Source organism: Mustela putorius, unplaced genomic scaffold, assembly GCF_011764305.1.
Source record: "Mustela putorius furo isolate JIRA1106 unplaced genomic scaffold, ASM1176430v1.1 tig00003974_pilon_pilon_pilon, whole genome shotgun sequence".
Taxonomy (NCBI): Eukaryota; Metazoa; Chordata; class Mammalia; order Carnivora; family Mustelidae; genus Mustela; species Mustela putorius.
This window is the reverse complement of record NW_025422117.1, coordinates 12,728,657-12,872,835: the sequence shown is the minus strand read 5'-3', so window position 1 is coordinate 12,872,835 and position 144,179 is coordinate 12,728,657. Positions and strand designations below refer to the sequence as shown.

The window sequence follows — 144,179 nt, the reverse complement described above, 5'->3', positions numbered from 1 at the left end:
TAATTTAACTGTAAATTTATGTCTGATTTAATTTAATCTGTGGAGATTCTGAAGCACTAATAAAAGAATGTTTTTTCTTCTAAGAGGATTGTGTTTTCTTCTTCCTGGTGCCTAGGCACATTTTAGCTTTTTTTCAGGGAAGTCAAGGCTATTTGTGAGTTATAGCTCAATGCAACACCTTGGGTCTAAGTCATACTTTTTTCAATTTCAGTACTAAAATGATAAAAATCAGAAGTATCTTATAAAGATAACCCCTTACCCACAGACAACAGAGGATATTTGAAACTCAAAAAAGCAAAGCCTGGAAAAAGCTGAATAGATGTTTTTTTTTTAAGATTTTATTTTATTTATTTGACAGAGAGAAATCACAAGTAGGCAGAGAGAGAGAGGGAGAAGGAAGCAGGCTCGCTGCTGAGGAGAGAGCCCTTATGCGGGGCTTGATCCCAGGACTCCGGGATCATGACCTGAGCCGAAGGCAGAGGCTTTAACCTACTGAGCCACCCAGGCACCCCTGAAGAGATGATCTTAAGCATATAAGTAAGCTCTAATATTCCTTGATTCTTTTTTATTACTACACAAATTTTCAAGGCAAACTCTAAGAATTTCAATTTTCTCTTCTACTATAAATAGCAAGCAGGGAGTTAAATATCTTTAACCAGTTTTTAAAGCATATTTTAGAAGGAATGAAATTGAAAAGTTTTATTAGTGTTTATTTCAAATAGTTAAATTACTATAAAGTGCTATACTACAATGATTTAAGCAATAAACAAGGAAGTTAAATAGTTTAGTATGTGTATTTGAATAGTGAATGTAATTTTTTTTCTGAGGACATCCATTATTTAGCAATCTATGCTATTCATTCATGTGAAGTGACATGGATAATTTTGGATGAACTTTTCACTCATGAAAAAATCTGTTACTACAGATTTGGCATTAGATTGTTCACATTTCATTTCCTTTTGTACACAAAGGAAGAAATATCCATTACAAACAAAAATATTCAAATAATATGCTTCATATATAGCAGCAAATAAAAATATCTGGCTATGCTTGGGGTGTGTGTTAGCATTTATTGCTATTGTTTATGCTATTATAAGAGAAAATTCAGCAAGCTGAATAATGTCAAAATATATTAAAAGTATAATATAATCAAAATGTAGGAAGTGCATAAACATCAGAAGTCTGTACTTAAGAGATTACATAGTGATAGCCTGAATGGAACATTTAGGACAAAATGCTAAAAGGTGTCCTTCCTAAGACAAATACAAAACTATTTTTTAAATTAATATTGAACAGCTAAGTTAAATGTAGGCTCCCAAATACTTTAATATAAAATATAAAATAGGACTTCTGAAACTTCAATACATATATGCTAAAAAATGCAATTTGTGCATGATTCAACTGAAGGGATAGCTTTATATGAACATTTCAGTAAACCTGAAATTTAAATTTGACACTTTAAGGTAGGATACTTAAGTGAAATGGACTCAAGTTTCAATTCTAGAAATGCCACTATTTTCTAACAATTATGCTTACTGTCTTAATTTACTGCAGTGTTAAATATGATATTTTCTCAGTTGGGCTATTGAGAGCTGTTTATAAAGAACACTGTCTGATTAAGAATAATAATTATCATGTATTAATGGATATTATGCATATTGTCACACTTAACATTTATAATATTTTTGTCTAGTTCCTAAAACTTGCCTTTATAACTCCAAAATTATTAATTTTTCATTCAATTTCTTATAATTCAAAATTGTTAAGTGAATATATATAAATTGTACCAGAAATGTAAAGCAAAGAAAAACTGGATTCCCCTAGAAACAGAGGATATGTTGTATGTCACAATATGGTTACTTGGTTCCTCAGTTTTTAGACTCTCCTGTTTTATGCATTCTGTATTTATGTCACTATTAAAGGAGTATCCTCAAGGATAAAAACCTCACAGGACATGCATTCAGAAAATGTATGCAAAAATTTATATGACACATTAAAGGGAATCTGTAAGCATAAAACTAACTTAATTTTATTCTTGCTTTTGTTACAGTGATACATACACTAAATCATTGTATTTGTGTAATCAATAATTTTATTTAAATTTTAAATAATTTTACATATTTGCCAATTTTATTCTTATTTTTTATAAGTACACGGACCTTGGAAATGGGTTAAATGAAATCATAGGAAAAAATCTAAAATTACTCTGATTTTTTTCTTTCATGTAAGTAAGTAAGATCTGGAATTTAATATTAGCCTAAAGCTATGTTTTATGTTGTTGAAATGCAACATTATATTTAAATTATACTCATGTATTACATGTAACATTACACTTAATGTTATAATTAAGTAAGTATATTTACTCTTGCTTCTTTTCTTTAGTGACCATAATTGGTGAACTCAATCAGAACCAAGTCTTATTGTATCTAGTCAGTAATATGATGATTACATGAATTTAATATAAGTGCAACTCCTTTTCCATTTTATAAATCTTTACACCAATGTTTGTGTGTATGTGTATTGTAATAGTACATATGTATTTATGTAATTAACTAGACTGAGCAAGACATCTATTGAATTCTCCACCCAACAACAGAGCATACATTCTTCTTGTGTGTAGATGGAACTTTTCCCAAAATAGATCATATGCTAACCCATAAAAGAGGTCCCAATATGTTTAAAAGAACTGAAATCATAAAAGTATCCCCCATTCAAAATGGAATAAAATTAGCAACATTTTCTATAATAGCCAAAAAGTAGAAACAACACAAGAATCCATTATTGATGAATGAATAAACACAATGTAGAATATCCATACCATGCAATATTATTTAGTAATAAAAAAATGATGTATTGATACATGGTACAATATAAATGAACTTTGAAAACATTAAGTTAAGGGAAAGAATTAAGATACAAAAGGCTTCATATTATATGATTCTATTTATATGAAATGTTAAAATAGGCAAAGCCACAGAGATAGAGAGTGGATTAGAGAACTGAGGAGGTGAGGGAGAGGAGGAAATGGATATCGGAGGTTAATGGATACAGAAACTGTTTTTATTGTTGTTGGGGTTTTTTTTGACTAATAAAATGCTCCAGAAGTATATAATGATGATATTTGCAAAACTTTGTGAATATACTAAAACTACCAAATCATACAGTATAAAAGGATAATGTTATTGAATGTGAATTATATAGAACGAGGAAGAGGAGGAAGAGAACCCAGAGAGCTTGTTAAATATATGGATGTCCAAGTCCAATCCTAATACTTCTGAACTAGAATTCCTAAAGGTCGGCCCTGGATATCTGTGAGCTTTAAGGAAGTGTAATGATAACAATAGAAAAATATAGTATATTTCTTTTATAGACAGATAATACAAAATTAAAAATAAACACTTTGTCTTTGTTAATACCAAAAAAAATCATATTTTTGGTCCTCCTTCTGACACCTCATTTTTCCAAGTGATATTTTTCTCAGCTAAAGTTCTGGCTTCTTTAAACGATAGGCTGATGTATGACAGGTGTTGGAAAATCATGAGGCATATCACTGCTAAGGCAATACAATTTGTAACCTCTTAATGAACTCAGTCTTCAAAGTGTCTAGAAAGGTCTTGAACTTGCCATCTTTCCATTCAGTCATTTTCCACCATGTGACTGCTTTTTTTACTTATAAATTCACTGTTTTGGTTTTATTACATACTTGACAGTCTTCTGTAAATAGTCACCTCATCTCCTTTCCTTATTTTGCCTTGAAAATCCTTAGATAAGTCCTGATCCATTTTAAATAAGCAGTAATCCTCACAGATTAAGTAAAACTGTTTTAGAATTTGCATTTTCCATTTTCCCATTCAACTCATAATTATATATTTATATGTGATACCTACTCAATATCTTTCCCAACTATTTGGGTTGAGCATCTCCTAGGGACCTTTCCTGCTCAAATCAATTGCCTTTTATAGTAGAAAACTATCCCCAAACACTACTATACAACCACTGCCTCTCCATAACCAAATCGGGAGATTAGAATAACCAGGAGAGTAATTAGTCTCATGGTCAGAAGACATCTCCAAGTGTGCCATGATGATTTATGTTAGCATTAATTCTCTGCCCTCCCAAATCCCAAAGTTGCCTTGCTTGCATATTTATTACTTCCTAAGATTCCTTTTGCAACAAAATCACCTAGGAAGCTTTAACGAATATTTATACCTAAGTTCCCATAGACAACGCTATCAAAAACTTAATTGAAAATTATAGAACACTTCACGAAATCTTAGGAAATGAACATTCTTTTCAAGTGCACAGAGAACATTCACCTAGATATATTAGCTTCATGGACTGAAGTCATTTACCCACTTGATTCTTTAGCTTTGTATTGATTCTGAAGCAAACTACCTCTCAGATACTTTCTCTTTCTTTCCAACCAGAGTCACATATTCTCAATTGTTATAAAGTGTGTAGTTGCCCTAAGATGTCAGGTACTATTAATTATATATTTATTATATATATATAGTTATAATACCTAGAAATATAAGGAAAATGTTACTGCTACATAAAAAATGATTAATTCTAAATGAGGGGGCAATGGGAAGCAGACTATTCAAAGTTTTCAGGATGACAGTTTTCACAGGCAGAAAAGGAAGGGAAAAACAATTTGAGAAATGGAAATAAGTGACATATGAGGAGGTGCACAGTTCTGAAAAACAAAATTCTGCAGTGATAAGTACATAAGATGGATTCAAAGAATTATAGGAAATAAGGCAAGACAATGTTGGGCTAGCTTGTAAAAACCACTGAACGAGAAAGCTGAAAACTGAGTTCACTCTTTTAAAGCAAGAATGTCACATGATTAAACATACCTCACACTTTCAGAATGTGTGTTGATAGGTTGAAATAGAAGATGATTAAAAAGAGCTCAGGTATGATAGGCAAGCAAATTCTTAAAAAAATCTTAAGAACAGAAAGAGGAGATGTGGAAATGAATAAACTAGAGAGTAAGTCTTCTTGATCTTGAAACTACATATGTAGAAGCTTCTTTTTAATACACCCTATGACTAGTCTAATAAGATGGGTTGTCAGGTGCTACCTCAATAATAACAGCAAAATACCAAATTGTGCTTAAACTAGATAAAACACAAGTCAAAGTACTTAAGATATTTATTAATTTGCTCCTCACAACAACACTACGTGATATGTATGATTATCCCATATTACAGATGAAGAACGTCAGGCTCGGAGAGCTAAGTAAATTGCCCCAAGTTAATCCATGGTAAATAAGTGATGGGGTAAGGTGTTTACTTCTGACAAATTGCTAATTATTACCAGATATTAATAAGTAATGGTAAATAGCTAAGTAAACAGTAAAATGAAGGTAATTGAAGATCATAAATTACCTCAATATCCAAGAAGGTAACAAACACTGGTATCCCCAAAATGGTATCAATTTATATTTACACATTTTATGAGGTGTCGGTGAAATGGAAGAAAATAACATAAAAACCATTTGAAATAGGCCAACAAATTAAATTTATTCAAGGCCTATATCCACCCTCAGATTGCCAGTTCCCAAAAATGATGACTGATCTTGCAGTATGGTCACCTACAGGAATAGATAATATATATATGAGATAAGAAGTTTCAGTCAAATGTAAGATTTCATATTTTAATATGGAACAGGCATCCAGGAAACACTGGGTGTGATGAGCATGACTTTTAATCAGAATAAGTGGTATATTCAAACTCTGCACTAAGCCAAATGAGCCTGGAGTTGAACTGTTTGACATAACATTTCTTGTCTCAGGCCTTCAGATTTCCATATCTATCATTATGTATCTAGCACACATTGCAGTGATAATCCGAAATCCCTTCCAACTGAACTATTTCGTCTTTGCCTTCTTCTTCCTTTAGGGGTTTTCAAAATTGGCTGTGCAACAAAATCACTCATGGACCTTTTTAAGATTTAATGTCCTGAACTACACTATCAATTGACTTAACTGAAATTTACAGAACACTTCACCAAGTATTACCAAAATAAACATTATTTTCAAGGATACACAGAACATTCACTTAGACTCTATTCTGAACATTCACTTAGACTATATTCCTGTTGTAAAGCAGGCCGCAACATATTTTTTTATTTAAAAAGTAAAATATATTCTGTGATCTCAACATAATTAAACTATAATTAAACAACAGGGATCTATCTCAGAATCACTTTATATTTGGAAATTAAGATTACAATTCTAAAAAATAAAAGAGATATTAAAAGAATTTTCCACTTAAATTAGAATAAAAAATTAATATCTCAAAAAATATAGTACATAAAGTAGTAGGTAGAAGGAGGTAATATTATAGCTTTGGATAGTTATATTTCAAAAAAACAAAGACAGTATTATGTATCCTACTGACATTTAAAGATGTTTTGAGAATTCTTTAAAATACTTCATAGCAATAAATTGGATAAATTGGATAAATGGACAAATTGCTTGAAACTCACAAACTTCAAAGCTCACAAAAAAAGGAACTGATAACATAGATAATTTTATGTCCATGCAACAAATTCAATTTATAAACAACTGAAAAATATTTGCAAAGACATTCCTGGATATTCTGTGGCTCTCAGAACAAGTTGATACTGCAATCACATATGGAATATTTCATTTCAAGTGCAAATAGTGGAAATTTGGTCCACAAGGACTGAAGTAAAAGTGACACTAAATTTCTAGACTCTTCTATAGTAAAGCAAAGCACTGGAAGAATGATCACTGCTTGAGACAAACATATATGTACACAGGATTACTGATAGTATGGCTATCAAAACCAGGCAAAAATAAATCATCTTTAATAACTAGAAAATGATTTAAGCTATTGTATATTTAACATTTGAGTTAAATCTTAGACTTAAAACAACATGGAAAACTACTGTGTCTATAATCTTATATTTTGGTATATGAAAAGAGTAGCTGATAATCTCCACTTTCACCAGAGTATGGAGTAGAAAAGACCACAGTTTTTGAGAAATCATGAAGATAGCATGATGAAAAACAAAGAAACAAGACTTATAAATTATAATAAAACAAATGGATAAAATTATGGGATCAATTAAATAAGCTACTTCAAATAAAGATACATTTCATTACTTCTTATTTTTACAATGTAAGTATATCACAATGTTTACGCAAGATACAGATTCCTTAATATATTCTAAAATGTACTTTTCAGTAATTATGATTTCTAGACATAAGTTGGCATTGACAGGTGAAAACTGTAATTGTGTTATGTAGAAGTTTCCCAGTTGAGTGGAAGCAAGGATATGAATCTAGGAACCCCTGAGTATATTTTATGCCCATGAGCTCCATATTCTGTGCTAAGTTGTGTGTCAAGATAGAGTTGTTTTAAGGTTGTGTTATTTGTAGAAACCACAGTTGTGTGCATGTAAGCTAAAAGTACTAAGATATTTCTGACTATAAGAAATATATTTGTTGGGGGCGCCTGGGTGGCTCAGTGGGTTAAGCCGCTGCCTTCGGCTCAGGTCATGATCTCAGGGTCCTGGGATCGAGTCCCGCATCAGGCTCTCTGCTCAGCAGGGAGCCTGTTTCCTCCTCTCTCTCTCTGCCTGCCTCTCTGCCTACTTGTGATCTCTCTCTGTCAAATAAATAAATAAAATCTTTAAAAAAAAAACAAAGAAATATATTTGTTGGAGGAATTAGTTGTAAGACAAAGTTTTAGTATATATTAAGTCAGCTAATCCAACGAAAATGCTATAATGCATAAAGATATAGATGAGATAGACAAGAGTAAGACTAGCTTAGAATACAGATGAAGGGAAATTTTAGTAAAGAGTAGAATGTGTAGATTCCATTTCCCTTTATCTTAGTTGTAAGAGTCCCTCACAATATTAGTATTATTACAATGGGAATATGAAATAGTTATTATTTATTTATAGTCATTATAGTTATTATATATTTATTATTATTAAAATAGAGTAAATGGCCACTAGAGAGACTAGTTACTTCTATTTTGACAAAGAACATGGTAGAAGTTTGGAACAGTTTGTCCATTCGTCAGAAGGGAAATATGTAAGGGAACACACTGTAGATTGTAATAGTAGGGATTACTACACTGTCCAAGGATTTCTTGGTAACAGCTGCATTGGGCATCTTACGTATTTCAGTATTTAGGGTGATAATGTATACAGTCCATGAGAGCAAACTGTGTCCAGATTGCCACTTCTATGGATTTTGCTCCCTAGAAAGTAACTCTAATCCTGGGATATGGTAGAAGTCACTTCCCTGCTGTGGTGGCATTGACAATTTGGCTTAAATGTCAGAAATTATGGCAGTCGGCTGTCTTATTTGTGTTTCCTGGCCCTTTGACTTTTAGGGTATAGAGCTTTCCCAACAGTGTTAGATGGTTTGTAGGAAACTGATACCCAAAATTTTAGTTGATTGAATTCATCACTACAGAGAAGCAAAATGCAAGAAGCTGATGAAGGCTTAGCATAACTTTACTGTCTGACCCAAACTTCTCCATGGCACCTAGACTGAGCTCAGTTACTCTTTGGAAACTTGTCAAGGGAAATGGCTTTTAAGGATAAGTTCAAGAATCTCTTAATATTTTAAAACTAATCTTATGGGGTGCCTGGGTGGCTCAGTGGGTTAAGCCTCTGCCTTCGGCTCAGGTTATGATCTCAGGGTCCTGAGATCAAGCCCCGCATCGGGCTCTCTGCTCAGCGGGGATCCTGCTTCTGCCTCTCTCTCTGCCTGCCTCTCTGCCTCCTTGTGATCTATGCTTGTCAAATAGATAAATAAAATCTTTTAAAAAAAGCCACACAACTAATCTTATTGGTTTATACTTAGGTATGTCTCACTATCAATAATCACTTTATTTATTAATATTTTAAAGTTATATTTTCATGTTTTAAAAATATCACCTTTCTATTTCTTTTATTTGGTAAGTAAAAATGCAACTTTTAAAAATAAGATTTAGTAACACTTTTCTGGCTATGACTGTAGCCTGTAAAGAGAAATAAAATACATTAGAATGGTGTATTGAAGCTAATTTTAAAGATTCTTTTATTTTTATCATGTTTAACTTGACAGTGAAAAGTCAGCTAAGTTGTCTTGACCTTTCAAATATTAACTGGAAATTCATTTCAACGTTTCTCTATAAAGGTTTGGCTAAAAGCTTGTGTTAAACCTTAGCTTTTGCTAACATTAAGGAATTTATGAATATGGCTTCTCATGACACTGAGAAACTCTATAATTGCAAAACAGCATGAAATGTATAGTACATGAAATAGCAACCAAATTTGCTGGTTGAAAATGAACTAACACAAATTTGAGAGTTTACTTATCATTTTTCTTATTCAGAAGGAAAAACATACACTCCTCATTTATAGAAAATGTCTTATATTTGTTGGAAAATAATAAAAATTAAATTCCTAAGTGGATTTTAATTTTATACAATTAGATGTTATATAAGGAAACGGGAACCGGAGGGAAATCACTGGACTTTGGGATGGTTAACAAGAGAATCTCTAAAGTTAGACAGCCAAAGACAGAATCCCTATAGCACTACCGTGGTGGGTGTTCAAGTCTGTAAATGAGTAATTGTTTCATAAGGCTTTTATAAGGATTAAAGGAATTTAAAAACATGGAGTGATAACAGTGCTTAACATATAGGAAAAGAGTAGTCTCCAAAATTGTTCTAACACTCCCCCTTGCCACAACCACTTAAACACCTTCTCCTGTTATGACCCTTGAAAGATAACAGCTTCGTTCAAATTGATATTATATATGAAAAACTAATGAGGCTACTTGTCTGTCTCTTGAAGCAAATTAAATCTGAAGTGACTATTCCATTTTAAATAAATCTTAATGATGTATTTCAGAGAAGAAAAGATTCTGCTCTGTTAATATCTCCAAGAAATCTGACTGAATAGCTATTTTGTGACTAAGCCTGAGTAAGAATGTTAATTTTAATTTTTATAACTGTAGAAAATTATGAGGGTATTAAAGCTTTATAAAATATTCATTATAAAACTTCTACTTTGGCCATTGAGGATTTCTTAAGGTTTTCATAGAACTATTTCCCATTAAGCTATAGAAATGCCTACGTAAGTCTTAGATACACATGCATGTGAATGACAGAAATATAGCATGACTATCAACTATTAACATAATATAGTAATTTCAACCCATTTAAAAATATTTACTTTTATTTACTAAAGATTTTAAATCATATTTTGTTATTTTATTTGGGGGTCACTATAACTATTGTCTCTAGTTAATCTTCTCATAAATGTTTCCAGCAGCAACATAGTAAGTATGGTTTGCCAGTCACTCATGGAATCTGATATTCATTAATGAGATTTAGTACTTAGCCTCTACTAACCTGAAGATTGTCTAGTTATGAGCATAAATAAAATCTAAACATCATTTAATAAAGGAATCTTTGAGAGGTTATGCTTTAAAATTGCAAGAGTATATCTCCTTTTACTAAGGAGCATAGAATCAAAGTTAAAAGAAGAAAGACATTCTACTTCTGTTCAAGTCAACATTTTGGTGTGCAGTCCTCAACATTTTAGAAAATCTTCAACTTTATAAAGTCTAGCTCTGTCAAGAAATCTAGGTTGAGACACCATCTTTAGTTTAGTGGTGGAAGAGTTATTCCTTGACCACCAGCAGTGACTTTGATATTTGTTGTCTGTTTATAATACAGAAAATATACATAAGTTCTCTAACCTAGAATCTATCATAATTTATAATTTATTCTCATATATTTTCTTTTTTTTTTAAAGTATCTTTATTGGGGCACCTGGGTGGCTCCATGGGTTAAGCCTCTGCCTTCGGCTCAGGTCATGATCTCAGGGTCCTGGGATGGAGCCCCACATCAGGCTCTCTGCTCAGGAGGAAGCCTGCTTCCTCCTCTCTCTCTGCCTGCCTCTCTGCCTATGTGTGATCTCTGTCTGTCAAATAAGTAAATGAAATTTTTTTAAAAATATTATCTTTATTAATTTATTTTTGAGAGAGAGAGAGACAGAAGAAACAAGAGAGCACGCATGTGCACAAGCAGCTGGGAGAGGCAGAGAGAGAAGAGCCTCCCAGGTGAGCAGGGAGCACGATGGGGACTTGATCCCAGGACTCTGGGATCATGACCTGAGCTGAAGGCAGATGCTTAACCGAATGAGCTACCCAGTCATCCTATTCCCATATATTTCCACTCTAGAATGGGGGAAATAACCACAGAATAAGTTTGGGGACCTACTGCACCAACTGTGAGAAGAGCCTGAGCTAAAAGTCCATTGATCACTGACATCCTAAGTCTGTACTCTCACTCACGGACCAACAGCATTTTGGGTCTCCTGAAATTGTGTCAGCTCAGAGCCTGTGTACAAAAATCCCCTAAAGTCTGATGATTTCCCTTTTCCCAATACATAATTTCATCACCTGGTACCAGGAGAATTTAAAATTACTATGCCTGATGGTAAGGATTTCATTCCTCTTTTTATTTGCATGTTCCTAATGAGAAAGCCGCTGAAATTCTTATGTTCATTCATTCCTCTATAGCTAAGGCATTTTTTAAAATTTTCTGTCTTCCTTCAAGATTTTCTCTTTATCCTTATTGTCCTACATTTTGATGATACGACTGAGTATAGATTTATGTATATTTCTTGGTGCTGTCTGAGCTTCTTAGATAAGGAGTTTGGTGTATTAATTTCACAAAGTTCTCTGATACTGCTTCTTCTAATATTTCTTCTCCATTTCCTTTTTCTTACTCTTTTCATATTCTAATTAGGAGTATGTTACATCCTTTGATATTGCCCCAGTTCTTTATCTTCTGTTCTTTTTTTTTTTTTTTCATTATTCATTCTCTTTCTTCTGTAGTTTGTGACTTTGTATTGACCTGTATTCAACTTCAGTGATACTTTCCTTGGCCATGCTGAATCCCTATTTCTGTTACTTTTTTAAAAAACTTCTAAAATTTTCTCTTATTTCTTAGAGTTTCTCTCTGCTTACATTATCAATCAGTTCTTGAATGGTGTCTCTGTTTCCTGTGTTTTACTTCCTCTTGCCTCATACTCTCTCCTTTTCCTGGGTACATCTTTCCCAGGCCATTTCCTTTAATCCACATTCCCTATTGGTGAGGTTTTTCGCCTCTTGTAGGTTAGAGAATAAGCCTAGAGGGGGCTTGAGTGGGAAGGAATTCCTATAACCTGTTGATAATAAGTTTCCAGAACTGTGCTCTGACAAAATCCTTTCTTCCTGTAGAGTAGATGTGCTACAGAGAAACTTCTAGGTATGTTTTGCAATGGCTACTTTTCCCCTCCTATGCCAGGGCTCTAAGGGGATTTCTCTTGGATCCTCACTATGAGAAACTTGTGGGTCCTTGAAAAGAAAGCCCATGAACATGTGTGGTGGCTCTCTAGAAGTTTCTCACTACACTCTAATCCACACTCAGCCTCCAATAATTTACTCACATAAGCAGTTACTATGTGTCTCTGGATGTACTTCTCTCTGGTATTTTAGGATAGGGTTTTACCCTGCAATCTAAATTTGCTGGAGCCCCCAAAAGTTGTTATTTTTTAGTTTGTTCAGCCTTCAGGGCAAAGTAACAATTTCTAAACTCTTTATCCAACCTGATACCAGAAGTACTTCCTCAATCTCCAAACTGTGGTTTAATAGAGTTAATTCCTTGTCCTTCTTTTCATGATTACCTATACACTACCTGTGTATACCTACACTACTCTCACCTGTGTCATCATTATAAATGCTATCCAGATTCTATAAATTCCTAAATACATAATTTCATCATAACATATCTCATCTGATAACTCATAGATCCAACTGCAAAATTAATTTTTATATAAGTGTGTCACATAGCTACCTCAAATTCAACATGTGTAGAACAGAGTATTTGAGTTACAACCTACGAAATCCATTTTGCCCTAATCTCCATTTCAAAAAATGGTATAACCACCCATAAAATACAGTACATAAAATACCTACATAACATCCTCTGTTCCTTCTTTTTTTATCTCTGACCCCTATATTATTTCTACGACAGCCTCTAATACAGAATTTGAATCCAGGATGTTTATTAGGATATGCCATTGAGATCAAGAATCGTGGAAGGGTAGGGATAGCAGGACTGAGCAAACAGAAAAGTTCAGCTATAATGCAGGCCTAACATTCTCAACCAAACCCATGGGGATCCATACATTTATATCTCTGACTTAATCATCATCAAATGTGAGACATCTCCAAAACAGTATGCCATTAAAGGAAGGGAATCTTAGCAGATGAGGAAGCCATGAAGAGGATAAAGCTGAAGGCAGTCTACAAACAGTACTCTCAGCAGCAGGTGCAACAAGTCTCTTTCTTTCTTTCTTTCTCTCTTTCTTTCTTTCTTTCTTTCTCTTTTTCTTCTTCCTTTCTCCCTCTTCTTTACTTCCTTTGTTTTCTTCCTTTCCTTTTCTTCCTTCCTTCCTTCCTTCCTTTTTTTTCTCTTTTCTTGTCTTTTTCTTTCTCTTGCCATCTTTCCTTCTTTCTCCCCTTTCCCTTCCCTTTATCTCCCCGTTTATTTCTTTTTTAGTTTCTATTTAAATTCTAGTTAGTTAATATACAGTGTCACATTAGTCTCAGATGTACAATGTAATGGCTCAGCATTCCCATACAATACCCAGTGCCCATCACCCATTTAACCCATCCCCCCACCAACCTCCCCTCTGGTAACCATCAGTTTGTCCTCTAGTTAAGAGTCTGTTTCTTGGTTTGACTCTCTCTCTCTGTTTCCCTCTGCTCATTTGTTTCTTTCTTAAATTCCACATATGGGTGAAATCATATGTCATTGTCTTTGACTGACTTATTTTGCTTAGCATAACACTCTCTAGCTCTATCCACGTCATTGCAAATGGCAAGATTTCATTCTTTTTTATGGCTGAGTAATATTCCATTATAGTCCATTATATAAATATTGGAATATATATATATATTTCATAATATATATATGCATTTCATTATACATGTATGCATTCCATTATATGCATAATTCCATTATATATCAAATTATATATAATGCACTGACTAATGAATGGATAAAGAAGAATTGGTATATATAAACACTTGGCCTCTTTCCATAATTGGCTTGTGGATAATGCTTTTAGAAGCATCAGGATGTATGTATCCCTTTCATTAGCTTTTTTTTTTTTTTAACCATTTGGGTAAATACCTACCACTGCAATTGATTCACTCTTTTTTATTCTTTTGTGAGGTACTTCTATTTTTAACCTTTGAGGAACCTCCATACTGTTTTCCAAAGTAGCTGTACCAGCTTGCATTCCCACCAACAATGCGAGAGGGTTCCCCTTTCTCCATATCCTCACCAACACTTGTTGTTTCCTGTGTTGTTGACTATCCATTCTGACTGGTGTGAGTTGATATTTCATTGTAGTTTTGATCTGTACTTCCCTGATGATGAGAGATGATGAGCATCTTTACATGTGTCTGTTGGACATCTGGATATCTTCCTTGGAAAAAGGAAGTCTTCTGCCCACTTTTTAGTTCTTTATATATTTTAGATACTAATCCATTATCAAATATGTCATTTGCAAATATCTTCTCCCATTCTGAAGGTTGTCTTTTAGTTTTGTTGACTGTTTCCTTTGCTGTGCAAAAGATTTTTATCTTGATGAAGTCCCAATAGTTTATTTTTGGTTTCATTTCTCTTGTCTCAGGAGACCTATCTAGAAAGAAGTTGCTATGGCGGACATCAAAGACGTTACTGATTGCGTTTTCTTTTAGAATTTTGATGGTTTTCTGTCTCACATAGGTCTTTGGCCCATTTTGAATTTGTATTTGTCTATTTTATGTATGGTAAGAAAGTGGCCAAGTTTCACTCCTTGCATGTTGACCCATTTTGAATTTATTTTTGTGTATGGTAAGAAAGGGTTCCAATTTCATTCCTTGCATGTTGCTGTCCAGTTTTTCCAAAACCATTTGTTGAAGAGACTGTCTTTTTTCCATTGGGTATTCCTTCCCGCTTTGTCAAAGATTAACTTCTATTTCCTATTCTATTTCATTGACCTATGTGTCTGTTTTTGTACCAGTACCATACTGTTTTGATCACTAGAGCTTTGTTATATAACTTGAAGGTCAGAATTGTGATGCCTCCTGCTTTGCTTTACTTGTCAAGATTGCTTTGGATATTCGGGGTCTTTTGTAGTTCCATACATGTTTTAGGATGGCTTTTTCTAGCTCTATGAAAAATGCTGGTTGTTTTGATAAGGGATTGCATTAAATATAGACTGCTTTTGGTAGTATAGATATTTTTAACAATATTTGTTTTTCCAATCCATGAGCATAGAATGTCTTTTCATTTCTTTGTGTCATCTTCAGTTTCTTTCATCAGTGTTTTATAGCTTTCAGGGTACAGGTCTTTCACTTCTTTGTAGGTTTATTCCTAGGTATCTTATTGTTTTTGGTGCAATGTAATTGGGAACTGATTCCTTAATTTCTCTTTCTGCTGCTTCATTTTTGGTATATAGAAATAACTGATTCCTGTATGTTTATTTTGTATCCTCCAGCTTTACCGAATGTATCAGTTCTAGCAAGTTTTTAGTGGAGTCTTTTGAGTTTTCTATATAGAGTATCATGTCATCTACAAATATTGAAAGTTTGACCTCTTCCTTGCCAATTTTGATGCCTTTTATTTCTTCTTGTTGTTTGACTGCTGTGGCTGGGACTTCCAATACTCTGTTGAATAAAAGTGATAAGACTGGACATCCTTGTCTTGTTCCTGATTATAGAGAAAAAGCTGTCTGTTTCCCCACAGAGGATGGCATGAGCTATGAGTTCTTCATATACAGTCTTTATTATCTTGAGGTATGTTCTGTATAAGTCTACTTTGTTGAAGGTTTTTGTCATGAATGGATGTTGTACTATATCAAATGCTTTTTCTGCATTTATTAAAAAGAACATACATTTCTTATTCTTTATTTTTATTCTTTATTAATGTGGTATATCATGTTGATTGATTTGCAAATATTGACTCACCCCTGCAGGACAGGAATAAATCCCACTAGATTGTGGTGGATGATTTTTTTTTAATGTATTGTTAGATTAGTTTACTAGTATTTTGTTGAGAATTTTTGCATCCATGTTCATCAGAGAAACTGGCGTATAGTTCTCTTTTTTAGTGGAGTCTTTGTCAAGTTTTGCTACCGGGTGGTGCTGGCCTTGTAGAATGAACCTGGAAGTTTTCCCTCCTTTTCTATTTCTTGGAACAGTTTGAGATAAATAGATACATACTCTTTAAAAGTTTGGTAGAATTTACTGGTGAAGCTATCTGGCCCTGGACTTTAATTCAATTTCTCCCTGTTTATAGGACCCAAATAAAACCCACAAATGAGAGGATAAATAACAACCAACACTATAGAAATATGAACAAATATAAGGGAATATTATGAAAAACTATATGCCAACAAATTGGATACTGGGAAGAAATGGATAAACTCCTATAAAAATAAACTACAGAGAGTCACACAGGAAGAAATAGAAAGCTTGAACAGATTGATAACAGCAAAGAAATTGAATTAGCAATTAAAAAACTCCCCATAAGCAACAAGTCTTTCTTTAAGTCTGTGCGGCCCATCCCTATATCCATCAGTCTCCAAAAACAATCAATGCTTTATTCACAAGGATGGGGGAATAGGCTGGCACAGACTAGATGTTCAACAAACCACTGTATAAAATAAAATGCAGATTTATTTCAAATCCATCCACATTTCCTACTGTCCTAGTCTAAATTACCCTTTCCACAAGAAGATATAATAATGCTTCTCTGACCTATCTTCATTCATTCTCTCTGTCTTACAACCTATTTCTACACTTTAGCCTGAGAATAATTTAAAAATATAAATTATATATATATGTATATATATATACATATATATGTGTATATATACACACACATATATATTATTATATATATATAAATCTAATCACGGCATGTGTGATTCCTAGCAACTTCTCCTAGCACTTGGGAAAAAAATTCTCAATTACACGGTTTGCTTGACTTTCCAAAATTTTCTTTCATAATCAGTAGGTGCCTACATTCTTTTCGCACTGTTCAGAGTAGATTCTTTCCCAACTCAGCACAGTTGCCCATAGCTTTCAATTTTTGAAATAGTCTTTCTTCTTTGTTCACATTGTTACCTCCATCCCTTTCTTCGATTCTTACCTCAGATATAACTTTCTCAGAGAGGCTATACTAATTCAGCATACCTAAGGTAATTCAACTTCTCCAATTCTCCCTCACTCGTAAATGTCATGTCACCCCATTCATCTTTCTCATAAAATTTACCACAATTTGCATTTATGCTGTTTCTGTAATTGTTTACCTGTATATTGCTTTGTTTTTCTATTTTGACTTAAGATCCAAGAACAAGTTACTGAATAAATATATGAAAGAATAAATTTAAGATCAAGAGGAGAAATAACCTTCCTTGAACTCTATACTTTATAGGGGAAGAAACTGAGGCTTAAAGTATTTAATGGCTTTTATCAGAGTCAAAGAAATTTGTTTTAGAACCAAAACTACAAAGAACATCTCCTAAAACTAAACTTTTACCTCAGCATTCCTCTCACATTTTTCTATATTCACATCATTGTAACTCGGACAAATTGTACTCAAGTATCACTTGAGTGAAACTATTATTAAAAATAGTTTCAGACTAAACATACTTTTCTTGCCATTCTTAGTCATACTTCCAAAATCTGTAATTTTAGTCTTTTTTAACATATACATTAGAAATATTTTATATTTTTCTATATAACTACATAATATCTCACTTGTATTTTTAAAACTATTTTTTGTGTATTATTTTCTTTTATTAAACAAATTATATGCATTGTCTACTTGGGTGTTGACTACCTTATACCACTGACACAAAACTTGTCTCATGTTTTCATTGTCCTTTATTTTCCTCAAAACTGTCATTAATTTGTACTTATGTCTAATAACTATTTAAGGGGCGCACTCATCTAATACGTAAGATGAAATCTAGCTAATGCTCTGTACTACAGAAACCCAGTATGTGTACATACAATCCAGGAGATTATTTCAATACATACTGCCATACTGGATAATTTTGTACTCCTTACACAAAAGGAGAATCATGATTGTAAAGCCACAACACATCAACTAAAGATATCATATTCCTATTCCATTAAATTTTTTTGCATTATGTAAGAACAATTTTTCAGATGAGGGATGAGAAAAGCTCTTCCTGGTGCTTGGCATCTCACTCAAGCATATTCTGACCTTGCCAATTAATAACAAATTTATTCTCTTAATAACATACTTACTACTTCTTTGCTTCTTTAGTTTTCTTGCTTCTTTAGCTAGTCATGATTTATTGTACACTTAAAAGAAGGTATTGTGTTAAATTCTTTTCTCTGGAATGTCTTGAAGTACAAATAGCACAGTTGGTTTTATTATTATAATGTATAAGTCACAAAACTGAGCCTCAGAGTAGTTGACTGATTTAAAGCCATAGAGCTAGTAATTTTTCTAGCTCTTTCTAGCTAGTAATTTTTCTATGATTTCTTCAAATCATAACCAGATTTGAAGTACTTATTTAAGATTCATTCCCAAAAACATTATGATAAATTCTGCCAGAGAACTATGAAAAATACTTGCATATCAACATTTCTATAACAAATAACATGGACGTTAGGAAGTTCAATATTTTTTTACCATGTTTGAATGACTGTCAGCCTCCATTTGCCAAGAGGTATTCTCTTTTCATGAGTTTCCTAACCTCAAGTAATATCTCAGAAAAAACATTCTGCTAACTAGTCTGCTGTGTCACATACATTACACAGAAGAAAAAACTTTAGGTTGCCTTATAGAGGGTGCAGTTCTACTTTTTCATTATTAGTGGATGCTTTTCATTCTTTCACCATTTGAATATCCTTTATATGTTTCACAATGTTTTCCACCTTGCAAATTTCACCTCAAGAAAGAACCTATGCATTCGCTTTCCCAGAATACCACGCATATATGGTACAACCATGTGATCTGTGGTCAGCCTGCACTAGGATTTCAGTTTCAAAGGGAGTGACATGAAGAAGGAGGTATCATTTATGGCATCAGCTGGGGGAGAGTAGGGTCAGAGAGACATCAGTTTGCAGGAGAGATGCCCCATACCAGACATGATAAAGCTGGTTCTGCATGACTTTTTCTGTTAATAAAATCTTTTCAAGTGTATCAATTTGACAAATGCTAATTTTATTATTAACATAATTACACAAAATTTTGGAATTAAATAGGACTTAAAAGTAAAAAGTGACATGTATAATTTTTTTGTATACTAAGATGAAAAAATAGTGGCAAATCCATCAGGTGACACAGTCAAGTAAAATGTTTTATTAGAGATATATGAAATTCAGGTGACTGGGTGGTTCAGTCAGTTAAGTGTCTGCCTTAAGCTCAGATCATGATCTCACATCTGGCTCTCTGCACAGTGGGGAGCCTGTTTCTTCCTCGTCCTCTGCCTGCTGTTCCCCCTTCTTGTATGCACTCTCAATCTCAAATAAATAAAATCTTTAAAAAAAAAAAAAGGAAGTTCATATCTTTTTTCAAATGGTTGAAAAAAACCTATTTTCTTATTTAAATTCTTTTTTTTTTAAATAAATTCTTAACCTTTCATGAACAACAGAAAAGAGATTGACCTTAGTTTTATGTCCAGAGTCTCTATTTCCATTTGGTATTAATAATGGAATAAAAATGGAATAATTAATAATGGAATAAAATTGACCAGTCAGCTTGCCCCAAATTACATGCATATTTCATCCTTCTGTTATTTTCTACAAAAACAAAGGTAGTGTTTTAATTATTCTATGCACATTTTCAGGTGCACAAACTTAATGAAATTCATAGAATTTGAATTCCAGTTTGAACTCTTTGGAATCATTTAATACAGTTGTTGAAATCTTTTTAAGTTAGAACTAATCTTCAGAACTTTCCTTTTCACTTTCAATTTTAGTGACAGATCATCAAAATGTTTTGCCTCTTCTCTTACCTTAAAAGATACAGAACTAAACACAGGAAATTACAGGACAACTGTCACTAGTAACATTTCTCCAAGTATTAGCCTGAATTTTAATCTAACATTAAATTTGATTAGAAAACATTAAATGAATATCCTTAGAAAAATTAACATAAACTTAGTTCTTTTTCTGAATATATGGATGAGAGATATATGCATAATTGTCTGACTTCAGTAAAATCTAATCACATTTAAAATATATTTTCTATTTAAAATAACAATTACATGGTTATATTTTGAAAAAATATATAAAATTTTTCCTGAAATGCCAATATGCAATTTTATTAGTTTTCCCACTGTAATTTATACTGATAAACATGAATAAAATTTATTATTGTGCTATCTTTAAAATGATGACAACATATCATATTTCTAGGACAAATATAAAGAAGTACGTATTATGATTGCATCAACATAATATTCTCTAAAGCTTAACTGTTTCAGTAATATTTGAATAGATTTATACTTGAATTATGTGTAAAAGCAAATATTTTCCAAATCACCTGAAATACAGGGTCACTGTTTTTTTATTTTTTTTTGAAAAATTTTATTTATTTGAGAGAGAGAAAGAGAAAGTGCCAGCAGGAGGATGAGAGGTAGAGGGAGAAGCAGACTCTCTCCATTGTGCAAGGAGTCTGACATGGGGGTTGATTCCAGGACCCTGGGATCATAACCTGAGCCAAAGACAAACTTCTTTTTTTGACAGAGATTACAAGTAGGCAGAGAGGCAGGCAGAGAGAGAGAGGAGGAGGCAGGCTCCCCGCTGAGCAGAGAGCCAGATGCAGGGCTCAATCCCAGGACCCTGGGATCATGACCTGAGCCGAAGGCAGAGGCTTAACCCACTGAGCCACCCAGGCGCCCCCAAAGGCAGACTCTTGACCAACTGAACCACCCAGACATCGCTAGGGTCACTGTTGATATCAGTTTTAATGCTGAAAAAACATAATGTAAGTATGAAATACTATTTTCAGGGAGGAATGGGAGGAAAGAGAAACGTACTTTACATAAGTATGTAATAAATATTCTATTAGGTAATCTCCAACTTGTTTTTCTTTTTTCATAATCACCAACAACAATGGAGTTCTCATTGTTACCTAACCCCCCACTGCATTCTTCTTCTTCCTCTGCCTGTTTTTATATAATTTAATGTCATTTTAAATAAAATTTGACATAAAACTTACCCTAATATCCCCAATTTGAAATGAATGGTTTAACCTCTATCGTGGTTCTATCCACAAAACTTCTCATATAATCTCTTTGCATTGGGTTGTTTTGGTATATGTTTTATCCAAGGGAATTTTGTGTCTCTCCATTAGCAATGCTAAAATTTTCAGATAATAAGCAGCAGCATGCCATTTAATTCAGTACCTGAATAGCTGAGACCTGCAGGCTTCTGTGAAGTCGCTTTAGCAATAGCATTTTACAAATCTTGGCTTTAGACTATATGTTATTTCAATATTATTTCAGTGTTACTTTCACAATTATACTTTCAAAAAGACATATTTACAAGCAACATACTATTATAAAAGTAAACACAAAGACACCCAGGTGCCCCCAAACACTTACCCAACCCCAGGGCAATGCAGATACTCTTAACCATAACAATCCAGAAGCTAGAAGAGAAAAAAAAAAAAAAAGGTTTTGACTATAAAGTTTTCCATAACAGATTACAAAAATCAAAAAGCAAATAATTTAGTTAAAAAACTGAGTGCCGGTGGCAGATGAACTACCACCTCTCAGCTATACCAAAAACACTGAAATATTCACCAAAAAAGAAAAGTTGTAAAAGGAAAAATAAGAAAATACATAGAAAATTCATTAAACAGCAAATTTAAACTCCTAACTCACCAAAATATATTCAAAGTCACAAATAGTTACAGAAATAAAATGAGAGAGTCATATCTATCACACCAGGAGAAAAATAGAAAAAAATAACTTAGTATGGGAATGAAGAAATGTGGACACCGTGGCCTATTGCTGGCGGACACTTAAACTGTTAGGTTTACAAAAACAATCTGGCAATATCTTTTAAAATACAATAAACCCTACACATAAACTTACACACCATGAATCCATTATTGGGGATATATTGATAGAAGTCAAGGATGAAAGTATATATTTACAATGATGCTTGATATCTGTTTTGGAAATATGTTTATTTTAAAAAGAGAATGAAAATAAATGCCTGTTACTATAGGAATGGGTGACTGTATCTTAGCACAAACACATTGTACATCATAGTTGTTATATTAAAACTCCAATAGTTGACTTGTAGGATAAGGACTGGCTGAGTGAGAAAAATAAGATGAATAATCAATGTTGGGAATATTTTTGTAAAACAATGATGCAATTCTTATGTATGTGTGTTTGCGTGTAGGTTAAAAACGTTGAACACTGCAGATTCTACTTATGAAGTTACAATAAATGCAGTTAAGCAGCCTATACAATCAGAGAAGCTGCTATTAACTTTATGATCCTGACTCCCCAAGCTGGTGGTCCACAAAAGCTCAGGTATCAGCAGCTGTACATTTTATTCTCTCTGTAAGTCCTCCTACACCTGCTGCCAAAGAATAATGGCCATGCCCTTTCTTTAATCTTCAAAATATCATGCAAGAACCTCTTATTGTTAGCTTTCTATCCAGAACCCATATGATAAATGTAGATTTCAGCTTCTCCCCTAGGATCAGGAGTTATATGTCCATAGAAATAGTACAGAAGGATAAACATCATCCCTATGGGAGTGGGATTGGGTGGGTGGGTGGGATGACAGGAATGGTAAAGTGGGACTCAACAAAAGAAGAAATGGAGAACAGGGTAATATTAGGAAAATATTTGCTTGAAAAGATCCAGTATATAGTTATACCCTATGTAACTATATCCTATATAACAGGTAATCCTGTTTACCTAAGCATTTATACACACATGTGTATACACACACAAACGACAAGATTTATTTATTTGTCTTAGAGTGAGAGAAAGTGTGTGAGTCAGGAGAGGGGCAGATGGAGAGAGAAGAAGCAGACTCCCTGCTGAATCGGGAGCCTGATGCAGGGCCTGATCTCCTGACCCGTGAGATCATGACCTGAGCTGAAACTAAGAGTCACACCCTTTACTGACTAAGTCACCCAGGTGCCCCCAAACACACATACTATATACAAAATGTGTGTTTCAGAATACATGTATTTGATAAACAATATATTTCTCTTTTAATCAATAGAATTAGACTGAGTGTCAAGTATATGCTGTCCAGTGAAGCAAATACATTTCAGAATAATGTCTAGAGGGGAGCCTGGGTGGCTCAGTGGGTTAAAGCCTCTGCCTTCAGCTCAGGTCATGATCTCAGGGTTCTGGGATCAAGCCCCATATCGGGCTCTTCACTCAGCAGGGAGCCTACTTCCTCCTCTCTCTCTCTGCCTGCCTCTCTGCCTACTTGTGATCTCTGTCTGTCAAATAAATAAGTAAAATCTTAAAAAAAAAAATAATGTCTGGAGTAGATTCTATTTTGCAGAAAGAGATATTTTGAAAAGTAAAACTTGCTTGTTTTATGTTGTGGCTGTGTGTATAAATGTATACACACACACACACACACTTACCATATGAAGCAGGCAGCATTGGTATTAGGTATCAAGGGAATTTCCATATATCATATAACTTACAATCACATACATAATACAAAGACTGCCTACATCAGTCACTCCCCTTAAGTTTCTATTAAGTTCTAGTTATCACTAATCTAGAAAATATATTCATTTGCCCTGAGGTAACCATGTAAGTTTTTCGTACATATATACACTTAAAATTTCATGGAAAATGAGTAATTCTGACAGCCAAGGGTGAAAAGAAACAGATGATTTTCCCAACAGCTCAGATGGATTTATTTTTGACTTGAAAACCGACAACAGAATGCCTATTTAAACACATGAAGGTTAAGCATAGAATCAGGTTTTTTTAAGTGCTAATAATGTGGCAACAACAACATTAAAACACAGACAGATCTCAGGGATGAAGCACCATGACAATCGTTATTGTTCACTCCAGTCTCAGAGAAAAAGGATGTAATACAAGTTTCTGCATTTAAGCCAGTCCTGGTAGCACATTCGTGAATACGTTTCATCCAGGGGAACGTGAAAACAACAAGCATCAAGTAAAGTAAGATATGGCACTGAATGGAGTTGTGGTTAAAAATGGTAATGGGGGAGCACCTGGGTGGCTCAGTGGGTTAAGCCACTGCCTTCGCCTCAGGTCATGATCTCAGGGTCCTGGAATGGAGTCCCGCATCGGGCTCTCTGCTCAGCAGGGAGCCTGCTTCCCTCTCTCTCTCTGTTTGCCTCTCCATCTACTTGTGATTTCTCTCTGTCAAATAAATACATAAAATCTTTTTAAAAAATGGTATTGGGGGTGCCTGGGTGGCTCAGTTGTTAGGCATATGCCTTTGGCTCAGATCAAGATCCCTGGGTGCTGGGATGGAGCCCCATAGCAGGCTCCCTGCTCGGCAGGAAGCCTGCTTCTCCCTCTCCCACTCCCCGTGCTGGTGTTTCTGCTCTCACTGTTTCTCTCTGTCAAATGAATAAACAAAATCTAAAAAGAAAATGATGACTTGTTTTTGTAGCCTACATGCATGTATTCACATATACACACACACAAATATATGCTGACAAACAGACTTCTTTTTAAAGGAACTCTCTTGTATTGTTATAATTGTTATGGTCACTTTAGGTCAGCCATTACCATACATATAGACGTCTGTGTGTGTCTGTGTGTTTATATGTGCACGTGAATCCATTTAGTTTTTATATTAAGGTAATTCCAAAAACATCCACGGAATAACATTTTTGCAAGATTAGTATTTCACATAAACTGGTGCTGTATAAAGTTGAAATAAAAATCTTTCTCATTTCAGTTTCTATCTGAATTACCTAGCAATGCATCAAAAACTCTAACTTTGCAAAGTTTATTATTTTTCACATATATGTAGTCTATTGTAAAGTGTTGGCTCAAATGAAATAGTAATGACTAAGTAGTTATTGTATTTAACAAGAAATAATTATCATTTAGAAATTTAAGAAATATAAAATGATCTTAAGAATAAAAATCTGGGATCTGGGAGGTGCCTGGGTGGCTCAGTGGGTTAAAACCTCTGTCTTCAGTTTGGGTCATAATCCCAGGGTCCTGGGATGGAGCCCCACATCAGGCTCTCTGTTCAGTGGGGAGCCTGCCTCTCTGCCTACTTGTGATCTCTATCTGTCAAATAAATGAATAAAATCTTAAAAAAAAAAAAAGAATAAAAATCTGGGAGCTCCTGGATGTCTCAGTCAGTTAAGCATCTGACTCTTGACTTTGGCTCAGATCATGATCTTGGGGTCATGAGACCAAGCCCTGCATTGGGCTCCACGCTGGTCATGGAGCCTGCTTGAGATTCTCTCTCCCTCTTCCTCTGCCTCTCAGTGCACCCTGCTTGCTTACACTCTCTCTCTCTCAAAAATAATAATAATAACAATAATAATAAATAAAAATCTGAAGAATTTTAAAAATGCAACTCTTTTACATGTCTACAGGGAAGAGAAAAGAAAAATATAATACAACTGGTCAGAACATGAAACCCAGGCAAGAGAAGCACACTTAGGTTTCTGTTGTTGATTAAAATTATGTTAACTGCTATTAAGGTGCCAGAATTTTATATATGAAATGAAGATTAAAATATTTAGATAAGGCACTTCATGCACAGGAGTTATAAAATAGAGCTCATCTCAATATTTTTATGCTAATTTGAGTTCAGATAGAGTTCAAAAGAAAGTGATTTATGATCATGAAAGGATATTTGCCTTGGAAAGATTTTTAAATAAGTTTTCTAGCCCAGGGAACTGCTGTTTATTAGATTAATGGTGAGATTTGTGACACTGAGTAAGCAAGCAGGTGGACGTTTACTTTTCTTGTTGACATTTTAAAAAATGATAGTTCCTTGTGAAACTATTGAAAAATGACTACTGAAACCAAGATATAAAGGCTTCTGTATTCTTTTGTTAGTTTCCCTTATTATAGTCACTGGCTCTCTTTCTATCTGCTTTACTGCATCTCAAAATACTATTAGCATTCATGGTTTATTAATAATTCCCTGGTTATTATAAAGCTCTAAATAAATTTTGTCATTAATGTGCATATTAATGTATTACACGTTGATTAATATTTCAAACTTGGCTTGTTTTTCTGACTCGATTTGAGACTTGTACTCCATAGACTGGATAAGGGCTCACAAACCTCAGGAATAGAAAACTCATCATTGTTGACCCACCTTAAAAAAAGTGAGGGGAGGAATGATAAAGTCAAAGAAAATAAGTATAATAATTGTCCTTCCTAAGACGTTGGGAGAAATTAAGGCATCAGCAAGGAAACAGATCTGGAGAAATGGCTAAGCATAAAAAGTGATTAATACTATTAATATTTTAAATAAAATAAATTAGTAAGGATAAGGATATTTTCTAGGCAACACCCATCCCTAAGGCACATGAAGACATTGTTCCACACTGAAACAGTACACAAATAATCTTAATAAAAACAAATTATACATTGAATTGGATGAAACAGACTTGTTCAATATGTATTTGTATACATATCAGAAAAAGCTGAACACATTTCGGTATGATGTGCTGGCAAGTTTTTCCAGTAAATATTCTAACATCTTTTTCTATATTCCTATAAGAATATCACAGTCTTTCTCCATGATAAGCAGCTCCTTTCATTAGATAGTTCTTCATTTGATTCTATCCCAGTACCTCCAGAGATTTTGGCTTCCTTTTATCTCAAGTATATTCTAATTTAAAAAAGGTAAAATAATGTAAAATAAGTTGTTGTCAGTGATCTGATTAGCAATCCAGGTTGCAGAGCTGAGTGGATTCGGTCACATCCTCCAGTAACATTTCTCATACTTTGATAACTGACTGAATTCAAATCAATTGAACGGCCCACGTGAATGACTATAGAGGGAAGAGAAGAAGGTAAAGAGTTAGGTAATAAGGAAATCAAGTACTTGACATTTTGGTTGTAGACTTGGAAGCTATATGTAACTCCAAATAGGGGTGTCTGGGTGGCTCAGTCAGTTAAGTGTCATGATCTCAAGGTCCTGGAATTGACTCCCTAATCGGACTCCCTGCGCAACCTACTTGTCCCTCTCCCTCTACTGCCTCCCCTGTTTGTGCTCTGTCACTCTCTCTCTGTCAAATAAATAAATAAAATCCTGAAAAAAAATTCCAAATAAAAATTTTTGTACAGTAATATACAAATATTTTCACTTCAGAATTCGAGAGCTTAACATAAAACAATGAACTCTGCTGGTAAAGGTATCACAATATGTTTTTTCCCATTCTAGCTGAAAATATTAACTGCTAGGCTAATTTTATGGGTTAAAAAACATAAGTATAGTGTTTTACAATTTATCCCTTTGTCTTTGCATCCTAAAATGAATTCTGATAACTCACTGCACATTTCTAATTTTCTTAACTCTAACTGTATTTAAAGTTACCATCTTCATTTCTAGTACAAGAGACAAATATTAATAGATATAGTTCAAGATTTCAGAATCCAGGAACAAAAAATAAATATAAGGGATTAAAGGAGTGTTTGAGAAAAGTATCTAGAAAACCAGAAAAATAAGGAGTCTTACTTTATTCCTTCTTTAAAAAATGGAACCAAACAAATCAAAGCATCAACATAAGTAACCAAAAAGCTACAAGAAAAATATAGAGGTTAAAAAAATAATTATTGGGACGCCTGGGTGGCTCAGTGGGTTAAGCCGCTGCCTTCGGCTCAGGTCATGATCCCAGCGTCCTGGGATCGAGTCCCACATCGGGCTCCTTGCTTGGCAGGGAGCCTGCTTCTCCCTCTGCCTCTGCCTGCCATTCTGTCCGCCTGTGCTCGCTCTCTCCCCCTCTCTCTCTGACAAATAAATAAATAAAATATTTAAAAAATAATAATAATAATTATTACCTTTGGATTAAGAGAGCCTTTCTAAATTAGTCATAAAAACAAAGCCACAAGCAATTAAAGAAAAAAAAAAAGAAGCACTTTGTAAGCAGAAAAAAAATTCATATACAAAATAAAAATGCAAGAGACAAACTAATAAATGTATTCAAAATATATGTGACTAGAGAAATATGAGAATGATGGATAGCTGGCTATAAGCCTAGTTAAATGAAATCATGGAAAAACTCCCAATTTATTCACAAAAAAGGAAATAAAAATTCCTTCTTTTTTGATATGTCTTTCCCTAAATCCAATTGTGGAAGATATAGTCAGTTTTATGTATTCATAAGTTAATTCCTTTTTCATGTTATATTATGTCTTTACTATTAGTTCATTTATTCATTCAGCAAATGTCAATGAGCTCCTAAGCGCACCAGAAACTGTTCTGACAATTAGAACATTGCAGTAAACAAAACAGTTTCCTGCTCTCAGAGCTTACATTCTAATAGAAATAAAAACAAAATCAATAGACAAAAATAAATAAAATACCAGAGAATTATCAATGCTTCACAGCATTTACACTGTTAAAGGTAATAATAATAGTAAATAAACTGGAAATCATGGCAGGAAGCTTGTTTTGGATAGAACAGGTGGAGAAAACATCTCTAAGGGGTTGACTTATGGATGAGAGATGTGAATAATGTGAAAAGCTGTATCATAATACATCTGAAAGGACATCTCAGCATTAGGGAAACACAAGTAGAAAGTCTCTAAACTGTATGTTTGTTCCCAAACTGCAAGAGAAATGAAGATGTTGATGAGATTAAAGAGGATGAGTTAAAAAAAAAAAAATAGGGTAGAAAATGCTAAGTGATACATAGCTAGAAGGAAATCCTAAGGGTTTCTGAGATTATTTTTTATTTTGCCAACAAATGCTGAAGTGTGTGGGTGTGCATATATGCGTGCATGCACTTGTGTGTGGAAATGAGAGGACAGTAGGGAGGAAGAGAAGGACTTGTACTCAAATGACTTTTTATAATATGTATCCAGTTTATCTAGTTCTAAAACTCCTTTGAGAATAATTAAAAACTTAATATATTTAGTTGATATTGTTGGTTATCTTCAGGTCTGATTGATGCAGAAGAACAAAAAGCTATGCATCAAGTATTTGCAAATTTTAGATTTTATCTGCTCTCAATTGGATAATTTTGCTTTTGAAACTATACTTTCATCACTATTTTCCTTATAATACTGAATTTTAATCATAATCCATTATTTTTAATGGCATGGCTATTTTATTATCACTGCAAAAATAAAGTGAAGAAAATGTGTATTTTACAATAAAAAATATAAATAAAAAGAATAAATGCAGGACTCCTGGGTGGCTCCATCAGTTAAGGGTCTGTCTTCATTCAGCTCAAGGCATCAACTCAGGGTCTTGGGAGAGTCAGACTCCATGCTCTACAGGGAGTCTACTTCTCCCCTCCATTGGCCTCTCCTCCACTCATGTCTGCATATCCACTTACACATGCTCTCTCTCAAATGTGAAATCTTTGGGGAAAAAAAAAAAGAATAAATGCACATCTGGGACAACGATCTTTGAGTTTCACACACTTATACTACTTTGAAGTACAATTACTCCCATATTTGTAAAGTTTTATGAAATCTTCCATCCTAGAGAGTCTTGACCTAATATAGAAATCAACCTTTTGAGAATGCATTAAGTTCATTATAGAACAGTATTTTTTCATGACACATTAGTCTCACTTTCTTAATCAACCTATGAAAATAAAGTGCTTTCTATATCATCTATTGTGAATTATTATTGAAAGTAATATTTTTTTCTTTCAAAGTAGACAATACATTTGACCTACATAACATTGACAATTATAACTATCTGCCTTTTAATAATAAGATATACCAAATTGTTAGCCTAAAGCATTTCCAAACACATTCCAGAACTTAAACACTGACAATTTTTCAGAATAATTTGACAAACTATATATGAAAACAAATGGTAAAACTATGGGCACTGAAATCAGGTGCAAATATTTTCACTTCTCACTACATTTTTTCTCTCAAAGTAAACTGATTTTATCACTTCTTAACAGATAAAGAGCCTGGCATGACTCTCTTCTAATTCTGTATTGTCCCCTTCAAGAATTCAAAATTGTTGGGTACCTAATATATTGTTAAGTAGTGAGTTAAGTAGTGAGTGTTAAGTACTGAGTAGTGAGGAAGTAACAACCAAGCTGTTTCTTACTGCTGCTCCCTAGGACTGCAGTTAAGGAGTGGTCCCACAAGGTCCATTGGCACATGTTAGGGTGTGCTCTCTTGGCTAGAATGCAGACTATCAGGGGTCTTGGTCTTTAAAAGATGATGGGAAGCCACACTCAATTCTCAGCATAGCAATGGGAGCTCTGCTTGAATTCCAAGGATAACCCTATTACTCATTCATTACCTCTAGTACTGTGCATAGCATTCAATAAGGCATCAGCAGGCTTAGAACTGATCAAGTAGCCTTAATGTTCCGCTCAGCCTCACTAGACTTTAGAAAGATTTCCTTTTAAGATACAAATTTATTTTAATTTTTTCCTCCAAATTTTTATTTAAATTTAAGTTAAATAACATATATCATAATATTGATTTCTGGTGTAGAATTTAGTGATTCATCACTTAAATACTACATTCAGTGATCATTACCTCATAATGCCATCACCTCTTTAACCCATTCCCCCCTCACTACCTCCCCTCCAGCAACCACCAGACAAATTTCTTCTTGATTCTAGGCCCTTGACTTGTCTTGTCTTAGAGGATTTACTTTAGAAAATTTAAAATTGTAAAGTCTTTCACTGTCCCTTTGAAGTGTAAGTTTTCTCCCAGCCTCTTGTTAGTTTTTCAACCCAGAGCAGTCTTTCTCAAGCACACAGGAGCCATCCCTTTAAAATGCTATTATCAAAAAAGACAGTACCCCTCTCAGTCTCTGTGGAATGGTGGGAGCCTAACAATTAGCAACAGTTAGCAAACACAGAGGGCTTCATTGCACGCATGACCTCCTGGCTAATATCTTCTACTAATTTTCAATGGGTCCACCCTTATGCTTAAAAATTTTCCTGCCCTTTGTTTCAAAGCACTTGAAATCCGTCTATCTCATTCTATTGAGATCGTTTTGAATAAAATCTTTGTTGCTTCAACTCTATTTGTTAACGATTTCTCATTGACAGTACACAATATTCCAATCCCCTTTTCATTCTCCCTTTTTCCTCCTGGTATCAACTCAACTAGTTTTTCTTTTTGACGGGCAGTAAACAAAATGTCTCCAAGATTCTTTCCAGGAAGATGAAGCCCCATCCCTGTTGCCCCATCCCCATATACACAACCCTTCACAAGCAGGGCTTCTATGACTATATCCAAGGAGTCAGGAAATCCAGAACTCCTTTGCCACTAGTCTGAGTGATCTGTAGTGATTTAATGTGGTATCTATGCTCTGGGACAGCCAATTTTTAAAAAGTCCACTCAATCTGAGGAAACAAACTGAGGGTTGCTGGAGAGAAGAGGGTGAGGGTAACAGCGTGATGGACATTGGGGAGTGCATGCATTGTAATGAGCACTGGGTATTATAGAAGAGTGATCAGTCACAGACTTGTGCCCCTGAAACAAATAACACACGATACATTAACTGAATTTAAATAAAAAATTTAAATTAAAAAATAATAAAAGAAAATATGGCCACTCCGGAAAGTTAACACAAAATAACAACAAAAAAATAATTTATATGGGTGTCTGGGTGGCTCAGTTGGTTGAGCAGCTGCCTTCTGCTCGGGTCATGATCCCAGGGTCCTAGGATCAAGCCCCGCATCGGGCTCCCTGCTCAGCAGAGAACCTGCTTCTCCCTTTCCCTCTGCCTGCTGTTCTGCCTATTTGTGCTCTCTCTCCATCTCTCTAATAAATAAATAAATCTTTGGAAAAAATAATTCATATACTCAAAGAATTAAAATAGTATACATGTTTTCCACTTAAAATATTGGTTGCATGTGGTCATTCTTTTAGTAAAACTGCAGAAGTACGATTAAGAATATTAAGAAGTACGATTAAGAATATTAAGAATATTACTGTATGATTAACTGCCAGGAGTTTCTGTTTTCCCTATGTAAACCAACAGTCTATAGGGTTAGATACCATTGTGACACTGACCCATGAAATCATTTTGGGTCAAACATATTTTATTGCAGACTTAGAAATTTAGGGAATTATTCAATGCCAAAGTCTTTCAAAACATACTATAAACAAAATCTTTACCCTAATTGGTAGAAAGATTAAGCAGAAATATTTCCAGAATCTGCTTGCTTACCCTTCAAACCCTCATTATCTCATTACACCAGGCTTATCAATTGCTCTTCTTCCAGAAGTCTATCCTCCACAGTTTTAACCAACCTCTACTTTTTGAGAAAAAATCATACCTATTCACATTAATCCTCTGCTTAGAGGATGTGAACTTGACTCTCCATAGCAAATATCCCAAATCATTAATAGGTCAGCCGGTGCTCTTCACAAACTGGTCCCAATCTAAATCAGCAAGTACTATGTGCCTTAATACTTTAAATTTCTTTATTTTCTTCAGAGATGTTAGTTTGTGCTCTGCATTTTTGTATGAAGTATAGTTCTCTTTTAATGTTGTTTATTGCCAAAAAAGAAAGATAAAACATAATACCTTGCCTGCTGTTTTAATAACTGTGGCCCATAATAGCATTTATTTTAGTATTTCTTGAACTTCCCATATTCGACAGGATAAAATTATAGCTTATCTTGAAAGTCTAATATAAAGATGTTAAGGCAAAAGTCCATTGAGAAAGAAGCAAATGAGGTTTCCACTGTTAGTAAGATTCTTGCTCAGAGACTATTATATTTGCCTATATTAATATGTAACCCAACTCTTTCCCTACTTTGACAGAGAAAACAAGCAATTTCTGTTAATTATTCTCTATTAAAAATTTTTCTTTTTCCTTTTTTTAGAAAGTGTGTTATTAATGCTTAATACTGGGAATTTATTCCACTTTAACGTGTTATGATTTTTCTTTTAATTTGTGTTACTATAATCATTTGAACCACAAACTGAACCCATCATAGTGCCAGTACTTTAGTATTCTATAATATATACAATAAATTATAAATATAAGTGTATAATTAATAGCAAGCTAAAGACATCATTAAGACATTTGTTAATGAGATGGGAAAGATTCTCTAAGTGATATTTTTGAATGATTTTTATAATTTTAACTTCTTTAACATTACTACAGTCAATAATAATCTTGCAATTAAAACTTCTTAAGCATCTATTATCTAATTTTTATTTAGATGCCTTAAAATCAATTGGTTTTAATACGTATTTCATTATTGTCCTACTTTAAAAATGCTTCATATACCTTATTTTCTCAATAAAATTACATTATTTAACTTCCAAATGTATTAATTAAAAAAAAAGAATTCATGATCAGAATGAGAAAATTAAATTAAAAGTGCTTTAATGTTTAATTAAAATAACATATATATATACATGTCCATAAACTTTCGATTCCTGGATCACCTTCTTGATTTAGTCATCTCTGGGCAAGGTAGGACTATCTTTCCCAGCAATCATTTTGATATTATCTTATGGAAGTAATCTGTTAACAAGGGCATGATGATAAACTCCAATTAAACTCTTATTCATGAAAAATCATATAGCAATTACCTTGAATCATTTTGTTTCTCAGAAGTACCTAAAATCAATTAAATGGCAGATTTCACATGAAAAGCTAGCTCCACATTTTTAGAGTAAACATGATATATCTTGACAGGAGAGTTACCTTTCATCTTTGTTCCAAAGAAACTGAACAGACATTAATGGCCTTGTCCCAGGTTTCCTCTTACCACATCCATATATTTTTAATCATTCTCTTTTTATTGTAAATTCTGTTTGAAAATATGTGAAAGGGTTTTGGCATGACCCAGAACAGAGTTACCCTTTAAAATCAGTAAGGAAACCATTAATTTTAGAATTCTACCATAAATAGTTAACATGTTTGAGTTTTCTAAATATAAATATATACTTTTTGTTTTTAAAAATTCAAGAAATAACTTTTCTTCTTTTGCCACCAAAGGTAGACAGAGAAATCCAGAGAAATGAGAAGAAATAAGAGTTAAGTAATAAGATACAGAAATAAGGACAAAAGTCATATAAATCAATAGTGAAGCAAAGAAGGGAGAAGGAAGGAAGGGGGGTAGAAAAGGAGGGAGGGAGAGAGGGAAGGAAAGAAGAAAAGAAAGAATACTTACAACCACATTTTCAGAGCGATTTTGAAAGCTGAACGTTAAATTTCCCAGGTATCCGGGAAATTCAAGAAGATCAAATTATGAAGTGGAAGGGGCTGATGAAATGTAGGCCCTAAGGATCTATTCTTGTAGGATAAGCCGTCACAAAACCAAACAAACTTTTGCAAAAAGGAATTCAGGTATATAAGGAAGTAAAGAGACTAGAATCAGCTGCTTCTTTATAACCTTGCTATCTTTCATACTTTGGATCCCCTGACACTCAGAGGTGCTAAAAGAGAGCAGAAGGACACTATATAAAAACAACACCAAACAAACCTCACCATGTAATTTCTTGACAGTAGGGCCCAGAACAGAGTCCCTCCAGCTGCTTTAAGCTCCTCAGGCTCCTGAGAAATGTAGCTGTGAGCACACTCTTATAACTCATGTATATTTAAACCAAGAGAAAAAATACATGAGCATTTGTGTCAATGAATGCATTGACACAATTGTCTACTTAGAAAGTAGACATGTTAAAAAAAAAAAGTAGACATGTTCACATCATATCCTGTCATTATTTGAAAACTTATAGCTATAGCCTTTTAAAGTTCAGACCACACAGTGAATAATGGTGATAGATAAAATATAGAAATTTATATTTTCAGAAGAAATTACATTAAGTGATAAAACTCAGTTATGCCATGGAAGTAATTGAGATTTCAAATATTATGCCTTATTACAAAAAAAAAAGAAGAAGCAAGAAGAAGACAAAAAATGAGCATAGTCCTCAAAATGAAACAATAACACAAAAGCCTAATCATCTTCATATGCGAGGACTACACTGAAGGGACTCAGTTAAACTCATGAACTGAATCCTGTATCTCATGTTACATTATTTTATTAAATCTTATAAAATGTAATTTTGATAAGAAATATATATTTTTCTTAATGTGAACATACTGCCAAATTATTAAGTTATCTATAGCAATTAGAAAACATTTTTCATTTTTTTTTAATTTTTTATTTTTTATAAACATATATTTTTATCCCCAGGGGTACAGGTCTGTGAATCACCAGGTTTACACACTTCACAGCACTCACCAAATCACATACCCTCCCCAATGTCCATAATCCCATCCCCTTCTCCCAAACCCCCTCCCCCCGGCAACCCTCAGTTTGTTTTGTGAGATTAAGAGTCACTTATGGTTTGTCTCCCTCCCAATCTCAATCCAACAAGAGGATATAACATTTGTAAATATTTATGAACTAAATATTATGAAATATTTGTAAATATTATGAAATATTTGTAAATATTTATGAATGTATCACCACCTAGATATACAAATCAAATACTAAGAAACCTGTAGGAAAAAAAGACATCAATATAATAATAGTAGGGATTTTAATATACCACTTTTATCAATAATCAATTATCCAGAAAGAAAACATTGGCCCTAAACAAAATGTTGGACCAGATAAAATTAACAGATATATATAAAACAATGGATCCAATACCATAGGATGCACATACTTCTCAAGCAGACATGGAAGATTATCCAAGATAAATCATTAAGTTAGGCCACACAATAAGCTTCAATAAATTTAAGAAGACTGAAATCATATCGGACATCTTTTTTGACCACAGTGGTTTAAAACTAATAATAAATTACATTTTAAAAACCCCAGAATATTCACAAGTATATGGGGACTAAACAATATGTTCTAGAACAAACAGTAGGTCAAAGAAGAAGTTAAAAGAAAAATTTAAAAAAAAATACCTTAGACAAATGAATAAAGAAATACAACACACCAAAATTTACAGATGCAACAAAAGCAGTTCTAAGAAGGAATTTTATAGTGATACTGGTCTATGTCAAGAAACAATTCTAATAAACAACCTAACTTTACACTTATTTACATAGGACATGAGTATATATATAGAAAGTCCTAAAGACTCCACCAAAAAAAGTTAGGATAAATGAATTTAGTAAAGTTGTAGGATACAAAGTCAATATACAAAAATATATTGTTTCTCTACATCAGTAACAAGTTATAAGAGAGAGAAATTAAGAAAACACACATATTTATAATTGCATTCAAAGAATAAAATACCTGGAAATAAATGTAACCAAGGACATGAAAGTCCCATATAGTAAAAACTATAAAATATTGACAAAAGAAACTGAAGAACACATAAATAAATGGAAAGACATTCTACCCTCATATACTGGAAGAATTAATACTGCTAAAATGCACATACTACCCGAAGCAATCTACAGATCCAATGCAATCACTATCAAAATTCCAGTATGTTTTTCACAGTAATAAAACAAATAGTCCTAAAAGTGGTATGGAACTACTAAAGACCCCAATTGGCCAATGTAACCATGAGAAAGAAAAACAAAGCTGGAGGCATCACATTCCCTGTTTTTAAACTACATTACAGATACAGTGATCAAAAAAGAATGGTATTGTCATGAACAGATGCACAGATTAATGGAATACAATACAAAACTCAGAAATAAGTTCATGTATGTACGATCAATTAATTTACATCAAAGGAACCAAGAATATACATTGGGGAAAGGACAGTCTTTTCAATAAAAGGTGTTAGGAAACTGGGCAACCACATGCAAAAAAATAAAACTAGACCTCTATGTAACACCATATACAAAAACCATCTCAAAATGGATTAAATACTTGAACATAACACTTAAAGCCATAAAACTCCCAAAAGAAAAAAAAAAAAGGCATTAAGTTCCTTGATATTGGCCTTCGTGACGATTTTCTGAATTTGACACCAAAGCAAAGACAACACAAGCAAAAATTAACAAAGAGAACTACACCAAACTAAAAAGTTTCTATACAGCAAATGATAACATCAATAAAATGAAAAGTTAACCGCCTGAGAAACAGTTGAAAATATATGTAAATCGTATATATCTGAAAAGGAATTAATACCTAAAACATAAAGGCCTTCATAAAACTCAAACACACACACAGAAAAAAAAAAAAATCTATCTGATTAAAAAATGGGAGAGGTTCTGAACAGACATTTTCCAAAGAACACTTACACATGGCCAACAGATCCACAAAAGGGTGTTCAACATCACTCATCATTAGGGAAATGCAAATCAAAACTACAATGAGAAATCACCTCACACCTGTTAGAATGTTTATTAGTTTGATAAAAAAAAAAAAAAACAACACTGTTGATGAGGAGGTGAAGAAAAGGGAACCCTTGTGCACTGCTGACGGGGATGTAATTAGTACAACTGCTATGGGAAAACAATATAGAGGCTCCTGAAAAAATTTAAACTACCATGTGATCCAGCAATTCCTCTACTGGGTATTTATCCAAAGAAAACAAAAACACTAACTCAAAAAGGGATATGTGTCCCCATGTTTATTGCAGTGTTATTTACAATAGACAAGATAAAACAATAGAAATATTGATGGATGAACAGATAAAGAAAATTGGAAAAAAATCCAAAGAAAAAAAATTACATTTTATATTTATTATATGTATATTACATATATATCATATATATGTTTATGAATATATATATATGAATATTATTCAGCCATAAAAAAGAAGGAAATCTTGCCATTGGGAACAACATGGTTGGAACTTAAGGCATTACGCTAAGTAAATAACTCAGGCACAGTCAAATACCTTATGATCTCACTTATATTCAGAGTCCAAAAAAAAAAAAAAAGGCAAAGAAAAAGAAATGGAAGGAAGTAAGCACACAGATACAAAGAATAGATTGGTAGTTGCTAGAGGCAGCTTGGGGGCGTGGATAAAATTAGTAAAGGGGGGTTTAAAAGGTACCAACTTTCAGTTATAAGATAAAGAAATTATGGGACTGTAATACACAGCATAGTAGTTTTAGTTAATACTGTATGATGCATTTGAAAGTTGCTAAGACAGTTCTACTATCTCCAAATATCTCCAAATTTCTCATCACAATACTGAGAAATGAATTAAATCTTCATTTCAAGAAAGAATATGAAATTAAAACAAAGTAAAATACTAAAAGTAAAAAAGAAGAACAAATCAGCAGTTACCCACAAAACCTTTAAAAAGTGTGTCAATGTATGGGAAATCTGATCTGAGAAAGAAAGTGAGGGAGAAAATGTATTATCTGGTGGTAACATGCGCTTAAACATTAAAAAATTCAAAAGGATTATATTCTTGAAAATTAATACATGGAATGGGGCTAAGATAAAGTTATAAAAATTTCACATTTTAAATTTATTTATTGCTTACAATATATAAATAGAAATATTAAAAAATATATACCTATCTTTTAGTGTGACTTACATAGAATCATTGCCTACCATGAAGCAAGTGCCCAGTTAATGCATAGAGTAAATAAATGAATGCTAGATTGAATAATAAAACTTTGAAACTTGTGAGTTAAATAAAATTACACAAAAGTAACTAGAATGTTTGTCACTGTTGTTATAGGTACGTTTTAATCCAAATATTATGTGAAATCCAACCATGTATTTTTACTATTGTTCATATCCTTAATTTTGCACTATTTCTCATTCACTACCCCACTTTTCTGTTTCAGCTGCTCTAACAAGGAATAAATGACAATGCAATTCAGTTCCCTGGAATTTGGCAAACTTAAAAAATTAAAAAATTACGAAAAATTAGGAAGCAGTTATTTTGAGCTTTGTATAGCAATGTTTTGAATACAGATGTGAAGACAAACCCACAGGCAGCTGAAATACTCCATTATTTCTCAACCATATGTCTCTGAAGGAGCATGTTATTTTGATATCTGCCAATTACATCAACACACTGAATGAATTTTTTTAAATCCCAAAACCCTGTTTTTCTTGTCCTTTTTTGGCAACAGCATATATATTTGACATCAAATATATATACCTTTCTGGAACAGAAAAGGACATACTAAAAAAGGAACTGTTATAAGGTGGGTAAAGCTAGCAAATGCAAAGGTTAAGAAAAAGAAACACAGGGGAGAGAGAGGAAGCAAGATGGCGGATGAGTAGAAAACTGAAATAGCATTAGGTCCCAGGAGTTTAGCTAGAGAGTTATAAAACCATTTTTAAAACCTACAAACTCAACAAGAAATAGAAGGGAAGAGTAGTAATTCTAAGAACAGAAAATCAACCACTTTTGGGAAGGTAGGACATGCACAGAAGTTAATCCAAAACAATGGGAAGATAGACTGTGGGGGGAGGGGCCAATTCCCAGTAAGTGGAGGAGCAACGGAGCACAAAATCAGAACTATAGAAGTCTGTTCCATGAGGGACATCGCTCCAGAGGCTAAGGGGGGGGGAGGGGTAGAGCCCTCGCAGAGACAGTGTGGTCTCAGGACTCGTGGGGTAACAGAAAGACCACGGGTGTCTGAGAGTGGCAGAGCTCCCAGGTGTCAGGGCAGGGAGGCTGGCTACAGAGACACAGCCAAGGAGTGAGCTATCAGCTCAGAGTTATCCTGAACCAAGATCCAAGGCACAACTGGGACATTGCTCTCCAAGTAAGGACCCCACAAGTGGCCGATCTGGAGAAACCCCTTCCTTCCCCCTCAGGGAAGAGTGGCTCAGGAACACATGACAAGAATCTGCTGGGTTTGGAGACTCCAATCAGGGTTGTGCACCAGAAACAGAAACGTTCAGTCACAGGCCACATGGGTGAGCATGGAGCAAGGCCAGAGACCAGGGAGATGGGAGGGACTGACTGCTTTTCTCTGAGGACACACTGAGGAGTGGGGCCTCAAGTGATTGGCTCCTCTAGGCCACAGGTTGGGAGGCTGCCATTTTCATTCCTGTGCTCCAAGGCTCTATGGAAAGTGTTCAGGGAACAAAAGTTACCCAGAGTGAACCTGAGCAGATTACTTAGACTGGCCCATGGAAAAGGCAGTGCAATTCCTCCTCAGGCAAAGACATTTGAGAATCACTGAAACAGCCCCCTCCCCAGATGATCAGCAACAGCATCCAACCAAGACCAAGTTCCCTAATCAACGAGAACTGTGGAACTCCAGAACTAGGGAAAAGTAAAACATAGAATTCATGGCTTTTTTCCCCAACATTCATTAGTCTTTCAAAGTTTAATTTCTTTTATTTTTTCTCATTCTATTTTTAATTTTTTTTAATTTTAATTTTCCTTTTTCCTATTTTAATTTTTTATAACTATTTTACATTATCACTACCTTTTTAAAAATCTTTCTTAATTGTCATTGTTAGAGTCTTATTCTATCCCTTCATTGTATAATTATATATAATATTATAATATATATGTATGCATGTATGTGTATGTGTGTGTATGTGTGTCTGTGTGTATTAGACTGGTGAGTAGAACAGAGCCACCCCCTTGATTTTGGATGTATTTTGGTCTCATAGAAGAAACTACCTCCCAAAATTTTGTGAGACTGATGTGCTGCCTAGTGCACTAACAAGTCACCTGCCTCCCAAATTTTAAAAATATATATATATACAAAAATAAGGGTAAACATGATGAAGGAATGGAATATGACTGTAAAGATGAAAATTTAAAAATTCTAAAAAAATATTGATAAGTTAGTTGAAAAAGAAAGAAGAAAAAAGAGGGAAGAATGTGATCAAGGTGGTGACTAAAATAAAGCCATGTGCTAGATTCAGGGTATATTTTTATCTATTAGAAGAAACTGTATCCCAAAATTTTAGATAAAGCTAAACCTATATGTATACAAAAAAACAGTTAAATACAATGAAGGGATAGATTATTAAAGAAGAATTTAAAAAATTCATGGAAACATGGAAATGAAAATACAACTGTTCTAAATCTGTGGGACACAGCAATGGCAAAGTGAGAGGAAAGTATATAGCAATACAAATATTTCTCAAGAAACAAGGAAGGTCTCAAGTACACAACCTGACCCTACATCTAAAGGAGCTGGAGAAAGACCAGCAAAGAAAGCCTAAACCCAGCAGGAGAAGAGAAATCATAAAGATCAGAGCAGAAATCAATGAAATAGAAACTAAAAGAACAGTAGAAAAAAATCAATGAAACTAGGAGCTGGTTCTTTGAAAGAATGAATAAGATTGATAAACCCCTGGCCAGACTTCTCAAAAAGAAAAGAGAAAGGACCCAAATAAATAAAATCATGGATGAAAGAGGAGAGATCACAACAAACACCAAAGAAATACAAACAATTATAAGAACATATTATGAGCAACTCTATGCCAGCAAATCTGACAATCTGGAAGAAATGGATGCATTCCTAGAAACATATAAACTACCACAACTGAACCAGGAAGAAAGAGAAAATTTGAACAGACCCATAACCAGCAAGGTGATTGAAGCAGTCACCAAAAATCTCCCAACAAATAAGAGCCCAGGGCCAGATCACTTCCCAGGGGAATTCTACCAAACATTTAAAGAAGAATTAATGCCTATTCTCCTGAAACTGTTCCAAAAAATGAAAATGGAAAGAAAACTTCCAAACTCATTTTATGAGGTTCCCAAAACCAGACAAAGACCCCATCAAAAAGGGGAATTATAGACCAACATCCTTGATGAACACGAATGTAAAAATTCTCACCAAAATACTAGCCAATAGGATCCAACAGTACATTAAAAGGATTATTCACCACGACCAAATGGGATTCATTCCTGGGCTGCAAGGATGGTTCAACATCTGCAAATCAATCAATGTGATATAATACATTAATAAAAGAAACAACAAGAACCATACAATATTCTCAGCAGATGATGGAAAAGCATTTGACGAAGTACAGCATCCTTTCTTGATCAAAACTCTTCACAGTGTTGGGATAGAAGGTACATACCTCAATACCATCAGAGCCATCTATGAAAAATCCAAAGCAAATATCATTCTCAATGGGGAAAAACTGAGAGCTTTTCCCCTAAGGTCAGGAACATGGCAGGGATGTCCACCATCATCACTGCTATTCAACACAGTACTAGAAGTCCTAGACTCAGCAATCAGACAACAAGAAGAAATAAAAGGCATCTGAATCAACAAAGAAGAAATCAAACTCTCACTCTTTGCAGAGGACGTGATGCCTTATGTGGAAAATCCTAAAGACTCCACTCCAAAACTGCTAGAACTTGTACAGGAATTCAGTAAAGTGTCAGGATAGAAAATCAATTATCAGAAATCAGCTGCATTTCACACCAACAGCAAGACAGAAGAAAGAGAAATTAAGGAGTAGATCCCATTTACAATTGCACCCAAACCATAAGATATCTAGGAATAAACCTAACCAAAGAGGCAAAGAATCTGTACTCAGAAAAGTATAAAGTACTCATGAAAGAAATTGAGGAAGACACAAAGAAATGGAAAAATGTTTCATGTTCCTGGATTGGAAGACTAATATTGTGAAAATGTCTATGCTACCTAAAGCAATCTATACATTTAATGCAATCCCTATCAAAATCCCATCCATTTTTTCAAAGAAATGGAACAAATAATCCTAGAATTTGTATGGAACCAGAAATGACCTCAAATAGCCAGAGGAATGTTGAAAAAGAAAGCCAAAGTTGGTGGCATCACAATTCCAGACTTCAAGCTCTATTACAAAGTTGTCATCATCAAGACAGTATAGTACCGGTACAAAAACAGACAATAGATCAATGGAACAGAATAGAGAGCCCAGAAATAGACCTTCAACTCTTCAACTAATGTTCGACAAAGCAGGAAAGAATGTCCAATGGAAGAAAGTCTCTTTGACAAATGGTGTTGGGAAAATTGGACAGCCACATGCAGAAAAATGAAATTGGGCCATTTCCTCATACCACACATGAAAACAGACTCAAAATGGATGAAGGACCTCAATGTGAGAAAGAAATCCATCAAATTCATTAAGGAGAACACAGGCAGCAACCTCTTTGACCTCAGCTGCAGCAACTTCTTCCTAGAAACATCACCAAAGGCAAGGGAAGCAAGGGCTAAAATGAGCTATTGGGACTTCATCAAGATCAAAAGCTTTTGTAGGAAACAGTTAATAAAACCAAAAGACAAGTGACAGAATGGGAGAAGATATTTGCAAACGACATATCAGATAAAGGGCTAGTATCGAAAATCTATAAAGAGCTTAGCAAACTCAACACCCAAAGAACAAATAATCCAATCAAGAAATGAGCAGAAGACATGAACAGACATTTCTGCAAAGAAGACATCCAGATGGTCAACAGACACATGAAAAAAGTGCTCCACATCACTTGGCATCAGGGAAATACAAACCAAAACCACAATGAGATACCACCTTACACCAGTCAGAATGGTTAAAATTAACAAGTCAGGAAATGACAGATGCTGGTGAGGATGCAGAGAAAGGGGAACCCTCCCACACTGTTGGTGGGAATGCAAGCTGGTACAGCCACTCTGGAAAACAGCATGGAGGTTCCTCAAAAAGTTGAAAATAGAGCTACCCTATGACCCAGCAATCGCACTACTGGGTATTTACCCTAAAGATACAAAGGTAGTGATCCGAACGGGCATGTGCACCCATCTGTTTATAGCAGCAATGTCCACAATAGCTAAACTATGGAAAGAACCTAGATGTCCATCAAGAGATGAATGGCTAAAGATGTGGTATATATGTACGATGTAATAATATGCAGCCATCAAAAGAAATGAAATCTTTCCATTTGCGATGACATGGATGGAAATAGAGCGTATTATGTTGATCAAAATAAGTCAATCAGAGAAAGACAATTATCATATGATGTCTCTGATATGATTTGAGAGGCAAGGCAGGGGTTGTAGGGTGTAGGGAAGGAAAAAATGAAACAAGGTGGGATCCGAAGAAAGATAAATCATAAGAGACTCTTACTCTCACAAAACAAACTGAGGGTTGCTGGGAAGTGGAGGGGTAGGAATAGAGTGGTTGGGTTATGCACACTGGGGAGGGTGAGTACTATGAAATGTGTAAGCCTGATGATTCATAGACCTGTACCTCTGGGGCAAATAATACATTGTATATTAATAAAAATAATTTTAAAAAAAGAAACATAGGAGATATAATAGGCACATAAAACTTATTCCATAATAAGGAGATTACATTTAAGCCTGATTAGAATATTGGTCGTTTGTTTCTAAGTCACCACAAAGTAAAATTCAACAATAAAGATTGTTTCTCTTTGCTTTGTTTTTTAATGTTTCTAAATCAGTCTATTTGCACTAATAATTTCTTCCAAACGTAAAAGTGATTACATCTCAGAGGAGGACATTCTCAACTCTTGATAGGGAAAATTAATGGGAATTGAAATTCAACTTTAAAGGAAGTTATTATATCTCCATTCAAAAGGTCACATTTCTGGTGAGTCAGTAGATGAACTAGTTGCTTACTATGACTTATAAAATTTTTGTGTATATTAGTCACCATTAATTAATTTTTTCAAAAATTGCACTTTTTGGGTTTAGACACAAACATTCAACACACATACAGCTATCTATAGCTGTAGGACCAGGATCCATAGGTGATTTTCAAAGGTTCTATAAAATCTTTGAAATTATGCCTTGGGGCGCCTTGGTGGCTCAGTGGATTAAGCTGCTGCCTTCGGCTCCGGTCATGATCTCAGAGTCCTGGGATCAAGCCCCGCATCAGGCTCTCTGCTCAGCAGGGAGCCTGCTTCCCCCTCTCTCTCTGCCTGACTCTCTGCCTACTTGTGATCTCTCTGTCAAATAAATAAATAAAATCTTAAAAAAAAAAAAGAAAGAAATTATGCCTTTTAACCATACACATGCCCATGTATTTTTGAGAGCAAAGGATATACACTTATCTTCACATTATTTGAAATCCAAAGTTAGAAGCTTGATCATGGAACCAATGCATAGGAATGCAAGTCAATAAGGGAAAATTCAGATTTAAAAAAATGAGGAGTTGCAATAGATTTCCTTTTATGTAGCATCAGCACAAGTACCCACAGTCACAGAAAATTATTACTGGTATATTTTATGCATCTCAAATAGCCCTTTATGATAATTTACGATACTTCATTATATCAAGAGAAACATAAAATTGCTGGGATATCATATGGCTTGCTGATTATTTAGAAGCTATTTATTAAATTAAAAAGGAATTCATTTCTAACAGATCGAATAACATATATTCTCTCCTACTATCCTATTAGAGAGGAGTCAATAAAATAAATGTCTTCGGTCACCAGAGAATTATAAATCTTAGTAATTTTTTTTTCTGCTTGTATCAGCAAACAAGCCACCAAATGGAGGTTCCTTGTGACCTTTAAAATATCAATCCATTTCATAGTAGGATGCGAGAAGAAAGGTAATGGAGTAGCTTAAGTACACACATGTATACACACACATTCTTCACATATACCCATTATACACATACCCACAATTTTTCTTCTAAACTAAAAGGTGGCTTTTTTCCCCTACAAAAGTATAGTGCTATTTTTATTTTCCTCCTCTCTAGGACTGATTACAAGAACAGAACTTAGGATTAAGCAGTGGAATGGTGAAAAGAGAAAATAAATATGCACTCCTTTTTTCTCTTATAGATAAACTACCTTTTCTCCTACTTATTTCATATTGCCAACTCTTTCTCCCTTCCTTTAAGCTACAGAGATAGGCTATTTATCTTAAAATTGGCCAACGATAAAGTTTGGTAACCACTGTCAAGCTTGGCAAAGAAATATATTTAGGACCTAGACATTTTCATCATTCTGTCACTCTTTGGCAAGGAAAGGGGAAGCAAGAGATGTTACCTATGCAAATAACTAGAAACTATTAAGGAATCACTGATAAAGAGAAATAATTTGAATAATTTATTTTCAACCTTCAAAGGAATTTTTCTGCCCTGGTTTGAATTTTAAAAAGGAAAAGAACACAATTATTTATAATAAATAATTTTATATCAATACTCTTATTCTAATATTAAATAATTTTAAAATAATATGTGCTTTCTACTTCCATAATACTTTTTATTCTTACCTAATGAGTCAAATCATTTTCTTCTTCTCTAAATAAAGATTGAAAAATAGATGCATTTTTTTCCAATATCTAAGGTTAATTTGTCCTAGAAGACTGAAAACTGATGAGAAAATAGGGTCTGTGTATGTTACATAGGATTTATTGAGCATTAATGAATTAAAAAGCCAGTTTTTCCCAATACATTACATGTATAAAAAAATATGGGCACCTGGGTGCTCAGTGGTTTAAGCCTCTGCCTTCAGCTCAGGTCATTATCTCAGAGTCCTGGGATCAAGCCCCATGTCAATAAAATAACTCAGCCTCTCTCTCTGTCTCAGCTTCTCTCTCTGGCTACTTGTGATCTCTCTCTCTCTGTCAAATAAATAAATAAAATCTTTAAAAAAGAAAAAAAGAAGAACATATATTAACATAGCAACAATTGTAGTATAGTGATTCAAAGTGACTGCTGGCAATATCAGCCTTTTTTTTCCCCCTGGAATAATTATGTTACATTAAAATAAACCAACTGGTGCAATGATGTTATTAGGCAGAAAATATATTCATAAAATTCAAAGTAGATATACAAATACAATTACAATTATCCAGAGGCACTGAATGGTAATGCAAATTGCACTTTTTGGGTTTAGACACAAACATTCAACACACAGATGATTATTTGCCACGTTAAGCAAAATTATTTTATTTTTCATTTGGAAATTTACTGATTTATAGCACTAAACCATTTGTTCTAAAATTTTGCATCAGGCTTTTGTTTTTTTGTTTTTTTGTTTTTTTGTTTTTTTTTTGGTATTAGGCTTTTAAGTAATGTCTTTCTCCATTTAATTCTTCCATACAGTAGTTAATAGGTATCGTATCAATTTTGTAAAGCATAAAACCAAAGTCTGGGTTTTTTTCTTAAAAGGACTAAGCATCTTTGAACTACTCTATCCTTAATCTCAACAATTAAGAAAGTATCAATTTCAAAAGGGCTCTTTCACTTAGGAATACATGTACTAAACCGAATTAAATCTGTTCAATGTTTTAGAATAGAACTCTGAAGCACTTGTGGTAGATTATTGTTTGCTGGATGAAATTTAAGAACTCCATCTGTTGAGCTTTATGTGCAAATTCTGTAACTCATATTTTGGATGTAATAATGTGAAATAAAAGAGATGTAGCAGCAAATCATACTGCAAGTGAAGACAGATTATATGAAGTGTTTAAAATGTAAGATATTTTTATTTCATACCCATGTACTCAAAATAGGATGTTAGAGTTTCTTCCTGGAAGGTACCATGACTAACTCATCTTGGTAGACCATAAAAGAGTACAGAGCACATTGAAGGACACAAATAGTTTTGATGATGTAAAGAAAAAAATATATTTTAAAGTAATAAAATGATTTCATTTGTTCAACACCAATTACTTTTTCCAGAAAACTGATAGAATAAAACAGATAATTGATTATAATGGTGGTCTGGCAACTACATCTGTTCATATCTATCTGTGTCAACTTGAAAGGAAATAAAATGATTTTGTTTTTAACCTGAATGATCTAGCTCCTTGTGTTAATAGTTCTTAGACAAGTAAGGTGATTCACTTAACTAGTATGATTCAAACAAATGTACTGAACACTCACACATTGTAGTAATGGAATGGACCATTTTACAACACTATGCTACTTCATAAAAGAGACTTTTAAAATCTTATTAGTACTGGGGTGCCTGGGTGACTCAGTGGGTTAAAGCCTCTGCCTTTGTCTCAGGTCATGATCCCAGGGTTGTGGGATTAAGTCCCACATCAGGCTCTCTGCCTGGCAGGGAGCCTGCTTCCTCCCCTTTCTCTGCCTCCCCCTCTGTCTACTTGTGATCTCTGTCAAATAAATAAATAAAATCTTTTTAAAAAATCTGATTAGTACTATAATGCCCCCTCAAAGAACCTTACAGTTCCTTTTCATCTCCTTCTTAATCCTTGAAACTACTTCCTCAATAACAGTCCTCCTCATTAGTCTGAAGGTCCCATGATAATGAGGATGTGTTTATACAACTCTAGTTTCTCCTCCAATAATTACTATTATTTCCTGATAAATGTACTGCCATGTCATGTAAATATACATCAAAAGTCAGTGATAGCACAGAATATTCAGGAGAGGAAATTCAGGTTGTGATTTGAGTTGAGAAATTGGGAGTCAGCCGAATACAATTATAAAATAGTTTAAATGGTCAAAAAGACTTTTTTTTTTCTTTTGCCTTATACCATAGCTTTACATTTTTTGGTGACTGCTAGACATGTATTACCTAATAGAAACTGAGATCTATTAGGGGAGAATTTATGTTAAGATGGATAGGAGTTGAGCTATAGATAGGAGTTGCTATAGATGTGGGTACCAGAGTATACTTGTCTTTCCTCTTGTCTTTGGGGTTCCCTATCCATGGCTCCTTGGAGTGACTGTGTCATCTGTGACCTATAATCCACTGTTACTGTACTGCCATTTGGTCGGTGAGGTAGTAAGATGAAGGGAAAAAAGTTTCTATAATCCTCCGCATGAATTCCAGACCCTAGCTGTAGTTTTCTCAGTCTATTTGTGTAAACTGCTGGCTGGGTTTTCACCCCACAAGGTGAGACAGAAGGGATGGAGGGGGCCCAAGCTAGGAAGTAAGCATTTTTTTTTTTTAAGATTTTATTTTATTTATTTGTCATAGAGAGAGAAGAGAGAGCAAGCACAGGCAGACAGAGTGGCAGGCAGAGGCAGACAGAGTGGCAGGCAGAGGCAGAGGGAGAAGCAGGCTCCCTGCCAAGCAAGGAACCTGATGCGGGACTCGATCCCAGGACGCTGGGATCATGACCTGAGCCGAAGGCAGCCGCCCAACCAACCAAGCCACCCAGGCATCCCGGAAGTAAGCATTTTTTAATCAGAGGAGTCACTTCCTGTGTTTCACAAGGGCTATCTTCCACTCCCTTCATCAGGATCATAAGGAGATATTTCTTGAACTCTAACTATGCAGAAGGAAAGTTTCGTGAGAGGGGAGATGATAAGTCTGTACTATGCCAGACATTTCCCACTCTCACACTTGTCTACTTAGTTTCCAACAACTGAACTTACAGAAGTTTCTGCCCCAGGTAAGCAAATACCAGCTCTGACTCTGGATTCGCATGGCTCTTCAGAGGTGGGAGGGTGACAGTTTGCTCTGCAACGTCTGTTCTCTAAAGGGTCCAAGAAAGGTCACTGACTTTCATTTTTCCAGGCATTTCTTGTTGTAAGGATGGGAGTGGTCATTAAAAGATCTTTACATGCAGAAGCTGAAACCAGAAGGTTCTCCATCAGTGTATTTTAAATTAATTTTTCAGTTTTTCTTTAGGAAAAACATTTTCATAAAGTATGCACTAGGAAGTACATCCTTAGTTGTGAGGGAGGGATGGAACCCTACTATTCTTTTTTATTTCCATATTCTCTTTTTCACCCAATACAGTTGGAACACAGGAACACCTTGTGGATAGCTATTCTAATTGCTATAAAGGGATTCTGTTATTGTGACTTCTCCCACATCTCAGGAGCAAATATAATAAGACTATCAACAGCAGAAAAGTGATAAAAATATATCTGTATCCATACCCCAATTATCTGTTCTCCTGCTGAGCATAATTACATTTTGCATGTCGAATGACTATTCTCTGACCTAGGGGAGCTGATTTTGTGCTGTGAAGCTTGTCTGGACTACAGTGTGCTTAGGAAAAGAAGGTATGGCAGGAATTTAAAAAGGTGCATTCCCTCCAAGCAATTATAATCAACATGGCTCTTCAGATAACGTGTGCACTTGCATTCACATCAGTACAGGTGGGGAAGGCTGACAGGCAGCGGGGAGAGTTCAGTGCTTCTGAAAGTGATTTAAATTAAGATTCACTAGCACATTATACAATGTTTCCAATTAGTAATTGCTCTTAGGAGTAAAATCCATATATATCTATGTAAGAGGAAAAACTGATGAAAGTAAAAAAGATTTCTTTAAAAATTTAAGATCTTAAATTATACTATAAAGAGATGAGTAAATGTAGGATAAGATTAATCTGTGTTCTATGGCCAACACAAATTGTGAATGCATGCATTTTGAAGTAATAAATGATAAAGATGGTTTTGAAATGGAATCTCAAAAGCGCCTGCAAAAAAGGGGTGCCTGGGTGGTGTAGCTGGTTGGATGTCCAACTCTTGATTTTGGGTAGGGTCATGATCTCGGGGTTGTGAGAAAGAGCCTGCACTGGGCTCTGTCAGCACAGTCTGCTTGAGATTTTCTCTCCCTCTACCTTTACCCCTCCCAATTGTGACTCTCTTTCTCTCTCTCTCAAATAAAATTTTTGAAGACTATTTCCAGGATTTATACTTATATTCTCATACATGTGTACATGTGCATGTGTGTACGTGTTAACTATATGTGTTATGTTGTGTCACTAAAGTGAGGCACTGATTTTTTTTTCAAATTTTTATTTAAATTCTAATTAACTAACAGTGCAATATTAGTTTCAGGTGAGAACCCAGTGACTCATCACTTACATATAATGCCCAGCGCTCATCACTATTTAAGTATGCGATTAAATCAAAGAATTCCACAGTGACATAAAATCATCACAAACAGGAGTAATATTTGCAATCATTTAAGCCTGCGTATTTGAAGTAGTGTAGCACTGAATTAGCCAGCATATTTGTACTTAGGCTGAAGAAGCCGACTAGCAGAACAGGGGACAAGTGTATTTAAAAGAGTTTTTGCACATAGTGTTTTAAAAACTTAATCAGTTGTATAAATTTAAATTCCAAAATGTTTTATATAATATTTTAATATCCATACTTTCCTGTGAAGTAGAAGACCTATAAAAATGGAATGCAAATAATGGACTGTACCTGGTTTGTAGATGGCTCCTTTAAAATGGAAAATATGCTCTCCAGGACATCACCATAAAGGTCAAACATATTTCACATATTCACTGCACTTTCCACTTGTCTGTAAATAACCAAATTTGTGTCTTCTGCTATGGAGTGTACCCAGACAATGAAACTTCAGTAAATTTAAGCATATTAAAAGTTGCCATATTTTCCCATTACAGGCATTTAATTTATATCACCAGGGTTCAGATAGTTGAGCACAGGAAATGGTATGCAAAAGATGGGTGAAGTGTTCCTTTTACTGCCTTACCCATATACTGTTACATTATACTGTTTATACTGTTATACAGTATAAATATATATATTATATACATTATATATACATCTTATATATATAATGTATACATCATACTGTTTATACTATACCCGTATACTGTTAACATTATACTGTTATACTATTATACCCGTATACGTTACTGCTCTTCCAGTGCATCACATAACTGTATACAAGCTATTACAGCCACACTGCTTTTCTCTATTCCAATACAACAGGACACTCCTGACACACACCATAGCACATCAAAGTTACCTTCTATTTCCAACCAAATGGACGATTTGCTTCTCCTCTACCTATACTGTTCTCATCAACTGGGCTGCTTAAAATCATCTCTTCCATAGTTAGGGAAATACTACCTATTACTCAAGAGCCAGTCTAATGCTACGTTTTTCCTGAAGCTTTTACTGAAACACCTAAGCTCTGATGTTAACTGAATCTACTCACAAATTTCCTTTTATTTGTTGACACATTATATTTGACTTGCATTTAGTAATGTGAACTTTTAAAATTCCCAGAGTTTCGAGCTTCTAGAGAGAGATAATTTTAAGGCTGTTTTTAGAGTTTTAAAACCATATCAAAATTGAAAGGAAGGGGGCGCCTGGGTGGCTCAGTGGTCAAATCAATAAATAAAATCTTTAAAAAAAAAATTGAAAGGAAGGTATAGAGATTTCTGGTACACATGCTGCTCCCACACATGCTAGCCTCACACATTATCATTGCTCTCTCTCATCAGAATGGTGCTTTTGCTACAACTGATGAAGCCACACTGATGCCTTTATAATCACCCAAAGTCCACAGTTTACATCAAAATTTATTCTTGGTACTATATGTTCTATGCCTTTAGGGAAATGCATAACAACATGTATGGAACATTATACCATTACATATAGTATTTTTACTGCTTTAAAAATCCCTTGTGCTTCACCTATTCATCTATGCCCTCAATCTCCAGCTCCTTAGAATGACTTAATTTTTATTGTCTCCATAGTTTTGGCTTTTCTAGAATGTCATATATTTGGAATCAGGCAGTACATAACTTTTCAGATTGGCTTCTTCTACTTAGTAATATCATTTAAGGTCCCTCCCTGTCTTTCCATGGTTTAATAGTTGATTTCTTCTTGAAAATCCATTTCTTTATATTGGATCTTGAAGTCAGGTAGTGCTAGTCCTTCAATGTTGTCCCTCCTCAAAACTGTGTTGTCTATTCTGGGTCTTTTATCTCTTCCCTTAAGCTTTAGGAGCCCTTTGTCAACATCTACAAAATAATTTGAGGATATTTTTAATTAATGTATAGATCAAGCTGGGAAGAACTGACATCTTGACAATATCGAGTCCTCCTATATATGAACATGAAATATTGTTCCTTTTTTAGTTCTTTGATTTCATTCACGAGGTTTTTGTGGTTAGGTCATACAGATCTTATACAAATTTTGCTAGAGCTGTACCTAAGTACTGCTAAGACAGTAGATCTCACAGGTGTTTTACCACAGTAATGATAATGACAAAACTAGAAACTGATGTCTGTGAAATAAGAAAAGGCCACAGAGTTAGCTTGTAGTTTTTTCTACTTTATTTGCAATCAATTGGAAGACAACTTCTGGAGAACAACATGACTCTAATTTCTTTATAAGAAAGGACAGACTTTTATGTATAGATACAGGACCAAAGAATAACTTTGATTTTCACCTCTAGCCAAGTAATTTACTAATAGCTAACAGTTATTGAATGTTTGCTATCTGACAGGCCCTCAGTGCTTAACACACTCTTCCAAAGTGGTTGCATCATTTTCCATTCTTATCAGCAGCATAGGACAGTTCCAGTTTTTCCACATCGTTGTTAACACTTGTTACCTGACTTTTCAATTCAATTTCAATCTCACTTCTAGCCATCCCGGGGTGTCAAGTGATACCTCCTTGTATTTTTACATGCATTTTCCTGATTGCTAATAATGTTGAAGCTTTGCGCAGTGGCAGTATCGTAGCCAATGAGGTTTATCCGAGGCGCGATTATTGCTAATTGCTAATAATGTTGGGCATCTTTTCATGCTCTTATTCGCCATCTGTTTATCTTCTTTGGAGAAATATGTTCAGATCCTTTTTTTTTTAATGGATTCTATTTGTTGTTGAGTTGTAAGAGTTATTTATATATTCTAGATACATGTCCCTTTGTTGGATGTAAGACTTGAAGACATTTTTTCCCATTCTGTAGGTTGTCCTTATACTTTCTTTACTGTATCCTTTGAAGTACAAAAGTTTTAATTTTGATGAAGTCCATTTTATCTATTTTTCCATTGTTGTGCATTCTGTTGGTGTCATAGCTAAGAATCTTTTGCCAAATTCAAGGTCATGAACATGTATTCATGTCTCCTTCTAAGCGTTTGTAATTTGAACTCTTACATTCAGGTCTCTGATCCATTTTGAGTCAAATTTTGCAGAAGATATTAAGTGAGGATCCACCTTTATTCTTTGTGACTTTCCAGTTGTCCCAGCACCATTTATTGAGAAGTACTGGCTCCCTTGTAGAAAATCATTTGATAATGTATATGTGGGCTTATTTTTGGACCCCCTATTCTATTCTATTGATCTACATGTTATCCTTGTGCCAACACCACACTTCAGTATTACCAAAAAAATATATTATCTTAATAATGACATTATAGTACCCTGTATTCATGGGACTGTAGTCTGGTATCCACTCTGAACATAACTTGTTTATATACACTTTTTTACTTAATTCCTACATTAATCTATACAGATAATATCATATATGCAAGGACCACCTGGCCTATGCCAATGCATTGCCCAGTGCCTCAAGGCTTTTCACATAATATATAATCTCTAAATAATTAGAGTTGACAATGGGTTTTATTCCTAATAAATATAAGGAAAGGGGATATTACTAAGCTGCAGAAAACCATAATACTGGAATTATGGTTGTTTGCATGCCCTGTCTCTATGAAATTCCACTCATAATTTATTATATAAATATTTCAAAAGTCTCACCAAGAAAATAATAGGCAACAACAACAGCAAAACATTTATCTCAACTGATAAACATGTTAAATTCAATCAACTTAAATTTTTATTGCTGACTCCTCATTTCAAGTTATAGATCTTAGTCTTCATGTGAGTTTCAAGATTTTAGAAGCTCACATAAACTGATTTAATAATGGCTGTGTGATAATTTTTATTTCTTGCTGTTTTCTACACTATACTAAATTATGTAACAAATGTTTACAATGCCCTAGAGTTATAATACCAATTTGTTGTACTGAAACGTTTTTTTGTTTAATTGACAAAGCTTCTCAATGCATAGTGATAATTAAGAATTTACATTTGGAATGCAACATTTTAAGAGGACATAAAAATGCAACTAAAAATAATCATTAATACATAGAGCTATTTATATGATGTATTTATAGCTATATCTTAAATCATGTTTATTATAATTCACATACTTTATTACATACATGTGCCACTATAAACACCCACTTTCCCACACAAAATACATACTTACAGTCTTACATTTAACAAATGTCCATAATCATACCCAGGTGAATCAAAAATATATTTTGAGGTTTAAGGAAGAATGGCTTAAACAAAACTAGGAACATCACCAGTAAAATAGTAACAATGCTTCTTGAATCAATCTTCATGTATTAAAATTATAAAATACAATTTAAAAATGATCTTTTGAGTGCACCTCGGTGGCACAGTCAGTTGAGCATCCAACTCTTCATTTCAGCCCAGATGGTGATCTCAGGGTCATGAGGTTGAGCCCTGTGTGGGGCTCCCTGCTCAGAGTGGAGTCTGCTTCAGATTCTCTGCCTATGCCCCTCTCCCAACTTGCAAACTCTCTCAAATGAATAAAATATTTTAAAAATAATAATAAAAAATTAAAATGCCCTTTTAATTATGGTTAACTGTTTATTGTTTTGTTTGGGGTTTTTGTTGTTGTTGTTGTTGTTGTTGTTGTTTAGAATTCCTCAGGCAGAAATATTGTTCTTTAAGTTCTTTTGTTGGAAAGATATCTAGTATCTTAGATATTAGATGAAAGTCACAACAAATACAAACTAATAATCGGGCTTTTTATACATTCCAGGATGTCAGAGTAGAGAAGTATTTTCCTTAAATTGAGGGATCACATATGGAAATTATCCCTTCATGGTAGTCAGGTGGTGGTAATTTTAAACGGATAACTCTTCTATTTATTTACTTTATTTCCCATTCAATAAATTTCCAAAGGCATTTCAAGATTTTAATGATCATCTATCCAGTTAGTACTGAGCTTGAAATCAAAGTAAGAAGAAAACTATGAAGAAACAGTACATATCCAGCATAAGTTGAGATAATAACTATTCAATATAAGGAGGATTATTTTTCCTTGTTACAAATGCCTCCTGTTTCAAATGGAATTCACATCCATATGACCTTCCCCTACCTTATGCCTTATTGCTTGATGGTCACAAATATATTGAGATATTCAAATTTATTTTAAATCAATTTATCATAACTTAGAAGGATTTTCAAAACATTTCATGAATTCAGAATTTTTCACTTGAAACAAAATGAGGTCACTTTCTTGTCATTATTTTGTATTTAATTACCACATAAATAACTTTTAATGTGAAATATGCTTAATATCCAATTGTAAAAATACATTTGCTGAGTTAAATCAATCATGTGGGAAAATAAAAAGTATATAAAAATTACAGATTACACTTAGGTGTTGTGGGATCTAATTACAACATATTTACGATTTCTTTTGCTTTTTTAAGTCTATCCTTTTAAAATTGAAGTTTAAGAAGACCAATACTCTTCAGACCTCTTATAAAATATGACCTACTAATTTCTCTTTGGGTGGGCAAATACCTTATAATGTTAGGAATTTGTATGTCTGGCCCCATGTCAATCAGCAAAATGCTGAACTTGATTTAATGTTACTATTTTACTCTAGTTCAGCTATGGTGGGAGGTAATGGGAGTCTGTATTAGTTCAGAATACTGTGATGTATTCCTCTTTCATTCCCTGGCCTTCTAGAGCTTCTGCTCTTCTTCCCTCTGGCCTGGGGCTGCTCTGCAGGTGCGGGTGGATGGAGAGGAAAGAGTCAAGGGAGTCAAAGAGTTCTTACTTGCCTGGTATTGTCAAGACCTATGTCTGCCTTCAGGATCTGGTTGTGTTTAAAGCTGATTTCTTCCTTTGTTTGGACTTTAGTAGCTTTGCTGACCTTTCCCCACACATACACATCATTAGAGAGTCCTCACTGATAGTTACCTTAAAATGATTAAGTAGAGCTTCGGCTGTGCTGATGCTGGCGTCAGCCTATTAGAGGCAGTTATTAGATTTTCAGGAATTTTTTGAGTAGTTGGCTATGCACAGCCAATAATAAAAATCTTACATGTTATATTTACATGTTTTAATTATTTTTAGAAACAAAGATATGCATGCAAAATATAGATAATTTACTATTTTATATGCTTTAGAGGTTGTTCACAGTTATTGCTCCTGTTTGATGGAAAAGTTCCATAGTGGTGTGCTACAGCCATCTCCTCACAAGGCAGCATTCAGGGATGTCAACGTGGTAGCTTTTAATCTAACAAGATAGCAGTGTTTACACCACAGACATCAGAAAACACTATAAATCAGAGCTTTATGTTTTAAATTGTCTAAATTTAATATAGTAATGGATGAAATATTAATACAGATAAGACTGAAAAGTATGCCATGGCTAGAACTATTACTTGGTAAATAACTCAAAAATTAAATTAAAAAATTCAGTATATAAAGTGTTGTGAGATGTAGCAAGCAAGCCATCTATGTGATTGTGGAACAAGTTCTGACATACATTTTTCATTGTGTCTCTTTCATCTTATTAATATGAATGAAAATATCAACCAACACTTTACATTGGAACTATGCTATTTCATCAGTTCTAACCATAGTTTGGCTACTGATACAGGAATAAGGCAAGATCAATAAAAGCATTTTATGAGAATCGATGGCTACATGGAATTTATCATAAACAATATTGTTTATTTGTAGCAATATTTGTAAAACTGGTGCTGCATATCCTATAGATCAGTTCAATTCAGAATAGATTTATGTGGATATGTACATACTGAATTATTTCTTTCCCAGAGAACTGGTGGTTAAATATTACCAGCACATCACCGGATATCTTTCTATGCATATTCTGGCTGATGATTTATTTGTTCCAAATCCCCTAGAATCCAGTTTCTCATGACTAAGCCCTAAGGTCTTAAGAACATAAAAAGAACATAAGAAATGTAGGGTGTCTGTGAATGTGATCAATTATCTGATTCACTGGATATGTACATGGGTCTTCTGCACCCAAAAAAAATCTGAAAATGCAGGTGGATGCTAATATTCTAGCAACATTACCCTTACTGTTGTCATTAGATAAATGAAGCTGCATGTCTCTTTAAGCTTTACACTTTTTAAAGTAGAAATCAGAAACTATGCCCAATAGAAAATGAATCGCATATTAAATATACCATGCAATCCCCTCTCTTTATAATGAGACCAACATAAAACATATTACATATAGTCCAAATAATTCAACCTGACAGTAATAAGGTATATAGCATTTTCTCTTCCCAGAAACCTCCTAGTGTCGATACTAGTGATATATTATTTTATCACTAAGGAAAAAATTAAACTACACAAACCAGGTATTGTAAATAAAAACAAGAACAGCATAAGCATTAAGTTTCTATAGAGAATCTAGAGTATTAGAAAGTCATTTGTAGATTGTCAAACTTCATGATTTTTTAATATAAGTTCAATCACCTGGACATTTACTGTGTTCCAAATACTACACTAAGTGTATCAGTTCTATAAAGCAAGAATTATTATTTTCATATGTAGATTAAGAATAAATATAAACAGATATACAAACACGAGAGTGCACACATTCACGTGGACAGACAATGTTTAAAGATCGCATAATAGGTAAGAATGCAACCAGATTGGAGCCCAGTTCTGTCAAATTTTCAATATACCTGAATGAGGATTGGAGTTTAAAAATGTGAATACAGGGGCGCCTGGGTGGCTCAGTGGGTTAAGCCGCTGCCTTCGGCTCAGGTCATGATCTCAGGGTCCTGGGATCGAGTCCCGCATCGGGCTCTCTGCTCAGCAGGGAGCCTGCTTCCTTCTCTCTCTCTCTCTGCCTCTCAGTGTACTTGTAATTTCTCTCTGTCAAATAAATAAATAAAATCTTTAAAAAAAAAAAAATGTGAATACAGGTAAACATTTAAGAATGAAACAGTATTTTAAATCTCAAGTAGAGAATTTCATGAGAGTAACCCCAAATTTCATCTCCACTGAATTTCCAACCCAGAGAAGATATGTAGAAACACACACACACACACACAAACTGAATACAGATTTTGAAGAGCTAAAAATAATCTTAATGTTTTTTCGACTCATTTCTCTCATTTTATAGATTCATAAGTGAAGCACAAAAAGCAGAGTTTGGCCTTAGCGCTAAATACCAGAACCAGAAATGCTGGCTTCTTAAAGATTTTATTTACTTATTTTAGAGAAAGAAAGAGAGTGCAAGCAGGGGAGGGTCAGAGGGAAAAGGAGAGAAAGAATCTTTTTTTTTTTTTTTATAGATTTTATCCATCCATTTGACACACAGAGAAAGAGAGAGATCACAAGTAGGCAGAGAGAGAGGGGGAAGCAGGGTCCCCGCTGAGCAGAGAGCCTGATGCAGGACTCGATCCCAGGACCCCGAGATCACAACCCGAGCTGAAAGCAGAGGCTCAACCCACTGAGCCATCCAGGAACCCAAGAGAAAGAATCTTAAGCCAAATTCCCACATGGCTCAGAGCCCTATTGGGGGATAGATCCTATCACCCAAGTCATGACCTGAGCTGAAATCAAATCAGATGCTTACCCAACTGAGCCACCCAGGTGCCCCTCTTCGAATAATTTTTAAAGCTTAACTTAGAGCATGGCATTAACATCATGATTTTTATACCAAGTCAATATACTTTTAAGTTACATATGAGGGGAATAAGAATCATGATAGAATGACTTTAACTTCTTGTTAAAGCATGTTTGTATTTATCTCGTTTTTAATATATTATCTGGCATTATTCAGAAGTTTAAATAATTGAATTCAAAATCTAATCTCAAAAATGTATTTTTCATAATCTGTATAAAACTACTGCAAGTATAAATTATTATTTTTTAAAAGATTTTATTTATTTATTTGAGAGCGAAAGAGAGCAAGAGAGAGAACACAAGCAGGGGGAGTGGGAGAGGGAGAAGCAGGCTTCCCGCTGAGCAGGGAGCCTGATGCAGAACCCTGGGATCATAACCTGAGCCAAAGGCCGACACTTAACCCACTAAGCCACCCAGGCACCTCTAAATTATGATGTTTTGTTTAAAATTCTTCTCTGCAAAGGGTGTTGGGAGGACAAATTTACAGATTATAGTAATTCCTTTGTATCCCAGCCCAAGCTAATGATTAGAATTGGATAGTAAAAAAGTTGAATTACACGATTGAGTTAGAAATAGCCACTTAGGCTTTTTAGCCTGTCTCCCTGAAAGCAACAGAACCAATTTAATCAAACAGTGTGAAGAGAGTGACAGATGAAAAGCACATCAATCCTAGTAGGTCTGGCATGACTTGAAAGACAAAATCTATCACAAAGAATTAAAAGCACAATGTAAAATGGAAACAGACAGAAAGACTTGATTTACATGCCTGCTCTATTGGAGCATGGATAAAGATTGCAGAAGCCACTGGAACCACGATTTAGCTGTAGAGAATGAATGTCAGGCCAGCACAACTCACAAATGACAAAGCAGTAGAAACCCTATGTCTAACTCTCAGCCATTAGCTGAATCACTTAGACTTCAGAACAACTTGCAAAATATTTAACACACAGGGAAGTTTAGATATGGCATTTTAAAGTCATTAAGATTTTTGGATTTTTGGAGAACTTCTAAAATTCCATTAGGAAATTGATAAATGTATCACTGTAGTGCACAAATTGGAGAAAGGGCTAAATATTTATGTGTCCAATTTATAACTTCTTAGCTATACTCTGAATCTTTATAATATTACTCATTACTAGACATGGCATCTTATTTTTAGATAATCATCATACATAGAAAGTCCAGAAAATAATGTAAATGAATTCTTTACTTTACTGATAAAATCTTTGTTTTAAACTTCAAGGTATACTTAATATGCAAAAAGTTGCAAACATTTAATGTATATATTTTGATCAGTTCAGACATTAAATACACACATCATACCATCACCACAAACAAGGTAACAAAGATATCCATCACCGTCAAAATATTTATGTTCCCTCCAGGTGTGTGGGTGTGTGTATGCGTGTGCATGGGTGTGTGTACGGCATGCATTAAGAATGCTCCAAATGAGATTTACATTCTTAGCAAATGTCTAGGTATACAATATTGTATTTTTCATGTACAGATTCTATGTTGTATAGGAGATCTCCAGACTTACTCATCTTTAGAACTGCAACTTTATACCCCTTGAGAAATAACATCCTATAATTCCTTCCTCTCAGCTCCTGGCAACCACCATTCTGTTCTCTGGTTCTAGAAAAGTGTTTGATTCTTTTATGTACTCCAAAGAAGTAAAATCATGTAGTATATGTCCTCCTGTGACTTATTTCACTTCTATGACTTATTTCACTTAGTATAATGTCTTCCAGGTCCATCCATGATGGCCCAAATGATGGGATTTTTCTTGGCAAAGGCTAAGTAATGTTTCACTGTATGTACATACCATGTTTTCTTTATCCATACACCTGTGGGTAGGCATTAGGGTTGTTTTCTTTTCTTGGATACTTTAAATAATGCTGCAATAAACATGGGAGTGCAGATATCCCTTCAAAATTAAGATTTAAATTCTTTGGGATATACACCCAGCAGTGGGATTGCTAGAATATGCGGTAGTTCAGTGTTTTATTTTTTGGAAGCCTGATATTATTCTCCATCTCGGCTGCATCATTTTACATTCCTACTAACAGTGTACAAGGGTTTAAATTTCATCATATCCTCAGCAGGATTTGTTATAAAATTTTTAATTGCTATTTTAATTGGTGTTAGGTGGTAGCTCACTTTCATTTTCATTCATATTTACCTGATGATTAGCACTTTTTCTTATATCTGCCTTGATTAAATGTTTATTCAAATCTTTTGCATTTTTTTTCAAGATTTTATTTATTCACTTGACAGAGATCACAAGTAGGCACAGAGGCAGGCAGAGAGAGAGAAAGGGGGAAGCAGGCTCCTCACTGCGCAGAGAGCCCAATGTGGGGCTCAATCCCAGGACCCCAAGATCACGACCCAAGCTGAAGGCAGAGGCTTAACCCACCAAGCCACCCAGGCGACCCATGTCTTTTGCATTTTTTAAAAGATTTTTTTTTTAAATTTGAGAGAAAAAGAGCAATGGGGAGAGAGCCCACATGGGGAGAAGGGCAAAGCAAAAGGAAGAAGCATACTCCCCACTGAACAGGGAACCTGACATGGAGGCTTAATCCCAGGACCCTGGGATCATGATCTGTGCTGTAGGCAGATGCTTAACAGACCAAGCCACCCAGACACCCTGGTCTTCTGCATTTTTAAAATCAAATTGTTTTGTTTTGTTGTTTTGTTATCCTTCTCAAACTCTTCCAAAAAACTGAAAGGTGTTCCCTTTTCATTTTACAAGGTCAGCCGGCATTACCCTGATATCAAAGCCAGATAAGGACACCACAAGAAATCACAAGCTGATATCCTTGATGAACAAAGATGAAAAAATTCTCAACAGAATTGTGGACCACCACACTCAAAAGCACATTAAAAGGAACATACACCATGACATAGTGAGACTTATCCCTAGGATGCAAGAACAGTTTAACTTATGCATAATAAAGATGCTCAAGAAATTAGGTACAGAAGGGATGTCAACATAATAAAGGCCATATATAATAAGCCCACAACCCATACTCAGCAGTGAAAGCTGAAAGCTTTAACCTTTAGTATCAGAAATATGGCAAGGATGCCCATTACTGTCCCTTCTGATCAACAAAGTAATAGAAATCCTAGCTATAGCAATTAGGCAGGAAAAAAAAAAAAGGCATCCAAATCAGAGAGAAAGAAGTGAAACAGTGTCTATTTGCAAATGACGTGATCTTACATACTGAAGACCCTAAAGACTCTAAAAGAAAAAAAAAAAAAAACTTTTATAACTAATAAATTCAGTACAGTTGCAGGATATAAAAAATCCATAAACAGAACTCAGTTATATTTCTATGCCTGAACAATGTACTATCTGAAAAAAGAAATTTTTAAAAAAATCCTACTTACAATAGCATCAGTAACATTAAAATACTAAGTAATAAACCTAACAACAGAGGTTAATGTTTGTATACTGAAAACATTGATAAAAGAAATTAAAGACAAACAAATGGAAAGACATTTCATGTTCAAAGATTGGAAGGCTTAGTATTTTTAAAATGTCCATACTATCTCAAGTGATCTACAGATTCCAGGCTACTTCCAACAAAATTCCAATAATTATTTCTCTATCAACCACATTCCCATTTGTGGAGAGTCTCTATTCTTATTCTCTTCTTTCCAACTATCTCCCAATCTCATTGTCTTTCTCCTATTCTTCGAGACTTTACATCCCCACTTTTTCTTTCTAAATTCATAGACTTTGAGTTAATGATTTTTAATATGGAAGCAGATTCTGGTTCTTCATGTCCTGTCCTCAAAGAATAGAAATAAATAAAGAGAAAATATCCCAACTCAGTTTCAGACTACAACATCTGAAATAAAAACCTACTGTCCTCTTAATAGTACTGGAGCTGATGAAGCTATAATTAATTTTCCTATCACTTAAAACACCTATCTGTTTTTTCAATAATTCTTAAGCTTTTTTTTCAAGTACTCTAATTTAGTTGGGCAAATAAATTGCTACGCAGATTCTTTACTCCAGAATGTTAATAGGATGGGTAGGATACGGTACTCACTGTTTTGCCAAAAATGTGGTATTATTTAAGTGTGGGATATCTTGTCATGTATGTGGCTTTTTGTACTTCCTGAATAATTACCAAGTTAAATATTTGAACATATACACACAGATATTTTATATTGGGCAAGAAGAGAGTTATCTTTTTAAAAATATACATGATGAATCTAATTATTGACTTTGTTTGCCACTCTACTGTTAAATAAGTGAATAAAGTATGTTAAAGAATAGGCATTTGGAAATTAATTTTGATATTATACAAATTATAAAGCATAACAAACTAACAACAGTTTCTAGGTTTTCAAAGAACTTTTGGCATCGCTAGTTATTTCCTAGGAAATAAATTATGCAGCAGAATGAAGAGTCAGAATGCAATACTTCACTACTGAAGAAGGATCAAGCTGAGAGTAGGTTTAGTTTAGAAACAAAACCTTACTTTTAAAAAGCAACACATAACACTGTAAAATGTAGACTAAAATCATTTGACTCAAGTGATGAGAATTTCAGATAAATCGTTAGAAGATAATACTTTGAAATGAATGTGAGGGGGAGAAACTCTCTCAAGGTTTAAGATATTCAGGTATGACTAAAGAATGAAAAACCTTAAAGAAATATCTTTAGCATAGTTTTCTCACTTTGTAATTTTGAATCTTTGGAACATTCATATTTGAAATTTTACTTCAATGAAAAAGCATATTCCTCAGCCTTAAAAGTTCAAAGATTTTAGAGAAATGTGATAGTTTATATTCTTTTTAGTCTCTTCAAATCTTAGGTAAGCAGAATTTATGATAAAGGGTTTCAAATAACAGAAAAGGTAAAATAGTTTATATCTACGGAAAGCATGACCAATATATCCTCCACATTTATGTATTCAAAACTAATATATCAGTTTCTAAGAAAAAAAGCTTACTTTTAAAAAATGTTCTTGATAATTGAAGTAGTTTTCAAAATGACTAGTCAACATTAAATCTGAAAATAATCAACTGGCTCAGTTTTTTTTCTGTCTCTTAAATGGTATCATAGCTCTACACTGTAAGTCACTGAGGATGTCTAATAGAAATTAGATTTTATGACTATTTGCCATATTCTCACATTCAAATGTCATTTAAAATGATCAAAACCCACCTCCATCTCCCCACAGAATGCTTTTAAGAAATAAACTTGTGGGGAAGGATTACACATAGAAAGACACCATCTGAATTGATAAGACACATAGGTGCTTTAGAAGTAAATGTTTTCAAGATATCAGAGATCTCTGATGAAATATTGTTAGTATCAAATTGAAACTTTGGGATTATTATAAATGTAATTGTGAAATAGTCTTTCATACACATATAAACATATCTTCTAAGCAAAACTCAAGATCACACTATTGAAAAAGTACTATCTTTGTAAGAAAATTTATCTGTAAAACTGGAATTAAGCTTCTATGGCTGGATATAAACAACTTCATTAAACACTTAAAAGCTGCCCAACTTCATTAAACACTTAAAAGTATACACACACATTCTTGTAGTTACTATTTGCAGAAATTATACATAAGTTTCCCAGAATCACAGTCCTAAAATGAATCTCAAATATCTAAAAAGAGTACAGATTATGAATTTTTTTAAACCATAAAGATAGATGACATAACAGCAAAGTCTCCAAGGCATCAAACTAGAATTAAATTTAGAATTTAATTTAATTATTGTGTGCTATCCTTGCTTTGATGTTTGGTAAAATAATAACTACAACACTTGTCCATAAAGCATTTTTGGTTGCCCTTGGTTCCTACTCAGTCCTTACTCTCTATTTCCAAAATCGTTATTAAATCTACACCCTACATTCCAATTTATTTCCATGTACATATATTACTCCACAGATTATTTGCTGGATAGTAAAACTGATTAGGATTATTTTAGCCTAGAATATATAGCATTTAAAGGATGTGTTTTTATTTAGAATTTATATTATAGTTTTCCCTGAGTAGACAGTAGAGGATTTCAGCCTTCAGAGAGGAAACAGGTAAAGAAGAGAACCACTTAGCTCTGTTGAACTACAAAGAGACTAAGAATTTGGAAGCATCATATACAAAGCAAGATGTAAGTAAAATTGTTGTAAAAGCTAACTATAGGAACAAGTGATAACCTTTACCTATCTCCAAACAGAAAATGCTAGAAAGCAGAACAGCTGCTAAGAGATCAGAGATTTACTTCCTGGAGACTTCCCCCCGCTCCCCCAGAAGATTCAATGGAATCTGGAAACAACAGTAAAAGGCAGGATAAAAAGTAAAGTCAAAAATAAGAGAATGAAGTGAAAGTATGCTTTGATCTTATTTTCCAATCCAATGTGCAGAATGAGAACGGGACTTAACCACCTAGAAAGAATTACTGGGGCCTTGAAGTTTCACCCATAGAAAAATTCAAAGGTCTGGGGGGAGGGGGTACAAAACATCATTGCCAAAGGCTGCTTTCACATTCAGATCCACTTGCTTCATGATAGAGAAGTGCGGCCAGAGAACAAACTTGATGGTTGCCAGAGGGGAGAAGAGGGTAGGGGAAGAGTCAAAACGGCTAAAGGAGAGTGGGAGATCCAGGCCTCCAGTTACGGAATGAACAAGTCCCAGGAATAAAAGGTACTGTATAGGGAATATAGTCTATGGTATTATATGGTGACAGCTGGTAGCTATACTTGTGATGAATATAGCATAGCATATAGATTTGTCAAGTCACTATGCTGTATGCTTGAAACTAATACAATATACTTCAATTAAAAAAAAAAAAAAGTGGGGAGACTTGTACCAAGGAAATCTTAGTGGTGCAAGACATTTCTTGGGAAACTAAATCTGACATGCAGATTGACAGGTAGCAACTGGGGAGTGCTCCCAGGATCAGTACATGAAGAATAAGAAGGAAGCAGAATTGACATGGGGGAAAGCTAAAAAGCAGCTCAGTTACAACAAAGGCCTGAGCTAACGCTCCAGTGATTCTGGCTCTCAGCTCTTCATACACAATTATTAACCAGTGTTTAGACGGGGGCTGTCACACAAAGAGGGAGGTGACTTTTCTTGAGGTATGATTTTCTTTAGCTGAGATGAGGGGGAGAGGGATTCAGCCAAGACTTCTGGCTGCTAACAGCCCCATTATCTGGTAAACTAAAGCATGAGCTCCGCAGGGTGACTCTGGACAGCATGTGACATAGTCCACTACAGTCTACCCTTTATTTCAGACAACTTTTGAAATCCCAGTGGCACTAACAAAAACATTTATTATGACTGTATCAAGGCCTAATTCTTCCTCAGCTGAATCCTATTTCCTTAGGTTTCTCACAGTCACTAATGCCTAGATCACATGCCATTCAAGTTCATGCATGTAAATGCCCAATATGGAGTCGATATCTGTGGAAAAACTCAACCTGTGATTTGCACTGACAAAAATGCTTAGTGACCCACTTAGCAAATTTATACTTTCAAAAATCTGCAGTTCTGGGCTCTATAGGTTTAAAGATTCTGGTTCCTAGAGGAGAAATTTTTCTGTTAGGTACCCTAGCAAGAGTCCCATCAATCTTCAAATTAAGATTACTGCCTGCCCATTAATTTCAATTTTCTTGTACCTAGATACTAAAAGTTAGAAAACAAGTAATCTACCTTTGAGGGAGGATGAATTCTGATCATTGGGATAAGGTAGGCTTGCTACCTTATCCCAATGATACACAATGGGGTTACACAATGGGGTGAGGAAAAATGTAGAACACCCTGGAGACCCACCTAGTTTGTCTTTAATTCTGCCTTCTAACACTGACAATAAACTGACCAGTACAGCAGCAGGGCTTGAGTTGACATGGTGTATGGGGCTTTTAGGGATAAGGATTGGGGTCACCCACCAAGTAAGCCACCTATTCCTGCAGAGGTTCTAGCTGAGGAGCCTAGAATGGATGATAAAGAACTTCATGAGTTATCAGCTGTGACTTTGAGACCAGATGGGGAAAAGGGATTATCATTTGTTCCAATAATCACTATCTTATATATTTCCCAGGAAAAAAAAAAAAAAGGATTTGAAGGAAAGTTTTAAAGAGGTCTAGTTAATAGACTGTGATATGATACATACTACAAACCATTATAGAAGGTCAAGATTAATAAAAGGAAAACAAAAGACCTTTGGAGTTAAAAAATAAATAAAACAGATATTACTTAAGGAAAAGTTATAAAAAGCTTTCATGAATATAAATCAAAGCAACAAAAATGGCATAAAGTAAATTAAAAATAAAAACCTAGAGTATTTTTTGAAGAGGAAGATCTAAATATCAGATGCTTAGAAAAATATAAAAATATGAAAGAAAATAAAGGCAAGACAAGTTCCTAAAATTAAAGACCTCGAGTCTCTAGACTGAAAGTGTTTACATAGTGTCAACTACAATAAATACAAAAAGACCCATGAAATATATTTTCATCAAATTCCAGAACATTGTAGATAAAGGTACAAAACTGTATAGGTAGAAAAAAATTAAACATGTAGAAATTATAGTTTACTTGGTCACATACAAATGAGTGAAGTTAAAAATAGCATTTCTCAAAAACATCAAAAACAGTATTCCTCTGATTTTTAAATTCTGTGAGAAAACACAAATAATTTTGAGGACAGAAAAATTACATTTTCAGTTCTGTAATAATTTAGAAAATACCTCACTCATTCACAGTTTCTCAGGAAATTTATTCCTGATATGCTCAAAAGATATGCTCAGAAGATGTGCTCGAAAACATAAGGATTTAGATCTTAATATAAAATGTGACGGGGGTGCCTGGGTGGCTCAGTGGGTTAAGCCGCTGCCTTCAGCTCAGGTCATGATCTCAAAGTCCTGGGATCGAGTCCAGCATCGGGCTCTCTGCTCAGCAGGGAGCCTGCTTCCCTCCCTCTCTCTGCCTGCCTCTCTGTCTACTTGTGATCTCTCTGTCAAATAAATAAATAAAATCTTTAAAAAATAAATAAGTAAAAAATAAAATGTGATGGGACCTAGGAAATATTTCTAACTCCAGGTGGGGAGAGAATCTCATGATGACACTTCTAAGATTTGAAAAGTAGCAAATTATCAAACATTGCCAATTCCCCCTCCAAATTCTACTCCACCTGTCAGTAAACCAAGAAGTAACAGATCCAACATGCAAATATAAATACTCCAAAGAGAAAACCTAGACCAGAAGATTGTTAGCCAACCTACATAAGAAGGAATATGGTTTTAAGGGAGGTCAATTATGGGTGGAGAAGAAACTGTTAGGTGTGCCCTTTTCCTGGACAATGACCCTCTAAGTCATTATTTCAAAACAGGAAAAAAAAAAAAGGTAGGAAACTAGGCTAAATTACATTAAGACAGTTTAAATATCTTATAAGGAAAGTCTGACCATTTAAGGAATTAGCTCATTTCTTCTTTCCCCTATATTCTTTATCAAGAAGGCTGGATTACTAAAATTGAAATAATTAATTCCTGAGCAGCATGTTATGAATCAAATATGCCTCATCAACTTTAAACCCTTAATATTGAGTTTTCAGTTTTCAGGGGGCACTCTTCAACACCATCTAAACACATTAGATATCATGCATGGTGGAGTCCAGGTATCTCTTCCGAATAGAACTCACTATCCCACATGGTTAATAGCTCCAGGGGACTACTGCACCCATGTGGAAATACAATGAGAAATGAGAAATTCAACCATAACTAAAAGCCGTAATAGAGGTCTGGTTTTCAGTATGGCATGTGAAGAGCTTGGAAGCTGTTGCTTCCAACCTTAGGACAAAGAAAAGGTTAACAGAAAACTAAAAATCAACAACTCTTCTTAGATCTGTCAGATAACTGAAGTCCCAGGTCAAACCACCACACTAAAAACTGGGAACACAGGCAAATATAGACAATCACAGGTACCTGGGAAACAAAGCTGCTGCCCCAGGAGCCAAGAACTGAGAGGCGTAATTAATGAGTGATTGACTAATTGAGGAAGATAGAGATTAACAGATAAAAGACTCCTGGGGGCCCAGTCCTGGGGACTTGAGTCTTGTGAGTTTTCTCTCCAACAGCCCCATAAGGTTCTCAGGGTAAATAATTGGGAAAAACCCCTCTTGTTTCTGACAGGGAAAGGGAAAACTAAGAATTTTTAAAATATGCCTGTATCATGTTGTTTTCCTTAACAAAGGTTTGCTCTACAAACAAAATTATTTTACCAAAGACGAACCAATTTGGATTTTTAGCAGAACGTAACTCACCTGGCGGTAGAGGAGTATCTAATTCTAGCCTTTACTAGTTTCCCTTTATCACATAAAAGGGAGGGGGCAGAAGAGGAAGTCGCTGAGAAGCACTCCTGGAGGCCATGTCCCAGGGGCACAGATTCCCTCAAATACTGAAGCCTAATCATAGAATTCTAGAACACTTCCTGCACCCTCTGCCAAACGTTACTATATCAGTTAGAGTCCTATATAATAACAGGGTTTACAGCTAAAAGGACTGAAGTGTTCTTTCTTAAATAGAGTCTGAAACTCAAAGAGAGGGAATATGAAAACAACTCTAGAGATCAGCCGCTGATAAATACATTTTAGAAATGACAGTAAGTACAACTTGACTCATAGCCTAACTCATTCTATGAAGTCAGCGTTACCCTAATACCAAGACAAATATATTAAAAGAAAGGAAAACGATAGATCAATAGCCCTTATGAACACAGAAGCAAAAATTCTCATCAAAATTTTAGGTATATTACACACCATGACCATGTGGAATTTATTCTAAGTATATGAGACTAGCTCAACATTGTCCTACATTTTTGAGTTCCAGAATTTTGAGGGGTTTTTTTTGTGTGTGTTAATTTAAATGTTAGTTAGTGAACATACAGTGCAATATTGGTTTCTGAAGAATTCAGTGATTCATCACTTACAATATCCAGCACTCATCACAACAAGTATCCTCCTTAATATCTGCCTCCTCCATCAACCCTCAGTTTGTTCTCTATCTTTAAGAGTCTCTAATGATTTGTTTCCTTCTCTCCTTTTTCTTTTCCCTCTTCCCATATGTTCACTTGTTTTGTTTCTTAAATTCCACATATGAGTGAGATGGTATAGTATTTGTTTTTCTCTGACTGACTTATTTCACTTGGCATAATATGTTCTAGCTCTATCCACGTTGTTGGAAATGTCAAGATTTCATATTTTTGATGGCTGAGAAATATTCCACTTTATATACATATACATGTGCATATATTTATATATACATACATACACACACACACACCCCACATCTTTTTCTCCATTCATCAATTGATGGACATCTGGGCTCTCTCCATAATTTGGCTATTGTTGATAATGCTGCTATAAACATTTGGGTGCATATATCCCTTCAAATTTGTATATTTGTATCCTTTGGGTAAATATGTAGTAGTGCAATTTCTAGCATTTTGTTTTTGATTATTAGAGCTTCCATTTCTGCTTATATTACTAATCTGTTCTCGCATCTTGTTCACTTGTCCCATTACAGCGCGCTGCAAGTTAATTACAGCTTTTTTTTTTTTTAAGATTTTATCTATTTATTTGACAGAGATCACAAGTAGGCAGAGAGGCAGGCAGAGAGAGAAGGAGAAGTAGACTCCCTGCGGAGCAGAGAGCCAGATGTGGGGCTCAATCCCAGGACCCTGGGATCATGACCCGAGCTGAAGGCAGAGGCCCAACCCACTGAGCCACCCAGGTGCCCCTAATTACATTAAATGTCCAGATTTCTGCTATATCTGAGCCTGGCTCTGGTGTGCTTTATGTATTCATACTGTGTTGATTAAAAGTCAACTTTTAGTATGACTTATGATTTCCGTTGAAAGCTGTATATGACGGAAACATAGTCAACAGAGTGGAGGTAAACAGGCCTTTAGTGTGAGATTTTATGTTTATCTGGCTAGGAGTTAGCTTGTGTTTATTTCCTGCTCTAACTGCAGGTGTCAGAGACTAAATTGTCAACTCTTGTCCTGGATTTGGCTGTCCTGCTGTCTTTGAGTTTCTCCTAGGTATTTCTTTTTAAATAAGGTATGAGACATGCATTTCTATTGCATTCTCCTGTTATTATACAAGAACCCTATTGATGTGGTAATGAGGTCTGGAGGAAGAGAGTATGTTCTGTAGTCCCATAATTAGGTCACACTCTTTTAGTGAGCATAAGCCCTGGATTGTGACCTTCATGAATGTTTCTTGGCTTACTTGTTTTGTTTTTCCTTCCTTCAGTGTAGTAAGAAAGCAAAGGGGGCAGGACGATAGGTATTTTCTCAGGAAACACTTTCAGAGAAGTGATACATTAAAATGAATTCATTCATAAAAACCTCATTAAGATTTTACCTTGTCCTCAAAGGACATTATCCAAAGCTAAAAAGGGGTGAGCTGCTATTTCACAGCTTTTTAGGGAATTCTTCCCAGCACCATCCCCACCTGTCCATATTAGACAAGAGTGCTTAACATGGGTTAACGGAAAACAACCATTGGCAAATAGAATGCAATTATCATGATTGGTAATCAATATTCAGTCATCATTCGATCCTTAGAGCTAGAATGCGGCCTATGAAAACCAAGTAACCAAACAAAATTGCAAAGTGTACTAAGAACAGTAGGTGTTTATCTCAGCATATAGACTGGAACTATCTGCGTAAATGGCAGACTTGACACAGTGTTAAAATATGATCATTAATAGTAACAAGCACCTGGATAGAGATAAGTATGTATATGACCAGTAATACTAGTGTTGAAAGAAACTGGGGAAATAGTTAATTCAAAACAAACCTTCAATGAAAAAAAATACTTACTGGCTCTGCATTGTAGTGTTTATAGGTTCATCACGATATAATCATCTATTTATGAAATTAAATATAATGATATAACAGTATTAGATGAAGGAAAGATCACAGAGGGTGTTAAATACCTATGACATTTTCATTATTATTACTATAAAAATGTACTATAGTATTGCACTATATGTTATCTAAACCAGATAAATCAAGAAATAAGAATATACATGTACCTTTTAAAAATATAAAGTTAATTACCAAGAAGAAAAACAAATTAAAAATTACAGTAGAGAACTGTATAAATTCATCAAATCTGCTTTCTTCTTTTCCCATAGTAACAAACTGCTATGAATTTTGCTGTTTTCAACTAAGAAAGTGACCCGTTAAATACATCTTTCACTAATGTTTTCCGAAACTACATATTTTTCTAGACATAAAAAAGAAAATACATATTGATGTTAATTTCTGAAACCAGCCACTCTCCAGAAAGGAATAGTTATTTTACTACAGGATGGCTTAGCTACTCCCTTGTCCCCTTCCAACTTCTCTCTAAATGTATAAAGGGCACAGTGGCAGGGAAGGGGACAGTCTCCCTCTAAAGCACTACCTACGGCCTTATTTAACTGCACAGCACTGTGGGATGATCAAAATACAAGAAAACTCCATGTATTCCTCTGACGCCTGCTTCTAGATTTCCCCAACAAATTATCCTCACGCCATCATTAAATGTCATTAGCCTTGTCATTCCTGCCTTCTGATGAAGATCAACATAGATAAATACATTTCCTACCAAGATGATGATTACCAAAATTACAGGAATCAAAATAAGTCTTGTTCTTCATTATGGCTTCAAACAATAGGAACAATTCAAAGTAAAGAAATGACGATAAAGAGGATGGAAATTCAAAATGTCATTTGTTTATTTAGAAATTATAAAATAATCTATTATACCTTAAATCTATTATACCTTAAATTTATCTTTTAGTATGCAATATTTAATAAAATAAAGACACATATTATATTCTAAATATGCTGAGGTTAAAATTTATTTCTAAAATAAGATGTCTAAATATATAAACTATGAATAATTTTTCACAAGATTGGGTTTTTTTTTTTTCTTTTTGGACCTGGTTAATGGACAGAATAGGTGCTAAATAAAATACTATATTTACATGGATTTCCCAGGTGGAAGCAATAAAGGAAAATGCCAGTCAACCTTTTATTTTAGCTTTCTAAAATGTTAATGTGATGCTTAAGAATCTCAAATACGTCAAATTTCATGACAAAAAAAGATCTGACAGTCAACAACATGAAAAAATATATTTTATTGCAAAAGGAAAATCAGTTTGATAATTGCACTTATATGCCTTTGTGCCAGTAAGGAAACAATAAAGCAGTGAGATCATAATTATGTATTCTAGAGTAAAACATACTCATATTTAACCTAGTTTATATCACTATACTACCCATATAACTTGGGGCATGTTACTTAAAAATCTGAGTCTCCAAGGATTATGTAATAAAAATGTCTACAATTCACTGAGTATATACTACATTCCAAGGAAGACCTGCTCAAGTAGGTACGATTATAGCCATCCCCACATTATGGAGAAGGAAGGTGAAACACCAAAGAATTAAAAACTTTCCTAAGATCACCAAAGTTTTAAGTTTTAGCAAAACTGTAACTCAACCTCAGATAGTATCACTCCAAAGTCCATGCCCTAAACCACAGCTACACCAACTTTTAATAAGATGTGGTATGATTATTGTGAGAATTAAATAAGCTAATGCATCCAAATTGCATATATTAATTGCTCAGTAAATACCTGCTTGCATAATCTTTTTTGTTAGTAGCAATTTAAAGTCTGAATTACTAATATATTATTGTTTTAATAATGTGTACATTGAAATACTACTGGCTTGTGACTCACATAATGCCTCTAAGATAAACTACTCAACATTAACGTTGTAAAAGTTGCTTGACAAAGTTGGAAATATTGTTAGGACCTGATCTTGACCTCTGCCTTTACAGAAAGGTGCCAGAAAGGCTTTTTCCAAAGTTGAACACAGTAAGAATAAGGAACAAGGACCAGAAGACAAGGAAAATGTTGTGAGCTATTCAGAGGCACAGGCTGGGGGCGGGGTGCAGGGGGAAGGTCAGTGATGGACTGAATATGTAGATGAGAGAGACTGAGAAGATTAGGATTCATAGGACTTCCCCACGAGTATCAAATTTTTGGCTTGGGCAACTAGGTTATTTGTATAAATAGCTGAGAAAGCTGTGAATGAAGAGTCCGGTTTTAGACATGGTGAATGTTCTGTTGCTATTGAATATATAACGGAAACAGTTGGGCAGCTGCAAGACTGACCTTTTGGGAATGATCAAAGAAAAATATAATTTTAGGGACAAACAACATTTAAGTTACAGGACAGTTCAACTGGACCAAAACTGATACCACTTTGGGTTTCCAGACCAGATAAAGGATCTTTGTCAGAGAATATTTAAAGACAAACAATTATCCTAATTTATGTGCTCAGGAGCTAAAGAGGTGATGCTGGGTTCAGTTTTAACCATCTCCAAAAGTGAAGTACAGACATATCTATATAATAGGATTCTGGCAGAGCAGCACAATTCAGGTTATAAAGAAACACAAATTTAAAATCAGCGTATGCGAAAGAGAATAAAACAGCACAGACCTTGGATTTGGGCCGGGGGTTGGGCAATCTTTAAATGAGCACATGAACCTTATGTGCTTAAACCTTAAATCAGTGACAGGGAATAAAAGGGCATTTTTAAGATTCTAGAAATTTTATTACTTTTTCATATGTATTTTTTGGACTGTCAATTTCCTTTCATAATTAGCAGTAAAACTCTTAAAAATAATTGGAGGCAAACTTACTGCCTCATTAGAAAGGTACAGCAAGTGTATTTAAAATGTTTTGCTTCTCCAAGGACAATTTTGAGGTGGGAAGGATTTTAAAAGAATAAAATAAGTATTTTGAAAATGGTACCTTAAACGGTAGTTTCTCTGTTTTTGTGCCTTTAGATTCTCGGATGAAAGAAGGATCAGAAAATATAAACTGAATGTGTATATTCTTTGCCCACAATCTACTTTCACACCCATTTTTCTTTGATGTAAGATTATTTTTATATTCCTCTAATACAGAACTGATTAAGTGTGAATTCCAGCCTGATAGCTATGAATTCACCTTTCGTAAGGGTCTCTGTGTGGCAGTAGAAAGTATTTGTTTTGGCCTAAGGGTTTTCTAAGTGTTATGAAGACTTAAGAAAACAGGTTTTCCTGCAAATCTGTGGGTTTTTTTTTATTGGTTCCCTCAGCCAACTGGTATCCTAACAAACTTTAAAATACCACCAGAGTTATTTTGTAAGGTTTCCCTGCTCCCGTGGTGTGAAAAGTTAAAGGGAGAAAAGCAGGGAGGAAGGACAGGAGGAGAGGAGAGAGGAAGAATAAGAAGACAACTGGACAGAAGCAACCCTTCTTTTCCCTATTTCTAAATACACGCATACAGATTGCACGTAAAAATACGTGTACATGCTCAAATGCACTGAGAAGCTGATGCATTATTTTTATATCGCTGAATAATTACCACCTAAGCACAGCTTAAAATAACACACATTTATTAACCCACATTGTGTATGGGTGAGTTCTGGGCACGGTGCTCCCCGGTTCCTCCACTAGTAGGAGTGGACTCCTCTGGACGCTATTCTCACCTGGGGGCTGGAAGAATCCTCCTTCAAGCTTGTTTAGGTGTTTGGCAGACTTTCTTTCCTGCAGTTATGTAGCTAAGATCCTGGGTTTTGGCTAGATGTTGGCCAGAGGCTACTCTTGGATCCCAAAAGCCACTGGCAGTTGCTAGAGTCTACCCATGCCAGTTCCTCTTCAAGTGGGTTTTTACAACACTGGGCTTCAGGCAATGAGTCAGCGATAGATCCTCTGACTTCAACTGGAGTTTAGGCCCTGTTTTAAGGACTTTTACTTATTCCTTAATAAGTTTCACTTTCACTTTATAAGTATTAAGAAGGGCACATATGGCATAGAGCACTGGGTGTGGTACATAAACAATGAATCTTGGAACACTGAAAAAATAAAATTTAAAAAGAATATTTAGTAAAAAAAATTATAAGTTATCCCTTTCACTTATGAAGTCAGGCCCATGTAGAATCTTCTCCTTTTCTGATTAACTTAAAATCAGCTGAGTTGGGACCTTAATTATACCAGAGCTATCCCTTTATACTTTTGCTTTCATCTCTTTTATCTGGCTCCAGATGAATATTTTAAGCTGCCTACTGACCTATGACTTTTTTATCCATGTTTACCTTGAACTGAAATTTGTTAGTATAGTGATGTCTTAAAACTTTATATTTGGAGATACACGCACACGCGCGCGCACACACACACACACACACACACACACGTGTGACAGGTTAGAAATCAACCAAACTGGCTCTTGTCTACCTCCATCTGGGATCTCCTTTAGGAAACTTGAAATCAATATGAGACAAATTGATTTTCTTCTCCTCACTTTGAAAACTGATCCCTTTATTTGCAATTTCTATGTTGGTTAATGGTACTAACATCCTCCAGAAATTGAGATTTATTGTACATTAAACAGATCATTGTGCAGTTACATCCTTAACCCCCTTCTAAGTAAACTTTTCTGAAATACTACCCCGTGAAGGCTTGTTAAGCAGAGATTGCTGGACCCTGCTCCCAGAGTTTCTGATTCAGCAGATATGGTAAGAGAACTAAGGATTTCATTTCTATTGTTTCCAAGTGATACTGATGCTGCTGGCTCTGGAACCTGTACTGCAGGTCCCTCTGTATTGCCCTCACCGAAAAGAATCCCCCAATTTAAGTAGCTCCATTGCTGGGGGATGCCTGGATGAAACCAGGCCAGTTAATGATTTCTCAATAGTCAGGGGTAGGATGTTTTCCCAGCAGGATACAGGGATTAAGAAAACAAAACAAAACAAAAAACAATGAGAACCTCTTTCCTGAAGAATTTAAATGTTAGAGGGAAAAAGTGCATAATGAAAAAGCAGAGGCTGAAACACAGGAAAACAGTGGGCTAAGGAACCCATGTGGCCTCAGTAATTACCCACAGGAGCATCTCTGAAAGATCACAAGCTAAAAAATACACAGGGACGGGAAACCTACTTAGTCATTGGTAGCAGCAGGAGGGGAATCCGAGAAAGAGCTATCAGAAATCTTTTCTAGGTGTGGGATGGAATGATGGAGAAGGGTGGACAAAATGAGTTCCTAAACATGTGAAAGCTTCTGACTTGCATTCTAGCCTTCCTGAGGCCCAGCTCTGTTTTTGATCTCTTTTCCTTAGCCACTCCCTGAAGCTTTATTTCCAGGTTCTCCTGAGTTCTGTCCACTCACCAAGATTCCTGTATTTAAGTTCACAAGCTCAATCGCAGAATACATGCATCTCTCAGTGCTCTTTTCCACTACAGTACTACCTGTTATATGGACATACTGCCTGGATTAATTTCTGATCCTTGTAACTTAAAGAATCTAACACCACGCACTCTCAGCCTCACCCGCTTGGACCTAACCAAATGTTGCACAGGAACATTCAGATTCTGAAGCGGCCTGTGTGGCCAGGGGCATAGAGCAGGACAGCCAAGGGTGATGGGGGGGTGGCACGCTTAATCTGATGCCTATTCTAATACCTATTAGTAATTAGAACAAAGTCAGGGCCAGATACAAGAAATGCACAAGGGAGTGAAATATCACAGCAAAATCTAAAGGCAGACCAGGATTATAGTAAACGTGGAGGAGTTTCTCAGGCATAGGGAACGGCCTCGGCAGCTGTCCTGAAGCAGGCGTGTCAGAGGTGAGCACAGCTGGAACAGCGGGAGATGAAGAGTGGTGGTAAGGAAGGGGCCAGGGCGGAAATGTGCACTGGCAGAGAGATGGTGTAGGAGCTGTGGGCCACGGGGGAGGGTGGGGGCGGGGTGATGGCAGCGTCATAGCAAAGCAGTTCCACAACCTGCCTTCTTAAAAAGTGCATTCTGAATGCAAAGCTGACTGGGAATGCTTATTAAGGAATGAGCACTTTCACTTCCTTTACAAGTAAACAGAATGTTTAATAAGATGGCTGTTAGTAAGCATGTAATTTAGACATGGGAAGTTATGATGATTTTGTTATCTAGGATCATTAGCTAATTGCAACTGGATACCTTCTATTCTGTTATTGGTATTTAGCTGCCTGATAGAGTCAAATTTATGTATTGGGTAAACCTCAATGCTAAAGGAACTGTGGCACACCCTCAAAATTAAAGGTGCCATTTAAACAGTGTTTTTCTAGTTAGTCTCTCCTCAATTCCATACTGTACACTGTCCATGCATTCGAGAGCTCTTTAGGCCCCTTATTCTTCAGATTGCATTTCCTTCAACTGTGGCTTGTTCTTCAGTTTATGACCATGTTCAAGTCCTACCCCAAACTGCAGGGCACAGGTTAAGATATCCCTTTCCGAAGGCTTTTTTCTTTTTTTAACTGCCCCAATCAGGCTCAGAAACTCCTTCCTTTATTCATGTTAAATACGTTACATTTCAGTAGTATAACGTGATCACATTTAATCTTTGTTTGACAGAACAATGAGTTCCTTGAAGGTAGCTATAATAAGTTCTTACTCAAATTTCATAAAACACCCAGGGTTCCAGGGCAAGGAAAACCATATTGTAGCACTTACATGAACAGCTCAGGAATGAAGATCCATTGGTTCTTTCATGCTGACTTGTTCAATGACTTGTTATTCAACAACTTTCTCATCCAGCCCTGTACCTTCTTCTAGCAAGATCTCACACGTCACTATTAACTACTAAATGCAGAAGTTCTTCCTTTCTTGTGAGCTTTCATGTATCTCGTCCCAATATCTGCTCTTTGCACTCGAAATGCACCTTGAGTTACTTATATCAAAGAGAATAATGATCTTACAATTTCTACTTCTCTCTGGAAATTCTGAGTTTAGTGTTTCCTAAAGTGCTCAGTAAAAAGTAAAACATTATACAAATGCATTACTGATTTTATTATTCAAAAATAGTAACTGCTGATTGAAAACAGTGAGGCTTTTGATAGAAATCAATACATTAAAACATAAAGTTGACAAAAAGATTATAAAATAGATGATTCATCAATTCTAAGTATAGTGTTTTGAGTCTAAGTAGAAAGAAAGTGTTCATGTAATTTATCTGGATGATCAAGACTTTTCACGAAAATGTTATATCAAAAAGATGAATAAAGGAGAAAATGGTAGTAAATCAGAAAGACTACCAGCAAAATATAATTTTACTATGTCTGCCAGAAAAGCTACGTATCTGAAAAAAAAGTGCACATAGATATTTTACTAATGTAGTCTGGCTTTGATACTATATCCTAAAGAATCTAAACAAACTTGCTACAAGAATGACAATAACTGCCTATGTCATGCTATACTCAAATAACAATGACAAAAAAAGTGTCCAAACATAAATCATCAGTTACCATAAAAAAAAAAAAAATCATTCAGGGAAAATAAATACCTAGTACCTATTTGTGATATGACCGGCTCTTTACTGTTTATGCCTTTTTAGTATGAAGTATATACAACACTTAAAGAACATGTATTCTTTAAAAATGTGGAAATGCATTCATTTATATTTTTAAATCTTTTTTAACCCCACAGGTGATTTTGGCAATTTTTTCCCCTAGAGGGGAAAATGTGCCTATCACTTTAAATAAGGAAGAAACTTCCCCATTTCATCATTACACATATAGAGTGAAGCTCAGAAAAATGAAAATCTAGTCAAGTAGCCAGCCTTAGTGTTTGTAAATATATCAGTTTTCTGCATTTGTGACTAAATGAAGTGGCAGATTAGGGATACTAAGCTACTTTTGCTCTGTGGCAACTGAGACTGAAACATATTTTACTGATGTGTAAAGGCTAAGATAAGTAATTCTGCAAAACTGTTTCATAAAACTACATATTTTATATTTTGATTAATGTACTTTTTGCATTTGGCATATTTTCCTTTGCTACTCTATTTTTCTTTTTTTATGCAACTGTCATGCATCTGTTCCCTTTTTAAAACACAAGCTATTGGAAGCATTCTTCCCATTGTCTGATTACTAGTTTCATGTAATGAATTCAAGGTAGTATTCACACCACCATTTTCTTTTTACCCTTGATCCAGTGTGTCATAACAATGTTGATTCAAGAAAATATCGAAACTCTGAATACAAAATACTGAAAACTGGGAGGAAGAATAAGTCATAAAATAAAATTGTTTAGAAAAAAAGCAAATTTTTTTTAAAGATTTTATTTATTTATTTGTCATAGAGAGAGAGAAGCGAGAGCAAGCACAGGCAGACAGAGTGGCAGGCAGAGGCAGAGGGAGAAGCAGGCTTCCCGCCAAGCAAGGAGCCCGATGTGGGACTTGATCCCAGGACGCTGGGATAATGACCTGAGCCGAAGGCAGCCGCTTAACAAACTGAGCCACCCAGGCGTCCCAGAAAAAAAGCAAATTAACAGGACATTCAACGTAAAATGTTATATGACATACAGATAATATATCTGAATGTTGACTATCATTATAAACTTCAGTTTCCCAATTGCTATAAATTAATCACATCCTAAGGAAAAGGTGTTAAGTTTTCAATTTACTGAAAAATTTTTAGTACCCAAAATATTTTTAAGAAAGACACATTTTATAGTCTTATAGAACAGCACTAAAGGAAATAAATCTACAGGGAGAAAAAAAATAAATGAGTAAAAATATGCAACAAACACAATATATTCATGTAATATCAAGTAAAATATGATGGACATCACTTCCTTTACCTACTGCTCCATAATGGGTTACTCCAAAATACTGTGGCTTAAGCCACAATCATGTTATTATTTTCACAAATTTATAGGTCAGGAATTTGGGGACATTTTGACTGTGCAGTTTTGCTCCACACAGCATCGGCAAGAATATCTCCATAATATTCAGTTTTCACTGAGCTGCTGCACACTGTTCAATAAGGTTTCTCTCGCCTATCTGCTTTTTTGGAAGGACCATCTGCAAGGCTGTGGTCAGCTGAGTCTCTTACCTTCTTCAAGATGTCTCAGAGTTCTTCCAAATGTTCTCTCTCCAAGAGACAGTCACTCACTTTACAAAACGGTTTAGAGCTTAAAAGGAAGAAAGCAGAAGATGCCAATTCTCCTAAAGGCTAGACCAATAATTGGCACTGTGTCATTTTCACTATACTCTATTAATAAGAGTCACAGGCTAACAGACTTCAAGGGGAGAGGACAGAGATTCCATCACTCAATGGAAAGAGAATTAATGAATTTGCAGCCCATTTTTACCTGCCACAAACATAATAGTTCACATCTCATCTTGTTTTTTAATCTCCCCTGTCCTCCCTTTTATATTTTTTACTTAAGGCAGAAAGACAACATCAAATATCTGTGCATTTATATAGGAAATGGTCTTTAAGTACTCCCTAACTTTTATTGTTTTTTGTTGTTGTTGTTGTTGAGGTACGTAATTATTTTGATGATAATCACAAATTTCAAAGCAAAATCGCTTAGAATATTGCTCTTTCATTACTTTTCTATTTATAAATCCAGTCATGGTTACCATAAATAAAAGAAACAAATAAGTAAAAACAGACACAAAAGAAGAGAATTAAATGCCTAGAAATAAATCCATGTGTATAGAGTCAGCTAATATCTGAAAAGGGAGCCAAGAATACTCACTGGAGAAAATACAGACTCTTCAGTAAATGGGTGCTGGGAAAACTGGATAGTCACATGTAGAGGAATGAAACTAGACCCCTATGTTATAACCCTCACTCACAAAAAAATTAGATCAAAATGGATTAGAGAGTTAAATATAAGGACAGAAAACATAAAATTCCTAGAATAAAACATAGGAAAAAAAAATCTTTGACATGGAGTCCATGTCCAAAAAAAAACCTTGAAGTGATTTTTTTGGATATGACACCTATAGTACAGACAACAAAATCAAAAATAAACAAGCAGGATTACATCAAACTAAGAAGCTTCTGCACAGCAAAAGGAATCAAGAACAAAATGCAAAGACAACCTACAGAATAGGAAAAATATTTGCAAACCACAATAAGGGGCTAATATCCAATATATATAAAGAACTCATACAACTGCATTGGAAAAAAAAAATAATTCAATCAAAAATGGGCAAAGATCCTGAATAGACATTTTCCAAATAGGATATGCAAATGGCGAACAGGTATATATGAGAAGGTGCTCAACATCACTAACCATTAGGGAAATGTCAATCAAATCACAATGAGATATCACCTTACACCTCTTAGAATGTCCATCAACAAAAAGATGAGAAAGCAAATACTGAGGATATGGAGAAAAGGGAAGCCTTATCCACTGTTAGTGGTATTGTAAATTGGTATAGCCATTATGGAAAACATATGGAGGAGTCTCAAAAAACTAAACATAGAATTACCATATGATCTAGCAATTCCACTTCTGAGAATATATCCAAAGAAAATGAAAACACTATGTTGAAGAGACATCTGCACCTCATGCTCATAGCACTGTTATTTATAACAGCCAAGACACGGACCAATTTAGATGCCCATTGAAGGATGAATGGATAGAGAAGCATGTAACGAACTCATACAGCCCCCTCACTGTGTGCTCCATATTACAGACAGTTCACTGGCTGCTGAACTTTGTGTTAAGGACCATGCACATTTCACCAGAGTGAGGCAGAAGAGAAAACAGTACAGATTAAGTGGAATTATAGGCTGTGAACAAATGAGAGAACAGTCCACATAAAAGAAAAAAACATTAGACTTGCCTCTAATTTGGCAGAAAACAGTAACTTCAAGAACCAAATGAGCAGTCTTAAAAATTGGCAGCTGTCTGTTTCTAGACTGCTGAGGAAGAAATTTCCAGCATTACTAATTGATAGCAATACTTTCAAGTATAAGAAGGGAGCACAGATTAATTGCTAAATGATGTCGTGTCTGCAAACCTCTCCCTGAGTTCAGAAGGAAAGTAGCAGTGACTACTGCATCATGTATGGGCTCCCTGAAATACAGTTATTTGAAGGACACATTAAAGAGCAATATTCAGATGAAGCAATCCAAAAATAATATATCCCAGCTGGGAAGTTTAGAATTTTAGAATTTTCCTGCCTTTGCATTTACTTTGTAGCTAGTTTTCCATTATCTGTTTAGAAATCAAAACAGTATCAAACAGAAGCTGTTTTGCATAATATTACATCAACTGGAAATTACTAACTGCTATTCAATTGCCTCATAAATAGTGACAAGTGCCTAATCTATATCAGCAATTGTGGTAAGATCTGTGTTGATATGGGGAGAAAAAAAAAAAAAAAAAGAAGAGAAAAATCCCTGCCATCAAGGGGCTCACAGTAGAACGAGGACATAAAACATCAAACCAAAGATGGCTTGCAAGCAAAAATGGCTATCACATATAACAGGCAGGTAGAATAAATGTTACTGCAGCAGAAAGGATGTTTGTTTCATTACAGATTTGGAGAAAAGCTAAGAGCAGGAGTGATATCTCTGGTTTACTGCTGAAGTGGAGGATCCTACATAGTTACAGGTACCTAATAGGGGCTCAGAATCAGCACTATGAATTAATGAGCCCATGGACAACCACTAAACAAAAGAATTGAGACTGAAAAAAAAAACCCAAAATTTGAAGAATTTGGACTGGTAGAAAAGAGGCAGGGGATGTGGGTATGTGGAGGAAACTTTCTGTCAAATGAACAAAACATGTAAAAAGGCATAACAAAGAGAGAAAGATAATGTATGTGGGGAATAGCATTCAAACACTGTGGTGTGGTTAGAGCACACATTCTTTAATTAAAGAGTAGAGAAAACATAGCTGAGTTGTATTAAATGCAGAGATAAGATCACAAAGGGCCTTGTTAACTAGGGTTCAGATTTTGATTTTTTTTTTTCTCCGAAAACAAAAAGAAACCAGTTAAACTCAGGAGCACTACCTGAATGCTAAGGTGACATGATGAGATTTTCAAGTTGGAAAGATCTCTGTGGTAGTAATGAAAGCTAGTGGATCAGAAGTTTAAAAATCTAAAAGCAGATAGAAGGGCTCTAAACAGTTATAAGAGTATAGATTAATACTGCAAGCAGAATTATCAGTGACAAAGAGTAAGCAGAGAGGGGGATGAATGAGAGTTCATTCTGTCACGAGAAATGAGAAAGGGAAGAGATGCTTGTGTATTTCTGACTCTGGAGCTTGACCGTATGGGTTGCCTTTATTCAAGACAGACAGGGAGACATCAGTACTGAAATACAGGTTTGGGTGTAGTTTCATATTGAACATAATGACTTTTAGATGCTTTTATGAATATTCAAGTGAAGGTGCACAGTACTGCCAAAAAAAAAAAAATAGATTTGGGATTCTGCAGACAGACCTTTGTGGAGTTATATAACCCTGTGACTCATCAGTGTATAGTGGAAGTCTTGAGCTGGGATGAAATCTCAGGGAGTGTATAAAATGGTAAGAGTTATAAAAACATATTGCAACAGAATGCAATATAAAAATTTCAGCATTTCAGCATGGTTAGAAGACAAATCTATGAAAAATTAAGAATAACTTGAGTGTGGTTATGGAATTCAGGAGGAAAGAATATAAAACTTGTAGAAAAAAGGAACTGTGTTGAGTGACACAGAATTGTCAAGAAAGGTTATAAAAGCTATTAACTGTATTTGTGTGAGATTCAAATGGGAGTGTGTAGATGAATTAAAAAAAAACAAAGTGCTAAACAAAAAATTAAGATAATTACTCTGAGAAACTTGGTAAAAAGAAGAGATAAAGGAGCAAAAGAATTAGATAAACAAGATTTTGTTTTAATACTGGGAGAAACAAGTTATAATAATGCTTTTATATATACAACCATACTATAGCACCAAACACAAAAATTTAAAAAAGTACCAAATTATATCTGGTATGCTTTTATATTGTGAATTTATGTTTAATCTTATTATTTAAAAATGTAATTAATATGTAAGTTAGCTTTAATAAACAGAATCATCATCTAACTAAAACGCTACATTTCAGTGTTTTAATAATTGAGTTCACAGTATTTCATTTTAAGGTATTAAACAGAAATACACACTTCCCTTATACAATAGATTCCTTATAATTAAGTATCTGCATGGAGAAAATATATATTGATCTTAGAATCAAAGACTGCAAAGAAATACTACTGCCAAGACTGACAAAGATATATTGCAATAAATTCATCTTCTGAAGACTTTCCAGGATTAGAAAATAAATGCAAATGGATTCGTTTTCCAAAAATGATAATCTTACTAATGCTATGTGACATTTTCTATTTAATAAATACTTACTGAATGAATCACTTGCATCTCATATATATTAGGATATAAATATGTACACACAAATGTAAAATACTGTACCAAGTGTTTCCAAAGGTCAGAAAACATATTTTTACCATTTTTCACAGATTTTATTAAAGCCTTTCATCAGGCTATTAGGATACAAGAAAACTGAGCTGCAGCTGAAACACTGTCTTATAAACAAATCAAATTTAAGGTACCATGTAATTTTAAAGAGGAAAAATAAAGATTAAAAGGAAATACTTGCTTTGAATTTCTAGAATTTTTGTAGATACCATAAAGGACAAACCCAAGCTATAAGAACTATAGGGAAGGAAAGAATAAAAAAGCAAACCTATGAGTTCCAAAAGACAATCATTGTACTTAAAAGAACATTTAAAGAAAAAGAAAAAAGATGCAATTAAGTATATTTTTAAGTTGCACATCCTAATCACAGAAATGCTCTGCAGATGAAATCATCATAGCTTATCTTACTCTGTACTGACAGATGTATGCAGCTCCTGAGACGGTTTCTCTCTCACATGATTTAAATTAAATCAATTAAAAAGTCATCCTTACCTAAACTAATTAATGTGATAGCAGGAGCAAGCAGTAAACCACAGCTTCTTAGTTTTTAAAAATCTTTTTGTCATAAATTACTTACATTTTAAAGGGAAGGATACATTTAAAACAAAACAAAATCTGATTTCCCAGGTTAACTATAGAATGTGATCTCCCAGTCTTTTTAATTCTGGTTGAGTAAACCATTCGCCTCTACAATACAATACATCATACAATATCATGCCTCTATTCTAAGTAGCCCTTCCATTAAGTCCTTGGCAATGTACAGAATGAACATTTCCTCTGAAAGAAAAGAACCCACTCTGAAACATGTGTGTCTAGTCCATGTAGGTGCGGAGACAGAAATGTCCCAGATACTTCTCAGGGAGTCGGTAACTGCCACCACATCCTGCAAGTACCACTGTTTGGTTTGGGTAAAAGTGTGCCATTCCTGTATACTTTCTTTGGTGCACTGATCTGTTTTACTCAGGGAGGAGGCTCCAGAATTCACTGGAACGCTCCCTCCATGATCCTCAGTTGATTTGTACCATAAGTATATGAAATGGGAAAGTTTTCAGAAGAAACAAAGGTGTACTGGATATCTGTGCTAGTGTCTGGGGGGAAGAAAAAGATGAAAAGGTACAGTGGTTCATGCAGGACATGAAACCACTCTGGAAAACAGTATGGAGGTTCCTCAAAAAGTTAAAAATAGAATTACCATATGATCTAGCAATCACACTACTGGGTATCTACCCAAAGAATACAAAAACACTAATTCAAAGGGATCCATGTACCCCAATGTTTAGAGCAGCATTAGATACAGTAGCCAAATTACAGAAGCAGCCCAAGAGTCCACTGATGGTGTGTGTATACACACACACACACTTACACACAATGAAATATTTCAGAGCCATCAAAAAGAATGAAATATTGCCATTTGCAACCACATGGATGGAGAATACAATGCTAAGCAAAATAAGTCAATCAGAGAAAGACAAATGCCATATGATTTCACTCATATGTGGAATTTAAGAAACAAAATAAACAAAGGGAATAAAGGAGAGAAAGAGAGACAGGTAAACCAAGAAAAGACTCTTAACTATAGAGAACAAACTGATGGTTACCAGAGGGCAGGTTGGGAGAAGGTTGGGTGGGTGAAATAGTTGGTGGGGATTAAGGAGGGCGCTTTCCATGATGAGCACGGGTGATGTATGGAAGTGAATCACTATATTGTACACCTGAAACTAGTATTACATTGTATGTTAACTAACTGAAATTTAAATTAAAACTTAAAAAAAAATAGGCTCTTCCTTTGTTAAACTGGCCAAATTGGGAAAAGAAAGGGAAGAAGATGGATGAAAGGATGGAAAGCATCAACCAGACACCTAGGCTGAATTCAGGAAGCTATCTGAAGATGGTAACGTCTGAGTTAAGGTCTGCGGTATCATGGGGACTGCACAAAGTGGGGAATGAGGAAGGGCACTGTGGGGCTGATAGAAACATGTGGAAAAGCACAGATGTTTAAAGGAGAATGGTATCAGGAATTCCAAATACAAATCAATGATCTCTTACCCTATTAGTCCTTACCTCAACCCTATAAACCCCAAATGGATTTTTTTATTGTTCTACCAACATACGTTGTTACGTTGTTCTTCCCACACTCTTCCCTCTATCAGAAAATGAACCTATTTCCTGCCCTAAAGCAAAAACTCAGGAGTCATTTTTAATTCCTCCCTTTCTCTCATTTCTTTTAGGCAATATGTCACTAAGTCTATTTGTTTCCATCTCCAAAATGTATCTAGCACCCATCCACTTTCATCTTCCCAGCCATCCATCTAAGCTGGGCCACATTCATTCTTTAATTCAATAACCGCAATAACCTTCCATCTGGCCCCCATGTATCTACTTTTATTCATCAAGTACTCATTACACAGCAGCAAGAGTAATACTTTCAAAAGTCAGACAAGGTCATTCCTCTGTTTAAACCTCTAAAATGAGTACAGCTGACACAAAATGTTAGGTTAGTTTCAAAGAGTGATTCAACAAGTTCATACATTATGCTATGCTCACCACAAGCGTAGCTGCCATCTGTCACCACCCAATGCTATTATAGTATCATTGTGAGTATATCCCAAAAAAGATTGAATGCTGTAAAATAAAATGAAGTAAAACCAAAAAAAGTCTTAAATTTTCATCACACCAAAAGTAAAAGCTAAATTCTTTGTGTTAATATAAAACTTCCTTGGCCTTCTGTCACTCCCTCACACGTTTACTACTTCACTGCACTTGTCCCATGTCACTTTCATTAGTCCACCAAGCACCTGCCTTAGAATGTGCATTTACAACTTCACCTTGTCTCAAAGTGGTTGCACTGGTGATCATGTCACCTTTCTTTCAGATCTTCAATTAAAAGTCACCTCTTCTGTTCTACAGCAGCTCAATTTAAAATAACCCAACCCCCTCAGCTCTGCTCCTAATCCTTCACTTTCCCTGGCTATTACATTTCTGCTTTTGTTTCCTTCATCCTTCATCTCTATCTATCCATCTATTTTATATATAGGTATGTATACATACCTATATATACACATATATGTATATGTGTATATATATATACACATATATATATATAATACATACATATATATACATACCTATATATACACATATATACATACCTATATATACACATATATGTATATATGTGTGTGTGTATGTATGTGTGTATATATATATATATATATATATATATATTTAACTACAGGTATCACTAGGGGCAACTATATAAAATATTTAGGAACAAAGTCCTAACTAGTAAGAACTATCATATTCAATATCTATACATTTTTACCACAAGCCCTCTATAAATCGTCAGGGTTATCACAGGCATTTCTTTTTTTCACAAATTTTCCCTTCAAACCTTTCTGTGAAGATATTTTTACAGCACAATGGATCATGGATATAAGAAAATGATGTCCAGCAAAACACTTAAATTAGAAAATTCTCATGTAGAGAAAACTTTGTTAAGATGATGACTTGAAAAAGAAATCAGCTTAACATATTCTGCCACGAAGAAATTGTGGATAGCACACTTACTCTACATAAGAACACATCCTTCACATAAATGTGCCTGATATATCACAGCTGAGTCAATGCCGAAGTGCTATTGAATATTTTATCATGAAAAGATATTATTATAGGTTAATCTGAAAATATTTCTCAAAGAGTTTGGGCTTTTGTTTAAGGAGGAGGATGTAAATGACTTGTGAAGGCTAAAAGTGAAAATACAAAAAATAGCAAGGTTTTAGAGGGTAGAGTGAAGGAACAAAATGACAGAAAATCTTTGAGGACAGCAAGGAGATCGTGAACTGTGAGAAGAAAATAAATGAGCTGTGAGGAGTACTATATTCATGCATTCAGAATGAATACACTGCAGTTCAACACTCATGTTAAAGGCTGCAATCCATGGTCTCTCAAATTTGTGCTTTTAGTTACAGGGAATTTTACCATGTAGACGTAGCCTCGGCCTTAGTAGGATACACTGACTTACAGTTAATATGATTTGTATTCAAAGCAGGTTTTCAACTGCAGCTCTCATAACAGCAATAAAGCTTGCTAGGTCAGAATGTTTCACTTAATGAATAATTTATATTACACTAAGTCACATGTCGAGCTGTGGGAAGTACTATTGTAAGTGAACATTTTGGAATACAAATCCGGTTTTAAATTTCTACTTACTTCAATTGAAGAAGAAAATATGAGTTTAGTTTCCTTTCGAAGGAACTAGGAAGCCCTTCAAAAAGATAAAATGACTTCCATGACAAGTGCAGAGGATTTCATTTTCTAGTTTTACATAAAAAGGAACAAAAATCCTAACTGAAAACAAAAATTTTCAATATACATTTAATCTAAGAATTAGTTAAAATTTCTGCTGGAAGTAGAAGTTGATTTTAAACTAGGCCAGCCTAATAAAATATAATTTTGGGAGCCATCGGATTTTTTTGGATTCTCTCTAATTTCAAACCCAACTATCAAAATCTACTCTAACAAAATTGTTAGCAAACAAGGATATTTGGGGGGAGAAAAAGCTCTCTATTTGTCAGTATCCCCTTCCTTATTAGAGCAAAGCACTATATTTTCTCCATCTGTCCCTTGCTCAGATATTTCAGTCATCTCAAGGTTGCAAAGAAATAAAAAGCAATCATATCTGTCAGTAATATTACAGATACCTGCTACACAGAGCTTACTCCTACTAGTGGCATAGCTAAGTACACAATAAATATTTACTGACATGTATTTATAATATTTACACACACACAAAATAAATACAGCATTTGCCTTAATGCAGAGATGATTAGAAAAATAACAGCTAACATTTGTGGAGTGCTTACTAAGTAAGGTAATGCATTAAACTGTTTTATTTTCATAACCTAATAAGAGCAGCTACCCAAAGCAAGGTGTGGCGGGGGTACTTGACCATATAAGAGATTACTGAACTCTGGCTAACTCACCCAAGACACGTTGTTTGTAAACAGTAGAGCATAAATTCTTCCTACATGTCTGATTAAGAGCCCAGGGCCTTAACCACTTCTCTTTGCTTTGTCAATCCTAAAAAGAAACAGGAGAAGCAAAGAAAAAGGACTTCAAAATACCTCTATTGCTTTCAGCAGCTGGCAGATTAGAAGGACCCAAGCCTGTTATCAGATGCTCATTAGAACTGGTTTTACTAGTTTTTATAGATCTCTGAACTTCTTATGACCCTTGCTTATTTTCACTGATGATTAGATGACTTTTTAATCTCCTATCATGTCTTACGTTATGTTAAACCATTTTTATTAAGATTGTAATTAGGGATACAAAATAAGTTAAAAGAACATATTTTGCAAACATTAAATGCTCTATTATTTATAACTAGCAACTGGTATGCTTCATTTTAAGGAATCCTGCATTTTAATTTTTTTAATTTTTCTTTTCTTTTCTTCTTATTATTATATGACTGATTTTTAGAGCAGTTTTCAGTCCACAGCAAAATTGAGAGGAAGGTACAAAAGATTTCCCATATATTCCCTCCCTCTATACACACATAGCCTTTCCCATTATCAACATTCCCCCACCAGTGTGACTGGTATATTTGTTATAATCAATGAAATTACACTGACGTAACATAAAATCCATCATTTACACTGTGGTTCACTTTTGCTGTTAGACATTCTATGGGTTTGGACAAATGTATACTGATAAATATAGCCATCATTACAGTATCATACAGAGTATTTTCACTGCCCTAAAAATCCTCTATGCTCCGATTATTCATCACCACCCGCACCTCAGCCCCTAAGGGCCATAAACTATCTCCACAGTTTTGCCTTTTCCAGAATGTCATATAGGTGGAATCAAACAGCATACAGCCTTTCCACACTGGTTTTCACTTAGTGACGTGCACTTAAGGCCTCCCCATATCTTTTCATGGCTTGATATCTCACTTCTTTTCCATGCTGAATAACATTCCATAGTTTTGAATTTACCCATTCACCTGCTGAAGGACACCTTGGATGGTTTCAAGTTTAGGCCATAATGAATAGAGCTGCCATAATTAATTGTGGGTAGGGGAGCGCCTGGGTGGCTCAGTGGGTTAAGCCTCTGCTTTTGGCTTGGGTCATGATCTCGGGGCCCTGGGATCAAGCCCCGCATCAGGCTGTCTGCTCAGCAGGGAGCCTGCTTCCTCCTCTCTCTCTCTGCCTGCAGCTCTGCTTACTTGTGATTCTCTCTCTCTCTGTCAAATAAATAAATAAAATCTTTGAGAAAAGAAATTGTGGGCAGGTTTTTGTGTCAACGTAAGTTTTCTACTCCTTTGGGTCAATATCAAGGAGCAGAGTTGTTGGACTGTATGATAAATATGTTTAGTTTTGTAAGAAAATGTTATTGTCTTCCAGAGTGGCTGTACCATTGGCATTCCCATCAGCAATGATGAAGAGTCTTTGTTGCTTCGTGTCCTTGCCAGCATTTGATGTGGTTAATGTTCCAGATTTGGGCCATTCTAATGGGTGTATAGAAATATCTCACTGTTGTTTGAATTTGCATTTCTCTGATGATGTGATGTGGAGCATCTTTTCATATGCATAGCAACCATATGCATATCTTCCTTGGTGAGGTCTTTTGAAGTCTTTGATCAAATTTTAATCAAGTTGTTTTCTTATTGTTGAGTTTTAAGAGTTCTTTGCATATTTTTGATTATGGCTTTTTTGCAATCAGATGTGTCAGCAAATATTTTCTTCCAGGATGTGGCTTGTCTTCTAATTCTCCTGACATTGTCTATAGCAGAGGAAAAATTCTTAATATTAATGAAACCCAGGTTATCCATTATTTCCTTATATCTTTAGTGTTGTATATAAAAAGTCAAGACATAACCAACACCATTTTCTGTTAAGTTTCACAGTTTTGCATTTTACATTTAGGTCTGTGATCCATTTTGAGTTAATTTTTTTGTGGAGGATTAAGTGTCTCATTTTTTTTTATTTTTTGCATATGCATGTCCAGTCGTTCTAGCAAAATTTGTTGAAAAGGCTATCTTTGCTTCTTTGTATTGCCTTTGTTCCTTTGTCAAATATTAGTTGGCAATATCTGTGTGTCTCTATTCCTGGCCTTGTCTATTCTGTTCCATTGTTGCAGTTGTTTATTCTTTCACCAATACTAGACTGTCTTGATTCTGGTAGCTTTACAGTAAGTCTTCAAGTCAGGTAGTGTCAGTCTTTCAACTTTGTTCTCATTTTATTGTGTTCGCTTTTCTGAGTTTTTTGCCTCTCCATATAAACTTTAGAAACAGTTTGTCATCCACAAAATAAGTTGTAGGAATTTTGGTTGGGATCGTACTGAATCTATAGGTCAAATTGGGAATAACTGGCATCTAGATAATACTGAGAGTTTCTACCTATGAACATACTGTATTTCTCCTTTATTTCCATTCTTTTATTTCATTCATCAGAGTTCTGTGGTTATACATCTGGTACATATTTTGTTAGATTTGCACCTACATATTTCACTGGGGGGAGATGCTCATACAAATGGTATTTAGTTTTAATTTCAAATTCATTTGTTCATTGTTAGCATAGGAAAGCTGGTTTGAATATCATGTAGAACTTTGCACAATTTATATAATTTTTCTAAGCCCCAATTTCCTAAACTATAAAATGTTGATAACATCTGTACCTAATTTGGATTGTTAGGTGATTAATTGAAATGTTGCATGCAAAGGTCTTCATATTGTGCCTTACTCAGAATAAATACTCAAAAGTCGTTTACCCTGATGAAGACAGTGGATGCCCTTGAAGTCTAATGAGAGTAAAAAATCTATTATCAAAAGTCCATTCAATGACTGGAAAATGGCACATATTTTTTAACTGTTTTATATTTTATCAAGTAGTCTGTTTTTTGTTTTTTGTTTTTTTCTCTTCCTGCTATGTTTAGGTATCCAGCTGAATGCAGAGCATTTTTATAAGCTGAGAAGGCTTTTTTTTTTTTTTTTTTTTATCTAAATTTGTTTTCTATCTGGCTCACAAACCCCCCAAATTTGTCCCTAACATATTCGGATGAATAAAGCTCACAAACAAACACCTGAAGAATGTTTGAAAATATCTGATAAAGAGCAGAACTATGAAACCTTAAAATGTTTACATTGTACAATCCAGAACCATATCAGAGGATGTATGGAACAGGGCGCCTGGGTGGTTCAGTCGTTAAGCATCTGCCTTCAGTTCAGGTCATGATCCCAGGGTCCTGGTATCAAGCCCTGCATCGAGCCCCGCATCAGGCCCCCTGCTCAGTGGGAAGCCTGCTTCTCTCTCCCCATCCCCTGCTTGTATTCTCTCTCTCACTGTCTCTGTCTCTGTCAAATAAATAAATAAAATCTTAAAAAAAAAAAAAAGAAGATGTATGGAATAAGATTATTTTACTCATCATACATAACTTGATGGGAATCAATGACCTCCAAGTCATTAATGTTATTTTTTTTGCATTTTATTTAAAGCACAGGTTATTTTGTTATTGGCTTCCACGATACTATAGCCTAAATACATGTGGATGTCTTGCAGAAACAAGATATCTAGGACTCTAGGTTTTCCGTAATCATTTTTTAAGTTTTTTTTTTGTTTTTTGTTTTTGTTTTGTTTAGTAATCTCCATACCCAATATGAGGTTCAAACTCACAACCCTGAGATCGAGTCAGATGCTCTTCCAACTAGGCTTGCCAGGTGCCCCTTCCATAATCATTTTGAAATAGTAGAGAAGTTACTGCCCCAGGATATAGCAACATTGTAGTCAATTAGAGACAAGCCAAAATTCTTAAGTTCCTACATTGTCAAGTAGGGTAGGTAAGGAAGGGGGATCTTGACTATTAAGAGAATGTTAAAATATGATTATAGGAAGCTCCTTTCCTCACATATGAATTGCCAGTATCCAATTTGTTGGGCAAAACAGTGTTATGACTTGAAGTAAAGCCCCCCTGTTAGAGTGAATAATACCCAAGCAGATTATGAAGTTCCAGATGGTGAGGGATATGAAGAAACGTAACTGCAGAAACAGATGAAGTCTGTCCGTTTGTTTGATCTGACAGTTTCACAGCAGCAGCTACATAAATAGGAATGGCCCCTACTTATTTTCATGGGATCACAGGCTCTTCCTCTGGGAAATATTAGGAGCGACAAAACACAGGTTACCATGATTTCCTTGACACTGTCTCATTTGACTGACTGATTCTACGTGTAAAGAAAACAAACAATGAAGGAGAATTTTTTGAAACTCCAAATCTCCCTGCTTACAAAGAGAAGGATGGATTTAAAAAAAAAAAAACCTTTTTAAATAGGCTTGTTAGGATTCTTATTCTTCATTTGCATAAACCTGACAAGCCGCTGATGACAGCAATTAATATCTGCTTAGTTTCAGCCTTATTTAATAAATGCAAAAATTATCAAGAGAAACTTGATTGGAAGAAACACAAAGCCCCTACCAACCTAGTACATTAAGAGTAACATTAATTGTTGTGTTTTACATTTTTGTTTGACAACAAAATTGATTTTTAAACCAATTCAAAATCTAGATCAAAGTAATCCCATGATACACACGCGTGCATGTGCAGACACACACACAGTTGAAGTAATTAGAATGTTTCAGTAAAATGCAAATTCATTTATAGGCAGAATGCGCTCTCATATAAAAAACAGGATCTGAAAATGCATTGTTTTATGATAAATGTTTAAGGGAATTGAGGACAGAATTCTGAAATGTTATATTGGTTAAATGAGACATTAGCATAATGTTCCTAATCCCTGGATCCCAATAAACTTGAAATGGTGTTATTTCATGTGAAAGCAAAAGAGAAAATATACAAGCAAATGTTTTGCTTTGTGGTTAGCAGGTTTAGAGTGCTGCAATTGCTAAGATGAAATGCACAAAAATAGTGCACAGGGAGTCATAGAATTATATCTTTTACCTGGATTGTGGCTTGAGTGACTAAGCTATGAAATATGTAAGGTTGCAGTACGTGGTACAGTGCTCTATAAATAACTTACCTTTCTAAAGATCCATAAATTTCTTAGCAAGGGATACTTCCTATCCTTGCTTTATATTCCACTCAGTAGGAAAGTAGGCCCTCTATATAATTTTCAAACGTAAATAACCACTAGTGTGGTAAACAAGTGTCTATGCCGACATAGTATTTTAATTAAACATGAAAAATATTCCCCTATAGGTTGAAAATGTGTAGAGATTTTATCTACATTGTACAATAAAACTAATATTTCTAAATAACTGGATTTCTCATATTATTAGAATATAGCATCAAATAACCAATTACATTTTTCTCTTTGCATTTGGATACATTTTTAAGAGTATATTTTGGGCAACTTTTTTTCCTAAAATGGCCCACATCATATCTGAGGTAACTGAATGGAATTGTTACATATTCCTCTAACTTACTGCTTTCCAAGGCAGCAACAAACTGCAAAACTTGATGCATTGGAACTTCTTTAAAATATGCTACCTGTGTTTGAAATACTTTTTTCTGTCATCTGGAAAAAAAAAAAGGTTCTATGGCTTCAAGCTGATTCAGTAAATTCAGGAACACCTTCAGGGACAAAAAAGTCCACAAAGTAGCCTGGAAAACCCCAACAGGGCCACTTAGTCGCTAACAATAGAAACATCCTGTTTCAGATTACACAAACAAAATCTTTTTCTAATTCAGAGAATTAATTTAAAACTAAATGTGTCTTGACAATGTGAAATACTATTAGTATCAACTCATTATTATTGAAAAATTTAAATTAACAATTTTATCCCTGATAGATCCGTGATCAAAGGAGTGAGACTGATACAAAGCAAAGGTCAAGCAAAGCTTTTTATTTTGTGCCAGCACAGAGAATCAAACCCACGGGTCAGGGCTGCCTCTTACAGACAGGGTGACCCCTCCCTGCCTTACAGACTAACTTTTAATGGGCAAAGGCCATGTGGTTGGGCCTAGCCACACACAGGTGGCCAATGAAATTGTACACACAGAGAACGTTGCACAGTCATGCTAGGTCACACACAGATGGCCAACTGAATTACAATTTACCCTATGGTAGATATTTGAACTTGTCTATCACCTTGGTCAGAATTGGTGCCCAAAAGGCGGGGCCCACACTCCTTGGTAACTAGGGAGACAGTATGCATGGTCCACTAATTGGATATCTCCACCTGGCCTGTCCCACCCTTGTTTTTGGGCTCTGTTACCTTGGACTGGTCCACCACATTTTACTAGTTTCCCAGACTTGCTTTTAAGTAAGTCCTCTGGGAGCCGGGGGGCGGCAGGGTCAGTTTAAGTTTTACTGCATAAACAACAAAATGGCTGTTCAACCGAGATGGAGCCGCTCTGGGTAAATAGGCCCTTACAATCCCTACTCTTGTGCCCCCTGAATTGTTCACTGACTAACTACCCATCATTTTGTTACTCAATATTCAATTTATTGTACTGGCAAGAATTTACTTCAAGCCATGGTAAACACATAAGGAGAGAAAAGACACATTTCATCTGCACCAATTTTTTTAAAGACTTAGAACACCCTTACTAGTTTTGCCTCCTCTTTGCTTCCAATCCCTAATATCTGATATATTTGATACAGCATCTGCACTATTTGTTTCATTCAATTTTTCAATTGTTTGGCCTTCTGTTTCCTGCCTGGCCACTACTCTTGTTTCCTTGATTTTTCCCTATTCAATAACACCTCAGACAATTATTAGTATGTAACACCATCACTTGGTTTTCAGTAGCTGAAGCAGGTAACAACTTTGTCTTACAGTTACATTATATATATATATATATATATATATATATATATATATATATATCCTGTAGTACTTTTAAACTAGCAGAGCAACTGTGTACTGTATAGTTCTTTGAGTATAAAAAATGATTTTCTTTTTTTTAATGCTAGTCCAATGAAGTGACTCTGACTTTGGGACCCTTAGCCACATTTAAGAAATAGAAATTCCTTGTAGAAATCCCCTCAATCCATTTTAAGTCATAGAAAAAAAAGAGAAAAGATTCTTCAGGGACTAGTTCTAGAGTCCTGAAACACTCCTAGGAATGGAAAAACACAATAGTGACTCAGTCTTATAGACCACAATTTTTCCCTTTTAGTATTCTTCAGTACTAATTCCCCCAAAAAAGAAAAACTCCTCTGGCAAATTGTGCTTTATCATTTACTTTTTTACTCTGTTCACTCAATCATTAACTCATCCATTCATTCAATACCTACTGACCACCTCTTCTGTCCCAGATATTATTTATATGCTTTGAAAATTTAGCAATGAATGAAACAAAGTTGGCTATCATGTTGGGTGATACATACATGCATACATACATAAGTATGCAGTTTAAGAAATGGTGATGGGATAAAGCAAAATACGAGGAAGGCGATACAGAACAGAAACTAATTGTATAGGTGGGATCCCTTCCCAAGTAGGAATGAAACTGAAGATGAAACCTGAATCAGTTGAAGGAGTACGCCAAGTGTCTGTATGAGGTGAGCATCCAGGCAGAGGGAAGAGTACTTACTAAGACCCAGGCAAAAGTGTATTTAATATATTTCAGGAAGAAGGTTATAGTGACTATAATCAAGTCAGCCAATCATAAAATCTTTTCTGCAAAAAGCAATTAAAAAGCTGTATAAAACTGACAAAAACATTCTAGTGTTCTGGAAATGGCTCACAGGCATGTAATAATCACAGAAGCACTTTTAAAAATTCAAAAAGCATTGAAAAATGCCGAACTTGGGTAAGAACATAGGGAATCTGTAGTCTTTTTCCTGTATGTTCGCTCTCATCAATCCCTCCCGCCCTCCATGCCCCATTAGTAGGCATTAACCATTGAAAGGACCTACACTGGAGTGCAGGGAGGTGGGGGGGGCGGTCCATCCTTGAGGATTAGTTTCCTCTGCCAGGGTCTAGGAAAGCTCATTCACTTTCCAACACTGGATGACACAGCCGTATTACCCCTGGAAGTGACCATCTGAGAGGTGGGTGAGTGGGGAAGGTCACCATGTCCACTTGAGGTTTCTGTCTTGGGTAGCACAAATACATACCTGGCTGAAGTTGTACACCTGCACAGGGGAGAACAGAGAGGCCTCAAATTAACCCAATACTCCTGGCCAACTCTAGGGCTGCTTCTGCTCACCGAGGAGGCCGAAAGAGTTCCATGAAAAGTGCACGGTAGGGCAGCCATGAAAACCCTGAATGCACCTTCCTAGCAATCCAAGACTCATGAGATAATGCACGACTTACTAGTTCCAAGTGTTTGAGAACAACACTGTCCAATCACTGGCTGACCACAAAGCTATAAAAATACAGGAATAAACCCTAAGAGGACAGGCTTAAAAATATTATCAACAAAACACAAACAAAAAACTAAGGAAAGAAACATCAGCTTCCCGATGCTGCAGGAGAAACCTATTTCACAAATCTAGCATGGGCAAACGACTAAACGCAGAAACAAGGAATAAAACCCAGCAAGAACAGCACCCCTCAAAGAGGAATAAAAAAAAATCAAAATTAAAAACTGTACTTCAAAATTGTACTTACCTTTAAGTCCTCTGGCTAAACCATGTACTTGCTTCCCATAGAGTTTACAAGAGTTTTTGGCCTTCCTTAATATTGCTACTTCTTTGTAGAGGGACTTGTACAGAACTATGCAGTGTATGTCTTATAAGTAGAGTAAAATCTTGCTTGAGTTTGCCTAGATCTGTAGAAATCTGTTCTATCTTTTGGCCAGGATATGCTTTGGTATTGCTCATAAAGCTTCTTTCTTTCTCATCTGTGCATTTTTCTATGACTTTTATTCAAACATCATCTGAAAATTACACAATGGAGCACTCAAATGGTCAGGTGAGTCTTCCAATAAGAGCGCAGTCATTAAATAGGATTGTCTTTTGAGAATTTAAAAGCAATAATACAACTGACCAAAAGTTAGTCTGTTTTTAATTACCATCATCCTCCAGCAATACTAAGCCATGTTAGTGGTAAAGTATTTATTTAAATAATATATTGGTTTAAATTCTGAAAAACTGCTATTGCTACACTTGTTTTTATAATATGGTATATAAAATTCAAATTAATACACATTATTATTTATCTTTAAATATCATGGTATTCTGCACATTTTTTAGAACTTTGGTTTATAATATCACCCTCCAAAGAGGCGGATTCAATTATATTCAATTTTTTTGAGGGTAAGTTTGTGCCCCTTTAGAATCATTTAAATCTACTTCAAGTCTAAGATAGCCTATTTTCTATGTATACATATTATAACATTTATTCTTTTCCTTCATTTTTAATAAGAATCTTACATATTAAAGGTGTATAACATGACATTTAAATGTATATAAGTGAAATGGCTGTTACTATGTAGCTAATTAGTGTGTTACATTGCTAATTGCTTATTTACCATACATATTTAACATACCTCCTAATATATTATTGCATTTATTTATCTATTTATTTATTTTTAGGTTTATTTACTTGAGAGAGACAGAGAAAGCATAAGTGGAGAGAGGGAGAAGCTGACTCTCTACTGAGCAGGGAGCCCAACGTGGGGCTCGATCCCAGGGCCCCAAGATCATGATCTGAGCCAAAGGCAGACACTTAAGCGACTGAGCCACCAAGGTGCCCCCATATTACTGCATTTAAACAGTAGCTTTGAAATAAATAATTATTGCACACAAACTCAAAGACCAAGAAACAGAGCTTAAATTACTTCAGTACTTCCATTCAATGTAGCCACTTATTATTACTTTTTAAGACGTTTTGGTGAGCAGAGTAATGGTTCCTACAGATGTCCACACCCTATTTTGAAATCTGTGAAAAGGTTATTTTACATGACAAAAGGACTTCATTGATATGATTAAGTTAAAGACCTTAAGACAAGTTAAGATGGAAGATTAGCCTAGATTATTTGAGTGGGTGGAATCACATGTATCCTTCAAAGAAAAAGAACATTTCCTTGCTGAGATCAAAGGAAGAAGTGATTTATCAGAAGGAAGTAGCATTACTGACTCTGAAGGTAAAGGAAGGGGACCACTACTAGAAGAATGTAGGGACCCTTTAGAAGCCAAGAACTGATTCTCTCATAGTCTCCAGACAGAACAGCCTTGCCAGAACTTTGATTTTAGCCCAGTGTGATCCATTTGGGGCTATAATCTCTAGATCTGTAATATAATAAATTTGTGTTATTCAAAGTCACTGAGTTTGTGGTTGTTACAGAAAACTAATACAAACATGAATATATATGAAAGCCACCCAAAATGATATCAAAGGAAAAAAAACTTTTCCATTTTTGAAATGTATTGTGAAATGACATTTTTATGAAGCTTTGAGAAATTTATTCTTTCATTACTGACTGTTCCTATTTGTTACCTGTTGCTTTGCTTTTATTAATTTTAATTTCCAAAAGGTTTTGTGTTTAAAATGAACAAAAATAACTCTCCAATCAATCCTGAATGAATATAGACTGGCAAATCTGGACAGTCACTTGAATGTTAAGATCAATTCAAAATATCAATCATTGGTATATTTGGAGAAGTTAATACTCAAAAACAAAAATCTTATTATTTATTACCATTATAGGCCTAAGATTTGTCCTTTTATTTTTAAAAAAATACACTGGGACAATTAACATGTATTACTATAAACATTTTCATTTTTTCTTATTTTTAAAGTACTACTAAATTTTACCTATTTATTTTTAGTTTTTACTGCCTTCAGCATATATACATAGAGATCAGTACAAGAAAACTTTCTCTACCTACATTTTCTCTGGTTACACATATTATTTCCCTACATATTATTACTAAAAATAATTCTGTCATATACGGGGGGGGGATATTAAAAAATGATTAAGTCTGTGTCAAATCTGCCATACTACAGCCCGAGAACTGATCAGTCACATGGACATACACACACACACAGAACTTTCTTTTCAAGTACTGCACATTTTGCAAGAGACTCTTTGTCTATGATTCCTCCTGTAGTCACTCACTGTAGTCCCATTGCTATTTTGTCATATTATAAAATAACAAATCAAGGAATGAGAATAACTATGACATTGGAAGGGATACTGTAGTAATAAAAATTGGGTCAGAGGAGTGAATTTGAATCTTTAAAAGTCATTCAGGATTTCTACTTCTTTTCTAGGTTTGCTTTATAATTAACACAAAGAGAATAAATGATATTCCTTAGAAATGTACTAAAGAGGATAGAAAATAGGTTTTTTTTTTTCTTAGAAAATGTATCAAAGAACAAGTTTTTTTTTTCCTAGAAAAATGTTTTAAAGATAGAAAAAAATTTTTTTTTCCTATAACAGCTGATAATTTGCTTTACATCCATGCTTAAAATTTTATTCTAATGTCACTTTAGAAAGTTTGCCAGCTAAACCAAATGATAACTGTGAATAATTTTTAACTGAACATGGGAGTGCAGATACCGCTTAGAGATCTTAATTTCAGTACTCTGAATATATGCCCACAAGTCAGATTGCTGATTCATAGGGTAGTTCTACTTTTAATTCTTTGAGGAACCTCCATACTGTTTTCCACAGTGGCTGCATAATTTACATACAATGCAATATTATTCATACTGTAAAAAGAAGGAAATCCTGGGGCACCTGGGTCCCTCAGTAGGATAAGAATCTGCCTTCAGCTAATGTCATGATCTCAGGGTCCTGGGATCGAGTCCCATATCAGGTTCCCTCCTCAGTGGGGAGTCTGTTTGTCCCTCCCTCTGCCACTCCTCCTGCTCTCTTTCTCTCTCTCTCTCCCTGCCCCCTTAAATAAATACAAACTTTTTTTTTTTTTTTTAAAGATCCCAGGGGTCACAACCTGAGCTGAAGGCAGACACTTAACCAACTGAGCCACCTAGGCACCCCTTAAATAAATAAAATCTTTAAAGAAAGAAAAAAAGAAGAAGAAGAAGGAAATCCTGACATTTGTGATCATATGGGTGAACCTGGAGGACATTATTTAAGTCAGACACAGAAGAACAAGTGCATTATCTCACTTACACTGGAAACCTAAAACAGTCAAACTTAAAGGAATAGAGAGCAGAATAGTGGTCACCAAGGGCTGGAGGGAGGGGGAAACAGAGAGCTGTTGGTGAAAGGGCACAAAGTTTCAGTTACGCAAAATAAGTTCTAGAGATCTACTGCACCACATAGAGACTATAATTAACAACACTGTAATGTATAGTTTAAAATTTTCTAAGAGCGTAGAACTTCTGTTAAGTGTTTTTATGATAGATAGATAAATGGATGGATGGATGTGGGGAGAAACTTTTGGAGGTGATGGATATATTTACAGAATTGATTGTGGTGATGATTTAAGAGATGTATATTTATCTACAAATGCATAAGTTGTGTACACCAAATATCTATAGATTTTTGCATGTAATTTATTCAATAAAGTTTTTTTTCAACTCACACACAGGGTTTTACTAAAAACAAACAACAACTAAATGATGATCTCTAGCCTGTTTTATTAGTCCATTTAGTCCCAGCAATAGAGAACTATAAAGTGCTTTCTGTCATACCAAGTATCATAGGACAGGATACAGTGGCTTCTCTTGCCTTTTGACTGCCATCTGTCATCCAGCTTTGGTCTTATGGAGAAGTGGACAGTATTTTCTTCAAGAGTCGTAAATGTTTTAACTCCTCATTTATGATTAATGTGGCTTCTTAAAAGTTTGTTGGATGTTGAAATGTTATAAGGATTTGGAAAATATCTCCTAATGGACAAATTTATAATTTATATAAAAAGCATCTTTTTCCTAATTAGAAGCAGGCACATCACTGCACAGTGGTTTAACAAAAGCAAAAGTTAAAATTCATGTGGTCAAAACTGAGAATAAAATATGATAGTTATCAAGCTCAACAGTACCTAGAGAAATTTTCTCAATTTAATTTTTTTTTGGCGGGGGGGCATCTGCTCCTTAGCAAATGCCTTTACTTTTTCTGTGACAACCCATACCTCCATCGTTGTTATATGTATCCTAGTCTTAGCCATAACCTTAACTATGACTGACACATTTGTGGTTCTCTTTATTAATCAAACACCATTTGTTATTAAAGTGGTCATTTTTATTCCATTAAGCTTACCAATATTAACAAAGAGCATCAAGTGCCAGTCTGTTTGGGTTCAATCTTATAGACTTCTAATGTATCATATATAAATCTCTATCCAGTTTTCCATTTGTACTCAGTCAGGAACACCTAATCCACAGACTTTTACAGTTTAATATTACATTTATTTCTGTCATCTGCATTCCAGTCCAATCTCTTATCATCCACAAAAGTAGGATATTGTGGTTCATAGGTGGATTTTTTTTTTCTTACTGTGTTATGTTAGTCACCATACAGTACATCATTAGTTTTTGATGTAGTGTTCCAAGATTCATTGCTCATGTACAATACCCATTGCTCCATGCAATACATGCCCTCCTTAATACCCACAACCATGCTCACTCATCCCCCAACCTCCACCCCTCTAAAATCCTCAGTTTGTTTCTCAGAGTCCACAGTCTCTCATGGTTCGTCTCCCCCTCTGATTCCTCACCCCTTTACTTTTCCTTCCCTTCTCCTAATTTACTCCATGTTATTCCTTATGCTCCACAAGTAAGTGAAACCATGTAATTGACTTTCACTGCTTGACTTATTTCACTCAGCATAATCTCCTCCAGTCCCATCCATGTTGATGTAAAAGTTGGGTATTCATCCCTTCTGATGGCTGAATAATATTCCATTGTATATATGGACCACATCTTCTTTATAAATTCATCTGCTGAAGGGCATCTCCCCTCCTTCCACAGTTTGGCTATTGTGGACATTGTTGCTATGAATGTTGCCATACATATGGCCCTTCTTTTTACTACATCTGTATCTTTGGGGTAAATACTCAATAATGCAATTGCAGGGTCATAGGGAAGCTCTATTTTTAATTTTTTGAGGAATCTCCACACTGTTTTCCAAATTGCTGCACAACTTGCAGTCCCACCAACAGGTAAGAGGGTTCCCCTTTCTCCACAGTCTCTCCAACATTAGTTATTTCCTGCCTTTGTCACTCTAACTGGTGTAAGATGGTATCTCAATGTGGTTTTGATTTGAACCTCCCTGATTCCTAATGATGATGAATATTTTTTCATGTGTCTGTTAGCCATTTGTATCCTCCTTTGGAGAAGTGTCTGCTCATGTCTTATGTGCATTTTTTCACAAAATGGGTTGAGTTTGAGGAGTTCTTCTTAGACCTTGGATCTCAACCCTTTGTCTGTAGTGTCATTTGCGAGTATCTTCTCCCATTCCACAGGTTGCCACTTTGTTTTGTTGACTCTTTCCTTTGCTATGCAGAAGCTTTTGATCTGGATGAAGTCCCCAAAGTTTATTTTCACTTTTGTTTCCTTTGCCTTTGGAGACATATCTTGAAAAAAGTTGCTGTGGCTGATATCAAAGAGATTACTGCCTATGTTCTCCTCTAGGATTCTGATGGATTCTTGTCTCATGTGAGGTCTTTCATCCACTTTGAATTTATCTTTGTGTATGATATAAGAGAATGGTCGAGTTTTATTCTTCTATACATAGCTGTCCAATTTTCCCAGCACCATTTATTGAAGAGACTGTCTTCTTTCCACTGTATATTTTTTCCTGCTTTGTCAAAGATTATTTGACCATAGAGTTGAGGGTCCATATCTGGGCTCTCTACTCTATTCTATTGGTTTCCATGTCTGTTTTTGTGCCAGTACCATGTTGTCTTGGTGATCACAGCTTTGTAATTAGAAAAAAAAAAAAAAAAGCTTGAAGTTAGGCAATGTGATGCCTCAGCTTTGCTTTGCTTTTTCAACATTCCTTACCAATTTTGGGTCTTTCCTGGTTCCATAAAAATTTTAGGATTGTTTGTTCCAGCACTTTGAAAAATGCCACTGGTATTTTGATCAGGATGGCACTGAAAGTATAGATTGCTCTGGGCAGCATAGACATTTCAACAATAGACATTTTAATAATAAAATATGATAGTTATCAAGCTCAACAATATCTAGAAAAATTTTCTCAATTTAAACCAATGAAACTTTAGGGAATAAAGTACAAGAAAGCATGTCAATTATGTAAAATAAAGTAATAAAAAATTCATATTATCTAATACTTTTGGTACTTCATAGTCACTTGATTTAGAAATACTGTCATTTTGCCTTAGAGATTCTAGTTCTTTCCTATCTTACTAATGTCTTTCAGAAATATTTATGTGCCTACCAGGTGTAAGTCAGAGGGGGTAATTCTCGAGATATAACTGCTGACCTCAATGAGGTGACCATACCACAATAATTAATAATAAAGTACACAAGGGAAGCTTTAAATCTAACAAAACTGAACTAATCCAAAGTAATGTTGTGAAGGAATGCGCATAGGGAAAGCAAAGGAGAGAAACTTTACCTAAATTGAGGAAAAGGAGGTGGTCAAGTTTGGGTCCTGAGGGGAACATGCTTAATCGATGTTTGAAGGGTGAATATGAGCGAACCAGGTGAGTAACTTGGGTGACATGTGTTCCTTATGAAGAAAGCAGCAAATGCAAGTAACTGAGTTGTAATGACTAAACAGCCACAGCTCCATTAAATTGGCTAGGGTCTTACGGATAAATGAGGCAATTCCAGAAGTGAGCCAACAAAATTACCAAATTAAAATGGAACAACTTAAAGACTCTTTCATGAATATTTCAACCATTCCATTTGAGCTTTTGGCTACTTCTGTACCTTTTAAAAGATATATAGTCTAAAATAAATGAATAAATGAATGAATGGCTACAAGAATTAATGAATGAAGTCTTCACCCATCTTCACCCATCTTCCGGGAAAAAAAATCTTACAATGTTGTTTCTTTTTAATTCATATGACTCCATCATGATATGAAATAAATGCTGTTGCATTTACTAGGGATTTAAAAAATATCTTTATCATTCAAGTATTCCATCTACTTCATAACCAGACAGGCATTGAGCGTTATTTTTTTTTCTGATTATCAATCCAGAACTGTAGTGAATTCCTCATATTATTTTATTGTTAATTTATTCAAAGTTTTTTTTTGTTGTTGTTGTTGTTTGTTTTTTGTTTTGTTTTGTTTTGTTTTTGCTGAACTTCAACATTCACCTGTTTGGTCTTCTAAAATAAAGTACATTTTCATAATGATGGCTTATGATGAATGTTTTAATATACTCTAATAATAACTACCATTATTTATTGAATGTTTACTCTGATCCTGGTAATACTGGAAGTACTTTATTTATTTATTTTTAAAGATTTCATTTATTTATTTGACAGAGAGTGACACAGCAAGAGAGGGAACACAAGCAGGGGAAGTTAGAGAGGGAGAAGCAGGCTTCCCACCAAGCATGGAGCCCAATGTGGGGCTCGATCCCAGGATGCTGGGATCATGACCTGGGCTGAAGGCAGATGCTTAACGACTGAGCCACCCAGGCGCCCCTGGAAGTACTTTAATAATATTACTTCAAATAATTCTGAGGCCAGTTCTATAAGGTAGAACACTGTAATTTTCACTGTACAAATAATGAAGCAGAAGTACAGAGAGGTTTGGTAAGTTGTTATGAGACATCCAGGAATAAATGGAAGAGTATAATTGTTTCTCGGACACTAAAGTTTATGGGGATTTTTGTTTTTACCATTGTGCTGCACTGAGGTCTCTGTAGTTCAAGAATTCAAATAACTAATTCTGTTAGTATTCCTAGTTTTGAAAATGTGGTTGGTTATTTGTGAAAACAAAAAAGGTTGGAGTTAAGATCCGAGCCTCTCTCAGGAGTCCTGGATCTGTGTTTCTGCATATTGTATGTCTGGTTGATGTTTTATAACTGCCTACTGATATATAACCCAGCACCCAATCACCTGCTGTAACCAAAAAATCCCTCCTGAATGCTTACTACATATGGCAAAAGTTGGCTCAGTAACTCGGGGGCACTGAGCAGTAACAAAGCATGAGGCTGATGAGTAAAGCCAGGGAGGCAATGTATTAACATGCAAGACATAACAGAGTTGACGCCTGAGGGGAAAGACACATATTGGGATGATCAACATATTTCTCTGTAAAGTTACTTGCAACACCAAATCAGATATTCAATCTATTTATTTTCAACACAAAATATTTTAATAAGGCTTAGCATAATTGAGTGCATCTGGACAGCTGACTTTATCGTAACAGACAAAACTTAAGGGGGAGGTAAATAACCATGTGAGAGAACAGTTTAGTGACAGTTTAAAGCAAGAGCAGTCAAGAGGCTGAAGAACGAAATGGCAGCATACTAGGATATCTTTTTTACCCCACAGTGAGAATAATTCTAGAAATGTGATTAGAATACAGCAAGTTAGTGAGCTACAAATTAGTACACCATTTCCATAATGATAACTAAATACTTGAAATCTATATTCTAAATAAGCATTATCCAAGAGAATTCTCTGTAACAAGAAAAATGTTCTCCATACTATACTGTCCAGTACTATAACCACTAGTTGCTTTTGGCTGCTGAGGTATTGGAACGTGACCAATATAACTGAATTTTTTAAAATTTAATTTTAATTAACTGTTATTGCCATGTGTGGTTAGTTGCTACTGTTTTGGACAACAAAGTTCGAAGACTTTTCTTTCCTTAACAGGGCTTCTATACAACACAAAAGAATCTAGACCTCCTATGCTTCAGCGGTAATAATAATGGTAATTACTGGTAAGTTATTTCTTTAGATGTATTATATATACAATTACTAAAAATACTATCAAAGGTCACTAGCTTAGAAGTCTGAACGAGATCCTTTTGTGTCTCTGTTATGATCAATTAGATGTTGTATTTGTAGTGTCATTCTCAGAAGCAACTTTTTCTTCATTCCCTTACCCTGGTGGGCAGAATATTATCGAATTCTCAAATATTGACAGCTCTGACATTTGTTTTGCCACGGTGTAACACTGCTAGCAGAGGTTTCATTTTCTACATTACTTTTCTTCATTTGTCACAATTTCTCTTTCTTCATTAGAAGAATTGTCAGAGACCGCTGAGATAAACTCACAGATCCGAGAAAAAGAAATAAATGAACAAACAGAAGTACGGCATTTTAATTTTTTGCACTGTTGAACAGCTGTGTTTTTGAAACTAAATCTGATATCCTACACAGACGTCTAGGAGTCACTACTGCTGTGCATTCTCTGAACAGCAATAGAAGAGTAGGTGGGAAAAACAGGGAACAGTAAGTAGCAGTTATTTGTCATATCCCCATCTGACAACTTTAGGAGCCATTTAGCATTTTAAATAAAGTTGATAATGCATGACCTATGAATTATACTCACAGAATATGACAGAAACACTGACGTGTGTACAAGGAAGCATGATACCACAAAGCATATTGCAACAGCAAAATTTTTGAAAGAACCTCAATCTTTGACCTCACTTGTATACCTGTGTTTACTTTGGCTTTACACAGATTAAAGCCCTAAACAGCTTTAAAGCCATACAGATATATCATTTTGTATCCTCTAAAATGCCAAAGACAATTTGCAGGATACTAGATAAATTCAAAATACCAAACTCAGTTTTGTTTTGTCTTAAGGAACTGATAACTGGAGCTCACTAGAAGTTCTCCTGTTATAAAACCCTCTGGTATTAGAAATCTTCCAGACACAGAATCAACAGGAGCTTTTCCAACCATGTAATAAAGCAAATATGGTTGATGTTTGTATACCAGAGAAAATAATGTAAGTAAGTAAAATATTTTCTATCCAAATTTTTACAAACTCTCGAGGAAAAGAACATAGAATATATATTATAATTCACTTCTATTTTGATTAAGATGATCAATTTTCAACAAGTACATATAATCCGTAATCCTTTTATTGGTTCTTCTATGTTGATAACTCCAGTTGTGTGTGAGTGCGAGCGTTCACATCTATATAAACACATCTGAGTGGCTCAATCAGTTGGCCATTCAACTTGGTTTTGCCTCCAGTCATTGTCTTGGCTTGTGAGATGGAGCCCCACATCAGGCTCTGAGTGGAGTCTGCCTAAGATTCTCTCTCCCTCTCTGCCCCTCCTCCCACTTGTGTTCTCTCTTTCTCTGTGTGTGTGTGTATACACACACACACACACACACATATATATATATATATATATATATATTTATGTCTTTAAAAATGCTCACAGGTAAATATCCATATATTCTCATATATTTTTCCGTCTCACACATTTCAGGTACCACCACCGCATCATTTATAGGGTAGCAGTCATTAAGCCTGAAACTTCAGAATTGTATCTCATTCCATTTGTTCTACAGCCCAAGATCCATCAGATGGATTTTGTCTCCATGGCAGTATTACATCTGTTTTCTGTTGTCAATTTACCATGACACAACCCTAGATCTGAACCTCATTATTCCTCACCAGAATACTATAATCACTACTTACTTATAAAATCGCCTTATATACAGTCTAGACATCACTGAGTGGAAGATTCCTATTCTTAAGGGTCCCTGGAACTGGGTCCCTGGTTTAAACCGTCCCCAAGTAACTATGTTTCTCACTTTCTGCAAAATTAATGACCATTGTTGCTGTTGTTATCATCAACAGTTTTGTGATCAAGGAACTTGTTGCCTCCCCATTCATGCTGACTATATTTTATTTATTTTTTATTTTTTTTAAGATTTTTTATTTATTCATTTGACAGAGAGAAATCACAAGTAGATGGAGAGGCAGGCAGAGAGAGAGAGAGAGAGGGAAGCAGGCTCCCTGCTGAGCAGAGAGCCCGATGAGGGACTCGATCCCAGGACCCTGAGATCATGACCTGAGCCAAAGGCAGCGGCTTAACCCACTGAGCCACCCAGGCGCCCCTGACTATATTTTAAAAAGCCAAATTGAACTATATTATTTTTATCCATTTTCTCATACACATTTTTTCACACTGTATTTGCTGGATAAGGATGCAGTAAATGCACAAGATGGCCAACATCTCCACTAACCACAGTTTTACCTATTTTTAAACCCAGTTTATTACTTTATCTAAATTTTCAAATCTCAATGAAGTCACTTCCAATGAAGCCACTGCTCAAAAATAAATTACCATATTTTCTAAGTTAGCATATTTTTTATATATTTTCTCTCTAACGTATTTGTGTAGTATATGTGTGTCTGTGTAGCTGTGTCTGTACACTGTTTCTCTATATTTATCCCGAGTTCAGAATTCTATGCATTAGTTAGAACCTAATAGAGTTCTTTGCACATGTTAAATGAGTTAAATTAATTTAAAAAATAATGATACCATTGTTCAGTTTATGCAGGTGACTAGAGTCTGAATGTGCAATCAGATAAGCGTGAATAAGCAAGAGCCTATACATTATAAATCCAGCTGATAATTCTCCAAGTCAGTTGTGAAAGTTTGGCTTTATTGTGAAAGTAGATGTATATATTCCTGTATTAGTTTTGGCTTCAAAATTTGTATGTTTAAGTCAACTATGTTAAAAGAAAAGTCACAGTGAAAACTTACACTGTACTCAAATATACAACACAGTAGGAAAGTATCTTCTTGGACACAGAAAATGCCAAAACCTTGCACTCTATCCCCAGGGCTCAGACATCAGCCCTGCCAAACAATTGCTGTGAGTTGGAAAACATTCTGGATATTGATATTCAATATTTTTAACCTTTTGTCAGTAGGTGATGAATTAACTCAGCTCCAAGGCTGTTCCGGTTGACAGTGAGAGCTGATTTAACTCATTTCTCACTGCAGGAAGAAGAATCAGATCCAGGGACAACAGCCAATAGAAAAGAAAAAATGAATTAAAAATAAAATTAGTGTACTAGTACTTTAGCACAGTTAGGCATTCCAGAATCTCAGGGATAATTAACATTCTTAATATAAAATATTGATGTTATGCAGTATTAATGCAGTATCACAGTAAGAATTGACAGTGTTTAATGTTTCATAGCAGCCTCCTAGCTGAGCAAAGAACTTTTCACAAGCAAAAGGAATTTAATTTTAGATTCAAAAATATTAAAGCCATCTGGGATGGAGTACAATTAACTCTTCCTGCTTCCTTTCTTTACTCCTGTGTAATGAGATTATCTCATTGTAAATTACTGCTAGCGACTTGTTTGTAAATGTGCATAAGGTTCTTGACCTTAGTGGTTCCTCATTTGCAACAATAAGTACTTATAAATCACAACACAGCCTAAATCAGTTATCTTATTAGGAACGGCAAAATCGTGATTTCTAATTCTTTTAATAATTCCGCATTTATTGTTTGAAATTATGCTGTATTTTAAAACTCCCTCCCATCTAGTGGGGTTTTAATAACCCTGAAATTTAGTCCAAATAGGAAGTACAGAGAAAAGAATTCTTAATTTTTCACATATGACTATCAATTTTCATCATAATTAATGGACTCACTATTCCAGCGTTCTCTAATAAGCACTGCTTTATTTCTCTCTGATTATATATTTCTATTTCTATCTACCTGTCAACTCTGGGATTTTTATATACTTGGTGTTTTCAATATATGTTAGTAACCATTCTTTTCAAATCACAAATGATTTCCACTGGCTCGGGAGCCTTTTGAATGGACTCCATAATCCTTTTGCAGCTTTTATTCTTTATATTCAATATTTCCTAAACTTATCCATGCATTTCCTGCCCAGCACCTAAAAGGGGTTTTTCCTCTGAGGATCCTCATTATTTCTATTGTTGAAAGGTATTTAATGAACAAAATCTGGCTATGAGAAATATTTATTGCTACTGGTTCCTATTGCCTTTTCAGTGGACACTGTTAGAGCATGCACTCAAAATAAAAACATAAAAACAACTTGCATTGTTTAGTCAATTCAAATATAAGATTTATACCGTTTTATCCTTTACGCTGAAAAGGCATTTCCTATACAAAATTAACATCTATTTTCTTTAACGTATACTACCCACAATTATACATCAAGTATGTACAAGGTAACAGTAACATAAAAGAATGAAGTTTAAGATTTGGCATTTATTTTTGTCCTTAGATATGCTTTTATTTTTTTATTTTATTATGTTATATCACCATATAGTACATCATTAGTTTCTGATGTAGTGTTCTATGATTTATTGTTTGGATATGTTTTTAGAATGTATAAATAATTAGACTGATTCTTTTCCTCTGTGAGGTTGTATCACCAAAATTATATACAATTAGCTATATTTGTTCCAATTCATTATAGTTAAAATATTTTCCTTTATGATTTTTGCTTTTTGATTATATAAAATATTTGTATGATTCAAATATAAAAAATATATTATACATATATTCACAGGAATTCTTTTCACCTCTGTTCCTTCCACTCTGCCCCCCCCATAAATAATAACTATTTTTAGTACTTTCTACTTGATATTCATTAGTGTTTTTGTGAAAATAACCATGGTGTGTGTGTGTGTGTGTGTGTGCTCACTTTTTCTACTTTCTTTTTAAAAATATAACGTAACAGGGCGCCTGGGTGGCACAGGGGGTTAAGCCCCTGCCTTTGGCTCAGGTTATGGTCTCAGGGTCCTAGGATCGAGCCCCACATCGGTCTCTCTGCTCAGCAGGGAGCCTGCTTTCCCCTCTCTCTCTGCTTGACTATCTGCCTACTTGTGAACTCTTTCTCTGTGTCAAATAAATAAACAAAATCTTAAAAAAAAAATACAACGTAACATATCCTTTATGTGTCTTGCTTTTTTTCACTCTATATGGTAGCATAAAGGTCTTGCACATATGGTTTTATAATACCCTATTTCTCAATTTTGTGACTGTATAATTTTTTTCTCATTTATTTTCACCCAGGCCTTTATGGATGGACATTTTGATTGTTTCCAACATTGCTATTACGGGTAACACCGGAGGAAACAACTCTGTTCATAAGCCATTTTACAAATGTATCTTTAAATAAATGTTTAGAAGGGGGATTGCTGTACTAAAATATAGTTGCATATGTAATTTTCCTAAATGTCACCAAGTTCCTCTCCATAGGAGTTATGGCATTTTGCATTTTCATCAGTGACGCATTTAAATATATTATCTAACAAGATATTTTGCCACCCTGACAAATGAGAAATCATACTTTCATTTTTTACTTTCTCCTGCTATACATAAAATTAAGTCTTACATTTTAAAAGGACCTTTGGTATTTATTTTTCTGTGACTATATGTTCATATTTTATTCATTTACTATATCTTTTTGGTCTATATATTCTAAATTTTAAGAAACTCCTTATAAATTAGATACATTGACCTGTGTGAGGTATACTGGAGATATATTTTCACCATTTGTCATTTTTTGACTTTGTTATGGTGTGTTTTTTGCCTTTACTATTTATAATGTATTTATTTATTTACTTTTTGCATATCATTGTGCAAGAGCTATACCAGGAGACAAGAATACAATCATAAACATGAGGATTGTCGGTTAGAAGAGACATTAAAGATATTATCTAAATATAGTGAAACTTTCTATATTTGGATATGTACAAGGAATACACAAATAGATAAGGGCTTATGATATGTGAAGTTCTGTAATTTGATATCTTACACTCTAAAAATTAACCTTCACATTGCTTTCATTTTTTTGTCACAAAAAATAGATGTGTAATTGGTATCTGCAGAGGTCAGTTTGCCTATATTGAGCCATTACTTAGATTAAACTTGTAAAGTTATTAATCTAAGACTTTCACATTTGGATATGATGCAGGAATAGGTACTATATTAAATCTTTGCCAAAAAAAGCTAAAAAAAAAAAAGATGAAACAATAGTTTTCAGAAAAGGGGATATAGAGCACTGTGAGTTAGCTATTGCTAAATAAAATTAAGGAAGGTTATTTTATGACCCTACCAGTTTCCTGCCTGCAAAAAGTAACCAGGCTTCAGTGAAGAGCCTCGCTGAGTAGAAGGGGCAGATTTCAGGGTTGGGGTGGCCCAAGCAGCTAGAATTTGCACAGCAAACACTTTAGAGGGGAGAGCTACAATGAGAGAGAGAGAGAGACTGAAAAGGCACAAAAGATATTCAAAAGGTCCCTTTCGTATTTTATTGAATACTAACTTGGGCACGATTATGGTAGAACTACATGACCAGGAAAGAACATCTAAAAACAAGTTAGGAGAAAACCTCTGAGATAAATATGGCCAAGAATCACTTGTGCTCTGACTAGCCAGCACATAAAGTCTTACTAACAGTTTCCTCAGAAGGGTTTTGTCTCAATGGTGGGAACAAATTTTCCCTAGATTTGAAGTTGCTCTGAAATACCCTAAAGATTTTAAAAGCAAGACTCAAAAAGATCTAAGTCCAAATAACTTACTGGCATCCCAGAGAAATTTTCAACCATATTTACAGGAATTAAGTGAAATTTGCCAATCAGCAATACAAAGTGTCAATATTTGGTGAAGAGTAAAAAATTATTAGGCAAGCAATAAAGCAATTTAAAAATGACAAAAAGATCCATAACCAAGAAAAAAATGCATTAATATAAACAAGTCCAGAAATAAGAAAATTACAGAATTAGCATGCAAGAGAGGTTGACAAAAACGTGAACATATTTTAAGATACACTAAGACTGAAATCAAATAGCTGGAGATGCAAATCATACTGAAAGGATACGATAAACCACCATCACATAAATATCCAATAACAAAAATAAATAACAGTTCATGAGTTCTAACAAGTTATATGAAATTTGGTTCATTATGTATTTATTTTTAAGAGAGTTCAAGATTTTTCCCTCTTAGGTTTATTTTTTTTAATTGCATTTTCCCTTTATCAATAATCAGACCTTTTCCCTATTGAGGTCATTTCCAACAAGTTAAAGTTTTCAATATAGCCAACAACCCACTCTTAACGATATTCCGCTATACTGGGCCACTTATCTTATTCTATTCTTATGTAAAGTAGATTTGTTTTCCCAATTGATTAAGTCATTATTCCACTTCATTATTCCTTTGAATAGGGCTAGAGTACAGGAATGCTAAGAAAGTTACACATACCAAGCTTCCAAGAATATGTTTCCATTCCATTTTAAAAATACAATAAAAAGCCAGCAAATGCATAATCTGCACAAGTGTGTAAACCTTGATCATTAAACAATTCAATTGTTTCAACAACTGAAACAACTGAAACAACTAATACTGATTAGTAGCAATATTAAAATTGATAATTTCAATAACTCGCACAGAGATTTTGTTCAGTATGTGATTTTTACTTCTAAAATAGAAAATCATACTGAGATAAAAAAGCCTGACAAACCAAGAAAAAAAGGAGAACATTAAAAATACAGAAATGAGGAATTTTAGGCTCCCAAAATTCTGGTGCTTTTCCTGATATACAATTTTTATATTACTGTACATTAAATTCCTGCTTTTAATTCTCATTTCTTTAATTCTGTATTTCTTAAGTTTCAGAAGGTTCTGAAACTAAATTTAGGAAAGCAACATAAATGAGAACATAGCATATTAAATCTCTCCTCAGACAGCACTGGAATAGTATGCAGAACACTTTGCACTTTCAAAGATGCTTTGTTTACACAAAAGCAGTGCAACTTAACCAGCTGAAAATGTCCTTGTATTCAGACAAAATATATAAATTCAAGCCCAATTCTGTCAATTTTCACCTATAGCATCCAAGTCTTATTAGTAGGAGGATCTTTATGAACAAGAACCTACTGAATACTTTCTCCTGTGAGAGTGCTGCATCTGGTATAGTAATGACATCAAAATAAATTTCTAAGTTTAAGCAGTTGAAGGCATGTAGAGAAAGAGAAATATCACAAACACAGACTTCCAGGCCAATCCTTGTTCTTTTTTCTTTTAAACTGGGTAGATTTCCACATTTCTAATTCTGGATCCTTGACAGATTTGATCATGTTGTCTATTGTTCTATCAAAGTTTTAATATTCTACCTACCTCTGTATACGTATTTTGGTATTTACAATATGTTTAAAGATCTCTGAGTTAGGAATGGAACTAGAGGGTATTATGCTGAGTGAAATAAGTCAGTCACAGAAAGACAAATACCATGTGATTTCACTCATATGTGGAATTTAAGGAAAAAACAAATGATCAAAGGAAAAAAGAGAGAAATAGAAAAACCAAGAAATAGACTCTTTATCATAGAGAACAAACTGATGGTTACCAGAGGGCCGGCTGGGGAGAGGATGGGCGAAACAACTGATGGGGATTAAGGAGTGCCCTTGTCATGAGGAGCACGGGGTGATGTGTGGAAGTGCTGAATCACCAGATTGCATACCTGAAACTAATATAACACTGTATGTTAACTATACTACATTTTTTATTTAAATGCAATTAATTAACATATAATGTAGTATTAGTTTCAAAGGCAGAGTTCAATGATTCATCAGTTGTATATCACACCCAGTGCTCATCACATTATGCGCCCTCCTTGAGGCCCATCATCCAGTTACCCCATCCCCCCACCCACCTCCCTTTCCGCAACCCTCAGTTTGTTTCCCTGGAATCAAGAGTCTCTTGTGGTTTGTCTTCCTCTCTGATTTCTTCTCATTCAGTATTCCCTCCCTTTCCTTATGATCCTCTGCACTATTCCTTATATTCCACATATGAGTGAAACCATGTAATTGTCTTTCACTGGTTGACTTATTTCACTTAGCAAAATACTCTCTAGTTCCAGTTCCAGTTTATCCTTTCTGATGGCTGAGTAATATTCCATCATATATATGAACTACACTTCTTTATCCATTCATCTGTCAATGAACCTCTCAGCTCCTACCACAGCTTGGCTACTGTGGACACCCCTGCTATGAACACCGAGGTGCATGTGCCCCTTCTTTTCACGACATCTGTATCTTTGGGGTAAATACCCAGTAGTGCAATTGCTGGGTTGTAGGGTAGTCATATTTTTAACTTCTTGAGGAACCTCCAAGTATACTAAAATTTAAAAACCCACATTAGAACCATGTCAAGATGGCAGATGATCACTGAAACGCCTCTAATTCATTGTATCATAATCCTGGTTGCTTCTTTCCTCATAATGTCTATGGCCTTCTCCGCCAAACAAATGCCTACTTCTGACATTAAACCATGAGAAAGCAGGTTGTTAAGGTCAAGATAGTACTTATCTTACCTCTTTTCTTCCTTCTTATCCACTGCTGTTATCACTGGCATCATTTCCAAGTGTGTTATATGTATTTTTCCAATCATCCTCAAATGCCCTCTGCCTTAACCTCTGCTAAATCTCAAAGCTGGTTTTCCCATGAAATATAAAGAGAAAATTTCTTCAGGTTGTATATATCCCAAAAGTAATAATTAGGATATATGACCAAAGTTGGTTCTTTTTATCTGGAAAATTAAAAAAAAAAAAAAAAGTGGTATAAAAGGAAGCACTTTTTTCAATTACTTTCCTTTTCCCTAATAGCAACTGCATGAAGACATTTCAAAAAGATGTGTTAACTCCAGTTAAAGGAAAATAGGCTCAAGTTAATTAGACTGAGTCTGTTCTATAGAAAACCTAGTCTGAAGCACTATCCACAAGCACTGAAAAGGAAAGTGGATGAAAAAGCATCAGTGAAAAGATGGAAGAAAAGATCCATCTGCACAATTACACTGCTAGAAGAATCCGGCACTTACATTCCCTAATCCTCACTTTGGGAGAGTTCATCTAAAGTGCCCCTTCCCTTGACCCATCTCTGTCTTTAGTCCACAGCTCCTATCCCTGAATGTCACCTTCTTCAATATATTAGTGCCATCATCCTCAGGACTGGAGAGAAGGGAATTAAGGAAAGACCAGAGCGGCAAACAGGAAGGGACCTCTGAAACAAGCCCCGAATCTGTCAATAGGATTAGGAGCATGAATTTTAAGGCAAATTAGCTCAGACATGGTTTATGTTATGAGTAGCTTCTTGGATTAATCTGTATGCTATAAGTCACCTCATGGATAACCATAAAATTTATAAACTACTACTCTCCAAATCAGTAGCCACTGGCAAAATGTGGCTGTTAAGTTTGTATTAAAATTAAATTTTAAAAATTAGCTTAAGTTTAATTTCTTATGTACTAATTACATTTTTTAAATTTTTTTTTAAGATTTTGTTTATTATTTATTTGACAGACAGAGATCACAAGTAGGCAGAGAGGCAGGCAGGGAGAGAGGGGGAAGCAGGCTCCCCGCTGAGCAGAGAGCCCCATGTGGGGCTCGATCCCAGGACCCTGGGATCACGAACTGAGCCGAAAGCAGAGGCTTTAACCCACTGAGCCACCCAGGCGCCCCATACTAATTACACTTTAAGTGTTCAATACCCACCAATTTGAGAGGGCAGATTTGAATCACTACAAAAAAGTTCTGTGAAATAATGCAGATCTATACCCCATGATTTTTTAAATGGAAATAGCAGAAGTAGGTTCTAAGAATATGTTGTGAACTGGTTTGCAATGATTTCAAATCTACCTGTTTATGACTTGAGTGAAGTTGTTTCAATCTAAGGGTGAATTTCTTTACCTCAAGAAAGCTGTGCCAGGACGCTGTCATCAACATCTACTGTTGTCCATAAGCACTTTGTAGCTCAGCTGTTGGACAATGAAGGGCACCGCTGGGGAGCTACCTGGGAACTTACTGATAAAAACACATGGAAGAGCAGCAAAGATGTAATGGACATATAAACTTTAAATACCAAGAATTCGTGAAGATTAACTCAAGTGTTGGGTTTGGGCAGGGCTACCCTTCGTTGATCTAAATAAATAGCTTTCTGAAGACACTGGACTTGATTCCTTTTATCTCCCCTTGCCTGGAACAACAGTGTAATTAATCCATCCCTGGTTTGGAGTACACTAGCTCTCGGAAGACTTATGACCAGATACCATCCTGCATACTACTGGCTTGTGAAATATTACCACTATAAATTATAATTCTCACAGTCAACCTGTGTTAAATAAATTATTGATGAAGACAATTTCAGTCTCTGAGCATAATCTGCACTGAATAAAACAGAGTGGCAAGAGATACTTTCTTCTGGGTTTCTCAAATGATAACTCTAAAAAACTTTCCGCTAAGGAACTTCTAGTAAGAGGCAGCACAGCATAGTTACATGAAGTGTCAGGTGGACCTAGGCGACTTAGGAACAAACCAGTCTTTCACTATCTGCTGACTGAATGCGTTTTTGCAAGTTCCTTTATATACTGTATCTCATTTTTCTCAATGAAAAATGCAGACACTAGTAGAAGCTGCCTGGGTTGTTCAAGTTCAATGCACATAAAATACTTCTTGTAATACAGTAATTCCTAAAAAGTTGTTAGTTATAATAATTTTTTATACTTCTATACTTATCATATATGTGAAATACATGTTACGACAAAAATTCCCATTATTAAGCCAAGGGTTTCTCTGGTACAAACTATTAATAGTTTGATAGATACCAATTCAATCCCCAAATAGAACATTATTCCTAAAGGGAAAAGCGGAAAATAAGAGCAAATTTTAGCAACGAGATTTATGGGATCTGATGCATATTACACAAGTGCTTGTACACAGAAATTTGAAAAATTACTATGTGTCTGAAAATCACAAATTATAAGTGCTGTGTACTGTTCATCTTATTTATAATAAACTGTGCCAGGACGACAGGGTAGGGCAATTTCCAAGCCTCTGTCCCACTCACAGTACACTCATCTACAAGGCTCGGACAGAAAGGAGGTCAACAGCAATCGTTTCCGTGTATTCACAATGGTTTGTTCTTACAATAAATATTTCAATTAAAAATGCTTTGATTTGATTTTCAACTGCAAAGAAAAAAACACTCAAGACATTTATTTCAAGGACTTATTCAAAAAATTAATCCTCCTAGTCTTTGAAGTATTTCAGAAGCCATTGGAAGTCTAGATCTGAAGCACCAAGAGTTATTCTCGTGTCTCTTTGCTGCTCATTAGTTTGATGTATTTCTTGCAGACTCCATTACTGCCAGGCTGCTGATCGATTACAGCACATGGCTTGACCTCATTATTAGATGGCTCTAATTATTTTGGGTAGATATTGAGAATTTTATTTTCGGAAAGCAAATGCTAGAAAGAATTTTATCTTGAAATTGTGTTTTAAACCACTAACATTGTCATACCAACACAATTAGCAAGTATTTAAACTAAGAGCTGAAAATTCATGTTTTATATATAAAGAAGTATTATTTCTAAAAATTGTCCCTACGAGATAAATATTCCTGTCAAAACTGTCATTTAATTGTATTATAAACGCACAATGAAATTTACTCAACTGTGTTCAAAATAAGAAACTCATAACTTTAGTTAATGAACAAAAAGGACCAAAAGGAGTATAATTAAAAACAAACAACAAATAATTCTGTCCTTTTTATGTAAAATACCTGTTTTCCATATGCTCATGGAATTCTCTCACATCAACATTAATCAAAGGTTTATCTTTTAATTTCCTGTTGGTCCCAGAAAGATATATTCCTTAAGAAAAATCAGTGCTTAACCATTACTATTTCTACACAGAATGGTGAATGAATGTGTGCTACACAAAGACATATGATGATCATGTCAAAGCTCTGTTTCTTCTTTCTAGTTTTATGAATTCACATAATTTCCTAGAGTTTAGTATGCTAGTAAATGCAACTGACTTACTGTCTTAGACTAATATTTCTTCAGATGTATGTGACAAAATAATTGGAAAATTTGAAAAAAAATTACCAATGTGACCTACACAAATTTCTCACAGAAATGAACAAAGCAATTATATTTTAAATTATAATTTTTATAACCATTAATACTAAAAGCATTCCTGAATTTTTTTTTTTTAATATTAACAGGGTATTTTCTAAGAAGGTTAATTTTCTCCTTTGGTCATACCATTAGAACATTTTGTAGAAAACATGCTCCACTGCAAAAATATGATTATTCATTTGGTTTAATTCCCTAAGACAGTATAAATAACATATCTATATCCTTGGCATAAGATATAAAAATTTTGGAAAGATGCTGAGATTATCCATTTGCCAGTATTCTAGAGGCTATGAAGGATACCATGAACTCTTTGAGATAGAATGATGATCAATAAGTTGCACTGTAGCACTTTTGCATTTATTAGGTTCATTTTACAGATGTGCAAATGCAACAACAAAATTAAGTAACTGACTCAATTTCTCACTATATTCATAAACACTACAATATAACTTTTTAGGGAACATTGAAGGGAAGACAGGGAGACCCCAAGACCCAAATTTATGTGAGTAAATAATGCTAAAGATGAAAGAAAAGGTGAAATCAGAAATGAGAAAGCAGCTAGCCAAAAATTACAACATTCCATAAAGCCATTTAAAAATGTACTCAATGAGACTTTTGGCTTTCACAACTAAAGACACTATAAAAGTTCTACACAAACAGAGCAGAAAATAATGCTTCTGGTGGAGAGTCAGACTCTGAGAGTGAGAAGAGAAGAAGGGTTTGAAAAGATCATGCCCAGATGATGTTGAACTCACCCAGGAGAGAAAGTAGTGAGAGTGTGAAAAGGGAACAGGAATTCAGTGCTAATGAACAGCCCTCCCACATGAAGAAATCATTAATAAGGGAACTGAGTCTCCTCCCTTTCATACATGTTACCTTGAGCTTCAATTTCTTGCCAAGCAAGGCAAATGACTAAACTAGATATTTTTTTCTTTCACAGCTTGAATATCTGTGCCATAGAGATTCTCCTCTGCTACCCATACAGTGAAGAACAGAGTTAGTATGTGTTTTTCTTCATGGAATACTTTCATCAATTCTGAAGCCAAGATTGACTTCCCTGTGCCATTTATACACGCTACCATATACCACTGGTATTAAAGGATCACAAATTATACACGCTACCATATACCACTGTGTTAAAGGATCACAAATTTATTCAGGTGTTTGCTGATACACATCACACATCTTCTGTGCCCCACAAAAAATGAATTCCCTAAAGATATCTTGACATTTATCACGATCAGGGTCTAAGCTCTTGTCACAGGACACAGGAATAAGTGAGGCAGATTGGAAGGAGGATAAAATCAGGGTTTCATATGGGATTAGAAATGCAAGCTAAGCTTTTTTATATGGAGACTGGCAAGCAGAGATAAGATTACAAAAATACAAAGAATCCAACATATTTAGGTCTACATTAGTTCAAACTAAAATTGAGTAGAATACAGGAACATATGTTGAGACTATTTTGAAGCAAACTCTTAAGATTCTGAGTACCCACTGGGGAGAGATGTGGTAGGCTATCAGTAGGATTCTAATTTGGTGAAAATTAGAATAATAAAGCATCTAAGATCAGTGAGAGATGTTAGGAACCCTACCTCCAAGCTCGAAGACTTAAAAATCTATCCACTGTAGCTTTAGAGCAATTCAAAAACAGAAAGAGCATTAAAAATGACTTACTGCTGAGACCAGTACCTACTGAAGTGGAGATAATGACATAGGATTTAATTAAAGTAATAATTGGACTATGGAGAGGTAAAACTAGATGTGGTACAAATTGTTAAGCATCATTTTCATTATAACCATCCATAAGTATAGCACACATTGAATAATATTCATATTTGTAAATCTGAAATTTTAGAACTGGGAATTATTTCTAAGAAATACTACTGATTCCCTTCAATTTACAGATGCACTCAACATTTCATTCATTTAGCAAATATCTGAGAAATCTTACTAAATTCCAGGAACTATGTTAGACACAAGAAATTCAGCAAAGAATGAAACCAACCACTCTCTATAGGCCATGATAAAACCTTCTCCCTAAAGTACCCAGTGTTAAGGTTCATGCTATCATATCATTCTATGTTACCCACCACTACTCCTTTCTGCAAACATCTATAGATTTTTACCTTACTAAGGTTTTATTAGTAACAGCACTATTCTGTCATGGCTTTTGGTGTTTTAATAACCAAGTACATAATCTTTCAATATTGACTATTCTTAGAACCTTGAATGACTCCTACTATGAATGTGTTTTCCACCTTACCACAGCCCTTGATGTAATAACATTCTAGAACTTGACATTACTAATAGCTAATACCTTTTCATAATCTAAATATCAGATATCAATTTCAATTATTCTAATTCCTATCACATTCCATTTTTCCATATCAGCACCACAATCGACTTCCAATAATTTCTTAGCTCCTCTAGCATATACCATCCACTGACCTTCCCAATTTTTCTCAGCTCTCTTCCTTTATTCCTCCTTTATTCAAGCTAGATTCCAGTGTGCATCAATACAATCACTTTCTTGTATAAGCCCCGATTCATTTCTTCGAAAATAAAAACAAAAAATACAAAATTCCGCATATACTCAGCCTGTGCTTACACAGCTAAATGTTGCTAGAGGAAAACATAAAGCTATACTAATCCATGTCACTTGATAGTACTGATTTTTAGTCTCAAAAAGGCCACCAAAACTCCCTAGAATCATACCATGTTTTCCTAGTTCACTTTACTATACTCCCTGAAATTTATTTCATGCCTTCTCAACCCTCTTCTTTCTCTGCCCTCTCCACTCCTGCTTAATGGCTTTGTTTTTATTTTGGAGAGAACACAAAAGCAATGAGAAGAGTGTTCCTAGGGCTCTCACTGCCATATACCCGCATACCACCAATCTCCCTCTATGGCTGTACTATCATCATACCTCTATTTAAAAGATATGATCACGTGTTTAAAGCTAATGTCAATCCTTTGCATTCACTAGAATCAAGAATGTCTTACCTTCTCCAACGTGTTGATCCAGATATTGATTCCTTCTCTGTTCATACGGGTTTACCCTCTCTACTGAATTACGACAACATTCAGACCTATAGTAATACCTCATTATTTACAAAACAAAATTCTCCACTTAATGTGCCTTTCCCTTTTCCTTTCTAAGGAAATCCTCAAAAGAATTATTGGCAATGTTTAACTCAACTTATTTTCTATAGCACTTGACAGAAAATATTATCCCTTCTTTCTTGAAAAACATTTTCACCTGATATGTACAACTGTTCTTTTGCTACCTCCATGGCCCATCTTTCTCCATTTCATTTACTGGCTATTTACTATTTCTCCAAATTTTGTGATTTATAATGGCCCAAGGATCATTCTTCAGAGTTTTCTATTCTATATCTGTTCTCATATTTAGATAATCAAATATAATCTTATAAATGTAAGCCAAGGTTTCTAAAACATTTTTTCCATTAACATCTCCCTAAAGAGAAAAATTAGATTTATAGTCTCCCTAATGAAAGAAATTAAATATCAAAAATAAGAATTCATCAGATAGGTTTGAGCTATATAGGCCCATAGACTATTGCAATAGCAAAGATTTTTCCCACCTCCAAGAACCAATTTTCACCTCCTGGAGGGAGATGACATCCCTACTGAGAATGCATGCTTTAAATTTTATTTATATTCTGATGAATCCCAAATTTATACCTCCAGGAAGAACCTCTTATCTGAACTCTAAGCCAACTGCCTAAATGACTTCTTCACTTTGGGTGTACTAATTATCACAAATTGAAAATGTACCAAATCAAAATCTTGATGTATATGCTCCCTAAAGTCTCTCTCTCTCTCTCTCTCTCTCTCTCTCTCTCTTTTTTCCCTGAAACCTTCCCCTGCTCAATAAATGGTAATTGTTTCATTAGTTCAGAGCCAAAACTTTGAGGGCATCTTTGTTTCTTCCCCTAACATCAGTATATCCTGTGGGATCTAACTCCACAATTTATCCAGAATCTGACCACTTATCATTTCTATTACTAATTTACTTGTATTCATTTCCTCAGCTGGGTTGTTGTAATACTTCCTAGTTCTCTCTCTGATTTCTCCCTTTCTGCTATCCACTCATTCAAGTCTATTTCCTAAGTGGTAATAATAAAAAAAATTAAGCCACATAATAAATCTAAGCTTTCTAATAGCATCCCATATCACTCACAGTCAAAGTCCATAAACTAGCCTACAAGAATTCACATGCTTTTCACTTAAGTTACTTCTCTGATCTCACTCTGAGCACTCATCCCATTGTTCTGGTCTAGCCACACTATCATCTTCCATGGCCTTTATTTTTTTTTTTTTTTTTAGATTTTATTTATTTATTTGACAGAGAGAAATCACAAGTAGGCAGAGGGCAAGCTGAGAGAGAGAGTGAGAGAAAAGCAGGCTCCCTGCTGAGAGCCCCGTGTGGGGCTCAATCCCAGGACCTTGAGACCATGACCTGAGCCCAGCTGTAGAGGCTTTAACCCACTGAGCCACCCAGGCGCCTCTTCCATGGCCTTTAAATATACAAAGCAGTTCTCCCTTCAAGGGCAACAGAAAATATTCTCCCTTTGCCTGGACTTCCTCATGCATTTCCATGCATCATTCCCTCAATTCATTCTGTTCTCTCCTTCCAAAAATCATTTTTATAAATTCGTCACTGACCACCTGTTTAAATTAGTATTCCACTCACCCCAACATTCTATATCCTTTTATCTTGTTTTTATGTTTTCTCTATAACTCTACCACCATCGGTCATGTTCTATTTACCTGATTATTTGATAAATATTTATGGCCTCTTTCATAAATTTAACTCTCTTATAGTCCAAGATATTTTTCTTTTCACTGATGTATCGATGGCAGGATACAGAGAGCCTTACAAATAAGATCTTCAAAAATATGCTGGATTAATTACATGAACTGAAAAGGCAAATTGTGTTTGTATAAACAATAAAATATATAGAAATTAATGAAGGAAAAACAGATGAAGAAAGCAAGCAGTATACAGGAATAAAGGGGAAAGGGGGGTAGAAAGAGACAGAATGAGAGAAAGAAATAAACAGAGCAAGAGATTTTTAGGAAAAAAAGTTCTTCTTTTAGAAGATAAGATACACAGATACATACAAATTATATACTATGATAGAGTTTTCAGAAATGTTTACAAGGTTTTTTTTTTAAATAATTATAGTAACTCCAGTCTAATCATGAGAGAAACTTCAAACAAACCCAAACTGAAGGATAGAATAACTGACTAGTACTCCTCAAAACTGTTAAGTTCATTAAAAATGAGGAAAGACAAAGATCATTTCACAGACCAGAGAAACAAAGGAAACCTGACAACTAAAGGCAAGATGGTACTCTGGACGCCTCCTAAAGCACAAAAAAAGCGCAGTAACACACCAACATTAGTTTCAGGTTCGGACAAATGTACCACTATAACGCAATGTAATAACATGAGGGAAACCAAAACTGGGTGAGGTCATACAGGAGCTCACTACCTCTTCAACTTTTCTGCAGGTCTGAAATTAGTACAAGATACAATTTATTTAAAATTAAAAAAGATAAATCAGGATGATGACAGATTGTAATATGCCAGAGAATGTTGTTTTAGAAAGTATATCAAGAAATGTGGTTGGTGTGATCTGACCATAGCCCAGATGAGTGAAGGGAGAGAGAGAGAGCCATTCAGATACCCGGGAAAGAAGATTCCAGGAAGACAAGGCAAAGAATCTGAGCTGGGCTCACACATCACCCACAATTCTCCATGAAAAACATGTAAAACGCTACTAGAAAAACAGAAAGAACTGAAGAAAACATTCCGGTTTTGCTTGTCAATACATATCACGCGTGGTGGCTACACTGATGGTAAGAATAGCATAACATGGAAAGTTGTCAAATGACTATTGTATACACCAAAACTAAGGTAATGTTGTGTGTCAGCTGTACTTCAATAGGAAATATAAAGATGTATCACTCAGTGATTAATTTCTGGCATAACCTAGAAACTGAATTATTACACATTTCAATAGAAAACAGACTTATTTACAACAGACTTTTTCTAGGCCCAGCTAATTATTAGGTTGTTGTATTTTGACATCTTTTATTTCTGCTTCATGTAACAGATGATGAGAAAGCAGTTCTCATTTTGTTCTTGGTAAAAAAAATGCTAAAATAAAAAAAAAATCACTCTTTCCAAAATATATATGTCCTACATAGTTCTGGGCCTTTAGCCTCTGTACTATCATTTCCTCAATTAAAAACTATAGTTACATATTTTTAAGCAAGTCCCCTTAAAATATATAGAGTTTGAATACATCAACAAAACCATAAGTATCCTTTGCAAATGATAAATAAAATTCCCTGAGCGGCCAGGGTAGTCACAAGGCATAATTTAATTCCTTTTGGAATCCATGGGCAAGGGTTAGTACCCATGAGTTCTAAAAATATAAAGACAATCTGCAATGTTGGCTTTAGTTAAAACCTGAAGCATCTGAACTACTCAGAAGAGCCTACCATTTACTGCAAACTTGCAGTATTTATACATAACACTGTTGTTTTTCAGTGAGGTTTCAATCTGTTTATATAGAACAAAAGTAATATTCATAGAGTACAATAAAATCCCATGGATTTTGAAAAAGCAAGCAGAAAAGGCTTACAGAGAAGAAACTACTTGCCAAAAGGGTATTTGCTTAAACAGACTATAAAATCTTGCTAAAATATCACAAAATATAATTTTGAGAGCAAATTCATTTAATGTAATAGTAATAACAGCTATTATTATTTATTTACATATTATCTGGAGCAAGAACAAGGTGAGCCAAAATATAATGAATTACATCATTTTGTTATACTTTTTGAATCTCCAAAAATTAATTTTAAAAATTACAAAAGAAAAATAGTATAAATTATAAAAACTGTGATGCTCATGGTAGATTAATTTATAAAAAGATTTGAATTTTCTCGGGTTATTTAGCAGCTTTTAACTATCACAGATCAAACTAATTACAGATTTTTTTTTAATCTGGCTATTGCTTTTCTTTCTCATAAAATAAGGCTACACAAATAAGACATTTAAAAATGAGACCAAATAAAAGCTACTAAAACAATCAGAGCACAAAGATATTAGGAGAATTAATAGGCAAGTGAATGCTTCTAATTCCCTGGGGGACTGATTAGCTTTTGTGAAGTCAAGTCCCATAAAATCCTCTGTAGTTTAAAAAAAAAAAAGAAAAGGAAAAAAAGACACTCTCTTTTTTTCATAACTTTATAATTGTTATATTGTTTCTCTCAGTGAAAGTCACTGCACATAAATGGATGCCACAAAATTTATACCATTATTAACACAGGGCATCGCAGATCACCATGCAGTAATGGGCTGATAATACTAAAATAATTTTTGGAGTGGAATTAATACTGACTTCATCTATAAAATGATGGTTTCACAAAACAGTCCCTGGAAAATAAATAATTCTTTAATTTGCTATCTTATTTTGTTTCAGGACGAAACTAATCTACAAATACATGTTCTTGCCGTAAATATGTACTTAAGGATAGTGAGCAGATTTTAAGACTCTAATGCACTTTGAAATTACCTATGCTATACTTGTTATTTTGCAGAGAAAGGAATTAAGGTTGTGAGAGTTAAATGATTTTCTCAAGGTCACATACTACTGTCTAGGGTAGTGAGGAGATAGACACATTTCTCCTTCCTACACCATATCCTAGGACTTAATGCATGCTCTATCTTTATTCATATCTTTAACTTGTTATGTATTGGAGGAGTTATGAATGATTATAAAACTCTTTTTACTTTATGTTCACATCATAGACTGGCACTTCTATGCACATGTTTTTTCCTTAGGAAATGTATACAATACCTAAAATTGTTACACAGTTTTTCATGAAGACACAGTTATTTTGAAATTTCTATAATGAGAATGAAGTCCTGTGGGCTGTTAACAGATTGCTTTTAGTGATAATTGCCTATTTTTTCCAAACATAGGAACTTTTGACATATAATCTGTGGACAATAAGAAGGCCTTCATTAAGGGTTTGTGTATCTTATCTGATATTTGATCTGGTATCAACAGATTATTATAGCAGAAAAACTGGTCATGAAATTTCAATAAACTACTTCTTTGACAAATCAGATTTTCCGATTTTATCATGTGTGTTCTAATGACGAGACCAGCAAATTTGTTGTGTGATTTTTTAATTAGTTTATTATCAAACCGTGCAACGTGGAAAGTAGGAAGTAGGAATGCATGAGAGAGCATGGGGATAGCCTGATTAGTGATCTGCCCATTAGGTTAAAGCCTGTGCTTTTTCCACTGTTGAAGATACGTCCATGGAGGGTTTTTATTTGTCTTTAGGTTTATCTCTTTTCGATTGTACTTCCTTTCACACATAATCCTCCACATAAACCACTCCTCTACTTAAAACACAGTCACTACAATTAGGACCCCAAATGATCCATTAAATTCATTTTGTCTTATTATGTACTCTGCTACTTTATTCAAGAAGATGGTTCATGATCTATGAATCCCTTCCCTTCATCACATTTCTACCAGATCTTTGAGATTACTCTGAAATAGTGACAGTCGATTCCTCTCATCCTTTCAGTCTTAACTCTTTCCTATTTCCACTTTGTTTGACCTGGGGAAATGCATGGGTGCGTGTGTGAGGGTATGTGTATAAATTTGCACACCCACTTTACCATCATGCCTTAACTTCAACACACATTGGTCTCTCCTAGGAGGAACTTCAAAATCATACATATAGAGTTAAAAGCTGGTTTTGTTCTATCTGGCCATTGTTTTTCATACAAATAAGACTATAAAAATGAAACCAACTAAAAGCTACTAAAACAACCACAGCACAAAGTCACTAGGAGAATTAATGGGCAAGTGAATTGCCCGAAAGTAAAAAGTCAAGTCACAGATTATAAAAGTGCAATAATAATCCTTCAGCCTCTGAATTTAGCTAACATGCAATCTAAGTTACAAGAGACAGACTTTTTCTTTTATAATTTTTTCCATATTGTAAAAAGAAAGAGACATAACAATGTTCATGATTTAAAAGTTTTACTAATTAATATGCTTTCTGAGCTACTCAGCACCAAGATTTATAATAAAATTCCAGTAATAAATACAGTACTGTATTAGTGAAAGAACAGAAAAACAGATCAATGGAACAGAACACAGAACTCAGAAACAGACCCATACAAATATAGCCACGTGTTCTTTGAGAAAGGAACAAAGGTAAAAGAGAAAACACAGTCTTTTCAACAAATGTCATGGTACACTGGACATTCATGCCAAAAAGATGAATCTAGACTGAGATATTCTTTCACAAAACTTAATTCAAAATGGATATAGGCTTAAACATAAAACACTGAACTATGAAATTTCTAGAAAATAAAGTAAGAGACAACCTAGCTTACCTTGGGTTTACCAATGACTATTTAGATATAATACCAAAAGCATGATCCATCAAAGAAAAAAAAATCATAAACTGGACTTAGTTAATAGTGGGAAAGACAGAGTTCAGAAAATGAAGAGGTTAAGAAAATGACTTGAAGAAAATGTTTGCAAAACACTACAGTGATAAAGGGACTAGTACCTGAAACATGCAAAGGAAACTTAAAATCCAATAAAAAGAAAACAACTAACTCAAGTAAATAATGGGCAAAATAGGAATAGACATTACCTTAAATAATATATTCAAATGGTAACTTAGTATATGAAAAGATCCTCAACACCATATCATTTTTCTATTTCGAACTAAAACAAACATGAGGTATCATTACATCATTCAAATGGCCAAATTCCAGAACACTGTCAACACCAAACACTGGTGAGGATGTGGAGCAACAGGAACCCTCACAGAGTGTGGATGGGAATGTGAAATGTCAGACCCATGGGCTTATTTACTATGTATTCTAGCAACATCACTTCTACATTTTTTTTTCTCGGTAAAAACTGTGTCCACACAAAAGCTTGCACATGAATGTTTGTTATCAGCTTCACTCATAATTGCCAAAGCTGGGAAGCAAACTCGATGTCCTTGAATAGATGAATGGGCAAACTATGATCCATCAATACCACGGCATATAAAAAGAAATGAGCTGTCAAGTCACAAAGCAACATGAGGGAATTTAAATGCATATCACCAGCTGAAAGAAGCCAATCTAAAAAGCCTATCTACTGTACGATTCCAGCTGTATGATATTCTGGAAAAGGTGATACCATAGAGATGGTGAAAAGATGAGTGACTTCCAGACGTTGTGGGGAAAGAGGTGGTAGGGAAAAAGAAAAAAGATGAATGTATGGCAAACAGAGGATATTTAAGGCAGTGAAACTATTTTGTCACTCTGCCATGGTGCATTCATGACATTACACATTTGTCCAAACCTGTAACACAGTACAATGCAAAGAGTGAACCCTAATATAAACTATGGATGTATTTAATAATGCGTCCATGTTGGCTCATCACTTGTAATAAATGTACCACACTAATTCAAAACTTGCCTGTAGGCGGGACTCTGTAGTAGGGTGAGAGGAATGAATATGACAATCCTACGCACTTTCTGCACGATTTTTCTATACATCAAATACCGCTCTAAAATATGTCTACTAATAAAATAAAAATATTTTTAACGTTCTATAAGGTAATCTTTCACCAGTACTCTATGGCATGTGAGAACTGTTTGATTTCATAGCCATCTTTTTGTGGTGCACTTAACATGTGAAGCTGTAGGTGGATGATTTAGTGATGCACTGCTTTTCTCTTTGTCATCCTTTAGAGAATACCTTCCTAGTGCTACGTCATCACTGACATATGGAAATAAACAGTAAAAGGCTCAAATGAGTTATAACCCAACTCGACACACACTCTCACACACTTAAATCATTAAAATAATGGATATTACTTATATGGCATAAGTCTTTTTAAAGTCCTGACTTTCATGAAGCAACTGCAGTTATGCTGTGTCATGTTAATCTATAATTAACCATTTTGAAAATTACACTTCTTCCCCATAACAAATACCTGTTATTGTGTGCAATGGTGGAAAGGACACTATACACAATATTATACACATTATATACATCACATTGTAGGGTTCTATATAAATATCCCTCCCTTGCTGGTATGTGCGTGTATCCACTTAATTTGCAAAGTGAGAACACACTTTAAACTACTTCTCTTCATGTAGCTAGTAGTTTTTACAGTACAAAAGTGACCTTGGTTTATTTATCATTAAAAACGGTGTTGTGTTTTTTATTTCCAGGTTGAGTCTGCATTATAAAAGTACAGCATAACTTTAGACACTAATTGTGCTCCAGAATGAGACTGAAGGAAAACCTAACAATTTAATTCAATTATTACTCACAATTTGAATATACTGGCCATGAAATATATGACTAACGTGTGTATCCTGCTGCCTAGATTTGCTTCTGGCTCAGTTTGCTAAGTCTTCTGAAAGGTTTACTGTACAGTTAACCAAATTCTTATGTGAAAATTAGGTTTGTGAAGTAACATAATCTAAAATCACTGGAAATATGTCATCACAGAAATATGATATTTGCTTGAATTTTTCCATGGCCTTCTCAAACATTTCTATTGTTCCTGTCCTGATTTATGTATCATTTCTAACCTCTTCTTTCACAGCTCTTTTATAATATTATCAAAACGTGATTTTCCTCCTTCCCTCTCTTTTCCCACCTTCCTTTCTTTTCTCATTCTATTCACTATCAATAAACTGCCAGGCTACATGCCACAGAACAAGAAAGAAACTGTGTATTAATCCTCCTCTCAAAGAGTATAGGTTTCGGAGGTGGGACACAAAGTAATAGTATATAACATAAAATGTGACACATGTAGCAAAAGACTTGCATACATTATAAAGGGAGCTCTAAATCAAGTATTTCCTTGGTTTGCCACCTATGTTTTCCTTCATTCAGGATTCACCTCACAATTCATCTTCTAGCACTCTAAGTTTAAATATTCTCTGGAAAAAAATTACTAAGCTGTCTTCCTTTCTCTGTCAGTTTCTGAAATCCCATTTATTTATGACATTTTCAAAAAGTAAAATAAAGTAAACAAATTATTTGGAAATAAGTAATCACATCCAAAATCATGGTAATAAAAATTATGGAAAACTAAAACTTCGTCTAACACATTCAATAGTTAAGAAAAAAAATTTTTTTTTAATTTTTATTTATTTGACACAGAGAGAAAGGTCACAAGCAGGCAGAGAGACAGGTACGCAGGCTCCCTGCTGAGCAGAGAGCCCGACTAGGGGCTTGATCCCAGGACCCTGAGATCATGACCTGAGCCAAAGGCAGAGGCTTAACCCACTGAGCCACCCAGGCGCCCCGAGAAAACTTTTTTTTAAGTAAGCATTCTCACTTATATATGTGTGTGCACGTATTTTAAAGGCAGAGGTCAGAACTATGTTTTAATTTATAAATACAAAATACCCTGCTTTCTACTTTCTACTCTATTTTAGGTATCCTTTCATTCCATTCCAATTCATTTTCTTCATGCAGTGAGATCTCTAATTCTGTCTTCTAATCCTGAACTGCTTCAGACTTTTCCTTGTGTGCTGCTCCAGCATTTAACAAGGTTTTCTTAGCTTTTCGGGTTCAATGAATATGTGAAAGTTTCAGTTATGTGCACATTTCCAATCTTTTTGTTTAGAAAAACCAAGGGAATTGAGGCGGTTAGGGGCTGCAGGGCAGCAGTTAACTATTATGAGCAAAAATAATAATAATAATAATATAGTGCTTGCTCTGCTAAGGAAGCTAAGGGACTACAAAACTAGGTTTTCAGTTGAGTAGAGAAATATTGACTCCACAAAAGCAAGTAGGAGACACAAAATACAGAACATTTCACAGAGTAATATTTAGAGATTAGGTAGGCCTTCAAGTCATTTACCACAGCCAACTAAATTAACCAGAGAAGACTAATGCTACAGGGGAGAACACCAAGATTTTATCCTGTAAATGAATGGTTTAGTGATAAACTGTTCTCAGTCTTTTCAAGGATACCATAACAATATCAGTTTATCTTACTGGAAATATATAGATTTATTGAGAAATAGAACATAAATAAAAGTTTATTGGTTACAAGCTTTTAGCAATCTTGAATAAGAGTATAAGCTAGACTCTCCACTTAGTATTTAGCATTAAATGCATATAAAAATGGGAAAACACTACATGTGAAAAAGGATGCTCTTTCTATACTTAAAAAAATCCAAACCTACGGAAATTTATAATAAAAGGCTTACATGAGTTGTAATTCAATTCAGCACAATCCTTACACACTTAAGCTATTAAAATTATGAATATTACTTATTAAACATTCATACCAAAATGTAGTTTTCACAAAATAATAAGGCATAGTGTGCCTGAATGAATCTTTTTTCTTTTTTTAATAAGAACATACTTTTTAAAATTCTGACTTTTATGAGGCAAATGCATGGTACTGTTGCATTAATCTAAGTTTATTCATATTTAAAATGGGGTTTTTTTGGGTCATTGAAAAATATTAGAGAGGAAGGTCAGTAATAAGGCAGTTTCGACTTGAAAAATGAGACTGAGAACAGTAGGAAATAGAAAGTGAGTACTGAACCAAAGCTTGTTTCAGTATTTAAGGCAGGGTAGCTGTTTCAATGGAGGGAAGGAGTCACGAGGCTGGTTTTGTTGTGAGCAATTTCCTGTGCTGTCTATTGCCTGAAACATAAGTATTCAATAAAAACTTACTAACCATTGAAAGGAAGAAGACATGGCTTATATAACTAGTTCTGCTATCCCCTAGATCCTGGAATTAAGCAATTCATTTTTCTATTATGGACCTCAGCTTCTTTGCTACTGAAAGAAATGAAGAAATGTCCTTTCCAGTCGCTAAAATTTTATGTTTTTAGGAGAAGTGAAGTTTTAGACCTAAATATATTTTAACTGTATTATAAATTGCTAAGAATTCATTTCTTTTACTATTTCAAATAAAAATAGTTTGTGCTTTCTTAAATATTGCATATTGAATATCCATTAAACATTCTGATGACTTTGATCCAAATCATGAACATTAGCTGACTTCACTGACTTTCCTCTTACATTTAGTTCATCTTACCCTCAGTTAAAGGAATGTCCATTTTAAATAGGTGAGGCTTGAGTAAACTTTTAGGCCACGGGGAATGATGAAAGAAAGTGGACTCTTTTCAATACAAAATGAGAAAAATTAATACTCTGAACACAGGTAGAAGGAACAGCTTTGGAAAAGCTTTGGAAAATAGTTTATTTTTTTAAGGGGTCTCAAATGGAAATGACTTTGGAATTCAGGGAGTTCACTTCTACTGGAAAGCAGCATGATTAAGACAATACAGAGTGATGGGCACTGCTAGAAGAAATAACAAGCAGGACTCCGCTAAGGACTTCGGGCTTCAAACCTTTTAGATAATGCTGTGCTGGTCTCAGGTACTGAATCTCCATAACTCCCTCAATATTTTCTATTATCACATAAAATATTCCCAACAGTATGTTCTTATACTACAGACTACTGTAAATAAATATGGAATTTATAGGACTCACTCAAAACTCAAAATGTTTTCCTAAGTGTTAGGGTTTCAAGTATTGTTTTACTTTTCTGTCAGTTTTTTTTCTATTTTACCAAGGAGAAAGGAAAAAAATACAGCAAGTGATATTTGAAAAGTATATTTGACTCTAAGTGCAGTGTCACAAAACGATTTAAAAAGGATACTATAAAAATCTAATTTTAGGAATTTTTATTTAATTTTTACTTTTATTTTATTTTTTCAGTGTTCTAAGATTCATTGTTAATGCACTACACCCAGTGCTCCATGCAATATGTGCCCTCCTTAAAACCCACAACCAGGCTCACCCATCCCCCTACTCCTCTCCCTTCTAAAACCCTCAGTTGGATTTTTAGAGAGTAAAATAGACTTCCAAACTTCTATCACCACCGGGCCTGCCAAACGGGGCGTCTCACAAAATCTTCATTCCCAAGTGCTCAGTCGTATTTGCTTTGATTGACAGAATGTTTTTAAATGGTGCCTTTCAATACTTTCAAGAATCTTAATGAATTGAAACTCCAGGTTAAACTTGTTTTTAACTAGAATTTTCTGTACATAAAGTTCTTAAATGAGTGGCTTTTTATTGAGCCAGAGGAAAGAAATTTGTTTCCTTTCAAATTTTACCCAAAAGAAACACATGCTAAACTGCTACATTTTATTCTTTATCCCTAGAATACCCATGAGGTAAGGAATAAGGATGGTACATTCACCTCCAAATCCCTGCTGCTCTAACAGTACCCGCAAAATGGTAGACTGGATGTTGAAGGCATCAGTCAATCATATGGAACAGTACCAGGGTGTATAGGAATGCTTTAAAATCATGACTTGGGAGAGGTAACATGAAGGGAAAAGTTCCAAATTTTCAAGTCTGGTATTTGAGATGGCCCTGGTGTCATTAACAGAAAAAAGAGCATAAAAATAGAAAATAGAAAAAAAAAATTAAGGGAAATAAGTTCAGAATTAGCTATACTGAGGCAAACAAAGCAGTAAAGCAGAAAATGAAATGTTTTACCAGTCAGTGGGAAAAATCTAGAGGAATTTCAACAGCTACTGATAAAGATTTTGGAGTAATCTTCCTAGATTAAGTACCATATTCCTGAAAGTAGATGAGCTTGAAGGGCAGAGAATATAAAGAGAGTGGATTGCTGCTTTGGAGACACACACACGGTGGGGGGTAGGGGGAGAAGGAGGTAAAAATGTAAAGGAATGGGAAGGAATAAAAGGAATTTTTTAAAAGTGTCATGCAAGCCATAAAAAGAGAATTTTCACAAGGAGAAATGAGTCAACTCCGTCCACTGAATTGGAATCATGAAGGAAGGTCTGAAAATGTCCTCTATGACCTCTCACCCACAGTGTGAATCAGAGGCTGACTAATCTAATTGAATTGACCTCTTGGGTTGAGATTTAATTTGGTAGCTCTGTGAAAACTATTTTACTTTGGGGAAATGCACATGATTAAAGTGTGCATTCTCTACTATACCTAATCATCTTTACATCCTTACAAATTTTTAATTCCCTGTTATACTACCTTGAAACTCATGGCTTCCTTAAAAGAGCTTAGTAATAAACACATCAAAATCTTCCATATAAACAAACAAACAAAAAAAAAGTCAGGTAGGTATGCTCATAAGTACATTTCCTAAATGTGCATTTTACTTGAACTGATACCAAGTTTGTTGTAGAAATGCAGCCAACCCTCCAGAAATATGTGATACTGCTTTTCCCTCTACTGCTAGAAGGAAAATGGATCTTAAACCCGACATTTCCCCCTCACCAGCCAGTGTCTCCTGTCAGTGGGTTTCTCCCTTGCCTTTTTGTGTGATTTTACTGTCTTCCAGTCATTACATAGCCACTACTCTTGCATTACTTTGCAATGAGCTTTCCCGCACTGTCCTGTGAGCTTGTTGCTTTCCCTCTTCACAGCGTCTCAACTTTTTTGCCTCTCATTATCCTTCTGCTGTCAGTCTCATTCATCATCTTTCTTCATTCTCAAGTCTTGTAACTCTAATCCTCTTCGATGTTTGGTTTGCTGATTCTGTATCCTTTCTCTTCCTTTGTTTTTGGCTTACAGTTCTGCTTTATGTATCTACAGTGCATTTCCTTTAATCATGCTACTTTTAAAAAATTGCATCAGGTCTGAAGTTTCACACATCAGGTTCTATCAGTACCTTCCTTCATTCCATTTTATTCCTGAACGTATTCCCCTTATATCCTATCACTTTGCTCTTCAGGCATTTTACTGCTTTAAGTCCTCAGTCTTTGCAGGCCTATGAATCAACATCCTTTATTGTTCTAAAGCAATTTACAGTGGTCACTAGTGAATTGCTCTCTTTGGCTACTCCAGGGAAAGACTATCTTTTTTTTTTTTTCTTGTTTTCACTAAAGAAAAATCACTCTGTGTAGAAAGGAATATAAAAAATAAAGCCCAGATTTATTACAAGTCAGTAATCGTGATTTTTCCCTCTTTTGTTTTTCTTTAGTTGAAAGAAACAAAAATTCAGGAAAACAATTATAGTGTCTAATTTTTTCATTATTTATTATGCAACTGAGGTTGTGTCATCATAAATTAAAGCATGAAAAAAATTAAGTTCAATCATGTGTTTGATGACACCTTGGTAAATGTCAACAAAGTCTCCTGACTAAATGCAATTTTTTTTAATAGAGTTGAGGCAAATCTCTGCATGCCAGTAAACAAAATTAAAAACATATGGATCTCATACACATGCCAATATGTTAGTATAACCTTTCCCAAATAAATTATTAGAAGACAACAAATTAAGACAACTTAAGATCAGTATGTTTTCCATTTTCTCCACATCACCATCCATCTATTTCCTATTCTTTAAAATAATGGCTTGAACAAGAAGTTTCTATGGTAATTTTCTTTTAAAATTCATATTTCTAATTTGCATAACAGTTCCAGTTTTGTTTACCAAAATACCAAAAAAAAAAAAAAAAGAAAGAAAAATGTATCTTTTGAATTTCTCTCTTGTCAGAAGGTTTGTAATTCTAAATATTTGGTCAGTTAAGGCTACAGAAAGCACATCAAAGAACATTTTCTATAAAAATTCCTTAATCTGGGTGCCTGGGTGGCTCAGTGGGTTAAGCCGCTGCCTTCGGCTCAGGTCATGATCAGGGTCCTGGGATCAAGCCCCACATCGGGCTCTCTGCTCGGCAGGGAACCTGCTTCCCTCACTCTCTGCCTGCCTCTCCGTCTACTTGTGATTTCTCTCTGTCAAATAAATAAATAAAATCTTTAAAAAAAAAATTCCTTAATCTGAAAAGTTAATATCTAAATTTATTGAGGCTTAAATTTTCCTTACTTCAAAACGAGAACTTTTTATGCAAAGTAACAATTAGCTACTAATTGCCAGAATCAACTAATTTTTTTTAATTTTTTTAATAAACTTATAATGTATTTTTATCCCCAGGGGTACAGGTCTGTGAATCGCCAGGTTTACACACTTCACAGCAAAGAGTCAACTAATTTTTTTTCTGAATTTATCATACTTGATCCCATTGTTGTGATGGCTTCATAGCACATCTTCTGTAATACTTTTCTAGAGATCTTTTTGCTCTGTTTCTCACTCTGATAGGCTTTCAATAGCACCATCTGTCTTTTCATCTAAACCTTGATACACTGCCTATGTATTAGTGATTCTTAACGCTGTTGTCTCTATCCTGTATTTCTCAGCTTGCTCTCAAGACATTTACCTATATCTGATGGCAACTCATACTTACATTTTTCACAAGATACTAAAAGTTTAATCTGACCTTACTAGATACCAGTATTTCCCGTCATCTTAAATCTGTTCCACATCCAAATTCTATCTTCATCAACAGTATTATTATCCATCTGATCACCGACCTAGATCTAGGACTTCTCCTGCTCCCTCAGGCCCCACAACTGCTCACTCTAAGTATACTTTAGGGTCACTATTTCAAGAGACTTCCAAATCACAATTGCTATCTCAGTGGCTACCTTTGTGCACCATTGTCATTGATGTTTTCAATGTGGTCCTTCTACAAGTCAGTATAAGCATATCCTTCTACTAATCTTTTGAGCTTCTTCCCATGGCCTTGAAGATGAACATATACCTTTGGATTATAAGTAAGACTTTAAATGATCTGTGCTTTACTAATTCTCCAGGTATATACCTCAAATATTAATTCAATTTCTCTCCTAGTCTTTTGGCAAGGCCAAATAATTTCTATTCTTTCTTGGTGTATAATCGTTGTTTATAGTTTTCATACATCTTCAGTGTGGCCCCCAAAACTATTAATAGCTGATAAAATTCTACATATTCTCTTTATCATCCCCTATAAATGCTAAGGTAGTTAATTTACTGTTTTGTTTTTGTTTTTTTAACCTCCTTTTCAACACCTTGTACACAGCTCTAGAAGGGCATTCAGAGGAAATGTGTGTATTTTTAAACATCCAGTAGGGGCAAAGATCTGTATTAAATGTGCCTTGACTTTTTTCTTTATGTTCTTTTCTTCTACCAGATATACATAGATTTTTACTCTTCTTCAGTTTTAGAGAGAGAGAACTTTTGTTATATCTGTAAGCTCTAGAAATTTATAATGGGAATCTTCACCTTTCCCTGGGTTATACGTAAAAATTGTGTGTAATTTATATTCCATCTTACCTATTGATACTAGCCATTGTTGAGTTATGCATCATCATACTAAGCCAAAATCTGCCAGGAACTGCTCCATGAAACAAGGACTCATGAGTATTTTTCATACTTGAGTAAGGACTGGGAATGCCATGTAAAAATCAATAGATGTTTTCACTATAGGAAATCTTAGAACTCTTATTGTAGTGATGCACACTTTGAATTTTTAGAAGTATATAATAATACAGCGGGTCACAAACTTATTTCACCATAGATTTTTAATGACAAGTATTACCTAATACCAAATGAATGTCTAGCAACTGTTACCATGTATCAAATCAACACCAATTTGAAAATGCTGACCTAATTTTCATCCTTCTTTCTGAACTGTCAGAAGATACTTCCTATATTAATTCAGCGAGTGAAGATTATTTTTAAGAAGCTAAACTTCACAAGAAGATAAAATCATTAGCAACACCTGGAGATTTCAAAAATAACTCAGAATATAAGAAAAAAGAAAGTCCCTAGCTGGTTAGGTAGGAGAAAAAAGTGAATGGACTTAGTTACCACTCTTTGACACATGATGCCTAAGACCCAGAGATGTGTGATCCACTGTTCTCAGTAGTAACAATGCATGGGACTTAAAACATGGCCTCTGGCCTTAGTAACTGAGTTTGGAATTCTATTTGTACCAATAAGTTGGAGATCATCAGAGGAATTAGTTACATGAATAAATCGGTAATTTTGAGGAAAGTGTAAATCAAATCTAATGTGTCATCTAAAACCTTTCACAGCATTATTTCCAAGCTAGACACCCTCAAGAAGAAAATTTTAAAATCAACTAAACCAAATGTAAAAGAAACTGGCCTTTCCCAAAAAGAGCAACAAGTCTTCTGGATAACTTCCTCTTCAAACAGGATGGCTTCTGCCCAAATCTTTCTCTGGGAGATTTAGCTACCTGACAGGAAGTATCTTTTTGCACCTAATTGGCAGCCATTTTCTCCTGAGCAGTACACTATGGAATTCTATAGCCCTCCTTAGTGAATCCCAAGACCTGAATTCCTAGCCACCTTAGACTTTGTTCCCTTTGCTTGAAAATCCCATTTCAAAAGAGAGAAAATAAACATGAAGGAACTACAAATAAATGGTCCTTTTATTGAGAAAAGACAACTGACAGAATGGGAGAAGATATTTGCAAACGACATATCAGATAAAGGACTAGTGTCCAGAATCTATAAAGAACTTAGCAAACTCAACACCCAAAGAACAAATAATCCAATCAAGAAATGGGCAGAGGACATGAACAGACATTTCTGCAAAGAAGACATCCAGATGGCCAACAGACACATGAAAAAGTGCTCCATATCACTCGGCATCAGGGAAATACAAATCAAAACCACAATGCGATATCACCTCACACCAGTCAGAATGGCTAAAATTAACAAGTCAGGAAATGACAGATGCTGGCGAGGATGTGGAGAAAGGGGAACCCTCCTACACTGTTGGTGGGAATGCAAGCTGGTGCAGCCACTCTGGAAAACAGCATGGAGGTTCCTCAAAATGTTGAAAAGAGAACTGCCCTATGACCCAGCAATTGCACTATTGGGCATTTACCCTAAAGATACAAATGTAGTGATCCAAAGGGGCACGTGCACCCGAATGTTTATAGCAGCAATGTCCACAATAGCCAAACTATGGAAAGAACCTAGATGTCCATCAACAGATGAATGGATCAAGAAGATGTGGTATATATACACAATGGAATACTATGCAGCCATCAAAAGAAATGAAATCTTGCCATTTGCGACAACATGGATGGAACTAGAGCGTATCATGCTTAGTGAAATAAGTCAAGCAGAGAAAGACAACTATCATATGATCTCCCTGATATGAGGAAGTGGTGATGCAACATGGGGGCTTAAGTGGGTACGAGAAGAATCAATGAAAGAAGATGGGATTGGGAGGGAGACAAACCGTAAGTGACTCTTAATCTCACAAAACAAACTGAGGGTTGCTGGGGGGAGGGGGGTTTGGGAGAAGGGGGTGGGATTATGGACATTGGGGAGGGTATGTGCTTTGGTGAGTGCCGTGAAGTGTGTAAACCTGGTGATTCACAGACCTGTACCCCTGGGGATAAAAATATATGTTTATAAAAAATAAAATTTTAAAAAAAAAGATGTATTTTAGATTCAATTACCTAGATTATATATCTTTGAATAATTTGTCCTAGTAGAAAAGATAGTATTTCCTTCAGAATGCATGTGCTTCCACACCAACACTTTAGATTACTTATCACTGGGTTTCATACCCATTCCATTTGCTCTTGAATGATCTCTCTAGATGGAGATCTACAACAAAGATTAAACTTTTACAACATACAAAATTATGTAGCTCTTGGTAGGAGGCATTTGTTGGGGTTTTGTTCTTGCTTTGTCTTTCATTTAAGCCAGAATTAATATTACAGTTATTAACTTTAAAAAAGTCATGCCTTTCTTTATTAGCAAAACTTACATATAAATTGAGATGCTCATGAAAATTGTTAGAGAAGCTATATGTTATCAATTTATCATGGATAAATATCAAGAGATTCTTGAGCCATACTGGTTGAAGCACAACAGAAATAAATTTGATGAAGCAGTCCCTATGATATTGTATCTTCTGACATAAACTTCAACTTACAATTATTTGAACTGTTCAAGAATTTGTTTTATGAGAAACTGTCCATATATGTGCGTATGGAATCTGTTCATACATTTTGCTCATATATGTATATATATGAATGTGTCAGAAACAACAGATGCAGTTGAAGATACACAGATACCCATGCCCAAAATAGAAATCTTGAGAAAAAAATACATAGAAATTGTTACATGTATTTAATAGTAATTGCTTTTAATGGCAATAATTTATTACCTAAATATACCATATTCTTATTTTTCCCATTACTGACTTTCTAATAAAAATTTTTTTCACTATATTCTTATTTTGACACTCCAGAGATTGCAATAAAAAAAAGGTATAAGGGATCAGTTTAGGGAGACAAATGTTCTAAAATATCCAGTGCTAGGTGTTACAGACAATCTTACTCATAATTGAAATCCATGACATGAATTCTAAAATAAAATTTTATATTAAAGCTTAAGTATGTATATACATGTAATCACTTTCCTTATTAATAATATATTATAACATCATAATGCATTTTAATATACAAAGTACTTTTTTTGTACCTACTAGCCTGTTGCAACTATAGCTCAAAAAATATATATTCTTCTAAACAGGTTAAAGTATGTATTCATTCTTCAATTTAATTTAAATGGCATACTGTAATATTTAAATAAATAATATTGTCTTTAGCTTATAGCTAGGAACATGGCTTGAGTTTTAATGAAATTAAGCAAAGCAATATTGTAA

At 34.8% G+C, this 144,179-nt stretch overlaps 1 long non-coding RNA gene and 1 pseudogene across 1 annotated transcript; both read left to right on the top strand.

Moving 5' to 3' along the window:
• Positions 1-49,217: 49,217 nt before the first annotated feature.
• Positions 49,218-122,906, top strand: LOC123389464. Its single transcript, XR_006604061.1, has 3 exons — positions 49,218-49,395; positions 108,456-108,523; positions 122,467-122,906. It is a non-coding gene; the product is annotated as an uncharacterized LOC123389464 (long non-coding RNA).
• LOC123389472 lies at positions 53,441-53,565 on the top strand (annotated as a pseudogene).
• Positions 122,907-144,179: the final 21,273 nt, after the last annotated feature.